Source organism: Argopecten irradians, chromosome 12, assembly GCF_041381155.1.
Source record: "Argopecten irradians isolate NY chromosome 12, Ai_NY, whole genome shotgun sequence".
NCBI lineage: Eukaryota > Metazoa > Mollusca > Bivalvia > Pectinida > Pectinidae > Argopecten > Argopecten irradians.
This window is the reverse complement of record NC_091145.1, coordinates 6,434,389-6,553,659: the sequence shown is the minus strand read 5'-3', so window position 1 is coordinate 6,553,659 and position 119,271 is coordinate 6,434,389. Positions and strand designations below refer to the sequence as shown.

Here is a 119,271-nt window from a genome sequence, read left to right as displayed (position 1 = left end):
CCAGCTTTTGAAGTAGTTGAGTCCAAATGTTTCTTCAGGGGTGATTCCTTTGGTTTTGAATTCTTAGGCAGAATGAAATTACAGGGGTTTATCAGTTAAATGTACATTGTGGTTAAATTGTAAAAGTTTGATGCTTAGTAAGTGCTTGTTATTTTGATTTTCTGATTAAGATTTTTTTTACATATTCTGGGCCATTTATGTCAACAAATATAAGTAATTCTGATAATAATGTACATCGTATTCGACCCAATAATTGCCCTCTCCCTTTTTCAGGTCTCATTTCCTCTTAACTTGACCGGTCTCATTTCCTCTTAACTTGACCGAAAAACTGACTGACATGATCAAATCTTGGAGTTCTTTGAATAATAGCTTGCTCTGTGCAATAATTTTGTAAAAGGTTAGCAGCTATTAAACGTCCTTTATTTTTAAATGTTTTAAGTGTTCTGGGTACTTATTTGGGTCGAATATGGTACTTAGTGTGCCGGTCTGGGCATGTGACACAGTGGAATATTGAGTAACATAAGGTGTTTATGGCTAGGAAATTAATAAGAACTGGAGATGAACAAACCACTTTCTTATAAATTCGTTTCTGGGCTTTTAAAGATGCTCCGCTGCCAACAGAGCATATACGATACCAATCATTTGAACAGTAACTGATGTTTATCTTGCATATATGTGTCTAATTAACACAAAAATAGATATTAAATATTTCATTTCGCTTTTGTTGCATGCACAATCAGTACTTGATTCCATATAGAGCATAGTGTCATAGACTTTTTTCGGGACAAATAATAATATTATTTTAGATATATTTATCTTGAATAAAAATAAAGAAAGAAGCTTAAACTTTTCAATGGTGGTAATGTTGCAAAGTAAGTAACTTTTGTAACTGAAGAAAAATACCTCTTTATCTACTCCTGTTTTTGATAGAGAAAACAAATATCATTTGTCGACAGTGGAACATCTTTAACTATAAAATACGTACACCATTTACAACCAATTTTTTATCTTCCATTATTCATGATCTTTGGTCAAATTTTTTTTTTTACTTTGTTTTATAATGCTATTCTAAAACACCTTCTTATTCCAAACATGTGTTACATCTGAATACCTCCTATAGGATACTGATATTTTAAGAGAATTATCTCCCCTTTTCTTATTCAAATCTAGATTTCATTTTCCTAGAATAAGTTTTGATACACTGTAGAGAACAAGTATCTTCACTCAGTTAAGAAGTTTTCCACAGAGATTTCCAGTGGGGTTTTAACCTTATACTTGGACTCATCGATTGTAATAGTTTTACGCTATTTGTCGGGACAAGCTTGAGTGTTTTTAGCTGGAGACTATACATACCGTATTCGACCCAATAAGTGCCCCCATCGCTATAAGCGTCCCTCCCTCTTATTTAGGCTTCAATTTCACTTACTTTCACAAAATGGAGACTGAAAATATGAAAACTTTGTTAGTTTTCTCACCGATTTCTTTTGCAAATTGATTTATGGCTTACTTTGTAGAATAATGTTATGAAAGGCTAGTCCAAATTTGTTTCTGTTATGCGCCCCTTGAGTTGCTTCAATTTTTAAAGCGCCATGGACACTTATTGGGTCGAATACGAAATATCATAATTTTAGCTGGGGACTAAGCTGTTATCCAATTTGTTTCAAATTAAGAAAACTGATATTTTTATACACGTAACTGTTTTAGAATGGACTCTAGGGCACAGAACATGTAGTTCACTAATTTGATTACCTATGTTTGGGATGTGCGATAAAAATTTTCCTATAAATTATAGAGGCATATACAAAAAAGCAAGCTCATTAACATATATACTGTCAGCTTTGTTTTATATATATTTGACAGTCTTTTGGAAAAGCAATTCTATAACAATGTATTTATGGTTGGTCAGTTATACTAATGTGCCTAATAGTACATTAAAAACTTTGGATTTGATTTTCCTAAAGCACTTTGATACAGTCATACTAAAAATAGTCTTCTTTGTCAACAAAACTGTTATTGTGCAATTTTTTCTACACAGCCTGTTACCTGTTAACTTGGGAAAGAACAATTCACAAATTTGTCATTTTGAATTCTAAAAAGCTCTTTTTTCTATCTAATAAACAAGCCACTAGAAACAATATTTGATGAAGCAATCTGCATAATGATGTAAGTATTTCAACAGCCAATCAAAACGTATGAAAGTGGGATCAGCCAATCAGTGACAAGATTAAACTAACTAATCAGCTCCGAGATAAGATCATCCAATCAATGAGTTGACATGTCATGCTCTTAATTAGCATAATCATCATATTTCAAGGAGTTTTTTTAATTAGGTAGTTATTTCCGATTAATTATTGTTAAAAACTATAATCCTGTAAATCATTGAGTATATATGTAGAGTTAAAATTTTGCATGACTTTTGATTAAATGATTCAATCTTAATTCAACTATCATATGTATATTATTTATACACATATGAAAAATTCATTCAGTGAATGGAAAATGATATGAATTGCAGATTTGTGATTCATGAAATTGTTAAGAAACAATCTAAATGGTTTAAAGATAATGTAAAAATATCTTAATGACAAACAAACACATAAGCCAGAAAACAAACAGATTACAGATATAGGTAACCTGGTGTTCTTAACATATATCCGATATACTGTAATAATATATTGGTTTATACATTAACATGGAAATTAAAACTTTAGATAAAAGGATTCAATTTTTACAACACACATCATATAAAAAGTTTTTTAAAAAAATCTCTCTCAAACAAACATGCATCACATCTCATTTAGAATATATATATAAAGATCATTTCAAAAACTGTAACAATTCAATTGCTTTACACATGATAAACTAAGAGTATACGATATATAGATTGTGGTGTATATATATAATTTGTAGGAAATGTCATATCACATGATCAGAATAACAATGGGATCTTGGTATGGAGGTGTAACTCTTAGAACTCATTCATCCCTGAATTTCATAATGGACTGTTCCAGCCCTTGATCTAGGAGAGTCTAAATGTGTCCTCAGGGGTGAATGAGTTAAGGTTTTGATAGCCTTAGAATATACCATTAGATAACAAAACAAATCTCTTTGTATACAAGAGTTGTAATATAACAAGGGTTAAAATAAATCAAGAGATGTTGATTGTTAGTGCTATTTTGTCTTTGCATTACAGAGTTATCTGCCCTTGTGTGGAAGTAACTATATATTGTGGCATCATCATTTTGTGAGCAAAAATTACACCTTTTCTCCTGAGAAATGAGAAAATATGCTCACAAAAACATGACATAATGACCAATACCTACACAAAAGGGGAGACAAGTCTGTAATATACAAATGCAGAATTGGTTGCTATGTTTCAGCTATCTCTTCTAAACATGCATGGGGTACCTCAAGATCTCGTCGCTGAAGCTGAACTGACATAACACATTTAGACCCTATGCCAGTATCTCTGTATCACACTTAGGCTCCAAGGGAGTCAATCCCATGTCATAAGCACAGTAATATTCATCCAAAATCTTGTATTAAACACTCTTAAGGGATCAAGAACTTTGTAGAAACGTCTAAATTTTCTAGTTCTTGATACTGTCTCAAACTGTTACAGTAGTAAGACTTTTCATCCCTTTTAGTCGTCATAGCAACACATCTTTTCACTATAACATATGCGGTGCTGTTCATCCCATTTTGTCGTCATGGCAACACATCTTTTCACTATAACAGCAGAAAGACTTTTCATCCCATTTGTCATCATGGCAACACATCTTTTCATTATAACATATGCGATGCTGTTCATCCCATTTAGTCGTCATAGCAACACATCTTTTCACCAAACAGCAGCGCAAGACTTTTCATCCCATTTAGTCTTCATAGCAACACATCTTTTCACCAAACAGCAGCGCAAGAATTGTCACACCTTTTAGTCGTCATAGCAACACATCTTCAGTAATCCTGATGTTTTAATTTCTAGTTGCCTAGCAACACATCTGTCAGTACTGACCAATGATTTTTGAATTGCTGAAGTTTGCATAGCTTCATTATTACATTAATCATTGTAATCGGATCATGGTTTCAGGATACAATAAACGTTGCACTCCTTAAAATCTCAAATAACAGGGGGGAAAATCATAAAGTTACAGTTTCTGTATTTCACAGGTCAAACATGTGGATTTGAATCCCATCAGATCAACAAATAAATTAAGTCCAATTTCATCTCAAATCTTGAATCTTGGCCCAAATGATGGATCCAAGTAATCCAAAAAGTCTATCATTCAATCTCAAGCATATATTTTCTCAATTATTCCACGATATCTGAGATGAGTTGTAGATGATATTTCAATATAATATTCTAGATAGTGATTTTTTCACACCGCTGCATCACTGGTAAAACTGAATCCATTGAACACTCGCTGGTCCATGGTCTTAAGTAACTCTTTGTCAGGTGGTGTCAGATTTGGTTTCTCTGCCGTGAAGTCGGAGTCAAAGTTGGAGAAATCGCTGTCGCTTTTCTGAAAAGTTCGAAAATTACGAATAAATCAAACTGCTAGCTTTCTCTTAATATATACATTTTCAAAGCTTTCAAATTATTTCAATTTAAAAAACTTTTCATTGATATGACTACTATGACATTTTATGGCTTATCTTAGTGATTTCCTTATTTTTAATCAATGGTATAAACAAATAAAACAAACATATATTATTTACTTGTACATTGTAAGGTTGATGAAATGGTAAAGGGAGATAACTCCCTGATGAGAAAAGATACTAACATTACAAAAAATTTCAATTTCAATATTCAATAATCTATATTTCCCATTTTAAAGATATCAATTTTCATAAATCAAACTGGTTTATAATTTTTACTGGAATATAATTCCATATAATATTTTTTCCTAATTAAAGCCATTGATAACTGAATATTAAGGATGATTCAGTTGTTTTCGGAAACTTACAATTTTTGGTTTGAATGGTGGTGGTACATGCCTAGCCTCCAGGCTTTCCCAGTCGATGTTCCTAAAGAAAGGCTGTGATTTGATTGGCCCAGACGTACAGCCGGGCATGCCCATTCGCTCATTTGGTTGTCTGATGAATAGCTGTATCAGAAATAAATTAATATATAGCACAATTCAATTTTTTTCAAATGCTTTGTTGGAACAAATTAATTTGTAGACAAATTTATTCCTACAAGTTCATGTCTCCATTGAAATAGCTCCCAGCTGTTCTTTGTATAATTTTCACACTGTATATCTAAATTATCATCATTCCCTTGTCAATATCATTTACACTTGTTGATGGGTTTGCAGATATTTCATATAAGCATAAATTTCACTCCAACAAATATTTTCCACTTATCCAGTATTTTTTACAAATATTTGATAATCACCAAGAATAAAAAATTTCAGCACATTTCAACATAGAGGAGGCAGGCTTAAAATATTGATACAGTCAAACAAGAAAGTATGTCCAGGCAGGCTTAAAATATTGATACAGTCAAACAAGAAAGTATGTCCATGGACATAATATTTAACGTACCAGACTAAGAATTGATGCCGCTTCCTTTGGCAGCCATCTTGGATAGTGTGGCGTGTCATGGAGGATTGAGTGGAATAGATCGTCTTCGTCGTCTCCATGGAAAGGAGATTGTCCTATCATCATTTCATAAAGTAGTACTCCGAAGGACCACCAATCCACAGACGAGTTATAACGCCATCCCTTCAGAATCTGGAGTAAATATAACGGTATATAATGTACAATGTATTCACTGTAATTACCCCACTTCCTCTTATAAGTGCCCCTCCCTTCTTCTGGAGAAGATGTTGTAGTTACCGTATTTGACCCAATAGGGTGCCCCTCCCCCTTTTTGACCCAATAGGGTGCCCCTCCCCCTTTTTTAGGTTTCAATTTCACTTACTTTCACAAAATGCAGACTGAAAATAAGAAAACTTTGTTGGTATTCTCACTGTTTTCTTTCACAAATTGATTTATGTCTTACTTAATTGTAGAATAATTTTATGAAAGGCCAGTCCAAATTTGTTTCTATTAAGCGCCCCCTGATTTGCTTCAATTTTTTAAGTGCTTGGCACTCATTGGGTCGAATATGGTATATAAAGCCCTAAACATTCCATGGATTTACGATGTTTACATGTGTGAGATGCTAATACAACATTCGCTTTGTATCCCAATTTACATGAACTTGTGAGTCTACTTATCTCAAAGGTTTGAAGGCATATACATGTTTACTTTACGAGTACCGAAAAAGTTACCATATGGCTGACATTTTTTGAGGTTTTTCGTTCAAAACTTATATTTTGATTCCCTAAAAACTGTTTGTTACAATTGCTTATTACGGCAATTACAGGGTATTTGTTCATGAAACAAATTAAAAATATTTAACATTTTTTCGATATTTAGATTTCTCGCTTAGCAGCTATAGCCACTTTTATCATCCGATTCACCCCTGAAATTTCATAATAAACTGTTCCGCTCTTTGAAACGGAAGAGCTTAAAAATATAGTGAGTTTTGTCGACAGGCATTGAAACGGAAGAGCTTAAAAATATAGTGAGTTTTGTCGACAAGAATGCTATGTTCTTGGAATTAACTCTATAAAATTTGTGTAACTAGGGAAATACAACAGATTCGGAATTATCAAACAACCAATAATTAGTTTTTATTCCCAAAGTCCGACAGTACATTTTAAGTGTTTTAATCACAATTATAAATAAACTTTAAGGAGGATTTGAAATGTAATTTAATATGGCTATTTGTAATGTAGCTGTTTTAAGTTTTTTTGTAATTAACCTTTGAGAAATTCTATTAGGATTTTGTTCTATAAATACTTTCTCATTCTCTATCAGTGTATCAATCTGTCTCTATAAAATCAAGAATGTCACGAAAGCAGTCTCTGGTTAGATATTTTAAAGGAAAGGGATCTGCTTATTTTATACATTCATTTTAGGTTTTACGATTTTTATTGATTTGAAACTTTGCATACTTTGAAAAAGAGATCTTCTTGTGAACAAAATATATTTGTACTCATTTATGATATAAAAGGGAAAGTATGAAAGATTTTGACCTCTAGATCATGGCCCAAATTAACTTAATGCATTTCACTGCATATATATTGTTGATGGATAGTTCACGTATTCTGAATTTGCATATTACAGAGTTATCTGCCGTTGTAGGTAAGTTTTGATGACGTCATGTGTTTGTGAGCATAACATCATACTTTTCAGAGAACAGAAAACAACATAAATTTCACTCACAAAATGATGACGTCATAATGAAAACCTACTCACAAAGGAAGATAACTCTGTAATAATTATGTAACAAAACAATATTACATGCTTCAATCACAACAATAATATACTTCCCTTTGTGTTAGGTTGAGGCATTACAACATAGATTTTTAAGGTGGTAACATATCTAAAAAAAAATTGTGTCCATTTTGTACCTCAGGGGCTATGTAGTCAGGTGTCCCGCAGAAGGTCGTGGCCTTGTTGTCGCTGAAGATATTCTCTTTACACATTCCAAAGTCGGCAATTTTGATGTGACCGTCGCGATCCAGCATCACATTGTCCAGTTTTAAATCTCTGTTAAAATACATACCAGCAAAATAAGAAAATATCTGCAAGACATAAAAGCCCAAATCTTCATATATCTACCAGTAAATGTGATGGGACACAAAATGATGGGACACGATGCAGAATGGGAAGGCTCTGGGTAACACTATGTGCCCAGTCAAGGCAGGAAAATAATTTTTAACTTTTTTTTACTAAGCACACTCTTATTTGTAACCTTAATTTTTTTTTATCCTAATGATACTATTAAATTTTTTGCATAATTGAATAAGAATATAAGATGTAGGCAATGAGTATCAAAGAGATTCATCGCAGTTTGCTGTAATAATTCTTACAAAATATTCTGAACATCTGTTGTATAAATGTTGAACAGAGATAACTGTTGATAGTTAAAACACACCAAACATATTGTTTTCTGACCCAGCATGACACCAGATAAAAATAAATACCCCCTAGTGTAGCGTACAATATCAGTCACCGTTTTTATCGAGAGTTTTTTATGACCGTGAGATAAGAGTATACGTACCTGTACACTATACCCTGGGAGTGAAGAAATTGAAGTCCAAGCACTATCTCTGCTGCATAAAATCTACACGTAAGAAAAGCCAACATTTTTAAATATGTAACAAAACTGTATTGTCAAACGTTGATTATAAATGAAAGGTTTAGTCAAGGTAAGCTTTGAATTATTTGGTTACTATAAGCACAAGAATATATATATATATATAACAATAATTCTAATCATAGAACAGTTGTAATTGTCCTGAAAACAAATTAAGAAGTCTTGGAAAATGTATAATCTTTTTGATAAAGGTATTTTAGAATACTCTATATAGAGTAATACTCAGACTATAGACTTTATTTATTGTATATTGAATAATGTTATACAACTATGATGTATTACCAATCAGTTTTGAAGGACATGATTGTGAACCAGTAAATAGCAGATAATTCATAGGATTGGGCAAGTGACCTCTGACCTTTTCATACAATTGGACAGGTGACCTCTGACATTTTCATACAATCAGACAGATGACCCCTGATCTTTTTTATACAGTCGGACAGGTGACCCCCGACTTTTTTATACAATTTGACAGGTGACCCCTGACCTTTTCATACAATCAGACATTTGACCCCTGACCTTTTCATACAATTAGACAGGTGACCCCTGACCTTTTCATGCAATCAGACACATGAACCCTGACCTTTTCCTATTTAAAAATGTAAAGGTAATACATACTGAGCTCTAGGAATATCAAACTTCCCGGATACTTGTATATGGAACATCAAATCTCCTCCATTCAGGTACTCCATTACAAAAAATAGATGACTCTGAGGAAATAAAAAGAAGATAGGTGTAAGTTATAATCTATATAGGACAAAAAAATGTCAAAAAGCATCTGACAAACTACATATATCACTTTCTTGTTTATAGGCATACAGCAAAGACAGATAGAAGGAGGCAGAAAAAACCAAATAAGTAAAACAAAAAGAAAGAAACTTAACAAGAGGCCCATGGGCCTTAACGGTCACCTGAGTTAGAATATATAATGAAACAAATAATGAAACAAATTTTATAAAGACATATAAACACTATATGCTGGGCCTTGAAGTTGGTCAGTGATTTATAAATTTGACCTTTTTAGACTATGAAGAGTATTTGCTTCCATCAAACCTGTGAACTTAGAGGTATTTTTTGAAATTTTAATCAATTTGACCCTGTTAAATTTGGTCCTGCCCCTCTGGTCCCCCAGGGGATCATCGAGGACGGATATGGATGTTAAAATGCTATATCTTAGGCTAATAATTCTAATACAAGTTTGACTAATTTCCTACGAAAATTGGGCAAATAATGTTCACAAATATGTTTTTCCTATATAAACTTAAGTAAACTTGACCCCTCCCCAGGGGGTAACGTGAGACCCCAAGGTCATATAATTCACAGTCTTTATAAAACACCTGAAGACCTTTCCATCTATAATTATTTGATTCTACTATATCCAGAATTTTAGAAGATTTTTGAAGTTTTAGCCTATTTGACCCTTTTTTAGCCCCGCCCCTCTGCCCCCAGGGGGTCGGCCAGGACCAATGTGGATATGATATTAAAATGCTATCTCAGGCTAATAATTCTAACCAAGTTTGACTCATTTCCTATGAAAATTGAGCAAAAAATGCTCATTAATGTTTTTTTCCTATATAAACTATAGTAAACTTGACCCCCTCCCCAAGGGGAAACAGGAGATCCCAGGGTCATATAATTTACAATTTTTATAAACAAACTTTAAGACCTTTTCATCTATAAAGTGTATTTGATTATACCATTTCCAGAATTTTAAAGAATATTTTTGAAGTTTTAGCCTATTTGACCTTTTTTGGCCACGCCCCTCTGCCCCCAGGGGGTCGGCCTGGACCAATATGGATATGATATTAAAATGTTATCTCAGGCTAATAATTCTAACCAAGTTTGACTCGTTTCCAATGAAAATTGAGCAAAAAATGCTCATAAATGTGTTTTCCCTATATAAACTATAGTAAACTTGACCCCCTCCCCAGGGGGAAATGTGAGACCCCAGGGTCATATAATTCACAATTTTTGTAAAGGACCTTAAGACCTTTCTATTTATGAACAGTATTTGTTTCTACCATTTCCAGAATTTCAGAAGAAGATTTTTGAAGTTTTAGCCTATTTGACCCATTTTTAGCCCCGCCCCTCTGCCCTCAGGGGATCGGCCAGAATCACTGTGGATATGATATTAAAATGCTATCTCAGGCTAATAATTCTAACCAAGTTTGACTCATTTCCAATGAAAATTGAGCAAAAAATGCTCATAAATGTGTTTTCCCTATATAAACTATAGTAAACTTGACCCCCTCCCCAGGGGAAAACGTGAGACCCCAGGGTCATATAATTCACAATTTTTGTAAAGGACCTTAAGACCTTTCTATTTCTGAAAAGTATTTGATTATACCATTTCCAGAATTTCAGAAGAAGATTTTTGAAGTTTTAGCCTATTTGACCCCTTTTGACCCCGCCCCTAAGGCCCCTGGGGGTCAGTCATAGAAAATTTGTTAATAGGATTAAATGGCCATCTCATACTGATAATTCTGACAACATTTGACTCATTTCCTATTACAAATGACCAAATAATGCTCAAAAATGTGTTTTCTCAATATAAAGTATAGTAAACTTAACCCCCTCCCCAGGGGGAAACTAGAGACCCCACGGTCATATAATTCACAATTTTTGTAAAGGTCCTTAAGACCTTTCTATCTATGAAGAGTATTTGATTCTACCACATCTGTGAGTGGAGAAGAAGATTTTTGAAATTTTACTCAATTTTACCCCTTTTGGCCCCTCCCACAGCCCCCTGGGGGGTGGGGACCATATAATTCACAATTTTGATTGGCCTTATGCCTTAGAAGGTTTGTGCAAAATTTCATTGAAATTGCTTCAGCAGTTTTGGAGAAGAAGTCGAAAATGTAAATTGTTTACGGACATACGACGCACGACGGACGACGGACGACGCACGACGACGGACAAAAGGCGATGAGAATAGGTCACTTGAGACTTCGTTTCAGGTGACCTAAAAACAGAGATAAACATACGAAAAAAGAAACAATCAAACAAACAAATACAAAATAAATAAAGAAATAAACAAACAAACAAAAGGAATGAAATAAACAAACAGAAACAAAATAAATATATCAAGAAATAAACAAACAGAAAAAAAGACAGAAAGAAAAAAAGAATGAATATAGAGGGAAGTTAAGAAAATTCATGGATATACTGACGAAAATATAAGCCAACTGCATTTAAGGGAAAATGTTCTTTTTGTTGTTGTTTACTGGTGTAAACTGCAGTTTATGACAGATATTTCAATATCTATCTACTCAAAACCTCCTTTTTTATTGTTTACTGGTGTATAAACTGCAGTTTATGACAGATATTTCAATATCTATCTACTCAAAACCTCCTTTTTTATTGTTTACTGGTGTGTAAACTGCAGTTTATGACAGATATTTCAATATCTATCTACTCAAAACCTCCTTTTTTATTGTTTACTGGTGTATAAACTGCAGTTTATGACAGATATTTCAATATCTATCTATTTATTTCAAAACCTTCTTTTTTATAGTTTACTGGTGTGTAAACTGCAGTTCATGACAGATTTTCAATATCTATCTACCCAAAACCTCCTTTTTGTTGTTTACTGGTGTATAAACTGCAGTTTATGACGGATATTTCAAATGATGTTGAAATGTATTAGCAGCCAAATGCAGCTTATGAAAAATCTCATTTGCGATTTCATACATCTCCTATTACATTGAACACCAATCCATGAGCATGTTTTCTTTATGTTAGGATGAGCTATCATTTATGTTACAATCAAAGCTAGGGGTAATAAATTATGACAGTAATCCCACATCTCCCACAAGATAATACTTCTGGGGTAGACAGACCGACCTTTGCCAGGTTCACCAGTGATGTTTCCATTAGAACAGCTCTCCATAAATGTCACTCTCTGGGCTAACATCAATTTTCTATCTCATTTACTATGAAGATATTGTTTGCTTTAATTAACTTTTCACAGCATGAACACAGTCCATAATATTTTCCATAAATTTTCTATAACAGTGTACACGTAAAGAGTACTCTCTTACAACATTATATAGTGACTCGGCATAAAGAACTGGCTGTAATTTGTTTTTTTTTTAGCTTTATATATATACGTCCTATTAACAGCCTGGCGTTAAAAACACAGGCTAAGAAACATGGTCTTCAGAAATAGCTTGATTAATAACTCAAGATCAGATTTGTTATGTGAACAAAAGTCCTTTCCTAATGCCATTGCAATGGTTTATAATGGAGAACATTTTTGTATGAAACATTCTATTATCTCTGACCTTTGACCTTTTGACCTAATTAGTAGATTTTTGCACTTCATAATGCAAAATAATAATTGAGGTAATTTTGTTTATTTGGAAGGTGCCATATAGGTTGGTGATGTAGGGGTGATTAATTATTCACCTGAGTTTGGAAGGGGCTATGTAGATGGGTGAGGTAGGGATGTTTTGTTGTGTTTTTTTTTTTTTTTTTTTTTTTTTTTGGAAGGTGCCATGTAAGTTTGTGATAAATTAAGGGGTGTTTGAAATTTACCTGGGTCTGGAAGGTGCTATGTAGATGGGTGAGGTAGGGATGTTTACAACCGAGGGACAGGACTCGTTTCTCAATCAGGGTACACTCGACATCATCATCCTCCAACACCACATCTTTCTTCAGAACCTTGATTGCAAAATACTTTTTCTGGCCTTTCAATTCAGCCAACATCACCTGTCAAAAAAAGAAACATTTAAGTTAAGAGAAATGATTTAATCAATGATTTATTGTGAGAATAATTTGGTCCATCAATCTATGAACTGTCAGAACTGAAGTGCACTCTGAATAAAGCAAGCCGCTGCTTATTAAAAGGGAGTGCACGTTTTTTGTCCATACATTGATAAACCAATTCATTTTTCGCCTTCATTCCTTCCTTCATTTTATACCATTTTCAATTTATCACTAAAAACTGACTGGAGATAATGGTTGATAATGTCTTAGCAGCATCATAGTCAATGCACTACATCAAATATTGACACAAGAAATCATCATTTTGTGGAGTTTTTGGCTATCACTTGATATAGAAAAAATATTTGATCAATGAAAATTTTTAGTAACAACCAAAATTAGATAGTACAGAGATATATTTGTAAAAAGGTTTATTGTCCTATGTGTTTGGTAATTTGGTATCAAAATATTAAAATCAATGTCATAATTTTCAATGTTATATGTCAAAAGCATAAAGTTAAAAATACAGCTTTTATGTTATATGTTGATATTTTTTGTTGTAAACTTTACAGATTTCTCAAAAACATACATGATTATTTCATTATGTTTCTATGCAGAAATTAATCCAGATATTTCCCATTACAATCCGAGCAAACTTTAATGACCTTTGTGAGAAGTGCTCAATCCGATACTGATTACTATTTAGGATATGTTGGCCAATTTTTGCTAATTGTCGCATGTGTGGTAATGACTTCTTTTCTGGCTTGCTGATCTTTAACGGTGGCATATTGACAATAAAAGTCTTTGATTTGTACTTTCCTAACGACACGATCCTAGAATTTCCATCAGGTGCTAATGTAATAGGGGCGATGCTACCATAAAATGCATTATAGAGATGTTCAGAAAATGTCAAGCCATCAAGTTCATTTAGAGTTGCTTAAGAAAATTTGTTTAAAGAAAACAATGGCTATTCTAATGTTTTTGTTTTTTGCCTAAAATACAAGAACTTTGTACTTTACTGGTACAGCTAAGTGAAATTTTACAATTGTTTCACGCCTCTTAATTGGAACACTACTAAGAAAATTTATTCAACAAGTTGAATCAACCGGTTCAAATTTTGTTGAAATTCATTTGAAGAATTGTGAGACATACAATCACTTACCTTTCCAAAACTGCCTTTTCCGAGAACTTTGAGGAAGGTAAATTCCCCAGGGGTGAACTTTTTCTGTGGGGTTCCAGCCCTAGGGGGTGGGTCCAATGGAGGCCCGCCACTCTTGTCCCATATCTTCTCATAGCTAGGACTGTCTTCATCAGAACTGTCTTCTTGAATTAACTGTCAAGAGATATAATCAAGAATTTTTTTAACAGGCAAGAGGAAATCTCAATCTCAATTTTTTGAATTGATGAAATATTACTAATTACTGGTCAGTTTTGATGAATGGCTTGTTTAGATAACAATCAGCATCAGCATAAGTAAAAATAGAATGTCAATGGAAAGCTTGTAAATGTTATAATTAGTGTAAATGAAGCACTTAATGCAGAACATTAATTATCACATTCATGATATCCATATTTGTTTTCCTACTTTAAATAAACCTGATGAACAGGACAATTAAGTCACATTCAATTTGGACTGTTACCGTTTTGAACATATCAGAAAAGTTCTTAAAATGAAATTTTAATTTTGACATTGCTTTCAAATCTGCAAAACATAAAGTCAATTGAGACATGAAAATTAGGATGTTTTGGTAAAATCAGTAGATATTCTCTCATAATTAAATTTGCATATGAAAGGTTAAACAAAAAACAGTAAAATTTATCAAACACAGCACTTAGGGTCTTGAATTATGTCCCCTTAAATTACCTCCCTTACATTCCATATATTAATGTATTATTTGTTTTAACAGATATCAGAGATTTTGAAGGGAAAATTTGGGGATTTTTTTATCTGGTTAATGGAAAAGGATTGAAAAGATTTTAAAAGAGTTTCAAGATGTCGATGGCTGCATTCTAGAAATATCTTCTATTCATTCCGGGTTTCTAGCAGTATATATAGGTGGATATGAAAAAATATTCCGGTTTATTTATCCCACATTATGGATTTACAATACAGCAAGTTTACATATAAGGACTGCTTTTACTCCCTCATTCAAATATTTTCTTCAATTAAATAAAAAGCACAATTAATTTATCAAGCACATCAAATGAAGCATAAACACACAACCATAATGATGAAAATGTAGAATTGTAAGAATTATAAAAAAAAATTCAACATTTAAAGTCAAAACAAAAAGACAAACTCACAAATATACAAAAAATAAAGTCATTATGAAAAAATACATTTGTCTTTCAAAAATCAGTAGCCATATACCGTACTCTGGTGAGGGCATTGAGTCCTATTAGCTTCTTAAATGTTTAATTCATCTCAATGGTAGTTAGATTAGTTCTGTTTTGTTCTCAACTTATATCTTTTGTATATTAGCTATTATTATATACCTTCCAATATATGCATAAAACAAGTCTTTATTTTCCCATTTACACAATGGTTTCTTGCGCCATTTACCTTCCCATGTTCTTGCAACATGGTTACTGCGCCACCTTATTCCCATGTGTATAATGGTTTCAAGTCACTCTTCCCATATATTCTATATGTGGTCAACCCATATATGTACATGTATATGGTTTCATGATTCTTTCCTTCCCAGTAATTTATGTGATTACTGGTCACTTACATTGAGAATCTGTATCTATCAGCTGTAATTATCACAACGGAATTTACTTCAACTTTGTACGGAATTTACTTCAACTTTGATTCAATAGTTTCATTAAATCCCCAAGTTTGTTTTTATAGGGGATAGATTTTTATTTGACATTTTTTCCAAATACACTTAGTCTACAGTTTCTTTTATAATATGTTGAAATGCGTTCGGTATTTTCACATTTTCAAGCTGTATGTCCCCATTGCCAAGTTTAATAAATTTTGACATTTCATTATTGATTTTGAGTTATTTATAAACTTATATATGTGCTATAAGTATATATATATAATTCAGTGAATTGGTGAAATATCAATCATTTTCCAGGCATGAATCCATATGTAGGAAAACCTACACGACTTACAGTGGTATACAAAGTGGCACTGAAAGCAAACTTTTGATATAGAAGCTGTGCCCCTTAAAATGCACTATATCAGATTTTATCTTAAATTTATTGACAATGAAAATCATATCAAATCAACTACTAATTAGCGTATTAATTAGCGCTGCTTAAATACATCTGATCAGAGGAAAGAATTTAGATTGTTACTTCCAATTTTAATGTTAAAAAAAGTCTTTAATTAAAAAAAAAAAGATTTAAAAAAAAAGAGAATATTATTTATCAACACAACACTGAAAGCTAAAACAAATGTGAAACACTGGATTTAAAAACAGATCTTTATATTTATTCATATTAAAAGGTTTTTTTTATTACCCATGAAATTGGATATCTAAAATGATCAAACAATTTGCAAGAAACAAAATCCAAAAAATTGAAAACTTTTTTCTGAATCTTAAATGAAATAGAAATTTCTATGGAAATGAAATGATGAATCTTAATTGAAGCAATTTTTTTAATTCCCAAATTACCTGGTTTAATCAATGAAAGAGGAATGAGAAATGCTCAGGACTATTCCATTAAAGAAGGAAGGTAAGCTTGACTGGACTATTCCATTACAGAGGGAGGTAAATTCAAACTATTCCATCGCAATGGGAAGGTGAGACTGTCTGGACTATTCCATTATAAATTGAGGTGAGACTGCATGGACTATTCCATAATAGTTGGGTGTGAGGTGTAGAAGGATAGACAAGCGTTGGTAAATGGCAAGAATGATTATGTGCACTACAGAAAAAAAACCACTCTGAAGTTCCACGCTGAAGTGGTCTTCGTTTCAATACCTTGCTTTTGTCTCTGTTTGTCCCTTTGGCAGATTTAGGTGTAACCTATATATAGTATATTTATACATCACAATCAGAACGTAAGATTGAGAAAAAACATTTGGGAGAGGGCTTGATACAAGTTGGAAAACTTGTGCCCAATCCCATTTTATCTCAAAAGCATTTGATGTGAACATTGAGAAAAAAAATCCTAATAATATCTATATTACTTATTTTACTTTCAAAAATAAAATGCACAAAAAATTATTAAATCTCCATGATAATATGCTAGCATTACCCTTAGACTCTCTATCACAACAAAGTCACATACATCCTTAAACCTTCTTGTCACAATAAGGTGCCATACACTCTTAAGTCTCCATGTCACAATAAGGTAATATACACTCTTAAGTCTCCATGTCACAGTAAGGTAACATACACCCTTAAGTCTCCATGTCACAGTAAGGTAGCATACACCCTTAAGTCTCTATGTCACAGTAAGGTAACATACACCCTTAAGTCTCTATGTCACAGTAAAGTAACATACACCCTTAAGTCTCCATGTCACAGTAAGGTAGCATACACGCTTAAGTCTCGATGTCACAGTAAGGTAGCATACACCCTTAGTCTCCATGTCATAGTAAGGTAACATACACCCTTAAGTCTCTATGTCACAGTAAGGTAACATACACCCTTAAGTCTCTATGTCACAGTAAAGTAACTTACACCCTTAAGTCTCCATGTCACAATAAGGTAACATACACCCTTAAGTCTCGATGTCACAGTAAGGTAGCATACACCCTTAGTCTCCATGTCATAGTAAGGTAACATACACCCTTAAGTCTCTCTGTCACAGTAAGGTAACATACACCCTTAAGTCTCCATGTCACAGTAAGGTAACATACACCTTTAGTCTCCATGTCACAGTAAGGAAACATACATTTTGAGGAGTTTTAAAAAAGATTACACCCATAAGTTCAAATTCAATATTAATAAATAATACCCTTTAGATTGATAATGAAATTTGAAAAATATATATATCATTATATTGAAAGCCAATTGTAGTTTGTAAGCTAGAAATGGATATGAGAAATAAAAATGTTGAGTGAATAAATTTTTTAATAATTTCATCTTTTAAGCATTAATCCATACAAGTTTATACCGTATGTAAAATGTGCCTGCTTGTGTATAATTTTTAAGGTGAAATTACTTCATTTAGGCACAAGCAAAGATAACAGTGGCATATTTGATCAAACAGTGTTCAAGAATATCAATATCAGACACCGGTACCAAGGTAAAGCGAAGATATATGTTTATATATAAAGCCGTTCAAGGTTACACAAGGAAACTGAATCAGGTGGAGATTTCAGTTATTCAATGAAGAATTAAACTTTCGGGTAACAGTCATATGAAACGTCAAGGCCAATGAATACTCACGTTTGAGGATGAGTTGCTATTGGGTAATTTTCCAGCACCTGGTGTTTTCCTAACTTGTCCGAGAGCTTCTGCGAGTAGTTTCTGATTGACTCCACATAAATTTGGCATAAATTTTTCACATTTCTTGTGACAATTGACCCCACAAACTAAGAAAAACAAAAAAAAATATATATCGAAGTACTGAAAGTACTCATGCACTAGTGGCAATCGTAAAAAAGGTGAAGGACATCAATTAATTTTCAAATTTCCCAAAAAATGGATTAATTTTCAAATTTCTAAAACAACATTAATCAATTTTCAAATTTCCAGAAAAAACATGAATAATTTTTTTCAAATTTCCAGAAGAACAATCAATAAATCTTTGCAATTATTCAGGAAGAAATAACAATAGTCCACCATCTTTGACCTTGACCTCATATTCACCTTGACATTTGAGACCTTGTCGGAACAGTCCATACAACAGAGTTCCACAGTGATCACAGAATGTTGGGGACATGTAATTATTGACCTTAAACTTGTGGGGTACATTAATATTGAATCTCTCTGACATCAACTGTCACAAGAAAAGAGAAAATGAATATTCAACTGTCACAAGAAAAGAGAAAATGAAATATCCATAAGGCATCTTTGTAGAATGGCAAGAATTAAACCATCACTCATCAAATAACTTCAAAATTATTTACAGGTAACATAAAGTAAAAGATATTATTGAATATTCAAATATTTTGCATTTATTTGATATTTTGAACATAATATATCCCATTAGTTCTTAAGTATATTTTAGCTTAGTCAGTGGGCTCACTATATATTTTCCAGTTGACTTTTACAACTATCACTGTGACTTTTCACTTTTTATGATGACATTGCAGCTATGACCTTTGACCCTGACCCTTCAATTATAACCTTTTCAATGACCCTAAAATCATTATACTGACCTTTGTTTCTCGACTGTCCTTGGCACTTCCTGGACATTGTCCGAGAATTTTGTCATGACATTTCTTATGGACAGCACAATTACACACTATAAAATATAACAAACGAGATATTTCCTCATATTTACATAACTTTTTACCCATAAATGACATGAAGCTTTTTAAAATTAAAAAAATTTACCTTTTAAGAATTTAGTCATTTTCTTTTCAGTCATTTATAGAGTTTGGTATATATTTTTCAGATATTTAAAATTTGAAATATGATATTTTTTCTTCATGATTGTTTCACATCTGATATCCAGGTAATATCAGAAAGTTTCTATTCTATTATCAGGACATTATATAAATTTGATATTTAAAGATTACAAAAGATTAAAAGATTACACAAGATATCAAATATGATATTTCATACTTACTTTTACATTGGTAACCTTGTTTGTTTAAACCCCTGCAAAAATTGAAAAACAGTCAATTAAAATCTCTCAATTCATAAATTATGAATATCTATGCACCTTATGCTTCATGCAAAAAGTTTTTTCATTACTTCTATGGTAAGAAAAAAGCTAAAATTGTTGTGGTGAAATTAAATTGCAGTAAAAAAAGTTGTCAGGCATGAAAATTTGAAAATAAGTCACTGTAAAAACAAGTTCAGTTACAGTAGTTTCCCTGTAGAACTATTTTTTCTGTATGAAGACAGACTAAAGCTTCAAGGATTAATTACCATATCAATTTTGACCGACTCCTTTATTGGAAGAAACAAATCAATTTTATTTATGAGATCAATCACGGATAAGATTATACATCACAAACATCGCTGCGAGAAAAGCACCAATCAAATTAAAGCTTGATCGATTGAGCTGACAAAACATCCCCCCTCTACTAGCCTACACTTGCTTTGATTAACGATTTTCTATCAAGCGTTTTATTACAGAGATTTTTCGAAAAATATTAAATCATACATACACCATAAACACTATGTGTGAAGAATCTTTTTGATCCAATATATTAGAGAAACTATTATATTACTTGATGATTTACTTGAGTTGGTCAGGTTTAAATGATTACAAGTCTGATATTGGCTTTCGGAATGCCACAAGGTCTATTGATATCTTACTGACAGGGCCTGGACAGCTGTTGTATAAATATCAGCTGAAATAGATTCCCTCAGAATACATAATGTACCATAACCAAAAAATACTCTCCCTAAATTGATTATGTGCTAGAGATATACCAGTAATCTGAATAGTTCTGGATATCAAATTTTCTTCTGTCACATCAAAGTTTTTGTTTTACTTCTGTTCTAACTGTCTAGGTTTTTATCAAATCATCAAAAGTTTCTATTTGTGATCACATCTGTATAAAACACATCTTTTGTGCTGACACCAGAATTTAAAGTTTTATTGCTAGATTTACTCTCTTAGATTCACTTAAAATTTGAAGATTCACTTTCTTAAGTTTCTCGGTGACAGACTTATGACTTGCTATTTTGTTATTTGCCCCCAGATAATTATAGATACGGCGGCACAGCGAAGATTAACATATAACCTTATATGTTGCAGCTGTAGAAGCTGAATCATAAGAAGACAATAGGAGTGTTTTCAACATCCTGTCCAAAATGTCGCTTAATTGGAATTTTATTTGTTCTATTTCAAGTGCCAAATAACTTAATACCATGTTCATCCTGAGTGAAGCCCTACCCAATTCTTATTGTACAAATTAAAATTTTTATCTATCATCTAGCCCTTTTCTTATGTCAAACCAATCACCATATCTATCCTAATCTTCCTGCTGAAATGACGATAGTATGACATATCAATTTTAAGCGTGTCCTGCACAAATGTTACAAGGTATCCTCTGGTACATAAATCAGTCCTATTTAGACCAATAGTGCTTTCCAAAGCCTTGGTTTGCTTGACTTTGCTGACCTTGACATGAGAATGTCATGGTCAAATTTAAGCTAAGACACAATCTTATTGGTTGACAGACTGGTGATTAGATTGCTCAACAGCTGACAAATAAATATAAATATTTTATCCTTTCTGGTTTAACTCTAGACATTCCTGTCCATCAAAGTGGCCAGTTGATGAGTAATTGAACCTAGAATCTAAGCGGTCAGATATTGGTCAAACTGGCGCTGAACGGTACTACAGAGGACTCCACATAATCGAATAACGGTTATTCGAATATTTCGGTTATTTGCATAAAATTCTGCGGTCCCGATTTTTTCCTTCTTTATCTTTGTTTTTCAACTCCGTGTATTTGCATAGACTTTTACATGACCTCCGGTTATTTGAATAAAATATTTGGGAAATTCTAAAAATAAAATCGAATATTTTTCAATGTTGCAATATATTTTTAGCGAAATTCGCCGATATGTTTCAAGATACTTCGCTTTTACTAGAAATCATCCTGGTAACAGATTAACGTTATAGTATGGCTTGTTATTTTATGCATGAATCTGCAAAGGTATTCGACGCTGTTACGATTTACATCAGCAGCGGTTGATCATAACTTTAGTATATTCACTGACTCAAACATCTAATTAAAGCATTTGCATTTTCAAATATGTTTATTTATTAACGTAACGTACCTTAGTTCGCGATCGGTTGGAGAAACCATGCTTCCTTACAACAATCGCCATTCATGAGTAGTCTCGTTCAACCAGAGTCTTGTTGACTACGACAGACATGTGCGTATCAAGCGTCTCGTTGAACGAGACATAAAAGCATGCAAAGTCGGCGTGCAATGACTACCGCAAGTTTCGTACAGTATGTAAGCTTAGGATACAAAAGATACTTGCTACGTTGTTTCATTGCTACTTGAATATGCATTGATTTCTGAAATGTTATCAAGCTATTCACCGTATAGATCAACAATACAGGGAAAATTCTCAAAACACATTTAGGTCGAGTGAACGCATGGCTTCATCACCTGCCGCCATTTTCGAATTCATATACACATGTTAAAAACAACACTACTAGTTGATCGGCACTTTGAAGTTTAATCACGATCGTAAGTTCATTTTGCCAGGCAAATGTACGTAAATTTGTTTATTATTTAGGTTCAGAATTGTAGACATAAATCCAATCCTGTTTAGTAGAATCTAACTGCATTTGATATCGATCGTTTAGCTGTTTCTCAAATATTCACGTGTCGATCTAACGTAAACAAGAATCTAATATTGGAATATTTTTTGTTATTAAACAATTAAAATCGATTTACAGCTTCGAAAATAATTACTTGTTGTTCGTTTTAAGTGTAAAAAATTTACGTATTTATTAAAAAAAAACGAAACGATATCTATTTGCCTATTCACATACATATGTGTGGGGTCAAACGGAGGTCCAAAATGTCATCTCCGCCTATTCGAATACTCCGGTTATTTGCATATTTTCTTCTGGAAAATGACCTATGGTCAAACTGGCGCTGAACGGTACTACATCAGAAGTTATGATATTGGCGAAGATAGGCCCAGAAGATATGCTATAATGCTTGATTTAATCTGACTTTTGATAATTCCATCTTGACCTCACCAAAGTTCCTTACATGCTTAAATATCAACTAATTCTGAGCATAAACATGATAAGAAATGCTTTGATCCTTAAACAAACATAAAAATTGAACAATGTAAACAAGAAATTGATATACTGTAAACATGGATATTTTTGTGCGTGAACAATTCACATGATTTTTGTGCGTGAACAATTCACATGATGTTATTTTCGCGATAGATACACTTTTAGACTCTTAACAACAAAGTTCAAACATGTACAAAATATTATGCCCAGGGAAAATTTTCACAATCAAGCGAAATTCTCATCCTCACGTAAATTTCCACGTTTAAAGTTAACTATCCTAGGAATACTAATTGATTCAACTCACCATAAGAATTCATTGCAGAATGAACAGTATGTGGGTTGGCGGAAGAATTTTGCAATGAACTGATGCCCTTTGACCTCGTGAACTTTCTGTTGCTTTATTGCTCCTCGTCGACGTGTGATAGCACCTCCAGTGTTCACCTTGTTTTGTTCCGATAAAGCTGGAACTTGCTCTGAGAAAAACAAAATAGAGGATCGAACATAAATGGCTATGTCACATGAAATTATTAAACGAGTTCAGTGATTTGATATGCTGTGAGCCTTTAGGTGAGTAGCATATACAGTTACTCAATAAGTTTAATAATTTTCAAATTTCATAGCCACGAGAGTATAAGATTCTATTTATCACATAACTTAATGTATATTTATAGAGTAAAGGGAGGCTGCTCTATATTCATGTTGTGTCTCCTTGTTACAGTAGAACTATTAAGCTTTTTATAGTGCAATCTCACTGAAACATGCCGCTGAAGTCAACAAACAAGCACACCCCATCCTTATTATACTGACAATAGCAAACCAGTCTTCCCGCTTCCTTTATGCTGATCAAAAAGCAGGAACAGAAACTACCATTGATTTCAGATGTTTAGTATAATAACCATGAGAGATATCTTACATCCTATACGAATCAAACTGACGTGCCATAGCTACAGATAGAGAATCTTACATGAGTGGCTATGTAATATTAAATTATTCCACGAGTTTAATAAATTTCATTTTATGTGGCATCAAATGTAAAATTCTATTTATCACATATATAAGAGTGGTGAAATCGGGCTCGGGTTTGATGTTTCTGTCTACCGAGATAATCGTGCAACTTCATATTTTAATCACGACCTTGTTATTTACAAATGTGTCTTACTATATTTATGACATGGCTGAATGGAGCAGTCATTGACGTCTCTACTTCTAAATCCTGAGACAATTACATTTCAAAGGAAAATAATGCATAATAAGACACATGAATAATAGAAATGTCAAATTACTTGTGAAAGCAATCCTTCATTCACCGGGTACCTTTATCCATTTGTATCTTAAAATAGAATATAAAGGTACACGCATAATATTGCCAATTGTACTTTGATATACTGCTTATACTAATGCAACATACAGATATCATGTCAAATCCTAAATATGTTCACATGACACAGCAGACAACATGAACAAGTAATAATGACGCTTGGCCTCCATATCATCGAGTGTGACTTTCTTTTATTAAGCCTAATTTGTAGTTAGGTTCCCTGTGAATGTCGCTATAAAGGCGAGCTCGTTCCACTTAACTCCCAAGTCACCAATAGATGGCGCTATTTCACACTGAATAACGCTCTCAAGGTACCAGTGGGAATTGTCTGTGTGAACTACTAACGAAAACATCCACCATCCTCTCTCTGGCAATCGCAGTGAAAGTGTAAAATTGCAAAGGTCAGAGCATGATGCATTTGTTTATTAACTCAAAATGCGACAGAAACAGAAACCTGTCCTAGTGATATCCTTATGAAGCACCTCGGAGAGCTGTCCATATTGGAACAGTCTAAAATAGAACGACACAGCCATTTTTATATCAGTTATTTAGAATATCTATAGTCTTTTCTGCGTTTGTTTATTACCTTCATTTTCAGAGAAATATCTGACTTGTATCTGTAGTCGACCTGATGGCTTCAGTTCCAGCTGAAATAGACAATAAAATTAAACAATTACATAATGCATAATAGATTGGACATGATAAACATTAATTTTTTTTCCATGTTTTTTTTTAGATAATAAATTACGAAATTTTCCAACCACAAAATAATCTGTACTGCCTGGCATGACATAATTATGGATATCACATCTCATACTACAGACATACAATATCTTTCTATTTATGGAGAACTGATAACCAAATCAATGGATATAATTGTGACAATTTTAGCTACTTATATTGACGGCATCTGATCATGATCACAATTTATACAATGTACTTACTGACTTTGTCAATTTACAGCAACTTTTTTTTTCGTTACAGTACTTCTTAATCCACTTTAAAAAACAGTTATACTGACACCCTAGGTTTGATTGTTGTAAATTGATTAACGCTTTTGTAATTAAAGGTTCTTCGATAGGCAAAATTTACATTTCCAATTTGCTGCAAAATAATTACATTTTCTCAAAAAAGGCAAAGCCGGTGAAGATTAGGTTGGGTTTTATTAGTTTAACGTCCTATTAGCAATCAGGGTCATGTAAGGACATGCCAGGTTTGATGGTGTGGGAAAACCAGAGTACCCGGAGAAAAAACCACAGACCAAAATGGTCAGTACCTGTTAGTAATGTATACAGAATACTTCAGAATTGTGTAAAATTTTATGGAGTTTGCTCAACAGGAAAATATTTTGTCTTATTTGAAAATTGTTGTAAAACCGTGATTAGCCTTATCAGTTTGAATGACTCGGCTCCAGAGTGCTATAATATCATTTCAGGTAATATGTTAAGTGCATCTGATTCCTAATCAAATTCATTAATAATTAGCAACAGATAGCAAAAATCTGTCGGGGGATCCTATCTTAAGAATAAATAACCATCAAGTTCTATATTCCATATGATAAAGTGAAGGGCAAAAGCTAAAGAAACAATTCTCACTTGAGCATGATCTTCGCCTGATCCCATCAACATGTAATTGCATTACTCTAACTATTTGTGTGTACAGTAATTCTCAACAAGACAATTTCATCTGATGCTATAAGCACCGAACAACAGAATTAACTTAAAATAGGATGGTATTCACTCTTACAATGAGGTACACCCTCACAAAATCCGTCTTAGCCATGTAGCAAGAATCAATATTGGTGTTATATCTGGATTCAGTGTAAAAAGTAGATGTGATTAGATTTAGCCTTGTGAATACAGAGGATGGCTTGATGCTAGGGGTTAAAGAATCGGCGGTATCGCAGACAGCACGTCGCAGCCATATTTAGATGGATTAGACTTTTCATTCGCCGGAATATTCTCAGGGTAATTGAGACTTAGAAATCTACGACAGGGTTTTATTGCAGATTACAAATACAGTTTGCCAACCGAGAAAAGATACATTTTTTTTATTACATCCACAATCTTGTGGGTTTCAAACATGCAGCTAATTCCGAACATGTTTTTTTCGATGAAGAGAATGAAAAGCTTTTATTGAAATGAAATATTTTGAAGACAGTGCAGGAAGTAGCATCGATTACAACATTCTTCTGGCAACAATTTCTAAATTTGTCAATCATGCTGCATTCTCATGTGAAAATCAATTTTTCACATAAACAAAAACCAAAATTAAGAGAACGACAAAAGCGACAGTTAACGTAATCTCCTTTTATGACAGATGTTGTGTATTCTATTTTTTTTTTTTTTTACAGTTTGAATGTTTAATTTCCAATTTATTCTGACATCCCACCACAAAAGTAAAGGCGGGTTACGGCCACAAACATTATATTGTCCAGTTGATGGCCAGACAGACAGGTCAGTGGACATTATGGTCAACAGCGGTCATTTATTAGCGAGTGAAAGAGTGAAATTGAGTGTTTCTGATATTGAATGAAACTTGTAGTGGTTCATTGTCTTTTATTGTTAAGAGAGAGCAATTTATCATGAGAAACCACGGATCACGTCAAAAGCAAGATGTCTCCGATACAGGGAACAGAATTACTGTAATTCTACCAAATACAAGCAAAGGATAAGTCAAAGTCAAAATATACCAGTGCTTACTGTATTTTACTGGCCAAGATAAAGGCTACACTGGAAATAAATGATGGATTTTAAGGGGGGGGGCTTATTACTGAATGTAGGCCATATCAGCAAACAGAAACGCTGGAGTGGCACCATATTACAAGCAGTTTGATGTGGTGTTTATGCGAAGTTATTTAGATTTACTTGCTACTTCTGCTATATAAACTAACCAAGACAAAGTGAAGTCTATGAGGGTATAACTGACGCCCAAAACAGGATCATTAATGTTAACATGGTAACATCAACTACCGTCAAAATGGCTGCGTTCCATTTTGTGTATTAAATCATTGTTGATAAACGTTTTTCCTTGTCTAACTTAAAATCGTTAACTCAGAGACCCCAAAATGAGCTAATAATGTAAAATATAAGTATTAAACTATCTTCCTATTGAACCCATAATGTGCTAGATCACATTATGAAGATTGTCTGCAAAGCTCTATTATTAAAGACCATTCATTCCATAGGAAGACAATTTAATGCTTAATCATGAACGCACAGAAGAAGAAAATACAAACAAGTCAAATGCACTGTTGAATGTAGCACCCACAAAACATATTTTTTGTTCCATTATTTTTCTTTCTAATGGTATATCAGAGCTTACTTAGTCAAATATGGTACTTCCGTCTAACAAAGATTCAAGCTGAAGATTAATCCATCATCTTGGATATTTACCCAAACTGTAGCGATGTTTCCATCGTTGCATTTATCTGCCAAAGTCTGTGAAGGGACTGTCACTTCAGCTAGTAGCCTATTGGGTCGTTCCATCACGATCATGTTTATCACACGACCCTCGTATAGATGGGCATCGAAGCATGTGTTCCACTCCGGGTAAATTGTCCTCTTTTTCTGAACAAGCTGTGTTCCTCGACCTTGAAAATAAAGCACATGTTATCTTAATGCGTACAGATATAAATAAAAATGACCAAAGATAAACTGTAATGCTCGCCCGTAACAATCCTTTTCTTTTCTATTTTCCTCATCTTTTGATCTTTTCATATTTTAAAATCATGATCATTTTGAGGTTGAATCATATATCATCTAAAATAATACTGTATATAAGATAATAAATGGAATATGGCAGAATGGAATGTGACTTTGTGGGATGGAATGTGAAGTGGTGGGATGGAATGTGAAGTGGTGGGATGGAATGGGTTGGAATGGGATATGGTGGGATGGAATGGGAATGGAATGGGATGGAATGGGATGTAATGGGATAGAATGGGACATGGTGGAATACAATGGGATGGAATGGGACATGGTGGGATGCAATGGGATGGAATGGGACATGGTAGGATGCAATGGGATGGAATGGGACATGGTGGAATACAATGGGATAGAATGGGACATGGTGGAATACAATGGGATGGAAAGGGACATGGTGGAATACAATGGGATGGAATGGGATGTAATGGGATAGAATGGGACATGGTGGAATACAATGGGATGGAATGGGACATGGTAGGATGCAATGGGATGGAAAGGGACATGGTAGGATGCAATGGGATGGAAAGGGACATGGTAGGATGCAATGGGATGGAAAGGGATGGAATGGGATGGAATGTGATGTGGTGGGATGAAATGGGACATGGTGGGATGGAATGGGATGTGGTGGAATGGAATGGGATGGAATGGGACATAACAAGGTGGAATAGGATTTGGTGGGATGGAATGGGATGTGGTGGTATGGAATGGGACATGATGGCTTGGGACTGACATGGGTCATGGGTGGCACTTATATGTCCCCATTTCACAGGCGGGAATTATGTACCTGGTATTTGATTTGAGATCTAGGAATATCATTAACTATCATGTCAAATACACTCAGCGGTATAAAGCACTGTTGTCTTTTATTGAATAATGAATGAAAAAACTGATTTATTACAATATCAATTTACAAAAGTTTGACTTTTCTGAATAATTCAGTTTCCAGACAATATATATATAATCTAATTTATTATCGAGGCCTATAACAGAGCACCAATGCCCAGCAGGGATGGAAACTGACCGATCAGAATTTCAGCCCAAAGTGTCCAGCGAAGTTCATAACCAGACGTAACGGTCAGTCGTAATAATGACTCAATGTCGTCTCTCATATGAATAATTTACATGTCTGATGACCGTCTAAAAAAAGCAAATCTGGTATTTTTACTCATCTTCATTTGTTTCTACAATACACAGGGGAGAGCATGGCTAACCAAAACTACTCCATCATGGTATCATTTTTACTTTAGGATTCATAAATTCATTATTTGTACAACGAAATCTGGGTCTGGACTTGAAGGTCACCGAGGTCAAATGCGGAAATTTACATGAGTGGAACTTTCCTCTAATTACTCAAGGCCTTTTCACAGTGAAAATTTAAACCATGTGTAAAGTTCTGTGAATATATAAAATAATTACCAAAAGCCTAATGTTATATCTATCGCAAAAAATACAAGAGGCCCAGAGGGCCTGTATCGCTCACCTGGTTTTTTGTTAGTAATTATCACAAGACTCTGACAATTAGAAAAATAAGCAAAATTGACTCCCAAAGTTAAATTTTGAATCACAACCATACAATGATGCTATTGATACCATACAAATATGCTATCCAATACATAGGTTCAGAGACAAAGTAATTTATATGAAAATAGTAGCCTAATTGACCTTTTTGACCTCGCATATCTTTCCGTTTAAGGCCAGGGGGTAAGCCCTATCATTTGTACAATTTCAAATCCCAACCCTATAAGGATGCTACCATTGCATTATAAGTGCTCTTCCATTCTTAGTTGCAGAGAAGAAGTCGTTTATATGGAAATAGCTAAATTGACCCCTTTTGACCCCAACCTTCAGGCCCCCGGGGGGTCAGCCCCATCATTTGCAAAATTTTGAATCAAAACCCTATAAGGATGTAACCATTACATTATGAGCGCAATCCCATGTTAAGTTGCAGAGAAACAGTCATTTATATGGAAATTGACCACTTTTGACCCCGCCCCTCAGGTCCCCGGGGGTCAGCCCTATCATTTGCTCAATTTGGAATCCCCAGCCTACAAGGAAGCTACCATTACATTATGGGTGCTATACCATGGGGGGGGGGGGGAGTGTCAGCCCTATCATTTGCACAATTTTGAATCCCAACACTATAAGGATGCCAACATTGCATTATGGGTGCTATACCATGCTTAGTTTCAGATAAGAAGTCGTTATATGGAAATAGCCAAATTGACCCCTTTTGACCTGCCCCTCAGGCCCCCGGGGGGCCAGCCCCATCATTTGCACAATTTGGAATCCCCACCCTATAAGGATGCTACCATTGCATAATGGGTGCTATGCCATGCTTAGTTGCAGAGAAGAAGTCATTTATATGGAAATAGCCAAATTGACCGCTTTTGACCCTGCCCCTCAGACCCCCGGGGGGGTCAGCCCTATCATTTGCGCAATTTTGAATTCCCACCCTATAAGAATGCTACCATTGCATTATGGGTGCTATACCATGCTTAGTTTCAGAGAAGAAGACGTTTATATGGAAATAGCCAAATTGGCCCCTTTTGACCCCGTCCCTCAGGCCCCCGGGGGGTCAGCCCCATTATTTGTACAATTTTGAATCCCCACCCTATAAGGATGCTACAACTGCATTATGGGTGCTATCCCATGCTTGGTTTCAGAGAGGAAGTCGTTTATATGGAAATAGCCAAATTGACCCCTTTTGACCCCGTCCCTCAGGCCCCCCGGGGGTCAGCCCCATCATTTGTACAATTTTGAATCCCCACCCTATAACGATACTACAATTGCATTATGAGTGCTATACCATGCTTAGTTTCAGAGAAGAAGTCGTTTATATGGAAATAGCCAAATTGACCCCATTTGACCCCGCCCCTCAGGCCCCCGGGGGGTCAGCCCCATCATTTGTACAATTTTGAATCCCCACCCTATAAGGATGCTACCATTGCATTATGGGTGCTATCCCATGCTTGGTTTCAGAGAAGAAGTCGTTTATATGGAAATAGCCAAATTGACCCCTTTTGGCCCCGCCCCTCAGGCCCCCGGGGGGTCAGCCCCATCATTTGTACAATTTTGAATCCCCACCCTATAACGATACTACAATTGCATTATGAGTGCTATACCATGCTTAGTTTCAGAGAAGAAGTCGTTTATATGGAAATAGCCAAATTGACCCCATTTGACCCCGCCCCTCAGGCCCCCGGGGGGTCAGCCCCATCATTTGTACAATTTTGAATCCCCACCCTATAAGGATGCTACCATTGCATTATGGGTGCTATCCCATGCTTGGTTTCAGAGAAGAAGTCGTTTATATGGAAATAGCCAAATTGACCCCTTTTGGCCCCGCCCCTCAGGCCCCCGGGGGGTCAGCCCCATCATTTGTACAATTTCCAGTTAGTAGCCCATAAGGATGCTACCAGTCAAATTTTGTTGAAATCCAACCAGCGGTTATGGAGAAGAAGTCGATTGTTGACGGACGCCGGACGCCGGACGCTGCAGTATCCCATAAGCTCACCTCGGTCCTTTGGACCAGGTGAGCTAAAAACTGATGCAAAATGTTTACTCTTGCAAAATCAAGCCCTCCTGGAAAGAGGCTCAAATTTCACAAAATAATTGCACAGAGCAAGAGATTAATCAAATGTCAAAAGAAATCAAATTGAGAAACCTACACAGCTTTCTTAGTTTCAGTCTGTATTTAATTCAAGGTAATTATATAAGTGAATCCTCAAAGAGGGGGAGGGGCTTATAGGGACAGGAGAGGCCGGCGCTTATTACCCTGAATACGGTATAATGATCTCAGCCCTGTGTCAAATTCACTCTGCCCCAGTCTCTGTGTTGCAAGAAATAATGAAAATATCATTCTTGAAAAAATACTGTCTAAACTGCATTTTGATAGTTCTACACAACAAAAATAACCTTTTTGATAAAATTACCAACCTGGTGTGTTTACTGATTCCTTTACGTTGATGGCTACGTAAGGGTCAAAGAGGTCGCCTGCGTTGGACTCCATCTTGGCCCCCTTCTCCACTTCTAAGAGTTTCACTCGTATAAAGCCCACCTTCGACATTTTGGAATTCTATTGTAGCTTTCGTTAGAGGTCTTGTCCTTCTGCGGTCATACACCTTACTACAACATATAAGACAGCAGTAATGTTAAGTGTCAGAAGGCGTCAGCAAATTTCTCACTTTAAACTTTGACATTTTGTTATATCGCATGAAATAATCACAATGAATATTCGATGAAGCAGAGGTATCATAAGAATAATTTGGAAGTGAAATATGCGAAAAATTGTAAAATTTCTTTATATCGCATGAAATAATCACAATGAATATTCGATGAAGCAGAGGTATCATAAGAATAATTTGGAAGTGAAATACGCGAAAAATTGTAAAATAATCAAAATGAAACATCATTCTACACTCTCACCTGTGTGAATTCTATATCCAATGTTACCTGAGTTGTCAAAGGCAATATCCAAATATTAAAACTCTAATTAAAGACCTTTAGAAAAATGTTATTTCCTTTTTGACAATATACAAACTCTTTTTATTGTACTCATGTGATAAACACTTAATCTAATTAGAATGGCGCTCTTTTTATTTGCATATTATACTTTCACAAAATAAGTAGTCCAATTCCCTATCGATGAAATAAATGCATGAGTATATTGCATGGGTACAAAATTGTAAAATCTTACTTATTCTGAGCCATTGAGAATCTAGACTAATTTCTAACCAATGAAAATCTCACAATTTTCTTACCAATGAAAATCTCACAAATTTCTAACCAATGAAAATATTACTAATTCAGAGACAATGAAATCTTACCAATTCTAAGCCAATGAAAATACTGCTAATTTCTAAAGATTTTAAATTGCGCCCCATGACATTCTATACATCCTGATGTCCCTTTTGTGTCAATTCCATCATATATATACATATGTACATGGTCATAATATATGGCAAACTTTTAAAATGAATGACAAGATTTGAAACTGTCACTTAAAAACAGACTTGGAATATAAAGAAGTATTTTTGAAGATTCACCACCTGTTTTCTCTCTGAACTTACAGAAGTAGAACATGAGAATTGACTTTACACAGCTGTATAAACATTCCTGCTCCATTTCATTGCATTATTGTAAGATTTTACCGCATACAAATGAAGATCCACATGTTTACAGTATTCCAATGTGAATTGCACGAATTTCAATAACGTGTTTAATAGTTTAATGGATCTTCGTAAAAGCATGTAATTGGTTGATTGATGAGTTTGATGTTTACCTGATACTCTCGAGGTTCTTTTAATTTTTTTTTTTTTTTTGCTGTGAGTTGTCACAACAAAGTAGCTGGAATGTTCTGATTTTTTCTCAAATGGATGAATTTTCTCTTAAGCAAACACAGCACAACATGAAGAAATGTCATGAAATATTTCATACCTATAGCTACATTTAAATTCAAAATTATTTCCACTTTATTTGAAGAACTGTTCATACTGGATGGAGTAAGAAAATAAAACAAGACATGTGTCTTAACATTTTGTGTAGGTGATAAAAGTGTAACAGCTTTTAAAGGATGAACGGAAATGGTACAATTTAAAAGAGAAAAACAAACAAAGAAATAGTGTGCTGAAAAATGCAAAACAGAATTCAAGAAGCCAATTAAGAAGCCAATTCTCAAGTGATGCTGCCATTACAAAATAGGAAAGAATTTTTGTTCTTTACACTTAACTGTAATATAGCAAGTTGTTATTTTACAGACACAGTTGAAACTTTAAGTTCTTTCCACACAAAGTTAAAACAGAATTTTCTAGCTAATTGATGCAAAACATCCCTTGGCCAGATTTCTTAATGTATTCTGAGTCAGTTAATTTTTTTTTCAAAACACTGCAAATCAATGCTAAAAGGTGTTCTACATCATTCTACATCAATCTACATCATTTTTCCAGTAAATTGAAGTCTTAGTCATCTAAGTGTTTGAAATTGACTCATTACTTGTACAAATTGTGAAACATTTGCATAACCATGCAGAGGATATGGCAAAATTATAATACACCCTGATCTGTTTTGATTGGGGTCACAAATCTGAATTAAACGATTTCTCAATAGATGTTTGATAAATCATAAAATCTTAAGTGTATGAAAGTTGATATGAAGGTAATTTTGTACTTGCACATTATAGTAAAACATTTTTTTTTAATTCACCACATATATTTTGCAATTTTTCCTCCTTAAAGATGCTCCAACGCCGACAGAGCATAAATGATATTCATCATTTGAACAATAATTGGTGATTAATAGTGTATATATATGCCTAATTATTACTAAAAATAACATAACATTATTGATTACGCCTTTGGTGCATGCGCAATCATTACTTCATTCCATATTTATATAGGATATATGTAGTGCAAAGGAATTTTTTCGGGATGCAATTAATTATTTGTCATATTTTTAACTTGAAGTAAAATTAGAAGCTCAAACTTTTCAATAGTGGTAATGGTGCAAAGGAAGTAACTTTTGTAACCAAAAATTGTCTGCTCCTGTTTTTGATAGTGAAAAAATACCATTTGTCAGAGGTAGAGCATCTTTAAAATAAGCTATCATTTTAAAATCCAGTTTTTTTGTTCTGTACAAGAGACAATGAAAACAGTAGATGAAAAAGAAAAAATATACCCCGTAGAGTTGCTTAGTTATGAGTCATATCGATATATTACCGTATTAGATCCAATAAACGCCCATGGTGTTTAAAAAAAATTGAAAAAATCGAAAGGTGATTAATAAGACAAAATTATTGCAAATCTATCCAGTTTTGGTCTTCATTTATGCTCAGGTAACTGAAATTGAGGCCTCAAAACGGTGTGGGGTGCTTATAGGGACATAGACATTTATTGGATTAAATACGAGAGCTTTAAAGAACGAATACACCTGGTAGTTGCTTAGTTACATGTATCCAAATTAGTTTCAAAGAAAGGTGACATGAAAGGTATCAATCAAGTAAAGCTACAGGTGTGTTCCTATATTTAGACATAAATACTTTGAACAGTGGAACAAAAGTGCACATTAAGGAGTCATGTAACACCTGCAGAAGTCTTTTGAGTTTGGAGGTAAGAAAGTGTACCGATTAATGACAGCGGATGTTTAGTCGATGATGCGTATTGTTTACAGAAGCTGACAAGTGTGTTTGGCAGACGGTCGACAATCCCTGCGTGTTTGATAACTTTTCCATCATTGCTTCGTACTACATGTATATGTAAACCAGCTTATTGCTGCTGATTTTGCAGCTTTTTCAAGCCAATATAATTTCGTGATTTTGAGTGAAAATGCTCTGTTGCACTTTTATTTGAATATTTTTATAGCAATTTTTAATAAATCTAGATTTTTAATGCTCGCAAAATTTAATTGTACACAAAAATATATTGATTTAAAGCTGCCTCTTTTCCAAACAAAGATTTCATTCGATTTTCTATTATTACTGCCTTCAATGATATAAATAGCCAATTTTCAAATGACACACTGGTTAGAAAGTACTTTGGGGATCTCTTGTGTTTTCTTCATCTTAAATGTGATCATTTTCTACTTCATAATGTCCCCCATGAACATATTCATTTTTGACCTTGTGTTGATCGTTCACCTCAGTAAGGAAAAAACCAGGCTGTATGTTGTAACCCCTGGTTATTAATGTACGATCTAAGCCTGATAATTTATTCTCCAGTGGATGTCTAATAGTTTGGCCATTGTCAGTTTAAAATGTGACTGAGTGGGGTGTGCTGTTAGATGTGTCTTTGGCAGTATGGTTCAGTGTGATGACACTGTAAAATGGGCACAAGTCCCGCTATCACAATGAGACATGACCATACCACAAGTCCCGCTATCACAATGAGACATGACCATACCACAAGTCCCGCTATCACAATGAGACATGACCATACCACAAGTCCCGCTATCACAATGAGACATGACCATACCACAAGTCCCGCTATCACAATGAGACATGACCATACCACAAGTCCCCGCTATCACAATGAGACATGACCATACCACAAGTCCCACTATCACAATGAGACATGACCATACCACAAGTCCCACTATCACAATGAGACATGACCATACCACAAGTCCCACTATCACAATGAGACATGACCATACCACAAGTCCCACTATCACAATGAGACATGACCATACCACATGTCCCACTATCACAATGAGACATGACCATACCACAAGTCCCACTATCACAATGAGACATGACCATACCACAAGTCCCACTATCACAATGAGACATGACCATACCACAAATCCCACTATCACAATGAGACATGACCATACCACAAGTCCCACTATCACAATGAGACATGACCATACCACAAGTCCCACTATCACAATGTGACATGACCATACCACAAGTCCCACTATCACATGCCATACACAATCCCACCCAATCTCACAATGAACATACCATATGACCATACCACAAGTCCCACTACTATCACAATGAGACATTACACATACCATCACATGTCCCCTATCACAATGGACATGACAATACCACAAGTCCCACTATCACAATGAGACATGACATACCACAAGTCCCATATCACAATGAACATGACATACCACAAGTCCCACTATCACAATGAGACATTACCATACCACAAGTCCACACAATGAACATGACATACATCCACTATCACAATGAGACATGATCATACCACAAGTCCCACTATCACAATGAGACATGACAATACCACAAGTCCCCTATCACAATGAACATGACATTACCATACCAAGTCCCACTATCACAATGAGCATGATCATACCACATGAGTCCACTATCACAATGAGACATGATCATACCACAAGTCCCACTATCACAATGAGACATGACCATACCACGAGTCCCCATCGAATGTCACACTGATCATACACAAGTGACATGATCCAATAGCATGATCACACACAGTCCCACTATCACAATGAGCCATGATCATACCACAAGTCCCACTATCACAATGAGACATGACCATACCACAAGTCCCACTATCACAATGAGATGACATGACAAATACCACAAGTCCCACTATCACAATGAGACATGACCATACCACAAGTCCCATATCACAATGAGACATGATCATTACCACAAGTCCCATTATCACAATGAGACATGACCATACCACAATGTCCCATTATCACAATGATACATGATCATACCACAAGTCCCATTATCACAATGAGACATGACCATACCACAAGTCCCATTATCACAATGATACATGATCATACCACAAGTCCCACTATCACAATGAGACATGACCATACCACAAGTCCCATTATCACAATGATACATGATCATACCACAAGTCCCACTATCACAATGAGACATGACCATACCACAAGTCCCCCTATCACAATGATACATGATCATACCACAAGTCCCACTATCACAATGAGACATGACCATACCACAAATCCCACTATCACAATGAGACATGACCATACCACAAGTCCCATATCACAATGAGACATGACAATACCACAAGTCCCACTATCACAATGAGACATGACCATACCACAAGTCCCATTATCACAATGAGACTTGATCATACCACATGTCCCACTATCACATGTGACATGCATACCTAACAGTCCCATTATCACAATGAGACATGATCATACCACATGTCCCACTATCACAATGAGACATGACCATACCACAGTCCCACTATCACAATGAGACATGACATACCACAAGTCCACTATCACAATGTGACCCACAGTCCCACTATCACAATGTTCACATGATCATACCACAAGTCCCACTATCACAATGATGACATGACCATACCACAATCCACTATCACATGTACCTACACAAGTCCCACTTCACAATGAGACATGACCATACCACAAGTCCCACTATCACAATGAGACATGACCATACCCAAGTACACAAGTCCCCACTATCACAATGAGACATGACCATACCACAAGTCCCACTATCACAATGATGACATGACCATACCACAAGTCCCACTATCACAATGGACATGACAGTCATATCACAATGACTACCATACACGTCCCACTATCACAATGTGACATGACCATACCACAGTCCCACTATCACAATGGACTGACCATACACCCCCTATCACAATGTGACCATACACTTCACAATTACATGACATACCACATGTCCCACTATCACAATGAGCAGACATATCATACACAAGTTCCGCTATCACAATGAGACGACATACCACAAGTCCCATTATCACAATGATACATGATCATACCACAAGTCCCACTATCACAATGAGACATGACTATACCACAGTTTCCTTAAACACAAGCACTTATCATATACAGCATAATGTGAACATGCAATTATATATTGTCCAATAATGACCTTAGATTGTTGATTGAATGATAGAAGGTATATAAAACCAAATCTAAGGACATTAAAACCCCTGTCATGCACTTCCCCCATATCTCTTCACCTGTGATGAGGAATCAGATCCCAGTTGCCATGGTGTCAATGGGCAAATGTGTTAATCAAGTGCCAACTAATTATATGTGTACCTTATTTCACCCAATAAGCGCATAGGACGTTTAAAAGATTGAAGAGTGAAAATGTGCTGATGAGACGAAATTATTTCAAACATATATTTTGGTCTTGTGTCTGGGCAATTGAAATGAGGCCTCAAAAAGAGGAAGGGGTGCTTATAGGGACATAGTCGCTTATTGAGTTAAATACGGCATCTATGAGTACCCAAGGTAAATTGATGCATTAAGCAATATAGTCAGATAAAAGCGATTGCCATCCTGTAGATTGATACCCTACCCTACTGAAGTTGTAGGAATTGCACCAAAATGAGGAAATATACCCGTAAAGTGAAAACACTTGGCAAAACATCTTACAAGTGATTTAATTCAAACTGAACTCTTTTACCAAAAAGTTAGCGGAACCCATCTGAGACCAACATGGCAGGATTTTCTGAGTTTATAAGATTCCTGTAAAGTTACTGCAGAGATTTTAAGTACTTGCCACAATTTATAATTACACAACAACATGAGAAGGGAGATTAGTGAAGCAAGTAATTGAACTTAAGGTGTGATGGATTCTGCAGTTGTGCAAACAGATTTTAACTTTCACACAGCATCAGAGCCATCAGGAGGACAGGCTTTGAAATTATACTTTCTTCAAGGAGCCATGCATATATGTATTACTGCAGGTGGCTAAGTGGTTAAGGCGTGTGCCAGCATGTATGTAGTTCGATCTTTATCTTTGGGTTTGAAACCCATGATGTGGGCAAATTTTTTCTGATAGCTGTTGCATATCAGTACTTTTCTCCCAGTACTCTGGCTTTCCTCAAACTTATAAACTTTGTTCATTCAATATTAAGTGTTGCTTTATATAATAGGTAAAGAAAAGCTGGACCACCTGGAGAAAACCACCAACCAAACAAATCAAGAATAACTCATAGATGTATCTTCATGAATTTACGCAATTTGTTAAAATGGCAACAGTTGTCTGATAATAACTAAGGGTTCTGTATACTGAAAAATCCTTTCATAAAAATAAATCTAAAATATCTGTAATTAATTGATTTACATAACAGATTTGCATAAAAAATTAACATGATTAATTGGCAATTTAAGGCTTAATCATACTGGTTTAATATGTAAGTTTTAAATTAAAAGTCTATACTTACATGTTTTAATCCATTAAAATCACAAAGAGTTATCCTATTCTTAATGTCAGAAATTGAAAGTCCCTGTGTTCAATTGTTGTTATCACGTACAATAAAACAAAAACTAAAAATGCAGAAGTGTCTACAATATACACTACAAACTTTCCATTGGTGAATGAGTAAAAAAATTATACTTGAGGTATATATGACTGAGATGACCCAAGCTAATTATAATTAGACAGGTGTAATTATAGAGATGACATCAAAGGGACATCTACTACTCACCTGTAAACAGGTGTCAAACAGGTGTAATTATACATAATTACTCTGTCTTATCAAAACACTGCCATGTACAATGGTAATTGTGTGAGCTTAATTTTCTATTGAAATTTTGGTGTCACTCTATTCTTCTGTTACAGAGGTATTTTTTTTATCATTTTTTCATCTCTAAAAGTTTTACACCTTTAAGTGGGTATTATGTAATATACTTATACATTATCACCAACATGAAAAACAAATTATTACAAAGATACATAAATATACATTCATGTTAAACAAGTTCAAAGTTTGATTGTAATCATTTGTTTTATTAATTGTTTCTCTAAATAATGTTTTAATTACCTAATTAATTTGTATCTCTAAATTTAAGGTTATAAGTATGCAAATTTAGTAGCTGAATAATTAAGATGGGTTTATCTTAAAATCATTTTCCATAAATTTTCTCCTAATACAGGTAAATAAATATTCCAATCTAATAGGCCGAGAAATATCCCAGACATTTTTTGTCTTAATTGCATGTAATTTTACATTTTCAATTGTAAACATTTAATTTGTTGCAGGAAACAATATAGCTAGAGGTGTAATCATTGTTAATTCTGGATACATTTATTATTTATATACCTATAAACCACTAGCAGATTTTTACCTGTATATTTATAATGAAGAAGACCCTTACTATCATCTAACAATGTAATACATCAAACCTGTTTAGAAATAGCAGATTTATGCAATCTATATGTAAACCATCATTTTCTTCACAGTTCACATTTGGGCTAGCTGATCAAGTTTCCAGAAATCATTTTGGCTGAAGGTTACAACTTATTAAGGGAGACAACTGATCCGCTGGGACCTCCCTAAGAAAATTACCAAAGGTCTATACAAGCTACCACAATAATGTCTCTTTTTTTAAGCTTTTTATTCAGCAATCTTACAAAATATGTAGAAGGGTTCAGGAATCTCTTTATAGTGGAGCCAGTGCCAAGTTGTGTGTTAGCCAAATGTCTGAAGAAACATGCTGGGAAACCATTCACAATACAAGGTCTGTGTAGATATCATGGAGGGCATGCTGGCTGTCTCAGCTGTGATAGCTATCTTAAGCTTCTACAACTATACACACAGGACCAAGACAATTCACATGTCAGCAGAAAAACCTTTCTAACCCTCTGAGTCCTGACTTTCATAAACATGCAATATGCAGTTCCCTCAACCCCCTCCCCCTTCCCTTCCCCCCTTTCCCCGGAATAGCTCACTGCTACCTGATGATGTTGGAGCTTACTACAGATTCAAGACTCAACACCTTTTGGTAATTATAAAATACCTTGGGTACCAAAATTAGTCATATTTGACCCCTTTGACCTTGAATGAAGCAAGTCATTTTATCATATTTGGTAACCTTGCTATCCCAGCATATGCCTAATAATTATCAGGTGTATTTATTGGTCCATTAATTATTGACAATAAATTTTCTAAAATTTTACCATATTTTATATTTGTGCCTTTAAATACAGGTAACTGTCATTTAAACTTTAAACTCAGTCCTTTATATAAACTTTATTTATTTTACATTGATTGCGAAACCAGTTATGCAACTTATGCAAAAAATCACTTTCGATGGCCCGAATGTAAGCACGCGAGGGGTCTTAGTGTGGGAGGAAACTGGAGTGCACAGAGGAAACCCACGTGATCAGGTTGGTGACCCCTGACCTTTTCACGTCTGTGCCGGGGATTGAACCCCGGCCGGCTAGGTGAAAGGCTAGTGGCTTGAACACTACACCACCCAATCACCAATTCAATTTTTTGCCTAAGAAGAATGTATGCTGGCGGAAATTTCAGATATCAAATCTTGAGCCTGATGTCCAATAATATGCCTGTCTTCAAGTCAAATAATAAACTGAGCTAGAACCCCTGCCCCAAACCCTTCCGTATCCACCCCTACAAAAATAATAATGATTTAAGATTACCCTGTTCCAATATAAATTCTAAGTCTTCAATGTATAAGAATTTGTGCCGCCAAGTTTTGCTGAAGTCTCTGTAGTAATGGGACTAATTCATGTACCATGTGTTACCCGATAACCTTTGTGCGGGACTAATGTTTCTATTGGTGATGGAATGACGTCAAAAGATGATATCCCAGGCTAACGTCATTTCAGTGGGAAGAGCACAAAGATTTACGTTCCATCACCAATGGAGATACTCGTTCCGCACAATTGTTATTGGGTATGCCGTGGTACATGAATTATATTCCCATTAATTGAGAGTAGTCATTTAATCGTTTTGTAACAAAGGGCCATAACTCTGAAAAAGATGGAGGTTGTTTCGGCAGAAACAAATAATCTGAAACCAGTAACAACCCCTACCCCCTCAACACCATGTTGTAAGGGGGGTGGGGGATGTGTGTATGATTAAGTTTGATACACTTGAGGCATTTTATATTACTATTCTGTGTAAGATTAAAACTCCTTACATAAAATTCCGTCTCTGTGATTAAACTGGACATATAATCTTAAACATCATCAACTAATGGGAATAACACAAGTTTTAATAATAAATTGCTATTAACTACAAAATCTTAATGTTGCTAAAAGATACAATCTCCATATGAAATTTTTATGCGACTGGTGATTACATCTTCTACCTGTTCGCAGTTACCTGCTGACAAACTAATTGCTTATTCCTCAAGATATTTTAAAGCTGCAAAAATGCTTTCATGTCCATACTTCCTTTTAATAGCAATCTCAAAGGTCATTGTTTCCAGGTTCAGAAAATTATTGAAATTCCATAAAAACTTTTCATATTAATAATTCCTTTTAATAGCAATCTCATCAAAACATTTCCATGTTATCCAAAGCTTTCAAAATCTTGTTATTTTAGGACTCTCAGAAATCAATTGCTTTAAGATTAAAATTTTGTGAAGAAAAAGTTTGAACAGGTAGTGTGGCCGAGATATCTGATTTTCTACAAGATGCTTGAGAACTGCATGGATAGCTAAAAAATCTGACATGCTATAATATAAACAGGCCTTCACTTGTGTAGACCCATATTGTATATATACCACTAGCTTTCCACCTCTGGAAAGCATATTAACTTTGAAACTCACATATATGTAGAATGACTGTAGGTCAGTGGCTTTTCCCCAGGTACTCCAGTTTTCTTCCTTTACCTCCAATCCCTACAGAAAATCTGTCTAGAGGAAAGCCCTCTCTAAAACAGCACCCGTCTTACTATGACAGCCTTACAACAATACTTGTCTATTAGAGAAAGACAAATCCCTCCCTCACAGTAAACACCTGTCTATTGTGACCACCTTCATAGAGAGTCTATTTGTATTTATCTGCCAGCCAGCATTCTTTAAAACTTGTAGATAGAGACCACCTTTCTAGAGAGACCAACCAGCTGTATCTCCAAGGCCAGCCAACAGAAAATCTGTCTACTTAGACAACCTTTAATACAGACAGACCATCCAGCTGTATCTCCTAGCCAACAGAAAACTTGTCTATAGTGACCTCCTTTCTAGAGAGACCATCAAGCTGTATCTCCCTGCCAAACAGTAAAACCTGTCTATTGTGACCACCTTTCTAGAGAAACCATCAAGCTGTATCTCCCATTCAACAATAAAACCTGTTTACTAAGACCAAATTTCTATAGAAACCATCTAGCTGTATATCCCAGCCAACAGAAAACCTGTCAACTAAGACCACCTTTCCAGAGAGACCATTCAGCCAACATTCATTAAAACCTGCCTACAAAGACCACCTTTCTAGAGAGACCATTTAGATGTATCTCCCAGATAACAATAAAACCTGTCTATAGTGACCACCTTTCTAGAGAGACCATCCAGCTGTATCTCCCAGACAACAATAAAACCTGTCTATAGTGACCACCTTTCTAGAGAGACCATCCAGCTGTATCTCCCATTCAACAATAAAACCTGTCTATTGGGACCACCTTTCTAGACAGACCATCTAGATATATCTCCCAGATAACAATAAAACCTGTCTACAGCAACTATCTGCCTTTAACAGAAAATTTTCACTTTTGAATGACACACCTTTAAAAAATCTTTTGTCATTGACAATTAATTACATTTGTTATCCGACCGTGACCTGATAAAAACAACATTGTTGGATCAATATATAAACAATTTGTTTGTGAACTCTGATGCTGAAAAATTTACATGTCGGTAAACAGTTGCAATCAGCTGTACTCATCACATCACGAGTCATTCAACCATGAAATGTATGCTAACTGTTTATAGATCGATTTATGCAATATTCCCTGCTTGTAAAATGCATACTTTAAATTATGTAAATTTTAGCAGAAGTGACATAAGCTGTAATGCAATGTTACCTTCTGGCCATCACAGTAAGTGAAATGTATACTATATATATATATATCAACCTGCAGCTGGTAATAAGCTAAAACAAAGGACTATTGAACTATGTTTACAATTCTCATATACCACTCATCTGTAGATGTATTTTAACATCTTACCAAAATAACATATCTGCTGTATTTTGTATATTATATCAATAAAGTCTTTCACCCCTGAATTTTCATAATGAACTGCCCCTCCTATAGAATCAGATGAGTTCAAAAGTAGTTACAGGGGTGTACAATTACAGGAATATATATGAGACTAATAAAAAAATATTTAAATGAAGATCACTTACCTTTACACTAGAATCAATAAATCCCGAATGATTGATATTGGTGTCGCACTAATTATTAGCACTGTTAATTAAATTAAAGCTCCTAAGAATATTTGTCTGTCATCATTGCACTAACACCGTGAAAGAAACTACAGGAATAAAGATATGAATCCAAATATTCCACAGAATACAATATTTGAATGTATTAAGTGTCCAAGGTCATTTAAACTTGGGGTCACGATTGGTTATAATTATATGATATTCTGATATGCAGTGATGAATCTTTTTGTAAACTTCAGCATCTTCTTGCAATTACACATCACCTGAAACAACCAAAGAACGGTTCCATTAGCATATAAATCATCATACAATGTAAAACTTAATTACTACAGTTGTTTTTAGAATCTGTGAAAGTACAAAGTACACCTTAATAGCCTGTTTTGCAAATGAACTAATTCACCCCTAAAAATCCATAATGGACCATTCCGGATTTTGAAATGGAATAGTTCAAATGTGTATTCAGGGGTAAAAGTTTACCAGTACTGTTTGTGAATAATTGAATTTGTCAAATAGTAATCAATCTATAAACACTGCATATTTCAAGGTCATTTCCATCGATTTTGTCAAAAAGACTAGATCCAATATTGTTCACGGAAACTATTTCACGAAATGCCATGAGTCCTCTAAAAATTCAATAAGTGTATGACACATGCCAGGTAAGCACCAGAATAATCCATAGTACCAGTACTGATACACTGTGACTAATGCAAATATAGCATAAACAAATAAAACAGACAGAGAACTGTCAACAAATTTAATATTTCATTAATTAACTAAATTGGCGCTAATTTTGTGCAACAATACTGCACACATCACATGTATGTTAGCCAATAACGACATATGATATAGAGTTTGGCCAATATAATCTGCACTCACATAGCCAGTGCTAAAAAACCTGCCAATTGCCTGTCATTTGGAACACTTCCAGGCTTACATTTGTTGATACAAAGTTGCATCATTCTCTAAGTGTCACAGTTTCTGCTGCCAGAGTAAAGGTAAATAAGCCAGCCAGGATCAAGAACGACATCTTGTATCCATATGGGGAAGACATCTTGGATGTCAAATTTTACAAAATCATGTGGAGGACATCATGGATGTCAAATTTATAAAAATCATGTGGAGGACATCATGAATATCATGTTTTACATCTTCAATGTTATATTTCTTAAAATAATTGCAAGAACATCTTAAATGTCGCATTTTGAGAAATAATGTGGTGACATCTTAGATCTAACTCAGTCAAGCATTTACAAAATTATGAGGAGGATATCTTGCACATAAATGTGGTAACACACACAATCTAATTTAGTATACATTAGAAATGCATCATTCCAATAACAATGACAACATTTGCTCTTTATCAGCTGTCATAACAGTGACTTATTTTTTTGAAATGAAATTTGAATGAAGTTCCACATTGTGTCTGTTCTAGTTGACATGCACATTTAATGCATTTTGCTATTTCAATGTTTCACTTTGATTTTACTTTTTTCAACAACGCTTAGAGGAGTGTTTTAACTTTGTGAACCAGAGTTAACTCCTATCAGTGAACTTTCCTCTAAAAAGAAGCATCTTTAATCACTAAAACCAATGACAATTGTAGGAGCACTCACAAAAAAAATAGTCTTGATAAAGTGAAATATCGATGATGGCCATGTACTTTAAAGTTTATGGATCCTCCTCAATCTATTATGAATTGAAACTGCTCCCAAATGCTCACATGCATTATTTGTTATTGAAGGAAGGGTGTGCTCAGAGAGGTTTTCACCATGTGTTACTGCACATATTTACGTCATGATACTGGTTTGAAGGACAAGACAAAAACATTCACCTTATTACAACAATTACAAATATTGATTTATTATCTTTTTAACAACCTGTTGCCAGATCATAACATGCCAGTAGATATATTTAATGAAAAATGACTTCCCTCCTCACGAAATACTCTAATTTTAGAATGTCAATTCAATATATAAGGTGCTAACTAATTTAAAAATCTATATTTTTTGCAATTAAAATACATCATTTAAAAAGGAACTGTTTTTAAGCAACAGAAAACCATACAGATATACTGGTTTGAAGTATATTATTTCCCAAAATATCAACATCAGTCATCCATTTATCTATGTCAGTCTGTGCCTCAGGTTCCACAAGGTTGATAAAACATCTATATCCTCTCAGCAAGTTGATAACTGTATAACCAAGAATCAGATAACTCACCACAACATTTACAGAGATAAAAATAAAATATGCAGCAAGAATTTGCTTTGAATTCCTATTTCAAATATGCCATAATACGCAGTTAAATTTCATACACATTGGTATCCTTGGCATTCGTTCTGTTCTAAAACAATTAGGGGCTTTATTTATCTTAAAATTTGAGATCAATTCTTCATCTGTCAAGCTGACTAATCGCAGAACATTTGCTCTTGTCTTCTTAACCATCTGCAACCACTTAATCATAACCTAAGGCAGAAACTAGACAAGATTCATAAGTTATAATGTCCACACAAATTGTAACAAATCATGCCTAACCTATATTAAAAGAGGGGAACGTGTGAAGGATAAAACTGAACTTTTATATAACACTAAAAGAAGAGATTGGGGATTACAGATGATACTAACAGAAGTTTCAGTGTTTTCATTCAGAATAAATATGGTATATATTTCTGGGTAGTCTGGCCACCAGACCCTAACTTGTTGATAAGACTTTTTCAGCAGTTCTTTACTTGATTATCTCCCCTAGTTTGAAACTTAGAATCAGGCATGAAGTAGTGACAAAAATAATCGAGCCAAATTCTAGTGATTTTGTTAATATTCTAGAGACTGGTAGCCAGTCTAATTTATGGGCAGAAGTGGAGGTTTAAGAACTAAGGTCAGACAGGGATAGGGGATAGAGACTGTAATTTTTGGACAGAGGTTAGTTGGGGCTGGGGGTATGGGGCTGTAATTACATGACAGACGGGGCTTGGGAAGGGAGAAGGGGGTAGGGGTGGGGATGGGGCAGCTGTAACTGCAAGACTGCACAAAGTCAAATGGGTTGGGATGGGTTGGGGACAGGGTGGGATTAAGGGGGGGGGGGGGGCTGTGATTTAAGGGCTGCATGAGGCCAATTGGGGCTAAGAAAGGGGTAGAGGGTCATGATTTGAGGACTAAGGAAAGACAGAACTTGAGGTACTGGGATCTATGATTTGTGGACTATAAGGTCAGACTGTGAAGAATACCGTTATGCACAAGTGATACTGATACTTCAGTGTTTAGCTGTCCTGAACAGTACCCACTTAGTTGTTTATAACCAATATATAAGTATATATACCTTCTGTCTAAGTACCCTGTACAATCTGTTTACATATGGTGGTCAGTCTATATCATACACTGACCAGTGGTCATTTTCATAGGGGCTTACTCTAAACTCTGGACTGCCCTGACAATAACAGGAGAGATAGTAATAAACTGTGAGAAGTTAAGTGTAGAAGCCAGACTAGAGTTTAAACCTGGGACCTCCAAACACAGGTTAGATGTTCTTCAAAACTAAAGAGATAGGCACCAGATATATATTAAAGGCTTATCTTATTATGGGAACTATATGATTTGATAGAGCTCAAGGTCATCATATCAGGTGATATTTTAAAGGTCAAGGTCACCATTTTAACATTTATGATATCATCAATTCTGATGACCATAAATTGTGCGGTCATATATTTTTTATTCAACCTTCGCAAAGTAATGTTTTTTTTGTGTGCAGATGCCCTTGAGTGAGAATTATTAGACATTGCATGACCCTTTTAATGTCTATATTTGAATTTTCTGAGGTCATTTATTTTCAGCCGACCTTGTTTGACCTTCAAGAGGTCATGACCTTTGCAATAACCTTATAAGTTTATGACCTTCATAGTGTCTATATGTACACATATCCTATGTAAGGTCATGACCTTTGTGATGCCCATCTGAGACTATATTATTTCTGTGATCTGCGGCCACCATGCATTAACAGCAAATCATGCGGTGGTCAGGGAATTGGTCATCTAGATGATAGCCACAATGACCAGTGTTAATAATTGGTACGGACCAATTATGGGATTCTATGTCCCCAGATGACCGATAACAAGCCAAACTCCCCAGTAATGTATACTCTGCTAACGTGTCCTATGTACATCATACATCGACAATATCACTTTGAGAGAGATCATCCAGTCGCATCACATCTAAACAACCACCACCACCTATTTACAACAAACTTCAAATCTTGACCAATATTACCATAAAATCCTCCCAAAGTATAAAATATAAATCATCAAAAATTTAGGGGTGTTTTTTTAATAAACAAAAATCTTTCTTCATATTTACAGTCTAAATATGACTGACCAATAACATCACCTTGAAACACACCTTTGAGAATTTCATATTGAAATTTTTGTATCTAACCTTCGTTTGGGTCATGTCAAAAATTACATGATTCGAAACATTGTAACTGATGCAAGTAATAAAATTTTCATTTTCTCTTCACATTATCAGATTTTTTTATTCTTTTTTTTTAATGTTTTGGTTTGAGAGTAATGGTCATTTGAAGACATGCCAGGTTTAGATGGTGGAGGAAAACCGGAGTACCAGGAGAAAAACCATGGACTAGCAATCAGTAACTAGCAACTGCCAACTTGAGATTCAAACTCTCGACCAAGAGGTGGAGGGCTTGTGATAATATGTCAGGAGATCTTGACCAATCGTCCATCATAGCCATGATACATTTAGATAAAAGACAATAATGTGATTGTGATGATCCGGGTTTGGTGAGCTGATGAAGAGAAGAACTGGGAATTCCCAAATGAACTCCTTAAATCCTGTCAGTCTAGACATAAATATTTATGTATGCATGTTGCAAAAGGATCCAATTGGCTGTCTGTGTAGATACTGTAAGTAGGAGCCCTGTCGAGTTGGCCTCAAGGCTATATCTACTGTGTACTCAGCCAAAGAACCCCATACTGATCAGATCTGACCACTTGGATCTGACCACTCCTACCAGCTCTGGACACAGCCAAGCTCCAGAAATCCCTTGATCTTTATCATTAGATTTATTTTCATACCTGATTTCTGTTACCGTATTTACCATAATTAGCGCCCAGGGAGCTTAAAAAATTGTAACAAAGGAGTGGGTGCTCTAATATTAGTGAAACAAAATATATTAGTGAAACAAAATATAAGTTGTGGACTCAAAATGTCAGCCATATTTTAAATTTTTCTGTGCTTATGACACATCATCTGTTACAGTAAACATGTATATATATGCATTTTAACCTATGAGACACATTATTATGTCACATATAAAATATTCACAAGTTCATGTAAACTATTACGGGATAAAATTCTGATGTCAGAGGCATCACATGCTGTAAAACATTGTTAAACCCATGGGATGGAGGCGTTTATACAACTTACACTTTCCTCCAGAAAAGGGGAGGGGCGCTTATAGGGCGAGGGGCGCTAATTATGGCAAATACAGTCCCTGTTTTATGCTCTCCTGAGATCAGGTATATGGAGATACTACCCATTAAGTAAACGCTGTGGACTACAGACCTATTTATTACAGGAATTACACAACAGAATGATAATTTGCGGTTATCTGCCATAAAGGTTAGAGTCTTCAATCAAATGTCACATATTATACATCTCATAGCATCGCATCGTCCAGATTTATTTATAATTCTATATTCTATGGACATCTACTGCACCCTACAGTTATCAAAATAGTTTTTTTATTCAATTTTTAATAGTTCAATCTTTGAGTTGATATTTTCAATGTTTTTGCAGCTATAAATGCACCATAGAGTGTGCATATCATGTGATGATGAACTGCTGTGTTGTGTTTACATCACCTCATTCATTAAAAGAGAACATGGGTATAGCTGTGGTCACTTCACCTACACATTATTTAGATGTACTTTATCATTTAAACAAGAGTTATTTCCCCTGATTATTTTATATGAAGATGGTGTTTGGAGGTTTTCTTACTTTACAAATATTTTTCTACGCACCGGCCATATCAATTATTGAATTAGTCTACCTAGCTATGTTTTTTATTTTGAGGGGAATGCAAATAAACAATGTGGTTAGGGAATAAACACAGCTTTGCAGTGGGTTTGTTTATACTCAAATTACACCTTAGGAGATGGTTTCATCCAGAATAAATGTGGTTTTCTCCACAGGGTGTCTGGTACATGGTAATGAACTTGTCAGTAGTGATAGCTAGGGTACAGTAAAGACACAGGAAATCATATGTTGTACAAGCCAATCACAGACAATGTAACAGAAATCATCTGTTGTACCAACCAATCACAGACATTGTAACAGAAATCATCTGTTGTACAAACCAATCACAGACATTGTAACATAAATAATCTGTTGTACCAACCAATCACAGACATTGTAACAGAAATCATCTGTTGTACAGACCAATCACAGACATTGTAACATAAATAATCTGTTGTACCAACCAATCACAGACATTGTAACATTAAAATAATGTCCTGATGCCACAGTAACAAGGATAAAGAGAAAAATGGTTTAGAATATGTTCGTTCGTCTTAATATTACTTAATGCTGATCCCTATGAAAGAATTTATTTTCTCAAATCCTTAATACAGTCAAACCTCGATGTATCGAAGTTCAAGGGACCGTCAGAAAAACTTCGAAACATCGAGACTTCGAATTATTCGTGGTTGAAATTAGACCGATGTTTTTTTTACCATGAGCAACTGTGGTAGTTGTGTACATGTCGTCTCCGTTCCGTAAACTTTATAATCATTGTATTTACCACAAGCAAAACAAAATAAAAACGAAATATGCAATTAATCAAATGTATTGCTATCGTTAGACTTACGTGTACTAGGCCTAACCCATGTACATGTGTTCGTTTGGTGACTATTTAATTGATGGTTAATATTACGGAATGAATATAAAAACGAAAACACGTGGTAAAAACGAAACTAAAAAGGAGGAACCGAAAGCGCTACAACACCTACAAAATACTTCGATTTAAAATGATCGATTTGTTCCAGTGTTTATGCCAAAGTTGTGCAATGTAACAATTTTGAGTATGAGTTACTAATAATGTGGCTTGCTATTTACCGTTCCGTAAATTCTACAAACCGCTAACAATAGCGGCGGCGAACATCAAAAACGACTAACTGTATCTTTGCTGTACTAATGATTTAATAACGCAGCTTGTAAAAACAAAGCACCGTGTATCGGTCTGATGAGTGATATTAATTATCTTGATGATATCAAGCAAGCAACACAAGCTGTCATAATCCCTATTGTCTGGCGAAGGGCCGTCGGGAGACAGCTAACAGTTAGGTGTGACAGCATGCCGCGGGGTATCGGCGAACACCTGATCTGTACAGGTAAATTTTTATTCGAATCATCGAGTGTCAGTTACCTATGATTCTATAACAAATGGTCCATGAAAAAAGTTCGATACATCGAGAACTTCGATTCATAAAACTTCGATTCATACATGGGTTAGTTAGTAATGTTATATAGTGAAGAAATTCGGGACCAGACAAAAAGTTCGATACAGCGAGAAATTCGATTCATCGAAGTTCGAATCATCGAGGTTTGACTGTATATTCTGTTCCGAGATAAAAGTTATCTAATGTATTTGCTAAGATCTTGAGGACTTAAATATGTGTAGCCTTATGTCCAATTCATTTGATGTATATAATATCAATAAAATCTTGTTAAAATCTCAAATTGCTACAGGTAAAAATATTTGCTGTAATTCAGCACACTAGTACCCAGACACTTAAAATCGATAAACACTGGTAAATAAATGTACATATATATAATGTATTTGTATTTACAATAAAAAAATAGTCAATAAAAGCTATTAACATGCAAAAGTATGCTTTCCATAGACATTCAAATAGGTATTCTTAAATCTATAACTATCAAACAGGAGATATTATGCAAACATTCTTGTTATAACGGAATTTCTATTATTCTTTAAATCACCCTACAAGAGAGTTTGTAACCATTTATATTGCAAACCTTGGATTCAGCATTTCTTCATTCCAAACTCAAGATTTAGCTGCATGCATCATTCCTGACAAAACACACTGCTGTAGATCGGAACATTAAGCATACAGAACGTAGCATCAAAGAGCTAGACTTGCTATCTTTGGTTGGGTGTTGTGAAAATGATAACGCTACAATTTCGGTGCACTAATTGGAAATTTAGACGTGTTTCAATAGCTCTATAATTATGAGGACATACGGTAACTCTTTCCGTTACTAATAGTTTCTCTGATTTCCATAAAGCTGTTTCTATGTATAGCCATTCTTACTCCATATTGTGTATAATGGTTATCTCAGGAATGGTATCTCTAATGTAAACACGGGCCGTCTCACTTACATACTGTTAAGTGGTAGAAAATAACCCGACTGTCCTTCTCAGCAGAAGTAGAGCAAATTACAAACATCAGAAGGAAATAATTTCTGAATGATGAACTGTAAGAAAACTATATTTATTGACAATCTTTCATTGATTACTGCACTTAATTAATAGTAGATTTGGATAACAAAGTAAATACTGATATTTATGGAGAAGTGTCTTTATTAGCTCTTTCCCCCTGATTCTTAATGGACTTGACTAGTCTTTGATTTAGAAGAGTCTAAATTGTTTTTCAGGGGTGAATTAGTAAAGCATGGACATACCTTCTCCCAATATAGGTGTGTGGCCTTGAACTCATTATTCAGAGATGAAGAGTTCTTTGGTAGAATGGTACATACTCCGCCGCAGAAAAGAAGTGCAAACCTGCACCCCTGTATATAAAGGTCAAACCTGCACCCCTGTATATAAAGGTCAAACCTGCACCCCTGTATATAAAGGTCAAACCTGCACACCTGTCTATAAAGGTCAAACCTGCACACCTGTCTATAAAGGTCAAACCTGCACCCCTGTATATAAAGGTCAAACCTGCACACCTGTCTATTAAGGTCAAACCTCAACACCTGTCTATAAGGGTCAAAATTCAGCACACCTTTCTATAAAGGTCAAACCTCAGCACACCTGTCTATAAAGGTCAAACCTCAGCACACCTGTCTATAAAGGTCAAACCTGCACACCTGTCCATCAAGGTCAAACCTGTCAACCTGTCTTTAAGGATAAAGGACAAAAATAAGACAACTGTCAATAAAGGTTAAATCTGAACACCTGTCTTTAAAGGATGAACATAAGACATCTGTCTATAAAGGACAAAATATGTCTGTGAAAGGGATAAAAGCAATTATGCCTGTCTATAATGGACAAATATTGCATAATTGTCTTAAAAACAGGAGATACCAAGAATATTCTTTAGGGGAACAATGACATCATTGCTTGTTTATTGTAACAGCGGCCTGTTTTGCTTACACATCAGGAAACGTTTGTATCTTTTGCAGTGCCATTGTGTAGCCATTAGCGACACTATGACAGTGATGGCAAAGTGCACACAATAGCAATCAAAGATTTGATTGGCTAACATGTTTAAATTTAACCTGCAGATGGGAGCCCATCAAATGGTAATGTTCCAACGGTAAGCGTAATCAAATTACGTAGCAGGTTTCCACAAAAAGATCCACATCAAGCTACATATTTTTTTGTCAGTACCAGAAAAAAGCTCAAAGCCAGCAGTGGGTTTAATTGCATTGTTCAACTGTGGGTCTCCGTTCTGAACGATCATACACTTTAAGAAGTTCACCCTTAAGACTCATTTAACTTTCCAAGACAGGAAACATAAATACAAATGCTGATAAGACCAAGATCTGGGTCTTCCTACCGATAGAAATCCAGATACAACGAATTGCCTCGGGGAGACACCAGTAGCTATAAGTTGCTATAATTAACTTCATGACAACCAATTCCCTAAGGAAAGATATCTAAGATTTCACTTCTTCTTCTCCAACCTACTGCCATTTTTATTGGTATAACATATTGAAGGTACTGATGTAAAAGTCATAAGGCCATGCTAAAATAATTCTCGGTTTTCTGTTGTGTTGTTTGCTTCCAGATATCTCAATCGAAAGTTAAACTTCCATTTTTCTTTGAAGTACTGGTAAATGTTTCAGTGAAAATCATTACTTAAGGTTATAATGTGATCATACGTACACTGATAACAGCTAAACTGAAATTAAAATCAACATTTATCAAAGAAAAAACGTAAACAAAATTGCAATTTGTTCTTGATCTCATGTAAAAGTTTTAGGAGAAATACTACATAGCACCAACAGATGAACAATTAGCCAGAAATTTCAAATTCAAAATTCTACATACCATATTGTATATCAGTTGAATGCTAGCATGGAGAAAACTGCAAAGTTCCAAAACAAACAACAATTTTCTGCAATAGACATGCACCATTATATTTGGTGCATTAAATCATGATCCACAATTTACTTTGTCAAAGGCAAACTTCCTGTTGTTTTTTAACGTATTGGAAAATTGAGTGAAATCAAAGGTATCCATGGCAATGTCATGTCCTTGAATTGAGCTTCATGATTATAAAACGTTACCTTTCCAATTTCATCACCTGTAACCGGAGAACTTTATTTCCTTCTTAATAATTTCCCATTCATTATTGCAAAAATATTCTTTCAAACAGGTGAATAAAATCCAAAAGGTGAAATAGACCCAGAGCAGCTTTCATATCGCGGTATACAAACGATGCTTCAACAGTTTTAGTCTATCTATGTTTTACCAATACCCTAACTTTTACTATTATAAGATCTGTGAGAATGAACTTGGCTGCATTCTGCAACCCAAATTTTGCATTGATATATAATACAGAATTTCTTGCCTTGCAAATTACAGAGTTATCTGCCCTTGTATGTATAGGTAACGATCAGGTTATACATCTTGAAATCGTGAGCATAGCATCATCTACTTCAGAGAAAAATGACAAAATTTTCATTCATACCAGCAAAGGCAGACAACTTGGCATTATTCAAAGATGCAATATTGTATCAAGTTTCTTTTTTGAACCATCTAAAGAAATTTCTTTCAAATTGTGAGTTTAGGAAGTTTCTGCTGGACTAGTGCCACACAAAAATCATTCCAGGCAATTGACAGTGACTAGATCTCAGATAATACCTAATATTTGGAGAGAAAAAAATGTTCATAATACAGTAGGATGATTTCGATAAACTTTACAAAAAATTGAAAATAAAAACATGATACTGAAAATATGATAGCAGAGTTCACCATCAAAGAACCACTGCAGACACTGTTTCATATCTATGTCATATCAACTGTGTGATATATACAATTCTCTTTTCAGTTCTCTCGAAGCCCGATGCTTCGATAGTTGATGAATAATTGACATTATCAGTGTCCATATTGCTAAACATAGCGCATGGAAATGTCAACACAGTACATCATAACAGCCGACAACATAAAAGCATTTATATGTTGAAAACGCTTTAAATTATAGGTTTTTTACGACAGGACAGGATATTATTGAAATATGAGTGCTATGTTGATTTTTAGGTCATTGTAACATGTTTCCATGATTATACATTAATGGTCAATGGTAATGTTTTTCTGATCGTATTCTTCTAGTTAGCTGATCCCAAAAAACCATAATGATATTTGGCGAATGTCCTTCATATATATATGAGAATAATTTGGTATAGGATTAAAAAGTTAATAGTTTGACAATTTACATAATTTTATGATCTATCAACAAGCAGCTGGATCATTAATTATGTGCCAGTTAGTTCTGGGGGTGCAGGAAAGCCAGAGTACCTGGAGAAAAACCAATGTGATTAGTACCTGGTAACTGTCACATCATTAGGATCCAATGTTGAATCACATTAAACGCTTCATTAACAAATTGACGCCCCCCTATGATATACGCTATAACTACTGGTGAATTTAGTGAAGATATATGATACATTTTTTGTTTCTTTAATTGATGAATACCATGAAATTTTATCTGTCAGTTAAATACTCTAAGCCCCCCTCTCCCCCCATCCCCAATGTCATACCTGTGACAACCCCCAATATTCCTAATATTCTTTATCCCACATATGAACAAATGTTTTTCTCTCATATCACTTATTTGCTTTGCTGAAAATACTGTGTTTTCCAATCCTTCATTCAGTCTTTCATGAGCACACCATTTCTAATGACGTCATAATGAAAGAAACGTCGATATAACCATATTGACGTTACAATAGGGCTTTCTTACGCTGGCCCCTGTACAATAAATACATAATATATTTGTACAGGTACATTACATTGAACAGGCGTATCTGACACACAAAGATATGACAAAACATTCACCTCAATATACCATCCCAGGTATTTATACAATGAAAATCAAACTAAAAGCACCATCTTATAACATATATTTCAAAATTTCTCTAAAATAGTCGATATTTGAAAATAAACAATTGTACATCCTTGCCACTATGAACAGATATAGAGAATATTGATATTACTAAACATACCTGTCAAAAGTTAATGGAAGTGTATTGTTAAATACCTGTCATCTGGTTTGTTCAAATACTAATGGTGGATATATTACATATCAATGTTCCTCCATAAAAGCTCTCCTCACTACGATATTAATTCTCCACCTTTAGATCCAAACACGAGGTTCAATTGCTCACACCCTTATTTCGTCCAGGAAGTGTATTAGCTATTGTGAATACTATACAATCTTCCTTATAACAGTCTACCCTATGACTAAGTTTGTCATAGGCCAATGATCAACATTGTACACAGTCTATTTATAGAATCTATAATAAACTTCAGGTGTATTATACCTGTATTGTTCTCATTACAGGTATTGACGCAGAAGTAGGTCATGTGGTTGGTTTCGGGTAATAAATTTTTCTTCAACTTACATACATGAAGGTGAAATTACCTAATTCTCCTTTTGTATATATATATACACTTGACAATATCAGATAGCTGAAATTCAATACGACATATAAATCTTTATCTCTTTACGTATGCCCATATTTGGACTTTGGTAAGGGAGATTTAAATGCTCAATGTTGCAACCACCCGACTTTCAATAAAATGAGTCGTGACAATTTTGAAACGTTGTCACGATTCGGGTAAAAAATCTGAATATCTACCCTATATTAAGGTTGTGACAATGAATGACTCAACACCCTGGATACTAAATCAATCTAAACTAATCATAATAATAATAATAATATTATTTATTTTACATATGAGAAAATTTTGAGAGAGAAAAAAGTCTTAAATTGACTTTTTTTTTTTTAAATCAGATTGTGTTCCGATTCTTCAGATCTACTCTTTTCCAAAGTTGAATGACAATTGATGATTTGTCAACTGTCAATCAAATCAAAGCGGATACCGCTCATGACTTTGCATTTTGTATTGTGTGCATGGCTAGTATTTCTGACCAACGGTCAATGGTTATACAGAATAACAGAATATCCGTAATGACATAACAAAATTCCAATGTAAATTAATCCCTGAATTCAGGTTATAAAATCAGCATGTGACCTGAATATCTTGTTGAAATGATATATCATGGCGGATTATACATGTATCTTCTTTCAGGTATATGTGAGTTAAACATGACAGCATGTGTCTGTCTTCAATCATCACTGATCTTTGATCATGAACATCTAGCTCCTTATTTACAAATCCATCAAAAGTAATCAGATTCCTTATTTGATGTTGACTTACACACATGGTAAACAATTTATACATTGACAGCGAGAAATCCATGAAATTGATCTTAGTGTTGTATTTCAACACTGACATGGGTTCTCTTTTCTCACTGCACAGAATTTTCTAGTACCACTGTTCATAAAAAGTCAAAGTCGTATCAAAATCCTTCTGACCTGAAGAAATCCCATGTGGAATCTCAACCCCATATATATTCTCACTCAGCTTCCAAACAATAGATGCTGGATCAACATGGAACCAATAAAAACATTGAGCTGTCTATTTCATCATAGATTACGAATCACAACCGCACTTTTATCTCACAGACACTTGACACAATCTTATGACACAGAATAAAAAAATACCAATATCTAGTATTGTTTTATAAGTCCAGGATTAGAGGGAGGTGTCAAGCCCCTGTGCTTTATCTCAGGATGAGCATGAATAGGGTAACTTAGTGCAAAGTGATACTGCATGAAGCCAATTTTTCATTTCTAATGAGAAGATTTAACGAAGCTTATATATATCCTGAAGCCGATTACCTGTACAATCCATTTCAGAATGCAGCATTTGACAGCTTCAAAACACTTTATTTCAATAGTGGAATAAAGTACACTTGATTTTTACAATGTTTCACCTTGGAATGAACCATGGTGAATTCATTGGTAAGTGGGGATTGGGTGTCATGGTGAATTCATTGGTAAGTGGGGATTGGGTGTGTGTGTGGTGGTGGTGGTGGGGGGGGGGGGGGGGGGGGGGGACAAGGGGGGGGGGGGACAAGGAGGGGGTTTTGGTTGGAGTTTCAAAGATCTTGATCTCTTTTATTCAATCCAGCTGTGTCAAAGAAGATTGATAATAACAATGTGCAAAATGAAATCAACAACTTTTCATAAACTTCACAATAACAGTCAATGTATAGTGATGTCATGTTATTTGCAAAATCAATAAATTGACCTTTGAGTCCAGCAAGAAAAGAAAAGATGCAAAAGTTATTTCCCCATATATTAATCAGCTCTTTATGATATAGCATCGCTCTTTCATCCTGATATCGTCGTATAGTAATTAGGTTAATGAACTTAATAGCATCGCACATTCTAATCTGAGTTTACCTAGCGATATTGATCAGCCCGGCAGACTCCTATGAGATCAAGATAATCGTATCAACATTACAGACACCGGTGAACTTCATTTACTAATGGCATCGATAGAATCATTTCTTCATCTGAGGTGCTACGAAATTTATATATATTTGCCTAGTAAAAAATTATCTAATGAATATCCATTTGTATTCCCAATTGAATGAATCTGAATATTAATTTAATATAATTTATCTAACTTTAAATAATGTACCCCTGGAAAATCGTAATGAACTATTCCAACCATTGAATCAGGAGATCTCAAATGTGTTTTAGTGGTGATTGAGTTAATATTCTTAAATCAGTACAGTTAGAATTAAATCTTTCATGTTTTAATGACTTACAATCAATGAGACTTTTTTTAGTTCTAAAAATGGAACTCTTTTGAGGTAAAGGTAACAAATGAAGGTAACATACATCCTTAAGTCTTATTGTCATATTAAGACATTTTCTCTGTTAAGTCTACATATAATAAATGTTTCTAAGCTAAATCACTTACCTTTTTTATCAATGCATGAATGTAAGACCTCAAATATCAGCAAATGTATACAGATTCCTGGAAAAAACAAAGAACTTTTTGAGACAATTTATCAAAATTCAAGATAAAGTAGTTCTTTTTATTTTCAACCCTCAAAATTAATATCATTGATTCCTCTCTAGTGCACAAACTTAAATACCACATTTCTTCTGAAAATGTACTCTCCTGTAATTAAATAGTTCAAATTAGTAAATATTTTGTAACTGATTGATGGCAAAAATCCACTTCTCAATGTTAAAGTACAACAGTTTATGGTGAGCCGTATTTATTTCATCTTTAACTATTCCACAGATATGAAAAAAGTAGCTTTTATGATCCATATTTCACAGATATGAAAAAAGTAGCTTTTATGATCCATATTTCATAGTTGACATAATTGTTTTCAGATATTACCTAGAAAATCAGGAACAACTTTAAGTATACCATTCCAATGTAAAATTGTGTCTTTGGAATGAAACGGTTTAATTATTACACTGACAAGGAATTCAAGGCCATGCAGTTGTTGATCGATCCCAATAAAAGCTGGAAACTCATTCAGGTATGAAATTAGGGTTTAATTACTTTGATGTGAATCACTGAATCCTAACATGAATAACAAACCCAATTTCATATTGATATCTCCATAGCATTTCAAATCAGAAACAGTCTCCATTTTATATACCTAGAGTAAGAGCCTACAAGCTTTAGGATTAGCTTTCATCAGGTAAACCTGACGACCGTAATTGATTAGTGTGATCGATTTCATACCATTTACCTCAACTGAATGCTTTAACAGTAAAGCCACAATCTGTAGAAAAAGTTCAAATACCTAGGATTTAAGTCTCCGATACAATTGATCTTTATTTGGTTTTGTTTACTGCTTTTGTTCATATCATGCATTAAGTAAATATATCAACATTGCATTATGTAAATATTCCTAATTTTAATATCTTATATCTCTTTATATGCTAGCAATAACCTTAATTAAAACTAACGTCAAGAGATGGTTACCATGGCAACACCCAGCACAACATGAAAATGTCGCCAACTACTAATTGCAATCTGAATCAATGACTTGCGTGTTCAAATCAAAGAATTCATTAGAATTGGTGAAAATGTTATGGTGCAGTTTATTGGGCTGATTAATTTTTTAACCTTCAACAAAATTACACAGAATTTGTCTCATCTCCATGGATCAGTTCATTAATTATAGCAGTGTCAACATAGTGCATTCTGAACTGAAACATTTATTATTTAATGAATAAAAACACATGTCCCTTTGAATGCACAAATATAATCATTTTACAAAAGTTTACATAACTAAAATATGTGTTTTAACAATAAACTAACTAGAATTATATGCTAATGGCTAACAAAGTACCCCTTCTACCCCTCAATGGAGCCAAAGGCAACTAAGCAACATGTTTCTTTTGTAAAAACGACCATTTTTTTTGTCATATTGCTCGAAACCAGACATGCTTACCAATGATATATCCATACACAACTTTTGATTTATGTTCATTATGACGCTTCATTTGGTAATCATACATGGCAAACAAAAATGAATATTGTAAAATGCACATCTCCTCAAGAAGAAGATTGAGGGCCAATGACATCCCCTTAGCACACACCTTAAAAAGTCTCAATCATTTTGAGATTGCTTAAATAGCTTTTTAATTAAATTTTGGTCAAAATGACTTTATTACAAATTTATTGCACATTTTTTTAGCAATATAGTCAATTTGAGGTACAGGACTATATTGCTCATATAAATTTTCCATAAATTTGCATATGTATGACCTTTAACCTTGAGGTAAAGGTCATGATGATTTTAAGTGAGATTTCAGTGTATCAAACCTCTAAATTTTTCTCTACCAGCTATGACGTGTACAGACAATAAGGAGCCATTATGGTTTTAAAGTGGGTTATTCATTCCTACCTACAAATATTCGTTCCTAAAACAAAAGATTTCATGAAACCAGTATGAGATCACTCAATGGCACCCAAAATGGCTCCCATAAATGATATTACAGAATGCTGTCTCTTGTTTTATGGCAAAAGACATTGCCACTTTTAGTGGTGACACCTTTCCTTGGAGATAATGGTATTTTTCTACAAGTACATTTTATACTACAAAAAGTAAAAGGAATTTTTTATGGACTGTATATTGACAAAATGACTGCAGTTAATCTGAGAGAAGTTCAAGAGCTCTTGACATTTCTTGAAGAACAATTTTACTGCAGTTGGTAGTATTTGTTAGTTCTTGGAAATACAATAGTAACATGTAGGCATTTTCTGTGATAATCGGGACCTTTAACAATTACTGTCACTAGGTAACTGATTTGTGTAGATTTATTAGGGTTTGGGTTTTATTAGTTTAACGTCCTATTAACAGCGCAAGTCATTGAAGGATGTACCAGGTTTGTTGGTAGAGGAAAGCCTGAGTACCTGGAGAAAAATCACCGACAGCAGTCAGTACCACATGGGATTCGCGACCTATAATGTCATAATATGTCAGGACAACTTCATGGCCACCGCAACCTCTACATCGACCATGCCCAGGATGCCAACATAATGATAACAATATGAACTATAAAACTTCCTTAATCATCAGACTATTTAGTACAATTATATACTATGACCATATATATATCCCTTGCTATATTGTATACCGTATTCGACCCAATAAGCTTCCATGTTCCTATAAGTCCCCATCCTCCTTTTGAGGACTCAATTTCAACTGATGGGCATAAGACCAATACTATCAAAACTGTATAGGATTGCAATAATTTCATCTTATTATGCACCTTTTCATTTTTTTTTCATTTTCTTTTTTTAATTTTATAAATGCCCTGGGCGCTTATTGGGTCGAATAGGGTATGTCTGTCAGCTGTGGCTTAAACATTGTGGTCTGGAAATAATGTAAACAAATATTTATGTGTGATTTCATTCGTGCATCCCAAATGTTAAGACCACAAAAAGAAATCGTCACAAAAAGTAGAAACACAGAAGATTAGATCATGAAACAAAAACTTAATTGCTGCGAAAAATGTACCAAAGATGGAAATATGAAATAATGTCACAGATATAAAAAGTTGATTTACAGTAGACAGAAAGTTTTAACCATTATTCAGAATGATCTAAATGTATCACATGATTAAATTTGAATTTGTATAATATCAATTTCTTTCGATGAGGTCGGTAATCATTTGGAAGGGATAACTGTGATTACGGTATAACAGCAATTACGTTATTTCTTTTTTAATTTTTTTAACTGAAACAAAAAATACGGAAAAAGTATAAAATTAGCATTATTTCAAAGTTTCTTATGAAGAGATTGTGGCACTCATTTGGAAAGGATTTTATAACTGCAATTATGGTATTTCCTTTTGAATTTTTTTTTAACTGAAACATAAGAAATAGGGAAACAGTACAAAACTTGCATAATTTCAAAATTTCTTATGAAGAGGTTGGGGGCACTTATTAAGCATTAATTATGACCTTTCCCTTTTGATTCTAATTCCATAACTGAAACATGAGGAATAAGGAAGTTTGGACAAAATTTGAAATGTGAATGCTATACAGATATGGAATGTTGTCATTGCTTTGAATGTCAATATGATACAGGATGAAGCACACTATGGCAAATTACACTAATACATTAATGGGGGACAGGTTTGTTTAATGAGCTGGCTGTACATTCCTGAGGCTTGTAAAGCCACATTGAGTACATCATTTACACGCTCAACACATGTGTACTGACCCTGAACTGATTATGTGTGTATCTCTACTGACAGTATCTGTTCCTGCTGGTATTGTATAAGTTGGGAGGGGATAGGTGATATTCAGGGGGAAGGGGAGGGGTAATTTTGGGAGGGGAGAGGGGGTGATATGGGGGGAGAGGGGTAATATGGGGGGGGGTGATATTGGGGGGGGTGATTATGTGTGTATCTCTACTGACAGTATCTGTTCCTGCTGGTATTGTATAAGTTGGGAGGGGATAGGTGATATTCAGGGGGGAGGGGGGTTTAATATTGGGAGAGAGGGGTAATATGGGGGGTGATATGAGGGGGAGCTGATTATGTATGTATCTCTACTGACAGTATCTGTTCCTGCTGGGTATTGTATAAGTTGGGAGGGGATAGGTGATATTCAGAGGGGAGGGGGGAGGGGGGTTAATTTTGGGAGGGGAGAGGGGGTGATATGGGGAGAGAGAGGGGTTAATATGGGGGGTAATATTGGGGGGGGGGGGAACTGATTATGTGTGTATCTCTACTGACAGTATCTGTTCCTGCTGGTATTGTATAAGTTGGGAGGGGATAGGTGATATTCAGAGGGGAGGGGGGGAGGGGGGTTAATTTGGGAGGGGAGAGGGGTAATATGGGGGTGATATGGGGGGAGCTGATTATGTGTGTATCTCTACTGACAGTATCTGTTCCTGCTGGTATTTTATAAGTTGGGAGGGGATAGGTGATATACATGGGAGGTAGGGGGTTAATATTGGGAGGAGAGGGGGGTATATGGGGAGATGATATGGGGAGGGGGTGATATTCATGGGGGATGGGGCTGGATTGTAATATTGGGAGGGGGGTTATAGGGTGGTATTGTACAGGGGGATAGGGGAAATATGGGGTGGGGAGGGGTATGTGAAAATGGGGAGGATGGGGGGGTATTCTAGCAGATAATAGGATGTAATAATGGTTGAAGGTAGATGGAAGGAGTTATCTCCCCTCCCCCCCCATTGGGACACCTTCACCACCATATTAAGACATCAGTAAGATGACAGGGTGAATTAGTGAAATGGTGAATAGGAGACGTATAGGTAGGGGGAGGTGGGTGACCGTGAGGTACCATGGGTGGGGAGATGTGACCATGAGGTAGGGTGACCATGGGGAGTAGGTAGGTACCATGAGGAGGGTGACCGTGAGGTAGGTGACCGACCGGGTGGGGATGGGGACCGTGGGTGATGTAATGGAGGGAGGTAGGACCTGAGGTAGGTGATGAGGTAGGGTGACCAGTGAGGTAGGGTGTGACCACTAGACCATGAGATCAGTAGGGTGACCGTGAGGTAGGTGACGGAGACGTGAGGTAGGGTGACCGTGAGGTAGGGTGACCGTGAGGTAGGGTGACCATGAGGTAGGGTGACCGTGAGGTAGGGTGACCGTGAGGTAGGGTGACCGTGAGGTAGGGTGACCATGAGGTAGGGTGACCATGAGGTAGGGTGACCGTGACCGTGAGGTAGGGATAAAGTAAGAGATGCGATAATTCAGGGAAATGGTGGAAGAAAAAAGAAGTATAGATGGAGGAGAAAATAGGATATATAATTCAGTGAAATGAGAAGTATTTACTAATGCATTCCTGATTTATCAGCATTGATAAAGCAAATCATCACTTGCATTTACAATTATCTTTTTTTTTTTTTTATTAAATTGATTTACACTGAGCAATTATAACTATGATGAAACTGTGAATTGACACTTTTAAAAGAAATTGATGGAAATTACCCTATCTAAGTTATAGTAAATCCTTCATGCATCCTGTAATAAAGGATAACAATTAAATACTAATGCTTCAAAACAGCAGTAATTTATAAAATTTTTGTCTAATTTTTTGTATAAATTTTATAAAACTCATAATTCACCTCAAATGAAAATTTTCAGAAATGAAAAAAGGGGTTAAAATACTCATTAGCACACAGTTTTGTGTTAATCAAAATTCAAGTCTTCAAAATTAACTATATATCTATGTATCATAATTGTGTTACCATAAAATACCGACAGCTGTATATTTTATACATTGAAAATTATTTCTAATTAAGGCATATTTACAAAGCTATTATTGAACCACTATGAAATATACAACGTTTGTATATCTTGATGATGTGTTAAACAGGAAGTTTATTGTACCGTGAAGAACAGGAAACTACATACTTGTATACGTATATATCATAATCACGCTTATACGAAACGTCATATAAACTACATGTGTTTGGTGATGAAAAACCCCAACAAGAGTTTTAATTCAGTCAGATAATATGAAGAAACAGTAGAAAAAGTTATGAAATAAATCTTTAAATACTTACTAAAAATAAGTAATTATAACGTTCCTCCATTGACTACATACTTGTGAACCGTAAAATGTAAAACAAATCTCACAGAATTCGCTCCAGTTTATGAGTAAAACTTTTTTTAACAAGCTTCCAAAAAACACAGCTCCTTCTGTTGCATGACAGACTTGAAACCAAACAGCTGAAGAACAGAATGCAAGTCAAACATTCTGGTGGCTAAGTTGTGTAGGGATATCTCTCACAGTGAGCTATGGAGGAAGTAAGCTAAAATACCGAAGGGCAGGTGTAAAATATGGACTGGCTACAGTAGCATTGTCACATTTCACAGTTGAATCATCCTAGTGTAAAATATGGCCAGGCATTGTCACAATTTTCACAGTTGAATCATCCCAGTGTAAAATATGGACTGGCTACAGTGGCATTGTCACATTTCACAGTTGTTTTGTCCCAGTGTAAAAAATGGACTAGCTACAGTGGCATTGTCACATTTCACATTGAATCAACTCAGTGTAAAATATGGACTGACTACACCGACATTGTCACATTTCACAGTTGAATCATCCCAGTGTAAAATATGGACTGGCTATAGTGGCATTGTCACATTTCACAGTTGAATCATCCTAATGCAAAATATGGACTGGCTACAGTAGCATTATCACATTTCACAGTTGAATATTCTGAATGATTTTGAAAATTGTAATCTGCAGATCATATGATCATGACTATATTGATTCACAATAAAGTCTAAAATTTCATTTATATTAATTAAAGAATGGGGAAATTCAAAATGTATTCCTTTATTTCAATCCAGGTCACCTTTATTTTAATATATATCCCAAATTTACAAGCACTGTAAAATATGGAAAATGTTTCAATTTAATCTGATAGAGAAAAAAAGTTGATTTCTTTTTAATTTGATTTATTTTAATTACTTTGCTATTAATAATTTTATTATTATTAAGATATCTTTTCTAAAAATAAAATTCACACCGAAATTCTAAAAAAAAAAAAATACCGTTTTCATTTTTTAAAAACGTGGCCTGGAAATTCAATACCTCCGGATCTACTATTACAATACACCCAAAATGGCGGCCATTACGATTGCAAATCTTGTGACATCCATCCGATATAGATAGGCCTATTTAACATTAAAAACGTGAGTAAATCATTTACAGTTGTAGGCAGTATTTGTTTTTGAAGTAATGCTCACTAGCTGTAGTCATAAAACTTATTGAAAGGCCAGCTGATTGTTTTCTAGGCTGCCGGTCGGCTGCTTGACTTCAGCTTACGTAATACACAGACCTGAAAGTGACACCACAAGCCAAGGTGGAAATAGCCCAAGGCTGCTAATTAGGGTCACTGGGGTGTTGGTCAGGGGGTCAGGGAGTGGTCACACTTCTTTTGTTTACTTAATTATCAAGCCACTACCTGGTATTTTGGTAGTTTAGTAGAAGTGGCACTGTCACAATTTTCACAGGGAATCATCCCAGTGTAAAATATGGACTGGCATACAGTGGCATTGTCACATTTCACAGTTGTTTTGGGCACAGTGTAAAAAATGGGCTGTGGGACACTACTACAGTGGCATTGTCACATTTCACATTGAATCATCTCAGTGTAAAATATGGACTGGCTACACTGACATTGTCACATTTCACAGTTGAATCATCCCAGTGTAAAATACGGACTGGCTATAGTGGCATTGTCACATTTCACAGTTTAATCATCCTAATGCAAAATATGGACTGGCTACAGTAGCATTATCACATTTCAGTTGAATCATTATGGACTGGCTATAGTGTTATTGTCACAGTGTAAAAAAATGGACTGGCTAAGTGGCATTTTCACACTTCATAGTTGAATCATCCCAGTGTAAAATATGGACTGGCTACAGTGGCATTGTCACATTTCACAGTTGAATTGTCCCAATGTAAAATATGGACTGGCTACACTGGCATTGTCACATTTCACATTTGAATCATCCTAGTGTAAAATATGGACTGGCTACAGTGGCATTGTCACATTTCACAGTTAAATAAACCCTGTGTAAAATTAAAATATGGACTGGCTACATTAGGTTCTACAGTCCTTACACAGTGTTTATTTTGCCACATATTTCACAGTAGAATTGGCCAATACTAAATACAGACTGGATGTAGCTGGTAAATTTAAAGTTTACTAAATCTGTCTTTCTTATGCTAGTTGTTATTTTCAGTAATAAAATCAGAAAATTGATATGTCAAAAAATGATCAATCATGACATTTTTTTTTTTTTTTACTCATAGAACACTTCTATCAAGAAGATTTTATCTTTTTAACACTCAATCATTAATAATAATAAAAATCTTTCTTTAAAAAAAAATGAGAGAAATAGTTATCTATCTGTACCCTATCATACTTGACATTTAAAGATGCTCCACCGCTGACAGCGCATAAATGATATTCATTATTTGAACAATAATTGGTGTTTAATTGTATATATATATGCCTAATTAACACAAAAATAATGCAAAATAATTTATTTTGCCTTAGGTACATGCGCAATCAGTTCTTCATTCCATATAGGATATAGTGCCAAGGAATTTTTTCAGGATGCAATTAATTATTTTTCGTATTTTTAACTTGACGAGGAAAAAAATTAGAAGCTCAAACTTTTCCATGGTGGTAATGTTGTAAAGTAAGTAACTTTTGTAACTGAAGAAAAATACAAAATCGCCTGCTCTTGTTTTTGATAGTGAAAAAAGACCATTTGTCGGCGGTGGAGCATCTTTAACTCTTCCAATTTTAAACATCTCCGTGTCATCAATTAACCTGAACATATAACCCATTCACCCTGAAATGCCAAAATGAACTATTCCACCATTAAACTATAAAAAATGCCAAAATGGACTATTCCAGCCATTAAACTATAAAAGAATCAAAATGGACTATTCCAGCCATTAAACTATAAAAGAATCAAAATGGACTATTCCAGCCATTAAACTATAAAACAAGAGGCCCAGAGGGCCTGTATCGCTCACCTGGTTTTTTGTTAGTAATTATCACAAGACTCTGACAATAAGAAAAATAAGCAAAATTGACTCCCAAAATTTAATTTTGAATCACAACCATACAATGATGCTATTGATACCATACAAATATGCTATCCAAATACATAGGTTCAGAGACAAAGTAATTTATATGAAAGTAGTAGCCTAAATTGACCTTTTGACCTCTCGCATCTATTGCTGTCTAAGGCTCCCGGGGGTCATGCCCTATCATTTGTACAATTTCAAATCCCAACAATATAAGGATGCTACCATTGCATTATAAGTGCTCTTCCATTCTTAGTTGCAGAGAACAAGTCGTTTATATGGAAATAGCTAAATTAACCCTTTTGACCCCACCCTTCAGGCCCCTGGGGGTCAGCCCTATCATTTGCACAATTTTGAATCCCCACCCTATAATTGATGCTACCATTGCATTATGGGTGCTATATACCATGCTTTAGGTTTCAGAGAAGAAGTCGTTTATATGGAAATAGCCAAATTGGCCCCTTTTGACCCCACCCCTCAGGCCCCCCGGGAGGTCAGCCCATCATTTGTACAATTTTGAATCCCCACCCTATAATTGATGCTACCATTGCATTATGGGTGCTATCCCATGCTTGGTTTCAGAGAAGAAGTCGTTTATATGGAAATAGCCAAATTGGACCCCTTTTGACCCCGCCCCTCAGGACCCCTGGGGGTCAGCCCTATCATTTGTACAATTTTGAATCCCCACCCTATAACGATACTACCATTGCATTATGAGTGCTATCTCATGCTTAGTTTCAGAGAAGAAGTCGTTTATATGGAAATAGCCAAATTGACCCCTTTTGACCCCGCCCCTCAGGCCCCCCTGGGGGTCAGCCCTATCATTTGCACAATTTTTGAATCCCCACCCTATAACGATACTACCATTGCATTATGAGTGCTATCACTTGCTTAGTTTCAGAGAAGAAGTCGTTTTTATGGAAATAGCCAAATTGACCCCATTAGACCCCGCCCCTCAGGCCCCCAGGGGTCAGCCCCATCATTTGTACAATTTTGAATCCCCACCCTTTAAGGATGCTACCATTGCATTATGGGTGCTATCCCATGTTTGGTTTCAGAGAAGAAGTCGTTTATATGGAAATATCCATATTGACCCCTTTTGGTCCCGCCCCTCAGGCCCCCGGGGGATCAGCCCCATCATTTGTACAATTTTCAGTTAGTAGCCCATAAGGATGCTACCAGTCAAATTTTGTTGAAATCCGACCAGCAGTTATGGAGAAGAAGTCGATTGTTGATGGACGCCGGACGCCGGATGCCGGATGCCGGACGCCAGAAGCTGCGGTATCCCATAAGCTCACCTCGGTCCTTCGGACCAGGTGCACTAACCAGGACCAGATGAGCTAAAAATCAAAATGGACTATTCCAGCCATTAAACTATAAAAGAATCAAAATGGACTATTCCAGCCATTAAACTATAAAAGAATCAAAATGCATCTTCATGGGTGAACAGGTTAACGTTACATTAAAAGAATTTAACTGACATGTTATTGAAATCAAATCGAAAATGTCATCTTGTCTATCAACTGATTTATTCATCAGGTTGGTTTCAAAATATGTTAAAACGACATTGGAAATGTACAATAGCTATTGATTTGTCCCATCTTCGGATAGTTGTGACATCATATTTGATGCGATACTTTTGATGTCAAAATGGTCAACTGATGGGACTGATTGATTGTTTCTTGTATCATATTTGTCCTTTTAAATAATTGATAAGCCCCTTTCACCAAGCTGTATTGCGTTTTTCCTTCTAGGATTTCAATAATCCTCCATATTTATAACATTTCTGAAATATAAATTTGTCTCTCTGGAATAAGCACCTCTCACCTAGCGTAAAGCTGGTATTTATCCTAAAACTGCCTCCTCTCAGTCGACATAAAACCTACATATAACATTTTTTCAAACTAGAACTGTCACCAGAGAGTGTGCGACTAATACCCTTCGCTATACAGAACAGTTTATTCAACTCCACTTTATGACAGGGTTCTGTGTACCAAATTTTATCAAAATCTGTCTAGTAGTTTAGGAGGAGTTTGCTGGACAAAGTTGTATCTACAGACAGACAGACAGACAGACAGACGGACGGAACTTTGTTGTGGTTGGGGGGTATGGGGGGGGGATGATAGTCTTGATAATCTTTAAGGCCTTGTTGGTCAGAGTGATTAAGATGTCCTGACACAAGTCCTTCACCATTGAGTTACGCATTTGAATGATCAGAATCCTATGTCAGACAGTTGACATAGGTTTACTGACAGCTGGTTGTTGGTTTTTTCTCTGGGTACATCCAGTCTCCTCCACTTCATAAACTTGGCATATCCTTAAATGACCCTGGCTATTAATAGAACGCTAACCAAACAAACCGAACCAAATAAACTCAAGGCAAAAATATCTTCAAAGCTCTACACTATGATATGTATACAAACATATCATTTTATACAGTAGACTTTAAAACTTTCTGAAATGTAAACAAAATTATATATACATTAACGTCTCATATTTGATGTAAACTCTCAAACTCGCCAGGCAATATCACAGCTATGTAGACTAAATTCAGCGATAATCACATCTACATTACTTTAAAAGCCGAAGGCTGAGAAGAAAGTGTTTTACACCTGTTGTCCTCGTTAAGGTGACACAGGTAACTTTCCATGGACAAGTAACCAAGCATAACAACATTGACCTACATTTTAACCTTTTAAACCTTCAATAATCACAAAATCCAAAGCTTAACACAACAACGTAGAAGAATTAGTTAAAGTTCCACTGATTCTTCAAAACAATAATGTTAAAAATTCTACAAATTGTTGATCACCGATATATCATTTGAATGTTATGAGTAATTTTTGATTAAAGGTAAATAACGTTTACAAAGAGAAAATCTTTTGATGAGGTCAAGGTGACAACACTTTGGTGTACATTTTCGAGGCTATTAGATCCTAAGTATGTATATATATATATACATATATGATGAGTTTTATTTACACATTGAACTTATAATGGCCCCAAAACTATCTACAAATCATAATATGTACATCTTGCCAGGTAGCCAAGCAAACATTTATGTTATAAAAACATGAGATGGGAGTATAAAAATGGATACATTTGACAACTGGTTCCCACCGAGACGCCATGACACCTATTATATATATTAAGACTAGTTTATGTCAATATTGCATGTGTTTTGTAAACCTCACAGTGTTTACAAACAAAATGGCTTCATTATGCAGTGAATTTTTCACCTATCTTTTCCACACAATAAGTGGCTCCACAGTCTTATATGTGCCCCAATAAAGTCTCACCAGTCCACTTAAATGCAGTCTGAAGTACCACGTAGCTTCTTTTTTTCATTTAACTTTCAAAGTAATCTGTAACTTAATTGTGCAAATTTTTTTTGAAAGTCCCTTAATTTTTTTTTATCATTTTAAGTGCGCTGGTCGCTTATTGGGTCAAATACAGTATTTATCCTCTTATCGGAAGAAATCAGCATTGTTAGAGATATGATAAATGAATATATACATGTTTATGTACATGTACATTAATATTTATAATCAGTCATATTCCATGCATATATGCACCAAGGATGCTTATCAATTGACCAGTATACACTTAAAATAATTTTGCAATAATATAACAATAGCTTAATTTACAAAATCACAATGTCTTGGGACTTATTTATAGGATTTTTATAGGCCCATGTCCTTCTGTTAGTATTTATATCTTTATATCAAGCTAAAACCCTTGATGGTATACATAAACTTTTGTCAAAAGTATAAGTAAAAAGACAATAAGTCTGCAGTAACGAGGCTAGGTCTGAGAAAAAGTCTATGTTTAGTAGCGATATAGCCCATGTCTAGTAATAAGCCCATGTCTATTAATAAGCTCAGTTCTGGTAAAAAGCCCATGTCTGATAACAAGCTCATGTATGGTAATAAGCCCATATCTGGTAAAAAGCCCATGTCTGGTAATAAGCCCATGCCTGATTAAAAGCCCATGTCTTGTAATAAGCCCATGTCTGGTAATAAGCCCATATCTGGTAATAAGCCCATGTCTGGTTAAAAGTCCATGTCTTGTAATAGGCCCATGTCTGGTAATAAGCCCATGTCTGATTATAAGCCCATGTCTGGTAATAAGCCCATGTCTGGTAATAAGTCCCATGTCCTGGTAATAAGCCCATGTCTGGTTAAAAGCCCCATGTCTTGTAATAGGCCTTTGTCCAGTTATAGGCCCACGTCTGGTTGTAAGCCCATCTCTTGTAATAAGCCCATATCTGGTTTATAAGCCCATGTCTGGTAAATATACCTATATTTGGTAATAAGCCCATGTCCAGTAAAATGTCCATGTCTGTTTTAAAATAAGTCCATGTCTGTTAATAAGTATGTCCAGTAATAAGCCCTTGTTCTACAATAAGTCATAATAACTATGTGTTAGGTTTGATTATCTTTCTGTTTCCATGGTTATCTTTAGCAATAAGCCTGGCTATGTATATGTAGTATTCATTAAAAATATGCCACAGCTCTATATAAATTAATCTCTCTTATCTGCAATGAGAATTATCTGATTTTTACATAAACCCTCACTAATATGTACTTATCCCCTATCAAGGTCGTTTGTTGCTAAGAGACAGTTACCCTGACGAGTTTACTATACAATTAACATCTTGGCCTATCATACTAATTACATTAGCAACTTCCATCATCAGTTTTGTTACTTCACTGTCTAATTATAGCACTGCATGTGCCTGAAGGGCAGGTGTATACACATATAGTGTTGTCACGGATACAAGTGACAATCTACCATGTGATGTATCTACACCATATATGGTATTGATTTTGGTATAGGTGTTGCACTGTCATTCCCAGAATTCTCTGGGGCCACACCATCTGTTCAATGGCGACCTCATCATGACCTTCATGCAAATAACCGCAGAGGTTTTTAATACCTAGAAAATCCAAACTTAATTAATTTCTGTGCATACATGATACATGTAATTCAATTATAATATGGTTGTGCTCCTCATATCTATTAAACCATTACTGGTTTAGCACTATTAGTCACAAAATCATGTCAATCTTTAGTATTTTTTAATCGAACCAGTGAATTTAAGCAATATTTATTCCATAAAACATCACATTGTGGGCAACATAATTATTATTCTCTAAACACTCAATAGCCATCACCTTATGACTAGTTAGTATATGTCTCTTTGTTATTTTAACCATTTTCAACCAAGTTCTCATATCATGGGTACATAAAAATGAAATTAAGGAAAAAACTGAATTAAGAATGATAATATTTTATTAATACTTCCTTGCGTTTCATGGAACATAAGCGTTATGGGCATGTAATCAGGAAGCAATGGTGCTATTTCTCCTTTGTATAAGAAAAACAGCATCGTCGTTCTTAATGCACCATACATGATAATGCCACATAAAGTTTTCATAGTGATTCTTTGTATAGAAAACATCACACTAAAATATGAGATTATGGCGGTACAGTCCTCAAGTTTTGGTCTGTATGTATCCTCACCATATCTTCACTTTAGCCTCACATATAGTGTTACATACTCTATTTCTCTCATGAGATGCTAATCTGAGTGATTTATTGATAATTGAGAGATCTTATGATATCAATTGAGACGCCTGATAATTGGAATCCTTAGTAAAGTACTGTGTTTTTCACATTGCCTGGTGTATAGGTAATTCAGTGCACACCCACAACCACCACCTTATACCTCAACTTCAAATGGAAAACTTGTTACAATTTCAAACTATTAGCGTATCACGTTCCAATCAGGATATAAAATTGTATTCATTGATATGTTATTTTTTGAATGGAGGTGAAATCCAAAACAAACTGTAAATGGCTATAACTAACACTAAGCTGCATGACAATTGTAATTTGAACGGCTAACAGCTAGATGTATTCAAATTATGAAGATGCGACCGCAGCACGATATAATAACACGACATCATATCTTAATATACGCGTAATTTATAAATAATTTTAAAAGTATTTGTAATTCGTTATGTTTATTCATGGCAATATAGACCCTGGTACCCCTTGTACCCGCCCACCGGTACTACTAAAGCCCACCCATTGCTCGCTAACAATTGTGCTCGTTGACATTTCTTTAGTGATTTGTATAAATCTTTTTTCAGAATAGAAAACGACGTTACAGCAGTTAATGGCACTTATTTGTAATAAAACAATATTTATTTTAATATACTCGAGGACTTATTACAAGTTCTCTTTTCGTTTTCGTCAAAATATTGTTGACATTATGTTTTCTATAGAGGGACCACTGTTAATAAGCTTTAAGACTTCGATCTGGTAATGATTACTATACACAAGGTATGTGTATCCGTTCAGCATTGGACTATCTAATTTTATATAAGGTTCTTGGAATAAAAATCAATTAAAAGACAATGATAAATAAAATCTGAATAATAAGATAAAGTATTACACATGAACATGCGAATGAGTCGATAATCATTCACCAGATAAAATTTGGCAGATTTGTATTACCGTAAAATATTGATTTATATGTCTTAAGCATAAGCGATTAATGAAACGCAAAAATTCAGGAGATAGGAATGTTAATTGACTCTCTATCATCTCACTCTTCTGTCAACTAATGCAAAACAAAGCACACTTCTATGTAAACATGGCTTTCAATACAGTCTTTTGTATCACTGCCAATATCTGCTTATTACTATGACATCTTTTCATCATACTGCTAACTAGTCAACAAAGTGTTCTCCTCCCACAACACACGAAATCAACCATCTAGACCGGAAGGACTAGGCAGAAATAATGAAATTCTATTCGATACCATTTACAGAGGGGACTGCACGACAATCTCATAAGGATCCCTTCGTATTATAAATGGTTATCACTATATAATTAACTGCACCAACAGAATAGCATTTCGTAACTGCCCCCACAAATACATGATCGTTCATTCAGTTTGCCATTCCATATGACTCTATAATGAATTGTACAACATTAGATTCCTGTTCGTAGTGTCAATCTTCAAAATATGCCAAGAGACTATGCACTGTCAATTGCTTTTAATTGCCTTTCTCTAACTGTATTGGTTCTCCAATATTTGAATGCATATCAATTATGTAATTTAACTTTTGTCATACATATTTAACGCCTCGTTTCGGCCTATTCCCATTTACACTATCCGTGAGATTCTGTATGATCATATGCACATTATTTATTGCCACCATAGTCTGTTTTAATCTATTATTAACTGACTGTAATAAGTGTCTATTCTTTCTAGGTATTATGTCTGTAAGATCCAAAGTTCGTTCTAGTTTTTATGAAGTAGACCTTCCCTTGATCGCACAAAAAATTCAGATTCAAGTGCTCCCGGCGCGCTTATATAAATAATTAAATAGCAGTAAGTCCGGGTGGGCGAGCCATCTTATCTTTTTTAGTAAACCACGGCTCAAACTGCATAGTTGACTTTTACAAACCCAACTTGAATATTAAATGTCAGGCTATTCAGTTTAATATCTAATCCCGTTCTCTCATGGCACATGTATCCTCAATTCATCTAGTAATTCACAAATTGCATTCTTATCGCTTGATCCTTTCCTTTTGAGCAATGCAGTATTTACACGTTGGCGATTCACATGTGAAAACATCTCGCAAAGTTTATTTAATCTTTTGCAACATCACGGGAATTTATGTTAAAATGGTTATTTTTGCGTAATTAGATTCAAGGATTTAGTAAATGCTGCTTAGTATGTGTCGTCGAAAAAGTGTCTCCTGAGTGATATAATAAGTTGAACCGAATTATGCCCCTCTGTGTCGTAATAATGTATATAAATTTGCATGCGTTGGAGAATTTGCTTTTGGTATTGATGGATGCACGATTACATTCAGTAGGATCATTTATGTTTGGTGCGTCGGACCGGGAGTGATAATGTACGTGCTAACCATTCATTACCTTAAGAAGGTTATTCTTGGCATTGTGACGTATACTGTTTTTCACACTATGAAATTTATTTAAGAATAGTGCTTCAACTCACACTAAATGCTAGTGCCGGCCACACCCCACTATAAGCGCCCGCTCTCCTGTTCTGACAGAGTAGGTAGTTTTGAATGATAGTATGTATAAACACTCCCTGTTATTATCCCCATGGCTATATTAATCTAATGATTTTGTACAAACTGTGTAAGGTTTTTAACATCCTTGGCTGCTCGTCTTTCACATGTGAATTCACGATTTGTAGAATTATATCGTCTCAATAGGATATAAAATGTTCATAAGTTTGTTTACTGCTCGACAATGAGTATAGAAAGTTCAAAAGAAGTCTACAGGGATTACAAATATATGGAACATGACTTTAAGTGTTGTTCCGTATTAATCTTTAGCAAATTTTGGTATATATAATTAAGATCCGCAAAAACCCCTGTTTGAAGTTTTTTATGCATCACTTTGGACGCGATTTAATTACGACAAATACTGGTAACATGTCATTATCCTTGATAATTGATGTATTAAACAGTACACCTTTTTGGTACCTGTTGCAAAGTTCCATTGTCTGTACAAGACAGACCACTTTAGTGACAGTGACAGTTGTAATCGGTTGATTTTTTCTTCATAAATCGGAATACCTGTAGTTTTAAAAACATATACCATACAAGGAAGCAATAGTTGTTTGTTATTTTCTTGTTCAGCAGGGTCACAAATTTCTGTTAAGTATTGAATTTCACTGGACAAATTGATCTTATTCTAATACACATGGCAAAACAATTCATCTTGTTTAGTCCTGAAGTAGCGTCTGCCGTATACCAAAAGCCCAGAGGTATTTTTACACAAGTTAGATCTAAATACTAAGTGTATGATATTCCACTTGGTATGTGTAGAGAATGCAGACTCAATTCTGTCTCTATCCTGAACAGGGTACATAGTGATATCGCTAGAGTGCCTCTTGACCATTATCCATACAATCAAATGTAAACACTAATAAAAAAAAATCCACATAGGCAGATACATACATGTATCAAGATCGAAGCTATTCTCCCTGGACTTTTTCACTACATCGCTTACCGAATACAACACAAGCAGTTTCACTAGCAATCGAATTAAAAACGCATTTGTATGTGCATTGCGTGTCGAAGCTTAGAATTGCTACCTTGCACCTTCATTACCTATTTATATTTCACTATTGTAAACACATCAAAATTGCCAGAATCGTTTAGTTCTATAGCATACTTTATCTCACTAAACATAAATCCTATCGTCACTCTATAAATTAAAATATAATGAAGGATTAGAAACAGTTTTAGACCCTATATCAGACAAAAAACTGTCACATCTAAATTCTTGTGCATAACTAAACTTAGATATGCCCCTATTTTGAATAAAAATACTCAACTCAGGGTTTAAAAACCAGAATATTTCTAAAGCAGACGTTAAAATACTGGTACATCATCCCGTCCTCCTGCCCCAAATAGTTCTTGACTCCGAAGAGCCTCACCCCATAATACGAGAAGAAACGTGAATGGATATTAAATATTAGTTGATTCTAACTAACTATTATTTGTTTAACGGTGTGTTGATCTCACTTTGTATTTAGGTGATAGAACAGGTTACGTAATATACTCACAAACGGTAACCTCTTCATTACAGGTGAGTTCCGACCATGACCTGTTTACTACGTCATAGTCACACTCATCCTGTATAACAGTGTAAAAATGACGGAAAGGTGTATAATAGCCTTTAGTCGTACCAGTCAGGCTCAGTGTGTATCAGTCACGCCTTTTCGATTCCCTTAACTGCTGCTTTCTGGCGCTAGCGTGTAGATTAATACCTGTAGGTGCCATTACCTCAGGTGATTCTTCTTAGCTTTGCCTCATTGCTCAGTCCATAGCGCCCCGGCCCACGACGGTTCTCCCGGATTATCCTCTCACCGGGGTCTATCAACTGCACCCCAAACAAAAACAAATCACCACATCCAATCTACTACCCTACAGGCTTACTCAAATCAGATCTACAGATAACATTCAACCCCTAACACCTAACTAGAAATCTAACAGACAATGACATACCCTCAAAATTCACTGAACCAGAACTGTACACAATCATACATACTGAGAATTACACACAATAGATACAGAATGTACACAAAATACTTACAGGAATTATACACCATATACATACAGAGAGTAATTACACCTAAATACATTCCAGAATCGTCTACACTCTCAAAAGACATACAGATAATAACATAATTACATTCGGATATCTACACAAAATAATCACTTACAGATAATTACACAAAAGTACATACAGAATATTGACACAAAATACATACACGAAATTACGGAATTACCACAAACAATACAGAATTGCTCACACATACAGAATAATACACAAAATAATATCACTTAGACATCTAAACAAAATAAGATTACAGATCAATGTACACACCCAACATGCTGAAACGACAGTATGTTATCCACACAGATACAGAACAAATACAGAAGTTACCACGCAAATTCCATTACAGAATTAAATACCTAATACAGACATAATGCAGCCCAATCTACACATAAAGCAATACTATGTATTACATCAACAAAAAAATACAGAATTACACAAATACATACAGTGATTTAATACCATCCAAAATTTAAGAAGCTACAGCGAATTACTGCCATTCCAGATTGTAATGATTTGTTATTTTTCTTCTTATTTTGTAGTTGGTGAGGTTGTTTTTATTATAATACGGCTAATATATAATTACACATAAATTTTAGACCATTAAAAATGGAATCGCATGGTAGCACCGTTACTTTATTTAGCTTCATGTTTAATTCTAACTTTTCACCAAATTTTACTTATATGGGACTTGAGACCTTAAAGTATTCTTTCTGTCTTGTCTATAGATTTGGTTTTCTGATGTTTATTAAACTTGTTTTTCTAATCACAATGATTTGTAATCTAAAAATGACTAGGCATAATAATGTAGGAGGACTACCTCTAACCTCTGAATAAATGATAAAAAAAAATAGTCCGTCATATTTCTATTTTTTGGAACTACTAAATAACGAAAGTTGGCTAGATATGCGAGGTTTAATTATTAGTATTATATTTGTGTTATAAAACACACTTTGTATTAGCGTAAGGCAATGATAGTCAAAAGTCAACGAGTACATGTTACGTTCGAACAGAGGTTATCTACCGCGAAAGGGAAGAGATTCCTTGGACTTAAGGCGTAGCTCTGTTACAGTCACACGCAAAGTATTAATACGATGGAGAGTTGCGTCTCGTATCTTGCATTTCAGCGATCCATTTATATTTAATTACTTTCCCAATCGCGCACGTTACTAACCCTTGACATACACTGTTTTCTATCGGAATTCGTTTGTGTTCGCTTCACCCACGTTTTTGACCCATCATTTTGTTAACATTCATTTAATTTGTGCAGTGCATTGTCGGAGGTCACTAAAGCTCAACACTACTATACTATCGTTACAAAATTCGACCGGGCCGGTTCAAATTACAGAAAGATGGAATTTCCATTATAATTATTTTATTTGACACATTTGCACAATAACTGATATATATTACTTAGAAAGTTATCTGACACGTCTTAAATATGTATTTTACTCAAATTTACATGGTTTATTTAGGTTCATGTCCCTTTAACATTAAATTATTAGATTCAATTACATATTTTTCAAATCTTATTTTTCTGTGCTGATTAATATGCAAGTGAAAACCTGCCAATTCACTTCAAAGAACTAAGTATTATATATATACATTAATCTACAGCTGCTTATAGTTTCAGAACAATTCACATGTATATTTGACATCAACATATGAATAATTTGATGTACCGTATTCGACCCAATAAGCGCCCAGGGCGCTTAAAAAATTGATGAAAATAAAAAGGTGCTAATAAGTCAAAATTATTGCAAATTTATACCGTTTTATGTAGTTTTGGCCCTTATTTATGCCTGGGCAATTGAAATTGAGGCCTCAAAAAGGGGGAAGGGTGCTTATAGGGACTTGGGCGCTTATTGGGTCGAATACGGTATGTTTTATAATATTGATGCTTATTTTATATGATGAATATAGCCAATGATTGATAGTGTACACACATAGAAGAAATAAATTACTTACTATACCTACAGACATAACGGTGACATTATCATACCTATGACTATCTACATGGTGTGTTATCATAGCGACAGGTTATACAGCTGAAATTACAAATATATTTTAAAAATACTCCATCGCCAACAGAACAAAAACAATACTCATCATGTGAACAATAATTGATGTTTATGTAAATGTCTAATTAACAAAAAAATAAAATATTTTGTTTTCAGTTTTCTAGGTGGATGCACAATCAGTACTTTATTCCATATAGGGCATGTTAATTGCCATGGACTTTTTATGGGAAGCAATTAATTATTTTTTTAACTTTTCAATGATGGTAATGGTGTTAAAGTAAGTAAAAACTTCTGTTGCTGAAGAAAAACACTAATTCCGTTCTGCTCCTGTTTATTAATAGAAAATGGTACCATTTCGTCAGCGGTTTAGCATCTTTTAATGATTTTTTTTTGTTTTTGCAAAATTACTTATCATGTTCTTAAATAGCGTACCAGTATAGTAATAACCATCATAAAGACTTGCTTCTAGGAAGCAATAAAAGTATAACATACATGTTGAACAATATTGGTGTCTTAATCGAGGTAATATAATAAGTCCTAAGTAACTACAAAGAATTAACATAAAAATCATTTATTTGTGCATGCGCAATCTAGCAATATAGGATAGAGTGTCCACAATGTTTTCGGGCTGCATTAAAATATTTTTTCATATCTTAGTAACTAATGAAGTAAAATTAGAAAGCTCAAACATTTTCAATGGTGGTAATTGTGTAAAGAAAAAGTACTTTTGTAAACATAAAAGAAAATATACTAAATTGTTTCCTGCCTCCTGTTTTTTTTATAGTGAAAAAAAGTTTGTCCATCGAGCAGCTTTAAAAAATAACGAATAATTGTACGAGATAATTAAAAAAGTAAACAAGTTTAATCATTGAATTGAAATATAGGAGATTAGCAGTTACTATTTGCGCTATTGCATTTGAATCCCAAACATTAATTTTATACCCCCTTAATGCAGTTTTACCCATTCATTTCTAATTTGAGTGCGAAATAGCCTTACATGATTCCCTAAACATTTCCTAAATTATGCATTTATCTAAATTCTTGATAAGGTGACCTATACTTCAAATTTTCGCATAAAAGTGACTCTTAACTGTGATGAGAGGGAACGTTTTTGTCTTTTTTTTTTTCACAACATGATTTTTTTCCCAACATTAATCATGGATGGAAAACCTGTCCTTAGGTTGCACGAAATTTTTAAAAAACATGCCTGACTATCCGCGAGAATATCTAGACTTAATTAGTCCCCTCACCCATTGTCAATAATCCTAAAAAAAATAACTGCAATTTTAAATATGAAAAGCGGAGAATGATACTTTTCCACCCAGAATAGTTCATGGCTCAGGGGCGGGGGGGGTTGCGGGGGGCGCCGGGGGGGGGGCGGGTGGGGGGGGGGGGGTTGGGGGTGGGGGGACACAATTTTGTCCGCAAGAAAATGAAAAAATCCCTTGGTATTTTTAGAATTAGTGTAACATAAAGAACTCAAAATGTTAGGTAATTTTGTTTTCATTTACGATTTCACAGTAAAACATTTGAACTTCTGAAATATCTTTTTAATCATCTGCCATCAGGTATTATCATATTTTGACATTTTAGCACAACAATAAGTAAAACGAAACTGTCAATGGGGGTCATTTATTTTTTCCCAAACCTAGAACATCTGTAAGAAACTAATGGTACAATAATGTCAAATTATTTGTCTTCACAAATCCAACTCATTTTAAAATCCCTCAGAAAGTAATCAGATTCACGTTATTGATGATGGTTGACTTACACACATGGTATAGGGCACATACCATACAAAGATCGCGCGAGAGAAATCCATGAAATTGATCATTAGTGTTGTAGTTTCAAACACTGTGACATGGATTCTCTATTTCCTGGTCATCTATTACTCCATTGCACAGAATTTTCTAGTACCCGGGGACTTGTTCATAAAAAGTCAAAAGTCGTATCAAAATCCTTCTGTGACCTGAAGAAATCCCCATGTGGAATCTAAACCCCAAATACAATACGTGGCACTCAGCTTCCAAAACAATAGAATGCTGGATCATCATGGAACCAATAAAAAAACCCATTGAGGCGAGGTCTATTTTCATTGTAGTATTACGAAATCACGGAACCAGCAACTTAATATCTCACAATGACACTTGACACCAATTCTTAGTGACACAGAATAAAATAAATTACCAATATATGATAATTGTTTTGTAAGTCGAGGATTTGACACGAAGGTGTCAAGTGTTCCCCTGGAGCTTTTCATCTCAGGATGAGCACGAAATCGTGGTAACTTAGGTGAGCAAAGTTGAACTGCATGAACGCCGGAATTTATTTCTCATTTCTAATGAGAAGATTATTAACGAAGATCTTATAGCATTATAACTCTGAAGCCGAATTACCTGTTACAATACCATTTCAGAATGCAGCAGTTTGACAAGCTTCAAAACACTTTTATTTCAAATAGTGGAATAATAGTACACAATGATTTTTACATATGTTTAACCACCCAAGTGAAAGAACCATGGTGAAAACAGTTAGGTAAACGTGGGGATTGGGTTTGTCATGGGTGAATTACATTGTAAGTGGTGGATTGGGTGTGTGTGTGGTGGTGGGTGGTGGGGGGGGGGGGGGGGGGGAGGGGGTACAAAGGAGGGGGTTTATGGTTGACGATGTACCCCTGCACAAGCACACTGGATCTTCTGTTATACAGATACTCCTGAGTGACCCAAACGAATCATTGAAATAACGACACACTGTGCCAACCATGACATCAACATAAACTTTTCATACCCCAACTTCACAATAACAGACCAATGTATTAGTGGATGGTCATGAAATTACCAACAATCAAATACTTATGACCAAGAGAGATCCAACAGCAGAACAGAAGCAAAGACAGCAAGAAGATTATTTCCCCAAATAAAAATCAGTCTCTATATGATAGATAGCATCGCTCTTTTCACATCCTGAAGATAGTTCTTATAGTCCATAGGGATATGAACTTCAAAAGCATCTGGGCACATTCTAATTGCTGAGTTTAACCATCGGCGATATTGATCAGCCCCAGCCCAGACTCGCAGAAGAGCATGCATGATAATCGTATCAACAGTACTGACACCGGTGTGGATCTTCTCATTTACTAATTGGCGTCGATAGAAATCATTTTTCTTTCATCTGACTGGTGCTGAGCGAAATAATATATAATTGCCTAGTAAAAATTTTTATCTCATGACTATCCCAATTGAATTCCCCAATTCAATGGAATCAGAAAATATTAATTTCATATTATTTAAGGTTCTAACTATAAATAATGGTACCCCCTCTGGCAAATTCCAAAATGAAACTAGTACCAACCAGAGAATCAGGAGAATCTCAAATGTGATATTTATTTACGAGGGTGATTTGAGGTTAATTAATATATCTTAAATCATTACTGTAAGTATTAAATCTTTCAATGTAATTTAATGACTTACATTTCAATGATACTTTTAGGCTGTATAGTTCCAAAAAATAGGAAAACGCTTATGAGGTTAAAAGGTTAACACGAGAAGGTAAACATACATCCATAAGTCTTATTGTTCATATGTAAGACTTATAATTCTCTGTTATGGTCTACAATCAAAATAGAATGGTATTCTAAAGGCTATAACATCTACCATAACCCTTTTTTTAACAATGCAAGAATGTAAGGCCCCTCAACTATCAGCAAATGTAAAACAGAATACCTATAAAAAACAAAGAACTTTATTGAGAGACACCTTTATATCAAAGATTTCAAAGATAAAGTAGTTTCTTATATCATTTTTCAAGCAACCACAAAATTAAATATCATAGTTTCCTCTCGTAGTGTGCAGCAAACATTTAGAATACACACCTTTCTTCTGAAAAAATTGTGCTCTCGCTGTAATATTAAATAGAGTTCAAAATTAGTGAAGATATTTTTGTACCTAGAGTAGATGGCACAAAATCCAAGCTCACAAATGTAACAAGAACAACAGTTAAAGGTGCATGGGCCGGAATTTATTTCAATCTGTTAACACTATTTCACCAGATATGAAAAAAAGAACGCTTTTATGATCATGACCGTTTCACAGATGACAAAAATGAGATCAGAATCAAAGTCATCAAGAGTTATGCATTCCTCCATAACCGACAGCACGGCGCATTCCAAGACTCACAAAATCTGTGATACCACATGTTATGCCATTCATCGATCATCACCACTTGTATTTTCAGATATATAATACCCACGACAACATCCCGGAAACAACATTATGTTAGAAACCAATCTGATTGTAAACATATGTGTCTCTTGAAATGAACCGGTTTTAATATTACACTGACCAGGAATTAGCCAAAGGCCATGCCACGCAGGAATGTATTGTCAGCGAGCGGGGTTGGTTCCCATCCAATCAAGCTGGAAAAATCATCTCATGTAAGACATTTAGGGTTTAAAATTACTTTTGTTGTGAAATCACAGAATATCCTCACAATACATCCACAAACCCACTTATCACTACCCGAAATCTGTCGAACCAAAATTCTCAAAAGCATTTCAGTACAACACCGTCCTCCATATTATATACCCAGATTAACGGAGAGGGACAAACTTAAATAATTATTAGCATTCATCCGTTGGTAAACCTAACGACCGTCATTGATTATTGTGATCGATTTCATCACCGTTTACCTCAACTGAACTGCATTATACAGGTTAATAGCCACAATCTGTAGAAAAAGTTCAAGAATACCTAGGATTTAAGTCTCGATACAATTGATCTTTATTTGGTTTTGTTACTGCTTTTGTTCATATCATGCATTAAGTAAATATATCAACATTGTCATTATGTAAAAGTATTCCTAATTTTAATTTTAATATTCTTATATCTCTTTATATGCTAGCAATAACCTTAATTAAAAACTAACGTCAAGAGATGGTTACCATGACAACACCTAGCACAACATGTAAAATGTCCGCCAACTACTAATTGCAATCTGAATCATCAATGACTTGCGTGTTCTAATCAAAGAATTCGTTAAGAATTGGTTTGTGAAATAAATGGTTCATGGTTTGCAGTTTATTTTGGCCGATATAATTTTTTTAACCTTCAACAAAAATTACACAGAATTTGTCTAAATCTCCATGGATCAGTTTCATTACTTATAGCAGTCGTCAACCTAGTTGCAGTATGAACTGAAATCAGTTGTATCTATTTAATTGAATAAAAAACACATGTCCCTTTGAATGCACCAAATATAATCATTTTATCAAAAGAAGGTTATATTACTAAAATATGTGTTTTTTGTTTAACATTACAACTAACTAGAAATTGTATGCTATTGGCCTAACATAAGTTTACCCCTTCTTACCCCTCAATTCGGAGTCCAAAGGCAACTAAGACAAACATGTTTTTCTATTTGTACAATAGGACCATTGTTTTTGGTCATATTGCTCGGAAAACCTGACTTGCTTCTCCCAAATGATAGTATCCATATCTCAACCTTTTGATTTCGGGTTTTCATTTTGATGTGCTTCATTTGGCAATCATATATGAGCAAAACAAAAAATGAATATTGTAAAATGCACATCTCATCAAGAAGTAAGATTGAGGGCCAATGACATCCCCTTAGCACACACCTTAGTCTCAATCATTGTGACACTCCCCTTACGACACCATTAAAAAAGTCTCAATCATTTTGAGATTGCTTTAAATAGAACTTTTTAATTAAAATTTTGGTCAAAAAGACTTTAATTACAAATTTATTGCAAATTTTTTTTAGCTAATATAGTCAATTTGAGGTACAGGACTATATTGCTCATATAGCATTTTTCCATAAAAAATTTGCATTATGTATGACCTTTAACCTTGAGGTAAAGGTCATGATGATTTTAAGTGAGATTTCAGTGTGATATCAAACCTTCTAAATTTTCTCTACCAGACTGATGGACGTTGTACAGACAATAAGGAGCCATTATGGTTTTAAAGTGGGTTATTCATTCCTACCTACAAATATTCGTTCCTAAAACAAAAGTTTTCATGATAGCCAGTATGAGATCACTCAATGGCGCCCAAAATGGCTCCCATAAATGATTATTACAGAAGAATGCTGTCTCTTGTGTTTATGGCACAAAGGACATTGCCACTTTTAGTTTGGTGTGACACCTTTCCTTGGAGATAATGGTATTTTTCTACAAGTACATTTTATACTGCGAAAAGTAAAAAGGAATTTTTTATGGACTGTATATTGACAAAATGACTGCAGTTAATCTGAGAGAAGTTCAAGAGCTCTTGACATTTCTTGAAGAAACAATTTTACTGCAGTTGGTAGTAATTTGTTAGTTCTTGGAAATACATTTGTAACATGTAGGCACTGTCTGTGATCATCAGGACCTTTAACAATTACTGTCACTAGGTAAATGATTTTGTGTTAGGATTTATTAGGGGTTTGGGGTTTTATTAGTTTAACATCCTATTAACAGCGCAGGTCATTGAAGGATTGTACCAGGTTTGTTGGGAGAGGGAAAGCCTGAGTTACCTGGATGAAAAATCACCGACAGCAGTCAGTACCACATGGGATTTGGATACGAATGTCATAATATGTCAGGACAACTTCATGGCCACTGAAACCTCTACATCACTCATGCCAGGATGCACCAAACATAATGATAACAATATTTGCACTATATAAACTTTCCTTAATCATCAGGACTATTTAGTACAATATATACTCACGGGACTTATCTATATCACTTGCTTATATTGTATACGTTTATTCGACCCAATAAGCTTCCATGTTCCTCGTAAGTCCCCATCCTCCTTTGAGGACTCAATTTCAACTGATGGGCATAAGACCAATACTATCAAAACTGTATAGGATTGCAATAATTTCATCTTATTATGCACCTTTTCATTTTTTTTTTCTTTTCTTTTTTTTAATTTTATAAGTGCCCTGGGCGCTTATTGGGTCGAATAGGGTATGTCTGTCAGCTGTGGCTTAAACATTGTGGTCTAGAAATAATGTAAACAAATATTTATGTGTGATTTCATTCGTGCATCCCAAATGTTAAGACCACAAAAAGAAATCGTCACAAAAAGTAGAAACACAGAAGATTAGATCATGAAACAAAAACTTAATTGCTGCGAAAAATGTACCAAAGATGGAAATATGAAATAATGTCACAGATATAAAAAGTTGATTTACAGTAGACAGAAAGTTTTAACCATTATTCAGAATGATCTAAATGTATCACATGATTAAATTTGAATTTGTATAATATCAATTTCTTACGATGAGGTCGGTAATCATTTGGAAGGGATAACTGTGATTACGGTATAACAGCAATTACGTTATTTCTTTTTTAATTTTTTTAACTGAAACAAAAAATACGGAAAAAGTATAAAATTAGCATTATTTCAAAGTTTCTTATGAAGAGATTGTGGCACTCATTTGGAAGGGATTTTATCACTGCGATTACGGTATTTCCTTTTGATTTTTTTTTATCTTTTAACTGAAACATAAGAAATAAGGAATCAGTACAAAACTTGCATAATTTCAAAATTTCTTATGAAGAGGTTGGGGGCACTTATCAAACATTACTTATGACCTTTCCCTTTTGATTTTAATTCCTTAACTGAAACATGAGGAATAAGGAAGTTCGGACAAAATCTGAAATGTGAATGCTATACAGATATGGAATGTTGTCATTGCTTTGAATGTCAATATGATACAGGATGAAGCACACTATGGCAAATTACACTAATACATTAATGGGGGACAGGTTTGTTTAATGAGCTGGCTGTACATTCCTGGGGCTTGTAAAGCCACATTGAGTACATCATTTACACGCTCAACACATGTGTACTGACCCTGAACTGATTATGTGTGTATCTCTACTGACAGTATCTGTTCCTTCTGGTATTGTATAAGTTGGGAGGGGATAGGTGATATTCAGGGGGAAGGGGAGGGGTAATTTTGGGAGGGGAGAGGGGGTGATATGGGGGGAGAGGGGTAATAATGGGGGGGGGGGGGGGTGATATTGGGGGGGGGTTATTATGTGTGTATCTCTACTGACAGTATCTGTTCCTGCTGGTATTGTATAAGTTGGGAGGGGATAGGTGATATTCAGGGGGGAGGGGGGTTAATATTGGGAGAGAGGGGTAATATGGGGGGTGATATGAGGGGGAGCTGATTATGTGTGTATCTCTACTGACAGTATCTGTTCCTGCTGGTATTGTATAAGTTGGGAGGGGATAGGTGATATTCAGAGGGGAGGGGGGAGGGGGGTTAATTTTGGGGAGGGGAGAGTGAGGGGGGGTGATATGGGGAGAGATGAGAGGGTAATATGGGGGGTATTATTGGGGGGGGGGGGGGAACTGATTATGTGTGTATCTCTACTGACAGTATCTGTTCCTGCTGGTATTGTATATAAGTTGGGAGGGGATAGGTGATATTCAGAGGGGAGGGGAGGGGGGTTAATTTTGGGAGGGGGAGAGGGGTAATATGGGGGTGATATGGGGGGAGGCTGATTATGTGTGTATCTCTACTGACAGTATCTGTTCCTGCTGGTATTGTATAAGTTGGGAGGGGATAGGTGATATTCAGGGGGGAGGGGGTTGGGTTAGTATTGGGAGGGGAGAGGGGGTAATATGGGGGTGATATGGGGGGAGCTGATTATGTGTGTATCTCTACTGACAGTATCTGTTCCTGCTGGTATTGTATAAGTTGGGAGGGGATAGGTGATATTCAGGGGGAGGGGGAAGGGGGGTTGGGTTAATATTGGGAGGGGAGGGGGGGGTGATATGGGGAAGAGAGGAGCAATATTGGGGGGTGATATTGGGGGGGAGCTGATTATGTGTGTATCTTTGGTGAAGGTAGGGTGACCCCCTGGGGGTATTGACCATGGGGGGGTAGGGTGATATTCCAGGGGGGAGCATTTAATATTGGGTAATAAGGTGGTGACATGTAGGGAAGGTGATAGGTGGTGGAAAAGGTAGGGGTGATATTCATTGGGGAGGAGGTAATATTGGTAGGGTGAGATGGGTGATATGGGGTAGGGTGACCATATAGGGTGAAGGAAGGTAGAGTGTGATTACATGGGGGTAGGGAGTTAATATGGGGAGAGGTAGGGTGTCCATTGTGGTAGGGTGGTTATGAGGGGTGGTGACCAGTGATAGGGTGTAGGGTGACCATGAGGAGGTAGGGTGAAAATGGGTGATGGGGGTGATGGTAGGGTGACCGTGAGGTAGGTAATAGGATATAATAATGGTTGAGGTAGGTGGTGAGGTACCATTGACCTTAGGGTGACCAGTTAGATGTAGGTGAATTAGTGAAATGGTGAATGAGGTAGGGGTGACCGTGAGGTAGGGTGACCGTGAGGTAGGGTGACCGTGAGGTAGGGTGACCATGAGGTAGGGTGACCGTGAGGTAGGGTGACCGTGAGGTAGGGTGACCGTGAGGTAGGGTGACCATGAGGTAGGGTGACCATGAGGTAGGGTGACCGTGGTGACCGTGAGGTAGGGATAAAGTAAGAGATGCGATAATTCAGGGAAATGGTGGAAGAAAAAGAAGTATAGATGAAGGAAAAAATAGGATATATAATGCAGTGAAATGAGAAGTATTTACTAATGCATTCCTGATTTATCAGCATTGATAAAGCAAATCATCACTTGCATTTACAATTATCTTTTTTTTTTTTTTTTTTTTAAATTGATTTACATTGATCAATTATAACTATGATGAAACTGTGAATTGACACTTTTAAAAGAAATTGATGGAAATTACCCTATCTAAGTTATAGTAAATCCTTCATGCATCCTGTAATAAAGGATAAGAATTAAACACTAATTTATAAAATTTTTGTCTAATTTTTGAATAATTTTATTAAAAACTCTTTAATTCACTCAAATGAAATTTTCAGAATGAAAGAAGGGGTTAAAATAATCATTAGGCAATCAGTTTTGTTGTTATCAAAATTCAAGTCTTCAAAATTAATATATATTCTATGTATCATAATGAGGGTTACCATAAAAAATTCTGACAAACTTGTATATTTGTATACCATTGTTAATTCTTATCTGAATAAGGTTATATTTACAATGCTATTATTGAACATCTATTAAATATGACTACAATCGTTTGTATATTTGATATGTGTTAAACAGGGAAGTTTATTGTACCGTGCAAGAAACGGGAAAATACATACTTGTTACGTATTATATAATAATCACGCTTATACGTAACGTCATATAAAATACTTGTGTTTGGTGAATTGAAAAACCCCAACAAGAGTTTTTAATTCAGTCAGATAGATATGAAGAAACAGTAGAAAAAACGTTATGAAATAAATCTTTAAATACTTACTAAAAATAAAGTAATTATGATGTTCCTCCATTGGACTACATACTTGTGAACCGTTTAAAATGTAAAACAAATCTCACAGAATTCGCTCCAGTTTATGAGTAAAACTTTTTTTTAAACAAGCTTCCAAAAAACACAGCTCCTTCTGTTGCATGACAGACTTGAAACCAAAAACAGCTGAAGAACAGAATGCAAAGTCAACATTTATGTTGGCTAAGTTGTGTAGGGATTATCTCTCACAGTGAGCTATGGAGGAAAAGTAAGCTAAAATACCGAAGGGCAGGTGTAAAATATGGACTGGCTACAGTAGCATTGTCACATTTCACAGTTGAATCATCCTTAGTGTTAAAATATGGCCAGGCATTGTCACAATTTTCACAGTTGAATCATCCCAGTGTAAAATATGGACTGGCTACAGTGGCATTGTCACATTTCACAGTTGTTTTGTCCCAGTGTAAAAAATGGACTGGCTAACATAGTGTTTCACCACAGGAAAAAAAAGGGCATGGTGCTGGGTTTTGAAAAAGGGCACCTTGACCGCGATAAATAACGATCAGAGTGGCACAAAGGTTATATCGACAACTTCCAATACAAGGGGAAATCTTTAAAAACTGGTCTTGTTGTTTATTTTAATTCTGGTTCAACTTAATATCATTTAAATGCTTTTAAACTCTCTGTATTGTCTAAGTAATATCAGGACATCTATTTAAATTATTCTGAGTGAAAAAAATGATTTTGAAAATTGTAATCTGCAGATCATATGATCATGACTATAATTGATTCACAATAAAGATCTAAATTTCATTTATATTAATTAAAAGAATGGGGAAATTCAAATTGTATTCCTTTATTTCAATCCAGTCACCTTTATTTTAATATATATCTTTATTAAATATTAAAAATACTGTATTGATTTGAATAAGATAACATGTTTCATAATAATGGACAATTAATTAAAATAATGTTCTAACATTTACAAGCACTAAATTAAGAAAATACAGATAAGTGTTAGAGTAGTATGCAAAATGTTTCAATTTAATCTGATAGAGAAAAAAGTTGATTTCTTTTTAATTTGATTTATTTTAATTACTTTGCTATTATAATTTTATTATTATTAAGATATCTTTTCTAAAATATAAATTCACACCGAATTCTAAAAAAAAAAATAAAACCGTTTTCATTTTTAAAAAACGTGAATATTAGTAAAATCCTGAAATTCAATACGCTCACCGGATATACTATTTACAATACACCCAAAATGGCGGCCATTACGATTGCAATCTTGTGACATCTCATCCGAATATATGATAGGCCTATTTAACATTAAAAACGTGAGTAAATCATTCTACAGTTGTAGGCAGTATTTGTTTTTGAAGTAATGCTCACTAGCTGTAGTCATAAAACTTATTGAAAGGCCAGCTGCTGATTGTTTTCTAGGCTGCCGGTCGGATGCTTGACTTCAGCTTACGTATACATCAGACCTGAAAGTCGACACCACAAGCCAAGGTGGAATTAGCCCAAGGCTGCTAATTAGGGTCACTGGGGTGTTGGGTCAGGGGGTCAGGGAATCACGTGGTCACACCTTCTTTTGTTTTACTTATATTATCAAGCCAACTACCTGGTATTTTGGTAGTTTAGTTTAGAAGTGTACTGGGGACAAACAGGGGGCCGGCGTATGTCCATAGGGGCATGGCGTCAGGTAAAAAGGGCACGGCGCGGCGCCATGCTAAAATACGGGGCTGTGGGAAACACTACTACAGTGGCATTGTCACATTTCACATTGAATCATCTCAGTGTAAAATATGGACTGGCTTACACCGACATTGTCACATTTCACAGTTGAATCAACCCAGTGTAAAATATGGACTGGCTATAGTGGCATTGTCACATTTCACAGTTGAATCATCCTAATGCAAAATATGGACTGGCTACAGTAGCATTATCTACATTTCACAGTTGAATCATCTCAAGTGTATAATATGGACTGGCTATAGTGTTATTGTCACATTTTACAGTTGAATCATCCCAGTGTAAATTATGGACTGGCTAAGTGGCATTTTCACACTTCATAGTTGAATCATCCCAGTGTAAAATATGGACTGGCATACAGTGGCGATTGTCACATTTCACCAGTTGAATTGTCCCAAGGTAAAATATTGGACGGGCTACACTGGCATTGTCACATTTCACATTTGAATCATCCTAGTGTAAAATATGGACTGGCTACAGTGGCATTGTCACATTTCACAGTTAAATAAACCCTGTGTAAAATTAAAATATGGACTGGCTACATTAGGTTCTACAGTCCCTTACACAGTGTTTATTTTGCCACATATTTCACAGTAGAATTGGCCAATACTAAATACAGACTGGATGTAGCTGGTAAATTTAAAGTTTACTAAATCTGTCTTTCTTATGCTAGTTGTTATTTTCAGTAATAAAATCAGAAAAATTGATATGTCAAAAAAATGATCAATCATGACATTTTTTTTTTTTTTTTTTACTCATAGAACACTTCTATCAAGAAGATTTTATCTTTTTAAACACTCAATCATTAATAATAATAAAAATCTTTCTTTAAAAAAAAATGAGAGAAATAGTTATCTATCTGTACCCTATCATACTTGACATTTAAAGATGCTCCACCGCTGACAGCGCATAAATGATATTCATTATATGAACAATAATTGGTGTTTTATTGTATATATATATTCCTAATTAACACAAACATAATGCAAAATAATTTATTTTTGCCTTAGGTACATGCGCAATCAGTTCTTCATTCCATATAGGATAGAGTGCCAAGGAATTTTTTCGGGATGCATTATTTTTCGTATTTTTAACTTGAGGAAAAAAATAGAAGCTCAAACTTTTCCATGGTGGTAATGGTGTAAAGTAAGTAACTTTTGTAACTGAAGAAAAATACAAAATCGCCTGCTCTTGTTTTTGATAGTGAAAAAAGACCATTTGTCGGCGGTGGAGCATCTTTAACTCTTCCAATTTTAAACATCTCTGTGTCATCAATTAACCTGAACATATAACCCATTCACCCCTGAAATGCCAAAATGGACTATTCCAGCCATTAAACTATAAAAGAATCAAAATGGACTATTCCAGCCATTAAAACTATAAAAGAATCAAAATGGACTATTCCAGCCATTAAACTATAAAACAAGAGGCCCAGAGGGCCTGTATCGCTCACCTGGTTTTTTTGTTAGTAATTTATCACAAGACTCTGACAATAAGAAAAATAAGCAAAATTGACTCCCAAAATTTAATTTTGAATCACAACCATACAATGATGCTATTGATACCATACAAATATGCTATCCAATACATAGGTTCAGAGACAAAGTAATTTATATGAAAGTAGTAGCCTAATTGACCTTTTTGACCTTGCATCTATTGCTGTCTAAGGCCCCCGGGGGTCATGCAGCCCTATCATTTGTACAATTTCAAATCCCAACCATATAAGGATGCTACCATTGCATTATAAGTGCTCTTCCATTCTTAGTTGCAGAGAACAAGTCGTTTATATGGAAATAGCTAAATTAACCCCTTTTGACCCCACCCTTCAGGCCCCTGGGGGTCAGCCCTATCATTTGCACAATTTTGAATCCCCACCCTATAATTGATGCTACCATTGCATTATGGGTGCTATCCCATGCTTGGTTTCAGAGAAGAAGTCGTTTATATGGAAATAGCCAAATTGGCCCCTTTTGACCCCACCCCTCAGGCCCCGGGAGGGAGGTCAGCCCCATCATTTGTACAATTTTGAATCCCCACCCTATAATTGATGCTACCATTGCATTATGGGTGCTATCCCATGCTTGGTTTCAGAGAAGAAGTCGTTTATATGGAAATAGCCAAATTGACCCCTTTTGACCCCGCCCTTCAGGCCCCCTGGGGGTCAGCCCTATCATTTGTACAATTTTGAATCCCCACCCTATAAGGATGCTACCATTGCATTATGGGTGCTATCCCATTGCTTGGTTTCAGAGAAGAAGTCGTTTATATGGAAATAGCCAAATTGACCCCTTTTGACCCCGCCCCTCAGGCCCCCTGGGGGTCAGCCCTATCATTTGCACAATTTTGAATCCCCACCCTATAACGATACTACCATTGCATTATGAGTGCTATCACTTGCTTAGTTTCAGAGAAGAAGTCGTTTTATGGAAATAGCCAAATTGACCCCATTAGACCCCGCCCCTCAGGCCCCCAGGGGGTCAGCCCCATCATTTGTACAATTTTGAATCCCCACCCTTTAAGGATGCTACCATTGCATTATGGGTGCTATCCCATGTTTGGTTTCAGAGAAGAAGTCGTTTATATGGAAATATCCATATTGACCCCTTTTGGTCCCGCCCCTCAGGCCCCCGGGGGATCAGCCCCATCATTTGTACAATTTTCAGTTAGTAGCCCATAAGGATGCTACCAGTCAAATTTTGTTGAAATCCGACCAGCAGTTATGGAGAAGAAGTCGATTGTTGATGGACGCCGGACGCCGGATGCCGGATGCCGGACGCCAGACGCTGCGGTATCCCATAAGCTCACCTCGGTCCTTCGGACCAGGTGCACTAAGGACCAGATGAGCTAAAAATCAAAATGGACTATTCCAGCCATTAAACTATAAAAGAATCAAAATGGACTATTCCAGCCATTAAACTATAAAAGAATCAAAATGGACTATTCCACCCATTAAACTATAAAAGAATCAAAATGCATCTTCATGGGTGAACAGGTTAACGTTACATTAAAAGAATTTAACTGACATGTTATTGAAATCAAATCGAAAATGTCATCTTGTCTATCAACTGATTTATTCATCAGGTTGGTTTCAAAATGTTAAAACGACATTGGAAATGTACAATAGCTATTGATTTGTCCCATCTTCGGATGGTTGTGACATCATATTTGATGCGATACTTTTGATGTCAAAATGGTCAACTGATGGGACTGATTGATTGTTTCTTGTATCATATTTGTCCTTTTAAATAATTGATAAGCCCCTTTCACCAAGCTGTATTGCGTTTTCCTTCTAGGATTTCAATAATCCTCCATATTATAACATTTCTGAAATATCATTTGTCTCCTGAAATAAGCACCTCTCACCTAGCGTAAAGCTGTATTTATCCTAAAACTGCCTTCTCTCTCGACATAAAACCTACATATAACATTTTTCAAACTAGAACTGTCACCAGAGTGTGCGACTAATACCCTTCGCTATACAGAACAGTTTATTCAACTCCACTTTATGACAGGGTTCTGTGTACCAAATTTTATCAAAATCTGTCTATTAGTTTAGGAGGAGTTTGCTGGACAAAGTTGTATCTACAGACAGACAGACAGACAGACAGACGGACGGAACTTTGTTGTGGTTGGGGGGTATGGGGGGGGGATGATAGTCTTGATAATCTTTAAGGCCTTGTTGGTCGAGTGATTAAGATGTCCTGACACAAGTCCTTCACCATTGAGTTACGCATTTGAATGATCAGAATCCTATGTCAGACAGTTGACATAGGTTACTGACAGCTGGTTGTTGGTTTTTCTCTGGGTACTCCAGCTCTCCTCCACTTCATAAACTTGGCATATCCTTAAATGACCCTGGCTATTAATAGGACGCTAACCCAAACAAACCGAACCAAATAAACTCAAGGCAAAAATATCTTCAAAGCTCTACACTATGATATGTATACAAACATATCATTTTATACAGTAGACTTTAAAACTTTCTGAAATGTAAACAAAATTATATATACATTAACGTCTCATATTTGGTGTAAACTATCAAACTCGCTGGGCAATATCACAGATATGTAGACTAAATTCAGCGATAATCACATCTAAATTACTTTAAAAGCCGAAGGCTGAGAAGAAAGTGTTTTACACCTGTTGTCCTCGTTAAGGCGACACAGGTAACTTTCCATGGACAAGTAACCAAGCATAACAACATTGACCTACATTTTAACCTTTTAAACCTTCAATAATCACAAAATCCAAAGCTTAACACAACAACGTAGAAGAATTAGTTAAAGTTCCACTGATTCTTCAAAACAATAATGTTAAAAATTCTACAAATTGTTGATCACCGATATATCATTTGAATGTTATGAGTAATTTTTGATTAAAGGTAAATAACGTTTACAAAGAGAAAATCTTTTGATGAGGTCAAGGTGACAACACTTTGGTGTACATTTTCGAGGCTATTAGATCCTAAGTATGTATATATATATATACATATATGATGAGTTTTATTTACACATTGAACTTATAATGGCCCCAAAACTATCTACAAATCATAATATGTACATCTTGCCAGGTAGCCAAGCAAACATTTATGTTATAAAAACATGAGATGGGAGTATAAAAATGGATACATTTGACAACTGGTTCCCACCGAGACGCCATGACACCTATTATATATATTAAGACTAGTTTATGTCAATATTGCATGTGTTTTGTAAACCTCACAGTGTTTACAAACAAAATGGCTTCATTATGCAGTGAATTTTTCACCTATCTTTTCCACACAATAAGTGGCTCCACAGTCTTATATGTGCCCCAATAAAGTCTCACCAGTCCACTTAAATGCAGTCTGAAGTACCACGTAGCTTCTTTTTTTCATTTAACTTTCAAAGTAATATGTAACTTAATTGTGCAAATTTTTTTTGAAAGTCCCTTAATTTTTTTTTATCATTTTAAGTGCGCTGGTCGCTTATTGGGTCAAATACAGTATTTATCCTCTTATTGCAAGAAATCAGCATTGTTAGAGATATGATAAATGAATATATACATGTTTATGTACATGTACATTAATATCTATAATCAGTCATTTCATTCCATGCATATATGCACCAAGGAAGCTTATCAATTGACCAGTACACACTTAAAACAATTTTGCAATAATATAACAATAGCTTAATTTACAAAATCGACAATGTCTTGGGACTTATTTATAGGATTTTTATAGGCCCATGTCCTTCTGTTAGTATTTCTATCTTCATATCAAGCTAAAACCCTTGATGGTATACATAAACTTTTGTCAAAAGTATAAGTAAAAAGACAATAAGTCTGCAGTAACAAGGCTAGGTCTGAGAAAAAGCCTATGTTTGGTAGCGATATAGCCCATGTCTAGTAATAAGCCCATGTCTATTAATAAGCTCAGTTCTGGTAAAAAGCCCATGTCTGATAACAAGCTCATGTATGGTAATAAGCCCATATCTGGTAAAAAGCCCATGTCTGGTAATAAGCCCATGCCTGATTAAAAGCCCATGTCTTGTAATAAGCCCATGTCTGGTAATAAGCCCATATCTGGTAATAAGCCCATGTCTGGTTATAAGCCCATGTCTGGTAAAAAGCCCATGTCTTGTATAAGCCCATGTCTGGTTATAAGCCCATGTCTGATTATAAGCCCATGTCTGGTAATAAGCCCATATCTGGTAATAAGTCCATGTCTGGTAATAAGCCCATGTCTGGTTAAAAGCCCATGTCTTGTAATAGGCCTTTGTCCAGTTATAGGCCCACGTCTGGTTGTAAGCCCATCTCTTGTAAAAAGCCCATATCTGGTTATAAGCCCATGTCTGGTAATAGACCTATATTTGGTAATAAGCCCATGTCCAGTAAAATGTCCATGTCTGTTTTAAAATAAGTCCATGTCTGTTAATAAGTATGTCCAGTAATAAGCCCTTGTCTACCAATAAGTCATAATAACTATGTGTTAGGTTTGATTATCTTTCTGTTTCCATGGTAATCTTTAGCAATAAGCCTGGCTATGTATATGTTGCTATTCATTAAATATGCCACAGCTCTATATAATTAATCTCTCTTATCTGCAATGAGAATTATCTGATTTTTGATACACCCTCACTAATACGTACTTATCCCCTATCAAGGTCGTTTGTTGCTAAGAGACAGTTACCCTGATTAGTTTACTATACAATTAACATCTTGGCCTATCATACTAATAATGTTACAAACTTCCATCATCAGTTTTGTTACTTCACTGTCTAATTATAGCACTGCATGTGCCTGAAGGGCAGGTGTATACACATATAGTGTTGTCACGGATACAAGTGACAATCTACCATGTGATGTATCTACACCATATATGGTATTGATTTTGGTATAGGTGCTGCACTGTCATTCCCAGAATTCTCTGGGGCCACACCATCTGTTCAATGGCGACCTCATCATGACCTTCATGCAAATAACCGCAGAGGTTTTTAATACCTAGAAAATCCAACACAAAACCAAATTAATTTCTGTGCATAACATGTACTTAATTATATATATTGGTTGTGGTCCTCGTAATCTATATAAACCATCACCTGTTAGCACTATTAGTCACAAAATCATGCATCTTTTTTAAGAAGTAATTTCTGTGCATACATGTACTTAATTATATATATGGTTGTGCTCCTCATATCTATATAAACCATTACTGGTTAGCACTATTAGTCACAAAATCATGCATCTTTTTTAATCGACAGTGAATATAAGCATTATTTTTATAAACATCCATTGTGACATAATATTATTCAAAACATATAGCCAAATCTTGTTCAGCAATGCCTATTTTGTTAAACCAATTCAACAAAGTTCATATCATGGGTTCATAAATAAGTATTAAGGAAAAAACAAAATTCAGAAAGCTAATATTTATACATACTTCCTTTCGTATCAAGGAATAAGGTATGGCATGAATTCAGAAAGCCAAGACTATTTCTTTGTAAAGCAAAAAGTTTGGTATGACATCAGAAAGCCAATAAAGTTTCAATAGTGTTTCTTTGTAAAGAAAAACACACAATATGAGTTCATGGGGCCGACCAAATATTTGTGTACCTACCATAATTCTTTAGCCTCAAATGTCTGACTCTTTTTCTTAGCTACTGTGATTTATTGTAATTGGAGAACAAAAATATCAATTGAGACGCTGATATTGAATCCATATAAGAACTGTTTTACCATGCCTTGTAGTAATTCAGTGCCCCTTCAAATGGAAACTTTCATTCAACATTCGTATCACTCCATCAGGATATAAAATTATTTCTTTGATTTATTTATGACTTGGGTAAATCCAAACTGTAGGCATACACACTAGTGCAGACAATTTTAATTGAGTTACAGCAGATTTATCAATAAAGAAATGGCCGATAATAAACCGACACAATTTTATACTCGTAAAAGTTATGTAATTCAATGTTTATCTGGCAATATGCCCATGTCCTGTAATAAGCCCCCCCATCTGCTTGTGTTGAAATAATATTAGTATAAATCATTTTCAGAAAAGATTACAGCAAATGGCCATATTGTATAAAAATATTTTAAAACTGATGCTTTTACAATATCTCTTATTCTACGTCAATAATGTGAATATGATATATGAGGACATGTGAAAGACTTAAGACACAAACGGTACTGTATAACCAGGAAGTATCGTAAATGGCTATCTATTTTATAAGGTTTGGAAAAAAATCAATAAAGACAATAAAAAAAATCTGAATAAGATAAGTAAACAAGAATGGTGATCGAAACTTCACCAGAAAATATGGCAGACTTTTATTACCTACAAATGATTTAATGTTTAGCAGATAATGCAAAAAGTAGGAATGTTAAATTGACTCTCATACTCTCACATCTTCACTGCAGCCCTACTATGTAACCTGGCATTCATCAGTCTATGAACTGCCATCATTATCATTGTAACGTCACAAGTGTCATGCCAACAATCACCGAAGATGGCGATAATGAATTCTTTATCCATTACAGATGCAGAATCTCATAGGATTTCATCATATAATTGTTATCAAATATAAATACTACATAAGCAATGAACGTCTTTCAGTTGGCATTCATAGCCAATATGAATGCCAACTGGACAGATCAAGTCAAACTCAACATGAAGAGCTAGCACTTTCAATGCTTAAATGCTTCACTAACAGTAGGTCTCCAATATTCGAAGAACAATTGTAAAACTTTTGTACTATTTAACGCTGTTCGCATTTCCCCGAGATTGACTATCATATTGACAATTTAATGCACCATAGTGTATAATATTATTAACTGAAGTGTCAATCATAGTATGTCTGAAGAAGTTAGTTTTATAAATACCATATGCGCCATAATCAGTACCCAGGGCGCTTAAAAAAATTAACAGATGGGGGCATTTTTTAGTAAACCAGGATGCAAGTTGTATACAAACCAACTTGGAAAAAATGTCAGGCACCGATTAATTCTATCCGTACTCATGGCACATGAACCTCAGTCACAGTAAACAATTGCATTTTCTTTGATCCATTCCTTTGAGATGCATTATTACGTTGTGATTCACATGTGAAAAACTCTCAAGTTTATACACATGCCACAACACGAATTTATGTAAAATGGGTTTTTTTGCGTAGGATTAAATGTCGCGAAAATTGTCTCCAGCGCATATACAGTAGAACCGATGCCTCAGTCATAATCATGCAATTAAATTGCCGTGGAAATTCTCTATGGTATGTGGAAACACGAAATTAGTAGAAATTAAGTAGGTGGAGAGAATATGTACGAGATACCATCATTACTTTAAGGGTGGCATTGTGACGTATACTGTTTTCACCATAATTTATTAAATAGTGTCCCTCACCCTATGAGTGCCGGCCCCTCCCCCTATAAGCGCCGCTCTCCTGTTCTGCAGAAGGTGTTGAAGTTGTATAAACACCCCAATCCCATGGCTTTAACAATGTTTTACAACTGTGTAACGTTTTTACATCCTTGTGAGTCTTTCACATGTGAATAACGATGTAATAATTCGTCTCAAAGGAAAAAATGTACGTAATTGTTTACTGTGACAATGAGAATAGAAGTTCAAAGAAGTTACAGGGTTAAAATATGGCTGATTTAGTTTTTCCGTCTACAACTTACGTTTTGGTTCTCTAATAAGCCGCAACCCCTGTTTGAATTTTTTATGCATCTTGGACGCTTATAATTACGCCAAATACGGTATGTCTAATTGTATGATGTTTCAACAGTACTTTTTGGTATAGCAATTACCTTCTACAAGACAGCCCCTATATTGACAGTTGTTTATCGGTTGATATTTTCTTCAAAATCGGAATCCTGTAGATTAAACACAACGTTCAAGGAAGCAAATGTTTGTTATTTCTTTCAGCTGGTCCATTTTTAAGTTTTGAATTTCCTGGATTATGATCTTATTCTAATACAATGCAAACACAACATCTAGTTTACCTGAGAGCTCAGCCGTACAAAGCCAGGTATATTACACAGTAAGAACTAGTTTCGTATTCCACTTGGAATGTGTGAGAATGCAGAGCAAATCTCTCACTGCACGGTAATAGTGATAATGCTAGAGAGCTTTGACCATTATCCACCATCAACAAACACAAGTAAAAAAATCACTGAGATACATACAGTACAGATCGAAGCATTCACCTGGATTTTTCCTCGCTTACCGATCCACACAGCGATACACTTCAATGATTAAACTCCATGTATGAGAATGTTGTGAAGCTAGATTCACCATGCACATCAATACCTATTATATTCACTATTTAACATCAAAATTGCCAGAATGCTTAGTTCTATGCATTTACTCCTAAACATAAAACCAGTCATTTACATATAAAATCTAATGTAGGTAGAACATTTTACCTATATCAGACAAAACTGTCCATAAATCTTGTGCATAAAACTTAGCATGCCTATTTGAATACAAACTCAACTCAGGTTAAAAACCGATATTTATAAGCAGACGTTCAAATAAGACTCACCTTCCTCTGCCCAAATAGTCTTCTGAGAGCAAAATGAAGAACTTATTTGTATAAAATTAATTTAACACAATAGTTGTTTAAGGTGTTGATTACTTTTCGTGCAGCCAGGATACGTAAATATCCAAACGCAACCTTATATACAGGTGAGTTCTACCTGACTGATTCTCGTCAAGTCTCACCTGTACACAGGTAAAAATGACGGAAGTGAATAATACCTTTAGTGTACCAGTCGGTCATTGTATAGTCTCGCCTACGACTATACCTGTGTATCTGGGTAGGTGAAGATAATACTGTAGGTAATACCAGGTAATTATAGCTTCGTATTGTCATCATAGGGGCCAGGTAACCGGCTTATCATAGGCTAATGACAAACAAAAACAACATCCAATCAAATCATACAGGATACTCAAATAGATACAGAATTACACAAATAAATACAGAATTACACAAATACATACAGAATTACACAAATACATACAGAATTACACAAATACATACAGAAATACACAAATGCATACAGAATTACACAAATACATACAGAATTACATAAATACATACAGAATTACACAAATACATACAAAAATACACAAATACATACAGAATTACACAAATACATACAGAATTACGGAATTACACAAACAATACAGAATTACACACATACAGAAATACACAAATACATACAGAATTACAAATACATACAGAATTACACAAAAAAAATACAGAATTACACACATACAGAAATACAGAATTACACAAATACATACAGAATTAAACACATACAGAAATACAGAATTACACAAATACATACAGAATTACACAAATACATACAGAATTACACAAATACATACAGAATTACACAAACACATACAGAATTACACAAATAAATACAGAATTACAGCATTCCTTTGTCATGAATGTTTTTTTCTTATTTTGAGCTTTGGGTTGTTTTTATTAATAGATAATATATAATTACCATAATTTTGCCTATTAAAATGGTATCAGATGGTGCACTTATATATTTTTATCAATTTAATCAAATTTTCACCAATTTCTTAAAGGGACATGAACCTTAAATAATTTGTTCTGTATGCTTAGATATGGTTTTCAGATGTTTATTAAATGTTTTACTACAATGATTTGTAATCTAAAATGACAGGAAAATGTGGGGAATACCTACCTCAAAAATGAAAAAATAGACTGTCATATTCTATTTTTGGAACACAAAACGAAAGCTGGCTGAAAGCGAGGTTATAATATTTGTTATATTTGTTATAACACACTTTGTATTTAGCGTAAGAATGATAAGTCAAACGAGACATTTCGTTCGACAAGGTACCGCGAAGGGAGGTTCCTGACTTATTGCACATATATACATCACGCAAGTATAAAGTGGAGAGTTGCTCCTGTCTCTTGCATTTCAGCGATCCATTTATATTTAATTACTTTCCCAATCAAGCACGTTACTAACCCTTGACATACACTGTTTTCTATCGGAATTCGTTTGTGTTCGCTTCACCCACGTTTTTGACCCATCATTTTGTTAACATTCATTTAATTTGTGCAGTGCATTGTCGGAGGTCACTAAAGCTCAACACTACTATACTATCGTTACAAAATTCGACCGGGCCGGTTCAAATTACAGAAAGATGGAATTTCCATTATAATTATTTTATTTGACACATTTGCACAATAACTGATATATATTACTTAGTAAGGTATCTGACACGTCTTAAATATGTATTTTACTCAAATTTTACATGTTTTTATTAGATTGAATTACATATTTTTCAAATCTTTTTTTTTTTCTGTGCTGATTAATATGCAAGTGAAAACCTGCCAATTCACTTCAAAGAACTAAGTATTATATATATACATTAATCTACAGCTGCTTATAGTTTGAGAACAATTCACATGTATATTTGACATCATCATATGAATAATTTGATGTACCGTATTCGACCCAATAAGCGCCCAGGGCGCTTAAAAAATTGATGAAAATAAAAAGGTGCTAATAAGTCAAAATTATTGCAAATTTATACCGTTTTATGTAGTTTTGGCCCTTATTTATGCCTGGGCAATTGAAATTGAGGCCTCAAAAAGGGGGAAGGGTGCTTATAGGGACTTGGGCGCTTATTGGGTCGAATACGGTATGTTTTATAATATTGATGCTTATTTTATATGATGAATATAGCCAATGATTGATAGTGTACACACATAGAAGAAATAAATTACTTACTATACCTACAGACGTAACGGTGACATTATCATACCTATGACTATCTACATGTATGTTATCATAGCGACAGGTATACAGCTGAAATTACAAATATATTTTAAAAATACTCCATCGTCAACAGAACAAAAAAAATACTCATCATGTGAACAATAATTGATGTTTATGTAAATGTCTAATTAACAAAAAAAAAAAAATATTTTGTTTTGTTTTCAGTGGATGCACAATCAGTACTTTATTCCATATAGGGCATGTTAATTGCCATGGACTTTTTACGGGAAGCAATTAATTATTTTTTAACTTTTCAATGATGGTAATGGTGTAAAGTAAGTAACTTCTGTTGCTGAAGAAAAACACTAATTCGTCTGCTCCTGTTTATTAATAGAAAAGGTACCATTCGTCAGCGGTGTAGCATCTTTTAATGATTTTTTTGTTTTTGCAAAATTACTTATCATGTTCTTAAATCATACTGGTATATAAAATCTTAAAATAACAAAATATGTACGATATACTTAAAGTAACAAGTTAAATTAATTTGAAATGCTTAGAGACCAATTAGCATTACTTTGGTATGCTAATTAACCCAACATTATATATACAGTCTACTGCAGTTTTACCATCATTTCTAATTGTGAGATAGCCTTCATGATTCATAGATAAAACATTTCCAATTATGCATTATCTAAATTCTTGATAATGTCCTATACTTCTATTTCACATAAAGTGACCTTATCTGTGATGAGAGGGACGTTTTTGTCTTTTTTTTTTCACAACATGTTTTTTTCCCAACATTAATCATGGATGGAAAACTTGTCCTTAGTTGCACGAAATTTAAAATGCATGCCGCTTCCATATCTAACATAATAGTCTCCCATGTCAATATTCCTACAAAGAAACTGCAATTTAAAATAAAAGCGGAGAATTTTCAACCAATGATCACTGCTCAGGGCCCAATTTGTCAAAGGAAAAAGAAAAATCCCTTGCTTTTTAGATTAGTGTACCAACAAGAGCTGTTGGAGAACAGCAAAGCTCGCCTATTACCCTCAAAGGGCCCCAAATTGGTTGTATTATCACGTTCAGCATCCATACACATTAGGAAAATAAAATCATAAACATTTATGATGACTTAAGCTTAAACAATTGACGAAACAGAAACTTGCTCAAAAACTTTAACATGAAATGGGACGCCAACGCTGACGCCGACACCGGGATGACAACATTAGCTCCCCCTATTTTTCGAATAGGCGAGTTAAAAATCAAAATGTTAGGTCATTCTTTTTTTTATCATTTTCAGTAAAATTTGACTTGAATATCGTTTTATGATCGCCCAGTCTGCATCAGGTATATCATATTTGACATTTAGAACAATAAGTAAAACGAAACTGTCAATGTTTTCCAAACTGAAATCATGTAAGAAATAATGAACAATAATGTCAGATAATATTTTAATAACCACGGTGTCAACATTGTAGACCAATTACTATAAATCCCGAGACGACAGATTATTCCACTGAATGAACTAGCACATTAATCTGCGGAAGATTTAATGAAGTCTAGGAATATCAATGGAGACCAAACAACAAACCAAGCCTACAGTGCATTGACCTTTACCGAACGTTCTATAATCAGGGACTGAATGGAAGCAGAATTTCTGAATGAAAAACAAAATTGTTTATACACGATGATCAGATTTTATGATGAAACATGACAAGATGACATTCTGTATGTCTAAGTAATTTTTCTCATTCAAAAAATATCTAATCAGAGCAAATTAGGACAAAGATGAAGCAAGAAACAAACACAGCGACACGTGGAAGGTGAATAGGTCTTTCTGCAAGAAATTGGAAATCAGAAAATAATGTTTACTCTGTTGGATTTCCTATGATAACCTTGTAACATCTGATCAAATTATATCATCTACAGAGTACTAGTTCAGACACAATAGTACAATAGGACTAAAATTCAGGTACCACGTGATACCCGATAACGTTTGTATGTGACTAAGTATCTCCAGTGGTGATGGAACGTATCTTTTTGTAATCTTCCCGCTGAAATGACGTTAGCACAGAATATCGTCTTTTGACATCATTTCATCACCAATAGAAACAATCGTCCCGCACAAACGTTATCGGGTATCATATTTTGCCCACATATTTGTGATCATTTATACTCTTCAGAAAATAATACAGTTTGACGACCTAAAACATGATTTTGATACCGTTTTGGATACAAAATGGAACCCTGTCTTAAACCTCTATTGTTTTAGTTTGGCCATACTAGCACATACCCCTGGAATCTTTTGAATTGTTTAAACGTATTTCAAGGGTTTGCATTAATGTTGCTATACAAAACATTTAGTTTTCATAAAATTGGTTCGTGGGCAAATTCCAATTGTTCATGAAATACGTTTTTTTCATTTTGCAGCAAGTTTTAAGGAATGATCAGAACTCTGTAGAACTAATACAGGATTTAAAATATAGCAGAAAGTTGAGTGAGATTTGATACCGTCTCCAAAAGAGGTTGATAAAGATGGTAGCCAGCTAAATTTTCTTATTGCCCAGACCAATCGCATCATAAAAAAAAAGCTTGGTACAAAACAAAGATTTAGATTCATTCAATAAAGGAAGAAATTTGATTCAGACAGCCGTGATTTACATGAAAGAGATGTATGTGTTCTCTAGCTGTGAGCATTGCCAATTTAGTGCATATAATAATTGAATTCTTGTTCATAATCAATAGATAAAGCAAATAATTTATTTACAGATGTACGTGTTCTCTAGTTGTAAGCATTGTCAATTTAGTGCATATAATAATTGAATTCTTGTGCATAATCAATAGATAAAGCAAATAATTCATTTACAAACTAGTACAGCATGTTGAAGTCATATGATCAATACTTTTGCTTAAAGGTAGGTTTGGCAAAACAAAATATAATGAGATCAAAATTACAGTAATCCACCTTGCAGTCAGCCCAGTTAAAATTCTCTCGAAGAAATAAGCATTATAACTTTCACTGAAGACCGTCTCAGATATTACTTTCACTGAAATCTTTCATAAATGAAACTTTCACTGAAGTCTGTATATATAAGATGAAACTTTCACTAAAGTCTATAATATAAGATGAAACTTTCACTAAAGTCTATAATAAAGATGAAACTTTCACTAAAGTCTATAATATAAGATGAAACTTTCACTGAAGTCTATAATATAAGATGAAACTTTCACTAAAGTCTATATAAGATGAAACTTTCACTAAAGTCTATAATATAAGATGAAACTTTCACTAAAGTCTATATAAGATGAAACTTTCACTAAAGTCTATAATATAAGATGAAACTTTCACTAAAGTCTATATAAGATGAAACTTTCACTAAAGTCTATAATATAAGATGAAATGAAACTTTCACTAAAGTCTATAATATAAGATGAAACTTTCACTAAAGTCTATAAGATGAAATGAAACTTTCACTAAAGTCTGTATAAGATGAAACTTTCACTAACGTCTATAAGATTAAATGAAACTTTCACTAAAGTCTATATAAGATGAAACTTTCACTAAAGTCTATAAGATGAAATGAAACTTTCACTAAAGTCTATATAAGATGAAACTTTCACTAAAGTCTATAAGATGAAATGAAACTTTCACTAAAGTCTATATAAGATGAAACTTTCACTAAAGTCTATAATATAAGATGAAATGAAACTTTCACTAAAGTCTATAATATAAGATGAAACTTTCACTAAAGTCTATAATATAAGATGAAACTTTCACTAAAGTCTATATAAGATGACACTTGCTACATAAAGTCTGTCACAGATGAAACTTTCACTGTGTCTGTCACAAATGAAACTTTCACTGAAGTTTATATAAGATGAAACTTTCACTGTGTCTGTCACAAATGAAACTTTCACTGTGTCTGTCACAAATGAAGCTTTTACTGAAGTTTATATAAGATTCTGTTGTATAAGTATATCAATGCTACTGAAGTCAGTCTGACTCGCATAATGACAGCTAGTATATATAATCACTATCAAGGACCAGACATCTGGAGCAAAAATCTATGCATAACATTAGTATTGACTGAAGATGACCATGCGGACATTAGGAGAGTGACCATGCATGCTGACCAGGGAATATGAATGACAATGATATGGCTGTCTCCCGTATGAACGTCTATCTATATGATCCGAGAAGGATTATATATCTGATAGTATTGATCCTAAGCAGCTCTTGACTCCATTAATGGAATACAAGTGTCCATATATAAATTATTAGTCTTTAATTATTGTTGGTTGAGCTAACGATTTATGTTGATTTAATTAGTAAGACAAACAATATTCATAAATACATCATTTTGTGCCGACTTTATACAGCCAAAAGAACCCTAGATATGAATTTTTTCTTTTCAACATGCAATGTCTGCAGCTATCACTTCACTAATTGGCTGGTTTAGGTCCATACAAATTAGTTACCACAAGTGCTCCAGCTTTGGGTTGCGAGTTGGAATCCCATGTTGAACAGTTGCCATGTATACTGACCACTGGTTGGTGGTTTTTCTGCAGGTACTCCAGCTTTCCACCACCAACAAACCTGGCATGCCCTCACTGAAATGACCCTGGCTGTTAACAGGACATTAAACTAACAAAGCCATACTTTGCTAATACCCAGTAAATTTATGTTCAGTACTATATTTGAATACATCATGCATTTAAGTACTAAATCAGTAAATATTTGTTGCAAGGGATATCTTACCTTCACTGATATGTGTAGATATCTATATCCATGGAGGCATCAGAATGGGATAATCTAACTGGTAATATCATTGGAAATGTGGAAATCACTTCTCAGGATAAATATTTGGACAAAACTAGACTTTAATTTGTTTAATTTCCTATTAACAGCCATGGTCATTTAAGCTAGGACATGCCAGGTTTTGGAGGTGAAGGAAAGGCAGAGTTCCTGGAGAAAAAACACCGACCTGTGGTCAGTACCCGGCAACTGAACAACATGGCATTCAAACTCGCAACCCAGGGATGTAAAGCTAGTGGTAATATGTCAAGGACATCTTGACCACTCAATCAGCCACCGTGGCCCTATTGGATAAAAGGATTTATCTTAATTTGCTCTGTAGCATTGCCGTCATGGAATGTGTCAATATCTCTGCAGAGTAAGCGAAAGGACCATCCACCATTATTTGTTAGTCCCTATAGATGTATGTTTGTCCATCGATAACAATCGGATTGTGTCTATTTGTTCAGATTTCAGTTAAACAAACAAATAGACTCCCCCTCAATTACATACAAATTTGGTAGGGCTTCAAAGTCAGGTACACAGATATACAGGCATCATTTAACCGTAGATACATACATGTAGGTAACACAGAAATGTATACGTATACAAGAAAGGACATACATATAAATGTATGAGAGTTATACAAAGTAGCCTAATTATTTAAGTATACAAATATACCATATATGTGAAGAAGCATTTTAAGTAGAGATCAAATATATAAAGAAAAATGAGATACAAAGATGGTACCATCTACAGTTTAAGTAAAGATGGGCACTGTACGCAAAAAAATGAAGAAAATGGAATGAGCGCTAAAAATAGCATCATGTGGAGACGTCACAACTATGTTATGACCGTAAAGGCCAAATATATGTCACTTTTAAATATGTGTTTAAAAATATTTCACATGTTTTAAAAATTCAATAAACTGATTCTATGGGGAATTTTTTTTTTAAATGTCACATTTTTTAAGAAGTATTTAAGGCTATGATTATTATGAACTTTATGGAGTTATGCAAGGAGGTCCATTTTAACAGCTGGTATTTCATAATAAATTATCATTTATGAGGTTTAATATAGCAAAAATAATTATGAGCAGAGAATAGTTTTGATAATTAAAGGACTGTATGATATTAAAATCAATGTAAGGTTTATTTTATAAGTACATATAAATTCTTAGTGACAACAAAGGAAGTTTAACAGCTATAATTAACTTACAAAAAACATGTGGCCTATTCAGGATCTGCATATCCTGTTTTATTCACAAGACCACCGTCGGAAACCCAATCCAACGATGCTACAAGATTAGTTGTGTGGTTTTTATTTTATTTTGACGGGATTAATATAACCCACAAAATTTTATACTTCCTTGTCTAATGTATTACATGTCCAAGTGATTTTTCTTGTCAGCTTGTATATGCTTAAACAACTTTTTCAATTGGAAAATTTGGTTTTTTTTCCTTTAAGTATGATTGTATTAAAATTATTCTCCTGTTATGGGAAAATATTCATATGAAATTGCAAAATTTCTTCAAAGGGGATTAAGGGGCCTTGATTTGGCTGAAAATATCAATGCAAAAAAATTCACTGTTTATGCAACAGATTGAATATAATGTACATGATTACTAGTTGTTTTTTTTTATTTTAAGTTCAGAATGCAAAGTCATGATGCATGTACAATGTGATATTTGGCGAAAATAATAACTGACATTTTAATCAAAAACTCTGTAATTTAATTAATATTCATTTTTTTTTTGTAACTACACATGTACACAAGCATCCTCCAAACTCCTGGGGTTCCAATCACTTACGATCTCTATACCCCTGGACTATCTCATAGTAAAACTGAAGGCATCTCAGAGGAAAAAATCTGAACCAATCACAGGTCAGCAAAAATTTCCTTTGAAAACTACAGAGAGAGCGACGCCCAACTTCAAAGCCACAAAGTCAACCACAGTGTACCGATATATGACTCTTACCTGTTATGCTCTGTTGCCTCCAGTTTTACTATGAGAAATTCTGGGGTGTCGAGATAGTAAGTGATCGGAACCCCTGGAGTATCGAGGATGGTACACAGGTTTATTGTTTTAGTAATCCTTCAATCATGCCAGTGGCCCAGTACATATACCTTTACTCAAGGATTTATAAATCCTTGCTTCATTGAATTCTTCCAGTCGAATGCAATATTCTCTGAGATACAAAATACATACATGTATATATATGTTGAAATATGCGATATACGGGAAACGTAATTAAATATTTCAACATGCCTGTAATTTCAAATACATAGCTTCTAGAAGAAGCTTACCGAGAGAGTTTGTCAAGTACGATTGAGGAAATAAATATAGCACTGAACACTCACGTACAACAATCTCGTTGTAGATAAAGAAGTTAAAAGTGTGACTTACCTGTAATCAAGTGTATGGAGAATTGGTCAAATCTTCGGGTAAGAACTTTCAAGATTTTAATCGGGGTGTAAGTTTTTAGAGTTAACCTACTAAGGCGTGGTAGTTCGTGTCAAGGTGCTGGCGTTTTACCTCGCCAAAAATTCTTCGGGAATTCCCCGGGCAGCTCACGCGTGACAAAGGTTTAATCATGACGTCATTTGAAGCTATTCTTAGTATCAGTTGACTATCGCTTCATAGTTTGTTTCGAAATATCGTGAGACCCTCGGGCTGTGCAAAGATCAAACAGCTTAATGTTGAATAGGAAACAATTGAATACCGGTATATTATGTAAGATAGGTGTTGACACGAAATAGCCATGACAGGTACATGTATACAGGTACAGGTAGATATCTTGTTTTACACAAGTATAGGGGCTGTGTCTAGAATTAATGTCGATAACAATAGGATGTTTACAGAGGGACTTATTTGTACCTATAACCAGAAAAACAAGAAACACAAGTAGGGGACTTAATAATAGATATTTTATTTTCGTGCCACACGATCAAGAATATCAGAAACCATCCTCGATACTCCAGGGGTTTCGATCACTCCATCATTGATACTACAGGAGTTACTATAACTGACGTTATATCCACCCCTGGACTATCTTATACATAAAACTGAAGGCAGCTCAAGAGAATAAATCTGAACCAATCACAGCGAATGCGACGCCCAACTCTGAACCAATCACAGCGAATGCGACGCCCAACTTCAAAGCCACATAGTCAACCACAGTAAACCGTTATACGGTTTTTTTATTATATCAAAGGACTTAATTAACTTTCTGTTCTATTGCCTCCAGTTTTACTATGAGTCAGTCCAAGGATGGATATAACATCAGTTATAGTAACCCCTAGAGTATCGAGGATGCGATAACATTTGTAGATATCGTTAGTGATCGGAACCCCTGTGGTATAGAGGATGATCAGAAACGTATATCTATCTATATGTTTTTGAGATGATCAATCGTCTTGAGCAAATACTTATGTATACATGTCGCACATGTGCATGCTAGCTAGCCAATAAAATGAAATGCTAGTCACACAAGTTTGTTTTTAAACGATATGCATCGATCACATTTATGCGAATTGGCCAAATCTTCAGGTAGGAATTTACAAGATTCTAATCGGGGTTTATCGGCTTTTACTTAGCAAGGTCAAGGTGCTGGCGTTTACCTCGCCAAAATTCTTCGTGAATTCCCCATGGGCAACTCACGCATGTTTGTAATTTCTTTGGGTCCAAGCTGATTTTAATCAGATCGCTTTGGGTCAAACAGAGATTTTCCATCGATACGAATCCCAAATTGTGATGTTTCCGATTGTCGACATGTTGCATATCGGCGCACTTCGGACAACTTTTGAACAGTTATGTGCCTGTAAGCATAACTGGGTCTAGTTTCCTCAATATTCTCTAAATTAATGAATTCTTCATTAAAACTTTTTAACGTTCAGTTCAATTGCAAAAAGAAAGAAACGTTTATTTTCCAGTTACGACAAAATACAAAATTGTAAACCTTTGAAAAATAAAACAATTATAAAAAATAATTATAAAAATGTATTCTTTTGATTATTCTTTTTTAATGACTAATATTGAATTATTGTTCCAACCTTTGTGTAAATGTTTTCAACTTGAGTAATTTCGTTGAACATCAATCTTCAAGTCTTTTCTAGTTATCGTTCAATGTCCTTTTATGGTTATATGCATGCAGACGATCCTCTTCTGCGGCAATAATTGCAGCATCACAAGGAAGAAATTGACATGTAATAGACATTTCGGGGGCGTTGTTTAAGAATGGCGCATAAATATAAGATTTACATAGATATGAACACAACCAGGCGATTTCATGAAACAGAAAATATGTTAAAGATTCATCCAAACGATTATTGCTCCGCCTGGATAAAGTACATGTACGACAAGACTTCAAAATTCTATTGTTGAAGTATTACAGTGTATATTCAAAATAAATATACATAATCATATTATTTTCTTTTACTAAGCAATACAGGGGAAGTTTTACATTTAAGGTTTCTGTCTTAATATTTTTGCAAGCAAGAACCCCAAAAAATTTGTTCCGCATATAGTAGTGAAATACTCTAAGCGGAATAACTCGTAGCAAACTCGTGGCCAAAACGATTCTGATACAGATGAGGCCTAAGATTCCGAACCCCCTCATTTTCTTTTACACTTTTTTTTCGAAAATTAAATTTTTATCAATTATGGACCTTTCATGTGGTTATATATGTTGTATATTAGTCGAGGGTATTTACATTCCACCAGAGTGGCATAACACTATATTAGCCGAATTGCGAAGATATTTTTTTAAGTTAATACCATCATTTTTATTACAAAAAACCAATGGGTTTAGAACACCACCCTGATGAACTTAATGTTTGAGTTCAAAAGCACAATACATCGAAACGACATGCTAAATATCGACCTTCACTTGACCATATTATGTATCCAGATAATGAGAATAGTGAAAAATCAAAGCATTAGTTAGATTAGGCAAGGACGTATAAATCCTTGGATTAGGTAATATTACAAAAGTAAAAGTATAAAATTTAAACATTTAAAACATAATATCAATAACTCCAATGTGATAATTTCATTACACATCATACGACTTTTTTCTACTCATCAAACACCCTAGCGCCTCTTTCTTGTTCATTCAACACCATCACTCCCCTCTCTCCAGCTCACTCACTCACTTCAGCATCATCTACAATATCATGTTTTAAGCTCACTCGTCAGCTCACCGTAATTTCATTACACATCATATGACTTTTTTCTACTCATCAGACACCCTCTTTCTTGTTCATTCAACACCATCACTCCCCTCTCTCCAGCTCACTCACTCACTTCAGCATCATCTACAATATCATGTTTCAAGCTCACTCGTCAGCTCACCGTCGACTAGACACTCATACTACACGTACAACAAAACGGGTTACCAAGGAAACAATCGCTTGTATGTGTAATGCAAGGATTTATAAGTGATATACGTCCTTGGTGTAATGTGTATACTTTGAGAATAGCCAAGGATATACGTCCTTGTTCTCATATACGTCCTTGAGAATAGCATATTAGGGACCTCCAGTCGACCCATCAACCAAGGACGTATATGAGACTTATAAATCCTTGCATCAACGAATCGAAGGAAACAGACCGACGTCGATGTAAGTGTAATGACTGTATCTCCATTTGCCCACTTTTTATAATCTGATAATTAGCAGAATGATGTGAAAAGGATTATAGTCTATTTCAGAGAAGTTAACATGGATTTACCTGTGAATTTCACCTGTGCTACAAATTCCATACATTTGCATATACAAGTATTAGCTTCTCAAAAAAGCTGAAGTGGGCTACGCGGAAGCTAACCATTTGGTTGGAAAGAATATGGTAATTAGATAATGATATGATAATATTGCTTAGCAATTTCAAAGGTTGGAAATGAAACCGCGATCCGCGGGGGACCATACACGCGTTCTTTGTAGTAGAACGTACATGTAGTAAAGCAAGTCACGTGCTTATACTTCATTCATGCCATTGGCCTAAATATATAGTTTATGGGCAACTAGTGATCACATGATTGTGTGTTTATTTTGACTTTGATTTCTCTCGGTATTTAGTATAAATGATTTGGCCTTTTGACGGAGATAAGATTTTCTTTGTGTTATATTAACCTCTTCTAAAGCCTAAAGCAAGTAAATCTAAATTTAGAATTATACGAATTTAGCCGGGAGTAGCCGATCTTCGCTGATCCTAGATTAGACGGCTAGACTGATTGAATTGATCAATTCGTATTATATCATTTATAGATAAAACGTAGAAATGACGGTTTTATAACTCATTTCAACCATTATTTAAAGTAAAACATAACATATGTGTAATTCAAAATGATATACATGCAATATAATAATAACATTTTGGAGTCTAAATATTTTCAAATAAATCAATTTTTCCGAAAATTGGCAAGCAAGCTATCACTATATTTGGAAGTAAACACACAATCACGTGATCACTTGTTACCCAAAATGCAATTCTACATTTCGGCCAATGACATGAATGAGATATAAGCACGTGACTTGTTTTACTACGTTATTACTACAAAAAAGGATGCAAATACATATTAATGAAATTCAATGTGGTTTCCGACTTTGGAGGTAAAACCACGTTGACCACGCGGGGAGAATTTTAGCCCTAAGATTGAATCTGGCCATGAAGACCGTAATAGGGACAGAAAAAATGTAACTGCTCATAGAAAACAAATATCTCCGTCAAACGGCCAAGATCCGTCAAATATATTGCTTCCCATATTGTTGGACATATTGATTGATATAAAAAATATTTAGACATCAAAGTATTATTAACATTGCAATATTAGTTTGACTTGCACATATGTACTGTTTTACTATAAACATTGGACTGATATGAGTTATAAAATTGCCATTTCCACTTTTTATCTATAAATAATATCATGCAAACTGACCGATTCAATCGGGCTAACCGTCTCATATATCCCTACTAACATCGGCTGCTCCCGTCTAAATTCGTAGATTTATTTCATTCGACAAACCTCGGCCGGTTCCGGTGTCCTACAAATAATTTTGACCAACCGATCTAAGTGAACAGATTATTTATACGCAACTGAAAGCCCAACAACATGGCAGGTTGAAGCGATATGGATTCAATATCATTTTTGCATCGAAAATACCTCAGAAAACAGCTATTGATAAATCCATTCTCTGGATAGGTCAACTGATATGGAGAGAAAATACATGTCTATATGCGACAGTTTAATAATTTAAATAAGTTCAAGAAGAAATATCATACTGACGTAGATTGATAATTTAATTCGACATATTTTGAATATAGTCATACTGCAGTCAGTACTATAAATTAGAGAACATATTAACAATACACGCGGAGACATTTTAGCGATAATCGTAGAACTCCGCTCTTTTTATGTTATACTATTCATGTAGTTATGAAGTCTCGGTGGCATGTTTTACGATACAGATAAAGATATTTATTCTTATACAGAATTTTGTACTCATTTATCAATAACCCTTCTATAAAAATGAACAGCCAGGGTCATGCATTGCGGTATGTAGTGTGAATGTAGTGCACAGTGTATGTTAGGCTGCATCCACAAGGATCTGAGAATTAGTTACAAGTTATATAATTATGGACCCACCAGAGTGTCCATATACGATAAATAGATGTTTTGGGGGACTTTTTTTTACCGATTTTTTTATCTAAAACCGTAAAAACATCCAAAATGGTCTTTAAGCACTCTGGTTGGCTCATATTTATAAACTCTTGTACAGATAGTGGAACTGTTGCCCTTTTAATAGTGCTATATCACTAAAGCATGCTGCCTAAGACACCAAGCAACACACCCCACCCGGTCACTGAGCGAACCAGTCGTCCCACTCCCGCTGAGCGCTTAGCAGGAGCAGAAACTACGCAAAAATGATGTGGATGCACAGAAATACGGAAGTCTATTATCAACATTTATTTCTTTACAAATGGTTGTGCTAAGGCACGAATTAAATTATATTCTGAATACACTTACAAGTGTCCAGAAATGCAGGGACGGGAATCCATGATTTTCAGTATTTATTTGGATTTTACATACTGCCTCCGTGTATAGTATTCATCAAAAGCTGACTCGTAGTTTGATCCGGTTTCCTGGATTGTTTGCATTGTTCCGGAACAAGTTGCTTTGGAGGGTGTTCGGCAGTGAATAACATTACATCCACGTTTTTTTCAACCCTGACTACGTATACGCCTGCTAATTCGGATTGATAGTTATTGCTGTTCAGACTCAGCCATCGTATACGTAGTATATTCGATCTATACATGTACATCGGACCCTCGATAATCCGGACGACAATAGTTAAGATGTTCATCAGTCCGGAAATATATTCAACAAACCGAACCCTCTCTAAACCAGTCGAAATTCTATAAGTGTTCCGACCATGATCGGTCTAGGGAAGTTCCACTATATATAGTAATAAATATACACCTAGCATGGAAATAGAAGGGTGTATTAAATTTTGTTTTGAATCTAATGGAGTGTTGGACATTGAGAATATCATTTTTGAAGACGTACTTCTTTACGGAAAAAAATGCGTGCTACATTTTCTAGTTATTTTAATTTTGACACGCTAAAAACCAATTTAAACGAAAAAATTATTAATATCCGTTTAAATATGCGAAGCCATTTTCTGTTAACTGTTTCTATTAAACAAAGAGATATTTTATTTTGTTTTATTTTTATTTTTTTCCATCTTAGTTATTCCACATTGAAGTTTCATTTAACGCAATATTTTTAAATGAGTAAAAACGCGTTACTCTATAAAACTCATTATTTTATCACTGCATAGTCCATTTTAAAACATTTTTTGAGTTATTAAAATCTACAATCAACGTCAAAAGTATTTTTGTTAAAGTTAATTTACACCACAGATTTAGAGTGTAAGTGTCTAAATCTGTTTTACCAAA

At 34.9% G+C, this 119,271-nt stretch overlaps 2 protein-coding genes across 8 annotated transcripts; one reads left to right on the top strand and one right to left on the bottom strand.

The window, feature by feature from the left end:
• Nucleotides 1–4,140: 4,140 nt before the first annotated feature.
• Nucleotides 4,141–112,875, bottom strand: LOC138335999 (protein kinase C delta type-like). Of its 7 annotated transcripts, none has more exons than XM_069285250.1 (20): nucleotides 112,723–112,875; nucleotides 59,806–59,862; nucleotides 44,448–44,749; nucleotides 31,742–31,930; nucleotides 27,494–27,690; nucleotides 24,685–24,745; nucleotides 23,085–23,253; nucleotides 19,619–19,650; nucleotides 19,206–19,291; nucleotides 18,694–18,823; nucleotides 18,271–18,416; nucleotides 16,855–16,899; nucleotides 14,082–14,252; nucleotides 12,752–12,925; nucleotides 8,834–8,925; nucleotides 8,120–8,182; nucleotides 7,467–7,605; nucleotides 5,548–5,736; nucleotides 4,968–5,108; nucleotides 4,141–4,523 (listed from the first exon to the last, which is right to left on the bottom strand). In XM_069285250.1, the coding sequence occupies exons 4-20, from the start codon at nucleotides 31,869–31,871 to the stop codon at nucleotides 4,380–4,382; spliced, it is 2,109 nt and encodes a 702-aa protein (XP_069141351.1). In that variant the 5' UTR covers nucleotides 31,872–31,930; nucleotides 44,448–44,749; nucleotides 59,806–59,862; nucleotides 112,723–112,875; the 3' UTR covers nucleotides 4,141–4,379. The 7 variants fall into 7 exon arrangements, with proteins under 7 accessions (XP_069141351.1, XP_069141350.1, XP_069141353.1 ...); XM_069285249.1 differs by lacking the exon at nucleotides 112,723–112,875 and adding an exon at nucleotides 103,293–103,459; XM_069285252.1 differs by lacking the exon at nucleotides 112,723–112,875 and adding an exon at nucleotides 102,556–102,586.
• On the top strand, nucleotides 35,796–36,191 carry LOC138336611 (putative uncharacterized protein FLJ46204). The gene has a single exon (XM_069286131.1). It carries the CDS (start codon nucleotides 35,796–35,798, stop codon nucleotides 36,189–36,191), a length of 396 nt encoding a protein of 131 aa, XP_069142232.1.
• Nucleotides 112,876–119,271: the final 6,396 nt, after the last annotated feature.

What these genes read in the sequence shown, in the direction of transcription:
- LOC138335999 (XM_069285250.1), bottom strand. Translation starts at nt 31,871, where the DNA reads ATGTCGAAGGTGGGCTTTATACGAGTGAAACTCTTAGAAGTGGAGAAG. An exon ending in CAAACAGAGACAAAAGCAAG is followed by an intron (nt 14,253 to 16,854) that starts GTATTGAAACGA and finishes ATCTCTTGACAG; the next exon opens with TTAATTCAAGAAGACAGTTC. An exon ending in ATAGCACCTTCCAGACCCAG is followed by an intron (nt 8,926 to 12,751) that starts GTAAATTTCAAA and finishes TTATTTCCTCAG; the next exon opens with AGTCATCTATTTTTTGTAAT.
- LOC138336611 (XM_069286131.1), top strand. Translation starts at nt 35,796, where the DNA reads ATGACCATACCACAAGTCCCCGCTATCACAATGAGACATGACCATACC.